This window comes from Myxocyprinus asiaticus, chromosome 37 (assembly GCF_019703515.2).
Source record: "Myxocyprinus asiaticus isolate MX2 ecotype Aquarium Trade chromosome 37, UBuf_Myxa_2, whole genome shotgun sequence".
Classification (NCBI taxonomy): Eukaryota; Metazoa; Chordata; class Actinopteri; order Cypriniformes; family Catostomidae; genus Myxocyprinus; species Myxocyprinus asiaticus.
The window spans coordinates 30,521,846-30,661,413 of record NC_059380.1 but is presented as its reverse complement, the minus strand read 5'-3'; the positions used below and the strand labels follow the sequence as shown (position 1 = coordinate 30,661,413).

Here is a 139,568-nt window from a genome sequence, read left to right as displayed (position 1 = left end):
ATACCAGGGGGAAATGGGGGAGGGGGGCAGCAGCAAACTGGGCTGGTTGTGACGTCATCACAACATTTTGCAATCAATATTGCCAATTTATTAAATAGATTGAATATGCCTAATTTTTACCAGACCAGCTTGCAACATTGTCAATCACAGTGACTGACTAGTTGTTTCTCAACATACACCATTTGAATGCTGATGTAATCTAACTAAAGAGATTAAAATCTGTTTCCGCGCAACCAGCACACTATACACTTGCCATTGCACAGTTCACACATACCTTTGAGGCAGCTTTCTTAAGTTTTGGATGCTTCTGGAACACTGTATTGGTTCAACTGCATGTTCTTGTGTATGGGTGCCTCTTTTTAAATGGCATATTGCATTTGACATTGTGACTTGAAGAGTTAAGGGTTAAAGTTATTTCATCATCCCCAATAGTAGGATACAAAGCAATATTGTTCATTATCCTATTTTGTCTAATTCTGCTGACTTTCAGACTGATCTTCGATATCAATCTTGTCTTACTGTGAATTAAGTAAAATTTCCCTATCAAAAGAATAACACAAAACCCACATACGTTTTAAAACCCGTTATTTTACTTGATAAGTTTGATAAAATTGTGAAAACAGTTTTCTGATTAATTCGATTTTTTATTATTTTTTTCGAGAAATCATTTTGCAAAAAATATTGCAATTGCTATAGTTAGATACGTTGTAAACCCACCAATGGCTGAATAAGGAAGAGAAAAATAATTCATAGCGCTTGTCTTAATGCCGCTCCCGATCTGATCAGCTGCACGTGTGTGGCATGCTCCAAATGAACAGGTTAACAACACGGAGACTGATATAAAAGACTAATATTCCCATTACAATTGTACATAGTGTGATTGTAGCTCAGCTTCGTCCATCATGCAGGTATACACCTGCATGCATAAGAACATAACTGGCCTTGACGTGCGCATGTTGATGAACGGTCTCCTTTTTCTTTTTACCCATATAAAATGTGTCAGTTACGTGACTGTTATTGCGCTTCATTTCAAATCATGGAGAGGCTATATATGGGAGAATCAAACATCCGCCTCTCCTTTTGTCATGATGATTCAGATAGATCACTAATTATTGCTTTGTTCTGTGACATGTTTCAAGTGTACTGCATCTATAGCCATCATTTGGCAAGCAGTCTTTTTTGACAAACTTTGCTAGTTGAATTGTATTGATAAATTATTTAATATTGCTGCGCTGCTCAGCGTGACCTGCTAGAGGGCGTGTCTCTATCTGCAGGGGTTTATGAATAAACACAAATTGTTTGATATACAATGAGTACTTGTAGATAAACTTGATAATTTATAGAAATTGATTTCTAGATAACTTTCTAGATACACTTGGTTTAGATAGAATGAATACCTATACTGGCTAAGAATTTTTTTGCAGTTTTCTTTTTCTGTTATTTCTGAACATCTGGGTTTATTAGATTTTAATTTGTTTTACATTTATACTCTGTTGACAACTTCCCCCTGTGGTGCATTTGTACATTTTTCTTGCACACCTTTGTTTCCTAAAATGAAAAGGACTTTTTCTAACCAGGTTGCCTTGTATTCCAATAAAGAACATACAATTTGAATCATGTTGGAGTTCATTTAAAAGTTGAGAAAATCAAATCATGAATCATCCATAAATTTGATAAAAATAGAGATTATATTTTTTTGCCATATCGCCCAGCCCTGCTACTTACATAGACATCTGGACTTGTGTATACTGGTACATCTCCTTGTGGTTCAACATCCATCTTCAAACAACATAGAATGGCAGTGACAGCTAGCCAACATGCCCATTTTTTTCATCATTCATTCATTCATTTCCTTTTTCTTTTTTCTTTTTTTTTTTTTTTTGTAATTAACAATTTTATTGATTATAATGACAAATCAAATAAACATAACAGGAAACACGGAATCACATTACATAAACCTAAACCCTTCCCTCCGAACTTTCCCACCCAACACAAACACACATCCCAGTGGCCCGACATTAAACCAACAGTGACACGCAAAATAAACAATAAATCAACAGACAGTATTCAGGAAAACAAAACAAAAAAACAATAAGAATGCACACACACATTTAATATTACCGATCTACCTCCACCATCTCCCCCCCGAGAGCCCTCCACAAAATCCAATTTTTTATTAAATAATCCCGTGTTGCCCAGCCTTCTACAAACCATCCCCTCAAAAGCCGCCACCCTGCCCAACTCTGCGCATCACTCCAGAAAGATGACCTGACTTCCAGGTCATGACACCAGCCAACTCTTTATGATCTCATCCCCTACATCAATAACCGTCCCATCGCCTAGAACAAAGAGCCTGGGGCAAAATGAGACCCGAGCACCCAACACATGACAAATAAAATTCTGAACCCTCAACCAAAATACTTTAATCTTTACACACCCCCAAAAAACATGGATTGTGACCCCATCTTCTGATTGGCACCGCCAGCAGGTGGGTGTGTCTTTGAGACCAAGTCTATACAATCTAGAGGGGGTCCAATAGAATCTATGTAAAATCTTAAATTGCATCAGACGGGCCCTTGCATCTCTAGATATAGACTTGATGTTTTTTAGAATCCTAGCCAGCACTCCCTCCTCCACTACCAATCTTTCTCCCATACTCTCTTGAGAGAAGTTAAAGCTCCGTCACCCAGACTCTGAATTAACAGGGAATAATACACTGATGCCTCATGACCAAAAGCAGTAATCACCACTTCCAGAGTATCTGCCGTTTTGGGGGGGGGGGGAGGGGGGGGGGGGGTTGCTACTCCCAACAGTGCAGAGCAGGTGGTGCAGCTGTAAGAATTGAGATCTGGGAATCCAAAAATGTTGAATCAAATTTTCAAAAGATCTCAATACTCCACTCTCATATAGGACACCGAGTGTATTATCCCCACTTACAATCCAGTCTGACCAGCAGAAAGGGGACTTAATACATAGTTTAGGGTTCAGCCATATGCTCGAGGCAACATTTAAATAAATGTCCAAATTAAACACTCTGGACACTTTTGTCCATTCCGAGTGCAAATGCAAGATAACTGGGTGTAACGTAACTTCTCAGATTAGTTTGATAGAAGGGCTTTGCAGTGGCAAAATAGGGGCAAGAAATTCCTGTTCAATACTTAATCAGGGAGGGGCTCTCTCAGGTGGAAGCGACCAGTGAGCCAGATGTCTGAGACGGAACGCATCATAATAAAACAAAATCTTGGGTAGGCCTAGCCCACCTTTGTCAGTCGGCCTACAGTGCATCCGGAAAGTATTCACAGCGCTTCACTTTTTCCACATTTTGTTATGTTACAGCCTTATTCCAAAATGGATTAAATTCATTATTTTCCTCAAAATTCTACAAACAATACCCCATAATGACAACATGAAAGAAGTTTGTTTGAAATCTTTGCAAATTTATTAAAAAGAAAAAAAAATCACATGTACATAATTATTCACAGCCTTTGCTCAATACTTTGTTGAAGCACCTTTGGCACCAATTACATCCTCAAGTCTATTTGAGTTTGATGCTACAAGCTTGGCACACCGATTTTTGGGCAGTTTCTCCCATTCTTCTTTGCAGGACCTCTCAAGCTCCATCAGGTTGGATGGGGAGCGTCGGTGCACAGCCATTTTCAGATCTCTCCAAAGATGTTCAATCGGGTTCAAGTCTGGGCTCTGGCTGGGCCACTCAAGGACATTCACAGAGTTGTCCCGGAGCCACTCCTTTGTTATCTTGGCTGTGTGCTTAGGGTCGTTGTCCTGTTGGAAGATGAACCTTCGCCCCAGTCTGAGGTCCAGAGTGCTCTGGAGCAGGTTTTCATCAAGGATATTTCTGTACATTGCTGCATTCATCTTTCCCTCGATCCTGACTATTTTCCCAGTTCCTGCCACTGTAAAACATCCCCACAGCATGATGCTGCCACCACCATGCTTCACTCTAGGGATGGTATTGGCCAGGTGATGAGCGGTGTCTGGTTTCCTCCAGACATGACGCTTGCCATTCAGGCCAAAGAGTTCAATCTTTGTTTCTCATGGTCTGAGAGTCCTTCAGGTGCCTTTTGGCAAACTCCAGGTGGGCTGTCATGTGCCTTTTACTGAGGAGTGGCTTCCGTCTGGCCACTCTACCATACAGGCCTGATTGGTGGAGTGCTGCAGAGATGGTTGTTCTTCTGGAAGGTTCTCCTCTCTCCACAGAGAAATGCTGGAGCTCTGTCAGAGTGACCATCAGGTTCTTGGTCACCGCCCTTCTCCCCCAGTCGCTCAATTTGGCCAGGCAGCCAGCTCTAGGAAGAGTCCTGGTGGTTCCAAACTTCTTCCATTTACGGATGATGGAGGCTACTGTGCTCATTGAGACCTTCAGTGCTGCAGAAATGTTTCTGTACCCTTCCCCAGATCTGTGCCTCGATACAATCCTGTCTCGGAGGTCTACAGACAATTCCTTGGACTTCATGGCTTGGTTTGTGCTCTGACATGCACTGTTAACTGTGGGACCTTATATAGACAGGTGTGTGCCTTTCCAAATCATGTCCAATCAACTGAATTTACCACAGGTGGGCTCCAATCAAGTTGTAGAAACATCTCAAGGATGATAAGTGGAAACAGGATGCACCTGAGCTCAATTTTGAGTGTCATGGCAAAGGCTGTGAATACTTATGTACATGTGATTTTTTTTTTCATTTTTTATTTTTAATAAATTTGCAAAGACTTCAAACAAACTTCTTTCACGTTGTCTTTATGAGGTATTGTTTGTAGAATTTTGAGGAAAATAATGAATTTAATCCATTTTGAAATAAGGCTGTAACATAAAATGTGGAAAAAGTGAAGCGCTGTGAATACTTTCCAGATGTACTGTATGTAACTTATTGAAATGTAATCTGGGATGCTTACCATTCCAATGAAGGACTTCATTATGCTATCAAATTGCTTGAAATAAGAGAGGGGGACTTCTACAGCGAGAGATTGTAACAGGTAGTTAAATTTTGGAATACAATTCATTTTAATAACATCAACCTTCCCAATAATAGATAAATGTAATGAAGCCCAACTGCCCACATCGCTCAAACCTTTTTATTATGGGATCAAAATTAACTCTTGACTAAATCAGACAAATTTGCTGGGAATAAAATGGCCAAATACTTATTGCCCTGTTTGGGCCACTGGAAGGCGCCCGGATGGAAAGCAGTTACTGGGTAGTACGCCGTCAGAGCCAAAGCTGATTTAGACCAGTTGATTGTGTATCCCGAGAACTTTATAATTAATTAATAATAAAATTAATAAGAATTAATAATTCTGTGGAGGCAAGGCATAGAAAAAAAGGACACTGTATTTTAAACATAATTTTGTAAAAATCCAAATAACTTTACAGATCTTTATTGTAAAGGGTTTAGACAATGTTTTCCATGCTTGTTCAATGAACCATAAACAATTAATGAACATGCACCTGTGGAATGGTTGTTAAGACACTAACAGCTTACAGATGGTAGGCAATTAAGGTCACAGTTATAAAAACTTAGGACACTAAAGCGACCTTTCTACTAGAGGGGGCCTGGGTAGCTCAGTGGTAAAATACGCTGGCTACCACCCCTGGAGTTCGCTAGTTCGAATCCCAGGACGTGCTGAGTGACTCCAGCCAGGTCTCCTAAGCAACCAAATTGGCCCGGTTGCTAGGGAGGGTAGAGTCACATGGGGTAACCTCCTCGTGGTCGCTATAATGTGGTTTGTTCTCGGTGGGGCGCATGGTGAATTGAGCGTGGTTGCCGCGGTGGATGGCGTGAAGCCTCCACACGCGCTACGTCTCCGTGGCAACGCGCTCAACAAGCCACATGATAAGATGCACGGGTTGACTGTCTCAGACACGGAGGCAACTGGGATTCGTCCTCCACCACCCAGACTGAGGCGAATCACTATGTGACCACGAGGACTTAGAGCGCATTGGGAATTGGGCATTCCAAACTGGGAGAAAAAGGGGGAAAAATCCAAAAAAAATTTTTTTTAAAAAGAGACCTTTCTACTGACTCTGAAAAACACCAAAAGAAAGATGCCCAGGGTCCCTGCTCATCTGCAGGAACATGCCTTAGGCATGCTGAATGGAGGCATGAGGACTGCAGATGTGGCCAGGTCAATAAATTGCAATGTCCGTACTGTGAGACGCCTAAGACAGCGTTACAGGGAGACAGGAAGGACAGCAGATTGTCCTCGCAGTGGCAGACCACGTGTAACAACACCTGCACAGGATCGGTACATCCGAATATCAAACCTGCGGGACAGGTACAGGATGGCAACAACAACTGCCCGAGTTACACCAGGAACGCACAATCCCTCCATCAGTGCTCAGACTGTCCGCAATAGGCTGAGAGAGGCTGGGCTGAGGGCTTGTAGGCCTGTTGTAAGGCAGGTCCTTACAACAGACCAGACATCAGACATCACCGGCAACAGTGTCGCCTATGGGCACAAACCCACCTTCGCTGGACCAGACAGGACTGGCAAAAAGTGATATTCACTGACGTCATGGTTTTGTCTCACCAGGGGTGATGGTCGGACTTGAGTTTATCGTCGAAGGAATGAGCGTTACACCGAGGCCTGAACTCTGATTTGGAGGTGCAGGGTCCGTCATGGTCTGGGGCGGTGTGTCACAACATCATCGGACTGAGCTTGTTGTCATTGCAGGCAATCTCAATGCTGTGCGTTACAGGGAAGACATCCTCCTCCGTCATGTGGTACCCTTCCTGCAGGCTCATACTGAAATGAACCTCCATCATGACAATGCCACCAGCCATACTGCTCATTCTGTGCGTGATTTCCTGCAAGACAGGAATGTCAGTGTTCTGCCATGGCCAGTGAAGAGCCCGGATCTCAATCCCTTTGAGCACATCTGGGACCTGTTGGATCAGAGGGTGAGGGCTAGTGCCATTCCCCCCAGAAATGTCCGGGAACTTGTAAGTACCTTGGTGGAAGAGTGGGGTAACATCTCACAGCAAGAACTGGCAAATCTGGTGCAGTCCATGAGGAGATGCACTGCAGTACTTAATGCAGCTGGTGGCCACACCAGATACTTACTGTAACTTTAGATTTTGACACCCCCTTTGTTCAGGGACACATTATTCCATTTCTGTTAGTCACATGTCTGTGAAACTTGTTCAGTTTATGTCTTAGTTGAGTCTTTTTGTTCATACAAATATTTACACATGTTAAGTTTGCTGAAAATAAAAGCAGTTGAAAGTGAGAGGACGTTTCTTATTTGCTGAGTTTAGTTGGGTCGGTGACAAATAATAAAATATCATCTGCGTAAAGTAAAAGCTTATGCGCCATACCTCCCGCCACCACCCCTGGAAATTCATCTTCCTTTCTTATCGCATATGCTAATGATCCCAAGGCAAGACAGAACAATAATGGGGAAAGAGGGCAACCCTGTTGGGTGCCCCTATCCAGATTAAAAGAATCTGAAATTAATCCATTTGTCTGTACCGCCGCTACCAGATGTCTATAAAGTAAATTAATCCATCCAATAAAAGTATTTCCGAACCCATATATTTCCAAAATCTTAAAAAGATAATCCCATTCTACCATATCAAACGCCTTTTTGACATCAAGTGAGATGGCAGCGACTGGAGTCTGATCATTCGCCACTTACCACATGATATTGATGAGACGCCTAATGTTGTCAGAAGAACTGCGGCCCCAAATAAACCCCACCTGATCTGTATGTATATGAGATGTCATAACTTAATCGGTTAGCCAAAATTTTTGACAATATTTTAACATCTAGCTGGATCAGGGAAATTGGACGGTAACTCTTACACTCGCTTTTTTAAGAATCAGACTGATCCGGGCTTGTGTCATGGTTGGCGGAATCTTTCCATTCTTTAATGATGCTGTATAAACTTCTAACAAAAGTGGAGCCAGTTCTGTAGCATAAGATCTAAAATAATTCAGTGGCAAAACCATCTGGCCCGGGAACCTTGCCTGTAGGCAGGGCCTTAATTACCTCGTCAAGTTCCTCCAAGGTTATCTCAGAATCAAGATAATTTTTTTGCTCCATCGTCAGTTTAGGGCGTTCTAATGGTTCCACAAAGTTTTTAATATCTTCATCGGTGGACGAAGATGTGGAACTATAAAGATCAAGATAGAAACCTTTAAAAGCATTATTAATATCAATGGCTGAGGTAAATATTTCACCACCAGCAGATTTCACTGAGGGAATGGTAGAAAAAGATTCTCTCTGCTTTATATCTAGCCAAAAGTTTCCCTGCTTTGTTCCCCGACTGAAAGTATGACTCTCTTGCCCTGAATAGCCAAAACTCCACCCTCCGTGACAAAATAGTATTATATCTGTATTTCAATTGGGTCAATTCTCTGAGGCCATCAGACGACATTCAGCGCTTCTGCTCTGCATCAGCATTTTTAATATTCCCTTCCAACTCCACGAGTTCTCGTGCTTTGGATTTTTTGATGAACGAGGCATACTGTATGATCAAACCCCTAAGAACCGCCTTAAGTGCCTCCCAAGCCACGCCCACAGAGGATACTGAGGACCAGTTGGTCTCCATATAAACACTGATTTCAGCCTTTATCATTTGTTGGAAATCAGGATTTTGCAAAAGGCCACCGCCCCATCCAAAACGAGTCCCTGGTTTGCAGGCCCGTCAGAGGTTTCAGCTTGAGCACGTAAGTGTCTTTTAATATCTCCAGAGCCCGAGGATTTTGACTTCTTTGCCATGTTGACCTCAAAGAACAGATATGTAGCAGGATATGTCGAATCTCACCGGTTTATGACATAAAAAGAATTAAAAACTAGCAAAGTGCACAGAGCTCGCCATTTACACGTCCGCTCCTCGCATGGTGTCGTGACTCTCCACTTTCATTTTATTCAGGTTCCAGGACTTTTTTAGATCAGTGGTTAGATGGATCGATAAGACATCTGCATTTTTTTTTTTTTTTGTTCACTTAGTGCAAAGGGCAAAATGGCACATTTACCTGTTTAAATGAATATCAGATGCTAAAACTACATCGAATTATAGTCCTTACCAGGAAATATACTTTAACGTCTGTTGTCGTTAATGCTTTAGGACTTGCTGTTGGCTGAATTGTTTATTCAGGACATTTATTAACTCCAGAAGAACATGTGCATGCGCTCTGTGGGTAAAAAACAAAACAAGGTTTAGGGAAATATAATCTGCCTGCATAACGTGACGTTTAGTCAAAACAGGTTTATGCTGACAACCCAATCCCCCCCCACACACACACCCAAAGGGGGCAAAAAATGTCGTATTTTCACTTGTTTTGGTGAGGCAAGTCGCTTGTGGGCTTGTTTTTCCAGACCAGGTCGCTTGTTTTTCTTTTAAGATCTGGCAACACTGTCGTAATCTCTTAACTGTCACGCGCCATTCCAATGTGGTCCGGTTAAACCCTTGAGTCTTCATTTGCACAGATCACTGAAGAAAGATTTTTGAGTTTGTTTTGTGAGTTTAAATAGTTTTCATAAAGTCTCTGGTTTTCATCAGCAACTCTGTCATCTCCATAGAAACAGAATACGTGGATCGTCGCGTCTCTTTTTTGCGCATCGTCATTACTGGTGTATGATAGCCTGTGAGAACCAAACATGTTTGGTATTACACAAATGGGAAAATATAGTGAGCCCCGAGCGCTTTGTGTTCACAAAGCACTTTATTAGCGAACCGAACCACAGGCTGCAATCAAACCTTACTCAGACCACCTCCTGAGATGGTCTCGGTTCGCTTTCAAGGGGCCTGAAAGCATTTGGAGTGTTCACATATGGGCCAAAAATACCGTGAACCGTGATCAGACGCCTGAAAGTGTGAAAACACTCTTATATGCCATGACTTACCTCGAGGCCCACTACTCTGACTGGGTGATGGGCTACTAAAGGTAAGATTTTGAAATTTGCCGATCCAATGCCACCGACTTCATGTCGCCTCAGCGTTTGGTGTCAATTTGTCAGTTACTGCTGATTTCGCGATGCAAGACATGCCTTCATGAAATGATTGACAGGTGAAGACGTGAACACGTTATTGTGATTGGCTAAATACATTTTCAAATCCATGTGGGGAGGGCAAGTGGTGATAATGCAATCACCACAGAATGCATTTTCAAAGCCACACTGAGGGTGATGGCATAATGCAATGGTGGCGAAATTCACATTCAAATACACATTAACAGGGTGAGGACATGATGATCATGTTACTACAATCAGCTTGGAATGCATTTTCAAATCCACATTGAATTTTGCTACATTCATCCCAAGGCATTAATGAAAATGTAATTTCAGATTGTCTTGAATGTGTGTGTTAATGGATTTAAGGAAAATTACATTTTAAATTTTCATTTTGCTACAATTTTTGCACAAATATACCAAACAACAATTCAGTTTGGATAATACATTTTAAATTTAATTTTGCAAGTTATAATGCATTAAAGTGTTAAAACTAGGGTAGGAAATGGCAAATGCAAATTTTCATTTTGCACCAAATGTTGCACGTGTTTGGAAAATGTAAATTCAAATGGAGAAATGCATTGCCATTTTGCATATTACATTGCAAATTTTATTACAAAGCCAGCCATAATGCGATTTTATTTAATTTTCTGTAGGAAACACTTAATGCTGCATACATGTGGGTTGTTGAATTAAGCCAGCCACATGCTTCCATAGAAGTACTCTGTCGGAGTTTGATTCGTTTTTGAAAAAACCATGTGGCCTGTGATATCCAAATCTTCATTCAGCTAAAAACCACGTGACTGCTTCTGTATCTGGTTCAAAATAAATCCCAGCACAGGTTTAAAGTCCCCATTTGCTTTAAATCCAGTTCAGTCACATAAGCACACTCCCCTCATTCCCAGTTAAAAACATGTTACTACCCAGCCCACAAGCATATTTTTCACCTACATGTTCACTTATTCATTTTCATTCATATATTAATTATTAATATACTCACATATGTGGATTTGTACTTTTTTACATAACAGTAACTTATTTGTAATTTATAAACAAACCCCTTGCTTGAGCCTTGGATTACAGGGTATGTATAAACACTTGATGGACATACTGTATTGCGTTGATATTACATTTTATTGCTTCAAAACCAAATTACATTGTCAGCCATAGAGGCTTACTAGGTGCACTTCATTTTTTTGACCACCAGATGGCAGTTTATTGAACCGTGTACAGAAGCATCAAGTAATGAACCCAGTTTCACAAATAAATAGAATAAGATCCACAAATATATGTTTGGCATTTCACAAAAAAATTAATTCAAAATTAAATGAAATGAGATTTGCAAATAAAATAAATATTTTCAAATAAAATTAACTCACAAACATAACACTGCCCAGCATTCATTTGTAAATCGTGCACATTTGTCGATTGCTTCCTGTGCATTTGTGGATCGCAGCACACATTTGTGGACTCTGAAACATTTCAAGATGTGAGATGTTCACACAAATCCACAAATAGGTGGGCTTCACCCACTGTCTACTCAAACCAATCAGATAACAGCCATATTACTCTGACCAGTCCTAGCATGTTCTAGCTTCAACCAATCACGTTTTGTTTGATAATCAGGGCGGGATCAATCTCTCATTTCAACTTGGTCTCTTGACAAGTTAAGGAATTGCAATGAAGCAATCAGTGGAATAAATCACACTGCAACTTAAGGTTTGTATAATTTTCTCATGTCTTAACATGAGTGGTGTCACGTTAAATGTTGAAAGTTGCAATTAGCTCATTTTTATTGTTAAAGTTCTGATAATTAGCTTTCTAGCTTGGTGTGTTGTTTGATGTTCCACAGGATGTATTTTAATCTTTACTAAGTTTCTAGACTGAAACTCCTGGCTACATGATGGTAAATATATGTTGGTAATATGTGTCATCAAAACCTTGATTCTTACACATTATGTTAATTAATTTAATAAAGCACATTTTGATCAGTATGGTAATATTTATTTCAAAGGCATTATATTTTATTTTTTTAACACTTATGTGATATGGCAGACCAGTCCAGTGTTACTCACTAGGAATACTTATGTTAACTATGTGAACAATGTGTATTCCACTTATTTATTCAGGAAGTAAATGGGGCTTAAGGTACAAGAGGACCAAAGAGTTAGCCCTGACTAGAGGTATTTGTCCCAGACAAATAAAAAGACACCATGCAGTGGCAAAGAGGAAGTTTATGTACAACAACCTCAAGCAAAATGACAAAATGCTTCAGCTGTTATGTCCAATTCCAGTGTTTGTGTGTGCATATAAAATATACCCAAATTTATTGTCTTTTATTGTAAAATGCAAGGCAATTTATTATCTTTGTAATAAAAATTAAAACCTCTTTAGCCAACAGACTTGCTTTTGTGTAATTTTTTCAAAATAGTAATGCCCTCTAAAAAAAAATATTAACCTAAAATGCCTTGATAAAACTGAATAAAACAATATACTGTATGCCAACTAAATGTCAAATGAACATTTACTCTTCTTCATGTTGTTCCAAACCTGCATGACTTTCTTCCGTGAAACAGAAAAGGTGATGTCAGAAATATTGTTAGGGACTGACCACACTTTCATTTGATGGGGAAAAAGCAGCAGAATCAACATTTCAATATGTCCTCAAATTGAATTATCACTGAATCATGTGGGTTTTGAACAACATAAGGGTGATTAAATTATTATTTTTTTTTTTATTGATGAGTGAGGTAATGTAGCCAAAAGAAGACTGTTATTTTGTTGTTTTTATTGGACTTTTATTTGAAGACATTACAATATTACTAAAAAATTATATCTGACATGACAGAAAATCTCATTTCACATTTTAAAACGTATTTATTGGATCTGGAACACCTGAATTTGTGAGCAAGTGCTCAAAGTTGATGGGCATTACACAGAAGAAACATCTGAAAAATATTGCATCATTGTCTGAACATGACATACTCCATTAAGAGACTATAATGAACTAGTCTCCTAACAACACAAACACAAAAATAAATGCTTTGGATATCAATATTACCATGTTGAACAAAATGTGCTATATAACTACATTAACATGAATAATGTGAAAAATAATTCTTGCAATAGATATTTCACAAACTCTAATATAGGGTATTAATGTATGGTATGTGCTTCTCAGCTCATAATCTGATATGATTCATGTTTTATAAAGGCACTAGCTGTGCTGTAGCTGTTCTTCTGCAGCGTTTGGATCTGACTTAAGTATCAAGGTTTTGATGACACAAACATATGACTATATTTCCCATCATGTAGCCAGAGGCCTGTACCATGAAGGCTGCTCAGACCAATCCAGTCAGGCTTAATTGGTACCATGATGCACCTCATCAACACTCTCTGGCTGTGTCTCGTTTGGAAGGATGCGTCCTCCAGAGGTCGCATTTGTCGGCCACATACGTCATCGTGGCTGTCTCATTTCATAAAAGCGGGTAGGACACTTCGAATACAGCCTTCGAATGCGACCTTCTTTCACGGAAATTCGGAGGATGCATGAGGTGTATCCTTCGTGGGCACTCACAACCCACAATTCTTTGCTTCAACAGAAATGTCTAAAAAAAAAAAAAAAAATGACGCCAATTTGCCCGTAAATATGATGTTCAAACGCAAGGAATGTTAAATCCCAAGTTGAAGTACCTCAGTAGATGGGTGCGGAGTATATGTCTAATTATATTTGTATATTATTAAATAAAGTATTTGACTAAAAGTACAACTGTAAAATCTATTTTCTTTTCTCTTTACATCATTATAACTCTCCTAAAATGTACCTCATACATTCCCTTCCAGAGGGACTTTGTTCCCTTCTCACTCAAAGCGCTTGCGCTTGTTAAAGAGTGGCATGCTTTCATAGCAACCATGTTACGTTCTGTTTCCGTTTGTCCTACGAAGGCCGTGTTGTTTAAATGAGGCTTGTTTAAAGGAGGACGCTCAGTATACTGCAGCCTTCAAAGGACGCGTCCTACCTTGCATGCAGCCTTACAAACCATTTGGAAGGCTGCGTCCTCTGGAGGTCGCATTTGGAAGGCTGCATACGTCATCGAGGCTGTCTCGTTTCATTTTTTTATTATTATTATTTTTTAATTCTTCTTCTTATTATTGGGAATGCAAAAAAGGTTAACATTTGTATAAATATAAGTGCATATACATAAAATACATTGACAATAGATTAAAAAAAAAAGAAGAAAAAAAAAGCTGCGCTCTAGGTAGGACACGTCCTTTGAAGACTGCAGTATACCGCGTGTCCTCCTTTAAACAAATCTCGTTTAAACGAGATGGCCTTCGTAGGACAAACGGAAACGGAACGTAACATGGTTGCCATGACAGCACGCCACTCTTTAACAAGCGGGAGGGCTTTGAGTGAGAAGGGAACAAAGTCGCTTTAGAAGGGAATGTATGAGGTACATTTTAGGAGAGTTATAATGATGTAAAGAGAAAAGAAAATAGATTTTACAGGTGTGCTTTTAGTCTAATACTTTATTTTAATTATATATTAATATAATAATACATATTATATACTCTGCACCCATCTACTGAGATACTTCAACTTGGGAATTAACATTTTTTTTTAGACATTTCCGTTGAAGCAAAGAATTGTGGGTTATGAGTGCCTTAGAAGAATACGCCTCATGCATCCTCCGAATTCCCGTGAAAGAAAGTCGCATTCGAAGTGTCCTACTCGCTTTTCTGAAACGAGACAGCCTCGATGAGGTATGCGGCCGACAAATGCGACCTCCGGAGGACGCAGCCTTCCAAACGAGACACAGCCAGCCTAAGACTTCGATTCTGACTTTTAGATTAGATTATTATTTTTTTTTTTTTTTTAAATGCTTTATTGATTCAATGCCACAAGAACTTTTAGATTAGATTACGCGCTCGTGCACATGAATGAGTGACGTTTGAAGCGCACAACCAATCGTGTGAGAGAACGTGATTCACTTCTCGCGAGAGACTCAGCGGGATTTACCTCTCTGCTGAAAGCTGATTATGAAAATAAGAATTTAAATTCATTTAAACTGTGCAAAAGACATTGTTTTAAATATATATATAAAAAAATTTAAATGCATTTACACTGCTCAAGAGTTCAGCATGAAATTATGAAGATTTAAAACACAATTTACATAAAACAAGGGATAACTGTAAAATTATTAAGCAATTAAAGACAGTTGCACAACAAGAAGAAACAGTGGCTGCTACGAGAGCTCAAGAGGACTGTTGCAAACAAATTTTTAAGGTGATAAAAACAATATAAAACAGCTGGTATATCAATGCGTAAGTGAATTCATATAGGCCCACAACAAGAACACACAGGCTTAAGTTTAAAAGCTTAAATTTATTTAAAATATAAAAGCTTGTATATTTATTTGAATTGATAAATTATAATAGAACTATTATAAATAAATATAGGCAACTATTGATTACAAAACGAATTGAGACTATAAAGATGAATATTCTCCCTAAGATTATTTTCTTTTTCCAAAATCTACCAGTTAGTATATCAAAAAGTGTTTATAGACACTGGAAATTGTCTGAAATTCTTGAGTTGTAAAAAAGGCTTTGAGGAGTAGAATTCCCTAATTTAATAAATTATTATAAAGCAGTCCAAATTCAGCCTATATTGATTTGGATGAATGAAGAATCTAATGGACAGTGAAATGGAGGACGATGGAAATTAATCAAATGTTCCTACCCAAACAAAGCAACAAATTTAAATCAATAGATAATATTTGTATTAATAGTACTTTTAGAATTTGGTTAGAAAAAAAGAAAAATAGTAAAATTAAGAAAGATATAGTTAATTTACAAGAAATTGCTAAAGATCCTGATTTCATGCCAAATAGAGTTTTGGGCAGATAGAGGTCTGAAAAGATATCACCAGCTGTTACTGATAAAGGAATGGATACCTTTTCAAACCTAGTAAAAAGTATGAGCTTCCAAATTTTTTCCAACAATTTTTTAATTATTTACAGGTAAGAAGATATTAATTAATATAAGTTAAATTAAAAGAAATAAAAAAGGAAATGCATCCATTAATACATTATATAATTGATACATACAATACAACTAATCCAATAAAAATATTAGGTGTTTTAAAGAGTGCACTTGAAAGAGATATATACAGGACACTCTGAATAAAATTATATGTAGGTGGAAGGATTAATTAAAAATAAACATTAGTTCAGCAAGACTGGGAAGAAATATATAATACTACTCAATCCAGTGTTTGGAGGGAATATGCTTGGAAGGTACAAATGAGATTTTTTATAACACCTGTTATTCAAAGTAAATACAATAGCATGGTAAAAGGGGATTGTTGGAGAAATTGTGAAGAAATAAAGGCTCATTATAGGCAAATTCGATACGGGTGCTCTAAATTGACAACTTATTGGAATAAAGTGATTAGACAGGTTAATTTAATATTTAACTGCACAATAGAAATACATCCAGAAAAACTTATTTTGGGTAAAATGCCATTGTCCTTAAGAAATAAAACAGAACAAAATATATTTAGGGTAATCAGAATAGCAGCTTTGAAACAGATTACAAAAAATTGGCTTAAAACAGAACCCCCATTGATGGAGAGAAACGATTATGGAAATATATCATATGGAGAAAGTAACATTTAAAATTAATAATAAAAGTCTGGAATGTGAACATAAATTGGATTTGCTTAAAAATATAAATTTATTTAGATAGATTGTTTCCTTCAGATTCTTGATTTTTTATCAAAATTATTTAAAATACGAGGTATGATGTGCTATCTTATTTAATATATATATATTTTTTTAAAAGGAGGTGATGCCTTAACTTTCCACTTTATTTGAAATAAAATATAACATGTAAATGAATGAATTACATGTTATTTATCAAATATGTTGTGAATAGTTATTTGATATGGTTATTCAAAATAACATCGGGTTTTTTTTTTCTTTTTTTCTCTTTCTTGATGTACATTTTCTTTAGTAAAAAAACAAAAAAACAAAAAACAAAAAAAAGCATTAAAAAGCTACAATTGATTCATTAAAAAGTGAGCACTTGGAATACTGTTTGCAAAAAATTGGTATGCAATAATAAGATGTATTTGTTCTTTTTATTAAAGATGTATTTTGTGTACTGATTATATTGCTTATTGCTTATATTTTTATAACTTCAAGTAAAATACTGTATGTTCATCTCGAGTCCATGAAAGAAAGAAGGGGTTTGGGTGGCATTCATCCCTTTCCATACCAATCTTGAGCTTTTAATATTTTAAAAATATATTTTGCAGGTATCATATTAATCCATCTTACTGGCTGTTTTATAGATTGCCTAAAATAGTATGTTTATATTTTCAAAGATATTTTTTGCTATGGCAAAAGAGGGTAAATGAAAAGCAATTACATTTTAAATAAAATACAACACTCTATCTGCTGAAAATCTACATTTAGATTCTCAAACAAAAAATGTATCATGAAGAGTCAATTTTGTGGATTTCTAAGATGTTATTTGTAAAGTGTGCTTTAAGAGACACGGGGGAGTGACTTGATTGCCTTGAGATGAAATTTTACTCACAGCTGATTGGTTCAGCATCTCTTAGCAATCTATAATCCAGAACAAAACCTGCTACGGAGCAGGTTAGCCGTGTAGCGTAAATTACTATGGAGATGAACACCGTTAAAGCCGACCAACTTTCATGGTACCTAAAACCTGGGGTTGAGGCAAACTAATCTAAAACTTACCTGGCTAGCCACCAAAACCGGCTTCATGGTACAGGCCTCAGGAGTTTCAGTCTAGAGACTTGGTTAAGATTAAAATAGCAGACTCTAATAACTGATCCTTTGGAACACCAAACAACACACCAAGCTTGAAAGTGAATTTTCAGGACTTTCACAATAAAAAGAGCTATTTGCAACTTTCAACATTTATCATGACACCACTCATGTTTAGACATGAGAAAAATTATACAAACCTTAAATTGCAGTGTGATTTATTCCATTGCTAGTTTTTTTTTTTTTTTTTTTTTTAAATTAACATTTTTTTATTGACTCAAACATGTAACAAAGAAAAAACACAACATATATACATTGAGTCATCATTTAACCCCCACTATTAGAGTCTATGCAGAGTCTGGGGCAAAACGAAATTCGAGTGCCCAAAACGTCACATATGACACTCTGAACCTTCAACCAAAACTCTTGGATCTTAACACACCCCCCAAAAACATCGGTTGTGTCTCTGTCTTCTGATTGGCATCGCCAGCAGGTGGGTGTGTCTTTAAGACAAGCCTATACAATCTAGAGGGTGTCCAATAGAATTTATGTAAAATCTTGAATTGCATAAGGTGAACCCTTGCATCTCTAGATGCAGACTTGATGTTTTTTAGAATCCTATCCCACTCTCCCTCCTTCAATACCAAGTTGAAATCTTTCTCCCATAATCTCTTGAGAGAAGTTAAAGCTCCGTCCCCCAGACCCTGAATTAGCAGGGAGTAATACACAGATGCCTCATGACCTTTACCAAAAGCAGTAATCACCACTCCCAGAGTATCTGCTGCTTTAGGGGGGGTGTATGCTACTCTCAAATATAGTACAGAGTGGGTGGCACAGTTGTAAATACCTATAAAACTGAGATCTGGGGAAAAGATCTCAACACCCCATTCACATATAGGTCACCGGGTGTATTAACCTCCCTCACAATCCACTCTGACAAGCAGAGAGGGGAGTTATTAATACTTAATTTTGGGTTCTGCCATATGCTCGAGGTAACATTTAAATAAATGTCAGAGTTAAACACTCTGGACACTTTTGCCCATACCAAGTGCAAATGCGAAATAACAGGGTGTAACTTAACTTCTCCGATTAGTTTGATAGAGAGGCTTTGCAATGGTGAAATGGGGCAAGAACTTCCTGTTCAATACCAAACCAGGGAGGGGCTCTCTCGGGTGGAAGTGACCAATATGCCAAATGTCTGAGACTGAATGCATAATAATAAAATAAAATCTTGGGTAGCCATTACTGGGCAGTACACTGTCAGAGCCAAACTTCGGATTTAGACCAATTAACTCTGTATCCTGAGAATTTAGAAAAGGAATTAATAATTCTGTGGAGGCAAGGCATAGATCTAGTGGGGTCAGAGACTAATAGTAAAATATCATCTGCGTAAAGCAAAAGGTTATGCGCCACACCTCCCGCCACCACCACTGGAAAATCATCTTCCCTTCTTATCGTGGCTGCTAATGGTTCCAGAGCAAGACAGAACAGTAATGGGGAAAGATGGCAACCCTGCCAGGTGCCCCTATACAGAGTAAAATAATCTGAAATTAATCCATTTGTTTGTACCGCTGCTACCGGATGTCTATAAAGTAACTTAATCCAGCCAATAAAAGTATTCCCGAATCCGTATATTTCCAAAATCTTAAAAAGATAATCCTACCATATCAAACGCCTTTTCAGCGTCAAGTGAAATGGCAGCGACCGGAGTCTGATCATTCACCACTGACCACATGATATTGATGAAACGCCTAATTTTATCAGAAGAGCTGCGGCCCTGAATGAACCCCACCTGATCTGTATGTATAAGAGATGTCATAACTTAATCTGTTAACCAAATCTTTTGACAAAATGTTAACAACTAGCTGGATCAGGGAAATTGGATGGTAACTCTTACACTCGCTTGAATCTTTGTCCTTTTTAAGAATCAGACTGATCTGGGCTTGTGTCATGGTTGGCGGAAGCTTTCCATTCTTTAGTGATTCTGTATAAACTTCTAATAAAAGTGGAGCCAGTTCTGTAGCATAAGATCTAAAAAATTCAGCGGCAAAGCCATCTGGCCCCAGAGCCTTGCCTGTAGGCAGGGCCTTAATTACCTCATCAAACTCCTCCAAGGTTATTTCAGAATCATTTTTTTGCTCAGTCATCAATTTAGGGAGATCTAATGGTTCAACAAAATTTCTAATATCTTCATCAGTAGACAAAGATATAGAACTGTAGAGATCAAGATAGAATACTTTAAAAGCATTATTAATATCAATGGCCGAGGTAAAAAATTCACCACCAGCAGGGAATGGTAGAAAAAGCTTCCCTGCTTTGTCCCCCGACTCAAAGTATGACTGTCTTCAGTTCTGTCTCGGTACTTTTAATATTCTCTTCCAACTTCACAAGTTCTCGTGCTTTGGATTTTTTGATGATTGAGGTACTGTATGATCCGACCCCTAAGAACCGCCTTAAGTGCCTCCCAAGCCAAGCCCACAGAGGATACTGAGGACCAGTTGGTCTCCATATAAACATTGATTTCAGCCTTTAACATTTGTTGGAAATCAGGATTTTGCAAAAGGGATACATTAACACGCCAACAATATGATTTCTTTTTCTCCATATGTGGCAACACCTCTAAACTCACCAGGGCATGATCTGAAACTAAGATGTTTCCAATTGAGCAATCAACGACAGAAGAAATGAGGGACTTAGATATAAAAAAATAATCAGCAAGATCATTGCTTCACTATGATCAAGGACTGAGTCCATCAAAAGATTAAAGTCTCCACCCAATATTATATAATGAGGGGTGCCAGCGGCTTGCAACATCCCTTCAAGATCTATAAAAAAGCCCTGATCATCAATGTTAGGTGCATAAATATTAGCCAAAATCAACCTTTGCCCCTGAATTTCTGCTAAAACAATAATGACTCTTCCTAATTTATCTTTAATCTGTTTGAGACATTTGAATTGTAGATGCTTATTTATCAGTGTAATGACTCCCCTGCTCTTACTTGAGCCAGCACTAAAGAAAACATGTCCACCCCATATCTTCCCAAATTTTTCAGCTTCCTGCAGGTAGAGATGCGTTTCTTGAAGAAACACTATATCAAATTTATTTAGTTTAAGAAGAGAAATAACCTTCTTTCTTTTAATGGGGTGCCCCAACCCATTCACATTCCACGTGGAGAGAGACAATCCACTCATATTAACATTTGACATTTTGACATATTAGAAAAAATAGATTGTGTGTCAAAAATAAAATTATAAAGATGACATTCCAACAGTCAAACCCCGAACATCCCCCAGAACCAAACAAACAGAAAAAAGAAAACGTACGCATTAACCACGCGCACGACAGTGCTAACCGGCGCCCATCCCTCTAAACACAAAAAGTCCATGTACACCTACGAGTGTCCCCGTGACAAATTTGCTGTCGGATTGCTCAAGTCTGGTGCTTCTGTACAAATTTTGTGAGACAGAATTACATAACAGAAAATATCCTATAAAACAAACTCTAGCCAATAGGCAGAATAAACACGAATACGTGTAGATTCATTCACAAAACTGTCTCGAAAGTGTGTTCCTCCACAAAACAAATTCCAGCCGCTAGCAGGACCAGCACACAAAAATAAAAAAATAAAGCCATTCAGTTTCCTCGGACAGTCAAACGAATGTTCAGTGAGCCGGCTGTTTCATGAGTGCAGGAGATGACCTAATCATTTCAATGTCCTGCAAAAAATACTTCATGAAACAAACTCCATCCAATAGGAGGCGTAAACACAAAGAACGAGCAGATTAATCCACAACTGTCCCGAAGGAGACAGTTCCACAAAACAAACTCCAGCCACTAGGCGGAACCAATACAAAAAGAAACAAAAATGGCACCCAGCTTCCTCAGAGAGCGAGACAGCTCACTTGGGGGAAAATCACCAAATGGTTTACTCACCCCATTGTCTCTATGAAAGACAATGCTTGCTGTGGGCATGTAAATATTTTGCTGCCATCCTTAGTATCTATTCTTAATTTGGCCGGAACCATCAGAGCAAAAGCGATCTTCCGTTGATGTAAGAGTTTCTTGCATTCCTTGAATCGATCACATTTCTCTCTTGTCGAATTTGCAAAATCTGGGAACAAGAAAATGCTGTGATTCTTCCAAGAAAGCTTTCCTTTGCTCCTCGCCTCACGTAACACAAGATCTTTATCAGATGATCTCAGAAATTTGGCCAGAATTGATCAGGGCCTGTCTCCCTCAGCCGATCTCTGAGCCGGGACTCTGTGAGCTCGCTGGATTTCCAGCTTATGGCCTGTTATGTTGAGCAGACTCGGGAAGAGCTCATCTAGGAATTTCACCATATCTCGGCCTTTTTCATGCTCAGGAATTCCAACAATTCGAACGTTGTTTCGCCTATTACAATTCTCCAAATCCTCCAGTTTTTCCCAAATGCGTTCCAAGTCTATCTTGGTCGCTAACGGATTAGCAGCTAATTCCCTCTCCAATGACTCCAGATAATCAATCTATCTCTCGACGTCCCCAATTCTTGTAACCAACTCAGAGAATTTTGTTTCCATCACAGTAATCTATCGACGTATTACAGTAAAATCCTCTAAGTCAGCAACAACTTTCGTCAGCATCACAGACATGCTCGCCAGTTGCTGTTGAATTTCTCCCACCGCACCATCCAAACCAAGTCCCACGTCTACGGGCCCATCCGAGGCACCAGCTTGAGCACGTAAGTGTCTTTTAATATCTCCAGAGCCCGAGGATTTTGAATTCTTTGCCATGTTGACTTCAAAGAACAGATATGTAGCAAGGTATATCGAATCTCACCGGTTTATGACATAAAAATAATGAAAAACTAGCAAAGTGCACAGAGCTCACCATTTATACGTCCGCTCCTCGCATGGTGTCACGTGACTCCTTGTAAAAGCTTAATTCAACATTAATAATAGACCTCACTTGCCTACATTATTGTTTAATAGGTCGACTGTTATGTTATTTGTTTTCACTGAACTTCATAATAGGTATTAGCATTCATATTCTATTAGTATAATAATAAGAATATATTAGGTTTTATAGCTATATAGCTATGTTTATTATATTTTTATTTTCAAGTTAATTTAACTAGTATTTAGCATTTAATGTGCATGCTAATTTTATGTACTTCTTCAATTTTTAATAGCATTGATGTACCATTGTTAATATTGGGGTTACTGAAAACTTCTAATTAGCATCATATAATCTTCCATTTTCCACAGTTGCTAATGGTGTCATTTTATTAATAGACCCTCTGTCGATGGTCACGTGATGCCATGCAAGGAGTGGAAGTGTGAGCGACGAGCTCTGCGCACTTTGCTGAATTTTCGATTATAATCATGTTATAATCTGGTGAAATTTGATACACCCAGTTACACATTTGCCCTTTGTTGCAAAACATGGCAAAGAAGTCAAAATCCCCGGGCTCTGGAGACATTAAAAGACACTTACGTGTTCAGGATGAAAGCCCAGACAGGCCTACAGACCAGGGACTCAATTTGGATGGCGCGGTGGGAGAAGGAATCCAGCGTCAGTTGTCCAACATGTCGGTGATGTTGACAAAGATTCTTGCTGACTTGGAGGATCTCGCTGTAATACGTCGATCGATTACGGCGATGGAAATAAAATTCTCTGAGTTAGCTACAAGAGTGACTGATTTTCGAATTGATTTTCTGGAATCTTCGGAGAGGAAATTAACCGCTAATCCACCCATGACCAAAGTTGATCTGGAACATCTCCTTGACAAGATTGAAGATCTTGAGAATAGAAACCGCAGGAATAACGTTCGAATTGTTGGAATTCCTGTGCATGAAGAGGGCAGATATATGGTGAAATTCCTAGACGAGTTTTTCCCGAGTCTGCTCGACATAACAGGCCACAAGCTGGAAATCAAGCGAGCTCACAGAGTGCCAGCTCGGAGATCTGCTGAGGGAGATAGGCCCCGATCGAATCTGGCCAGATTTCTGAGATCATCCGATAAAGATCTTGTGTTGTGCCAGACGAGGAGCAAAGGGAAGCTTTCTTGGAAGAACCATAATATTTTCTTGTTCCTGGACTTTGCGAGTTCGACAAGAGAGAAATGCGATCGATTCAAGGAATGCAAGAAACTCTTACATCAGAAAAAGATCTCGTTTGCTCTAATGTTTCCTGCCAAACTGAGAATAGAAACGAAGGTCAGTCGCAAAGTATTCACATGTCCAAATCTGGAGTCAATTATTGATTAATAAACATTTACAATTCAAATGTCTCAAACAGATTAAAGATAAATTAGGAAGAGCAATTATTGTTTTAGCTGAAATTCAAGGGCAAAGGTTGATTTTGGCTAATATTTATGCACCTAACGCTGATGATCAGGGCTTTTTTATAGATCTTGAAGGGATGTTGCAAACCGCTGGCACCCCTCATGATATAATATTGGGAGGAGACATCAATCTTTTGATGGATTCAGTCCTTGATCATAGTGAAGCAAAAGTGTGTAAGCCCCCTAGAGCAACACTGACGCTTCACAGGATGTGTAAAAATCTTGGTCTTTCGGATATTTGGAGACTTTTGAACCCATCTGGTAGGGACTATACATTTTTTTCATCAGTCCATAAGATTTATTCTAGAATAGATTTTTTTTTATATCCAAATCCCTAATTTCATTTGTTGTTGATTGCTCAATTGGAAACATTTTAGTCTCAGATCATGCCCTGGTGAGTTTAGAGGTGATGCCACATATAGAGAAAAAGAAATCATATAGATGGCGCCTTAATGTATCCCTTCTGCAAAATCCTGATTTCCAACAAATGTTAAAGACTGAAATCAATGTTTATATGGAGACCAACTGGTCCTCAGTATCCTCTGTGGGCATGGCTTGGGAGGCACTTAAGGCATTTCTTAGGGGTCGGATCATACATCTTGCCTCATTCATCAAAAAATCCAAATCACGAGAACTCGTGGAGTTGGAAGGGAATATTGAAAGTGCCGAGGCAGAGCTGATGCGCCAAATGTCTTCTGATGGCCTCAGAGAATTGACCCGTTTGAAATACAGATATAATACTATTTTGTCGCAGAAGGTGGAGTTTTGGCTATTCAGGGCAAGACATATTTTGAGTCAGGGGACAAAGCAGGGAAGCATTTGGCTAGATATATAAAGCAGAGAGAGTCTTTTTCTACCATTCCCTCAGTGAAATCTGCTGGTGGTGAAATTTTTACCTCAGCCATTGATATTAATAATGCTTTTAAATAATTCTATCTTGATCTTTATAGTTCCACATCTTTGTCTACTCATGAAGATATTAGAAACTTTGTGGAACCATTAGAACTCCCTAAACGGACGACTGAGCAAAAAATTTCTCCTGATTCTGAGATAATCTTGGAGGAGCTTGGCGAGGTAATTATGGGACCAGATGGCTTTGCCGCTGAATTTTTTAGATCTTATCCTACAGAACTGGCTGCACTTTTGCTAGAAGTTTATATGGAATCATTAAAGAATGGAAAGCTTCCACCAACCATGACACAATCCAGGATCAGTCTGATTCTTAAAAATGATTGTAGGAATGTAAGAGTTACCATCCAATTTCTCTGATCCAGCTAGACGTTAAAAAACAGACTCCGGTCGCTGCCATCTCACTTGACGCCAAAAAGGCATTTGATATGGTAGAATGGGATTATCTTTTTAAGATTTTGGAAATATAGGGGTTCAGGAATACTTTTATTGGATGGATTAAGTTACTTTATAGACACCTGATAGCAGTGGTACAAACAAATGTATTAATTTCAGATTATATTAATCTGGATAGCGGCACCCGGCAGAGTTGCCTTCTTTACCCATAATTGTTCAGTCTTGCCCTGGAACCATTAGCAGCCGCGATATGAAGATGATTTTCCGGGGTGGTGGCAAGATGTGTGGCGCATAAGCTTTTGCTTTACGCTGATGATATTTTATTATTCGTCTCCAACCCCTTCTGTGCCTTGCCTTCACAGAATTATTAATACCTTTTCTAAATTCAATAAGAGTCAGTTGGTGTAAATCCAAAGCTTTGGCTCTGACAGCATACTGCCCATAATGGCTTTTCAGTCTTGCACCTTTCAGTGGCTCAAACAGGGCATTAAGTATTTGGGCATATTATTCCCAGCAAATTTGTCTGATGGAGTTAATTTTGACCCCTTAATAAAAAGGTTTTCGAGCGAAGTGGGCAGGTGGGCTTCATTATGTTTATCTATGATTGGGAAGGTTAATGTTATTAAAATGAATTGTATTCCAAAATGTAACTACCTGCTACAATCTCTCCCTGCAGACGTCCCCCTCTCTTATTTCAAACAATTTGATAGCATAGCTTAGTCCTTAATTTGGAATGGTAAGCATCCCAGATTACATTTCAATAAATTACATAGGCCAATTGACAAAGGTGGGCTAGGTCTACCCAAGATTTTATTTTATTATCATGCATTCGGTCTCAGACATTTGGCTCATTGGACTCTTCCACCTGAGAGAGCCCCTCCCTGATTTTGTATTGAACAGGAAGTTCTTGCCCCTATTTTGCCATTGCAAAGCCTTTCTAACAAACTAACCGGAGAAGTTAAGTTGCACTCTGTTGTCTCGCATTTGCACTCGGTGTGGACAAAAGTGTCCAGAGTGTTTAATTCGGACATTTATTTAAATGTTGCCTTGAGCATATGACTGAACCCCAAATTATGTATCAACAAGTCTCCTTTTTGCTTGTCAGAGTGGATTGTGAGTGGGGTTACTACACTCGGTGACCTATATGAGAGTGGAGTGTTGAGATCCTTTCAAAATTTGGTTAAACTTTTTGGGATTCCCAGATCTCAGTTCTATAAGCATTTACAGTATTTATAGTTGAATCAATAAAAAAAAAAAAAAAAAAATTGGTTATATTTACTTATAAAGCAACATTCACAGTCCAGACCAGTGATATTTACACCTACAGAAGTGTGGCTGTGTGTATTATAATGTTTTTTGTGATCTATGGCAGTACGTTCTTTCTATACATTTGACTGTGTTCTATGTGTCTGAATCAAGTTTTTTTGTTCTCTAAATATTTCAAATTGTTTTTTGTTTTGTTTTTTTGCTGCAGTTATTTGTGCCCTTTTTTCAGAGGTTCTTGATTAAATTGTCTAATTCCTTATTATCAGTGTATCGCTTGTAATTCTTTAATAGAAACAAATATTCAAGAGTGAGTTTAAAGTGTGTTCCTTTATCCTTTCTATCAATGCCATGACTTTTTCAAATAATAATTTGCATAAGAAAAACATAATGTAAAAATTGCATTCTCTGATTGAAGTCTTGAAGTCTGTCCCAAATGCACATTTTTATCACTCATGCAACCTCATGGACTTGTTGACTAGCACCCATCGGTGTGCACTCGCTTACGTCACCAAAGTCTGCATTCAGAGGAAGACCACAAGGGCAGAGGGTGCCATTTGGGTCAGGGTCGTACATCGCCTGTACACTCGAAATCAGAGTGCATTGTGGGCAAGAATGAGTGAAGAAATATAGGGAACGAGATGTAGGGAATGAATTCAGACACTACTACAAAATGGCCGATACCCAAAATAGTGCACTAATTAAGTGGATATGGGGGCGATTTCGGAAACAGCTAACTACACTACCCGTGGTCCAGCAGAGAAAGATCCTCCAATCAGAGAACTGTGGCCACAGAGTCCTGACCTCAACCCGATAGAGCACCTTTGGGATGAATTTGAGCGAAGACTGTGAGCCAGGCCTTCTCATCCAACATCAGTGTCTGACATCACAAATGCGCTTCTGGAAGAATGGTCAAAAATTCACATAAACACACTCCTAAACCTTGTGGAAAGCCTTCCCAGAATAGTTGAAGCTGTTATAGCTGCAAAGGGTGGGCCGACGTCATATTAAACCCTATGGATTAAGAATGGGATGTCACTTAAGTTCATATGCGTCTAAAGGCAGGTGAGCGAATACTTTTGGCAATATAGTGAATATTGATAGGGTGACATCACATGAACTAATTTAACCTTTTGCATTCACCTTTTTGTTTTTTCAAAAATCAGATTTCACTTAGAGCACTTAAATGTATTATACATGTTAAGAATTATTTTTTAAAATCTTATGATAGGATTCCCTAGAGTCATAGGAGCAATAGACTGCACACATGTTGCAATCTCCACAGCTCTAGGAGAACATGAGGCAGATTATGTGAATAGAAAGTCCTTTCACAGCCTTAATGTTCAGGTAGGCCTACTATATATGTGAGCTGATTTTTATTTTCAGTGAGATGAATCTTTAAATGAATAGTAATATTAACAGATATGACAATGATCTACTGTACATTTCATCTGCAGATGACTTGTGATCATGAATGTATGATCACAAGCTTGGATGTCAAATGGCCTGGATCAGTACATGACTCACAAATTTTCCATTTGTCTGTGTTGTCAGCGCTTTGAGGAAGGTAAATTAAATTTGGTAGAGTACAAAACAGTTTAAAGTGTTAATTTTAATTGTGACACAGCAAAACTTACACAATTTTCCCTTCTGTTCTATGACAGGGCTTTTTGATGGCCTGTTGTTTGGAGACAGGGGTTATGCATGCCAGAGGTTTTTGCTAACCCCCTATCCTGACCCTCAGACAGGGCCACAAAACTGCTTCAATGTGGCCCTCAGTAAAACCAGGGTCGAGATGACCTTTGGCATCCTAAAGGCACGCTTCAACTGCCTTCGGCGCTTAAGATTGTCACCAGAGCAGGCATCACAGATAGTGGCTGCATTTGCCATTCTGCACAATATAGCCACTATCAGAAAGGAGCGAGTACCACCACAAAACCAGCTTCTCCGCAATGAAATTGACCCCATCACACTTGACCACCCAACTGGCGCAGCTGTCAGAGATGCAATCACCATACAATATTTTACTTAAAAGCACACTGAAACTGCAGATAGGTCTCAAACTGTTTTATTGGTTATGTGGCTAGGGAGGGAGAAAGAGCAAGAGAAAGTTGCATAAATATTCATAGTGTTCATACTAAAGTGTTACTTGGTTAAATAAGTTCACGTACTGAGATCTGTTTTTTCAGCTGTTTGATCTCCAATTACATTTTTTTTTTTTTTATTTAGAACCTCCTCAGCTCACAGTCCAGCTCCTTTAGTGTGCAGTCTAGTTGTAGGCTCCTTTTATAAAGTGCCCTGACTGAGTCTGTTACCATCTGAACAAACAATCATTACAAGTTTTCTGGAGGTTAATCAAATCACAAAAAGTGGCATGACTTTCTACAAACACAGGACAGACTGTCATTTATGTCAAGGGTTTAAAGCATTACCTTGTTCACATTCCTTCTGAAGCCCATTGAGGTAGAGGCCTCAGTTTCTGGGGCAGGTTGTGAAACATCCTACAGTAGAAATAAGTGTAAGGGCCAATTACTTTTTTTTTTTTTTTGCCACACATTCAAATGTGTGCCATAATAAAAAGCACAGTGCATTCACCTCAGCAACTGTCTCAGAACACACAGTGTGTCTTCATTTTATTTATTAAGGTGAAGCAAAGTAGGCCAATGTAAAGCATAACTGTTGTAAAGCAGGTTATGTTCACAGTGTTCTGTCTGCTGCATACTGACCTCTGTATGGGAGACTGTGTGTGTGCAGCTTCAACAGGGACACTGTATTTCCCTCTACTGCAGAACATACAGTCAGCCATATTTAATTTTTTTTTTTTTTTTTTAAAGTAGTAACGAATTGCACACATACCCAGTGTCACTTGCTTAGAGGAGCCAGCACCAGGGTCAGATTGAACAGCACCTGTAATCCCATCCATAATCGGCCACCCCTTATTGCTACTCAGAGCCAACTCCTCTGCCACAGTGTATTCTGGAGGAGGTGGCCCTCCCCAAGTTTTCTGAATTTCACTCTTTTTCTGTTAGCTGCAAACAAGTGTTTGTTATAAAATGTTCACACAAAAATAATAAAAAGGTTGTGGTAAATACTCACTTTGAATTATTTTTTATATTTTGACTTGATCTGCTGCCAAGAACGTTTGGAGTTGAGGTTGCATCTAAAAATCAATGAATATTAATCTTAGGATGTAATAATTTCACATTTTATATATATATATATATATATATATATATATATATATATATATATATATATTTACACACACACACACATTAATCTTCATGTTAATTTCAGCATTTAATAATACATTTAAAATCAAAAGTTGTAACTGTTAACATTAGTTAATGCACAGTGAAGTAACATGAACAATTGTATTGGAATTAACATTAACAAAGATTAATAAATGCTGAAAAACTATATTGTTCATTGATGGTTCATGTTAGCTAATACGTTTACTTAACATATACACGCGCAAACACACGTACATCATACATATACTTCATTTTACATTAATATAGAATGTATTTGTTTAACTTATGCATTAACACATTCAGCAATCTTTCTCCAACAGTCTTTTCTTGCTTTGGCAGCAGAGACAGTATTACTGCATGCTTGTAATACAGTTTTATATTCCTCATATTTCTACATAACTGTTGCTTGATCCTCAGCGGAAAAATATATGGATCTCGCTCTCTCCATGTCGAACGCGATTGGTTTTTCTTCTTCTTGGTTTTTAACGGCGGGAGGCATCCAACGTACGATTGGTTGTTCGGTGCAGACGTCACTCTTTTATGTGCACGCGCGCGTAGAGTAATCATAGCTTAAGGATCAAAGCCTGAGTTGACAGAGAAAGTTGATGAACTGTTATGGTACCAATAAAGCCTGATTGCATTGGTTTGGTTTTGTCAGCTCAAAACTAATCCTGTTACCCTGAGTTTGTTCAGCTACCTTCATGGTACAGGGCTCTGGTTAGTTTGGTTCATGGCTTAGAAATCTTTTATGAAATAATGAATGGGAAAAAATGAAAATGTTGGCCGGCATTTTGCGCTCTATTATGACATTATCAGGTATCCTAAGGCCATTGTGCCATCACTGGCAATTTGATTTTGAATGCTGAACATTCTATCAAAGTATTGGAGATTTCTAAATGTAATGTTACATTTCTTTAAAGTTTAACATTTTATAGAATGCAAAAATATAGCACACCAGAAGACTGAACTGCTTAGAAAATGCACAACAAACTATATAACTGCAGATATAATGGGAGCTGTAATGGGTTGAGTTGCTAGCAGTGTAATATCAAAAGTTTGGTTTCACTTTTCTTCAGCTGATATTTATGTTTGGCTCCAGTAGGGGTCGTATTAATGAACAGACCCCGCCCCCTGCTTCGACGCAATGAGAAGGGGGAAATGTTTCCGTTCCGAGGCGTTTCCGTTACTCAAATAAAACATCTTCTTTAAAACAAACTGACATTATTCATCAGAGTTGATGTATGTGTTTATATGGCGCGAGCGTTTGATCCGCGTTCACGCGCTCAGCCTGAAGATTAGTACCACAACGGTGTGACATAAAGGAAGATCTTAGTTCAATTCAATTCAACTCAAGGACACCAAACCACTGCACATTTATTTAAGTGGTAAGAGCTTGACTGTTATCTGTTTATTCAATTTAATATATTTGTTTTATAATAATTAGGATAGTCTCTCCAGTTATGTAGACAAATACGCATATGTATACAGATGTGCGCAGTGTGTTTGTGTAGATGTGTGTGGGTGTTCAGAGAAAACGACACAAATTACGTAAACAGTGTAACACTCTAACATTTGGTCAAATGCATCAGGAGGAATATTAATAAAGTCTTCATACTGTAAGTTAGTTGACTGCTGCCTCACAACATCAGTTTATTTCCTTGACATTTTTCATATTCTGATAATGTCATAAGGCTGTAGCTAATGGGCTGAAAGTTGGAAATTTAAACTGTATTTTTTAATATGAAAGGGGCCCAGAGCAACATACAGTCAGGGGGCCCTAAATTCCTTGCTACAGCCCTGAATGTCATTATAACGGTCACATCATAATCATCAGTACATTGCTGCGTGCTTAATTCTTTTTAGTTATTTAAAATCAACATCCTGTTATTATAAACTTTGACTATGTAAAAGACAGACAGCCATTGTGTTCATAGATATTTGCATATCTGTTTGCATTGTTTTGCACCTGTCTTGGGATCTGTATGAGCACCAAGTAGAACAACATAACAGAAACACACCTTTTCATTATATTTGATAAAATACACTTATTGTGTTCAAGTGCTTCCATTTTGTTCAACTCTACATTTATGCTACATATTCAGAGTTATGAATGTCTGATCTCTAAGAAACTGTACCACCATGGTGCCACTGGTAACATCATTGCCCTCCAAGACAGTGTGGCATTATTATAATTAGCTTAAATGTAGACCTCATTCAGGCTCATTACGATTTACTTCTTGAACTACAGTAATGAAGACATTGTCTGTTTGATTTCATGTTTCCTTCATTAGAATCCTTTGATCATAACAGGGGTTTTGTCCCATTTAATGAGATATTTTTGGTTGCTAATATTTTTGTAGGTTGACCTGATTTTCACTTGACCTGCTTAATTCCATTTAATTGTGCTGAAATTACCTTCAGCATCAGTTATTTACATTTTACATTGTCATTTAGCAGATGTTTTTATCCAAAGTGACTTACAAATGTGGAACATTACAAATAATTTGTCATAAAAAAGTCAACAATATCTGCAGTATCATGCTGCCAAGTTCTCTGAGTAGCTAGAGTTGTATAAAAGCTAACGCTGAAGAAAGAGACAGACAAAGAAAGGGTTGTTGTTGTTGGATTTTTCTTTTTTCTAAATAATTAAATTAAATAGTAAGTGCCATTAGTGTGGGCTAGTTAAGTGCTCACAGAAGAGATGCATTTTTAGCTGTTTCCTGAATATTGAGATGATTTCAACAGATGGAGGTTGGACGCTCATTCCACCACAGAGGAACAGAGAAAGTAAATGTTCTTGAAATGGACTTTGTGCCTTGTTGCGGTGGGACCACCAGGCACCACTCGTTCATTGACCACAGAGAGTGAGTGGGGACGTATATCCGGAGGAGTGAGTTGAAGTAAGAGGGTGCTTTTCCATTGGCTATCCTGAAGACCAGAGTCAAAGCTTTGAATTTGATGTGGGCAGCTACAGGTAGCCAGTGGAGTGAAATCAAGAGGGGGCTAACGTGAGCCCTCTTTGATTTATTGAAGACCAGATGTGCTGCTGCGTTCTAGACCATCTGCAGCGGCTTAATTGTGCTAGCTGGAAAGGCCGGCCAACATAGCATTACAGTAGTCCAGTGTAGAAATGACTAGAGCTTGGATCAGAAGCTGCACAGCATATTCGGGCAGTGATGGTCTAATTTTCCTAATGTTGAAAAGCGCAAACCTGCAAGACCAGGTGTTTGATGAGATTTGTGAAGTTAAGCTGGTCATTAACCATCATTCCCAGTTGACAGTGAAGTCACGTGAAGATGAGTTATTTATGCAGGCAGTGATGAGCGAGTGAATTGAGTGCAGGTGCGGTGAATTAGAAATCGGGTGTTGAGGAGCGGAGCGCTGAGGGAGGCGCAGAGCCCGAGGGAGGCATGACAATGACAAAGTTTTCATACATACCTGAGTTTGCTGGAAAAACAGCACGGGCACAGATGATGAATTCAGATATCGACCCTTTGTTTCTTTCGATGGTCTGAAATCCTCAGGAGTAAAATGTTCACTGCACACCCTCCAATATTTGAGAGAATGTAGGGGTGTACTGATATCCAAGTTCAGCGCGATAAGCCAGAGCTTCAATCGCTCATGATCATGTATAGGCAATCAATGAAAAGTTAGTATTTTTCCTGGGGTTTCTGAAGGTTGAAGCATCCAGGATACACATGCCAAATGACCATTTTGAACAATACACTTATACAAATCTACAGCATAGACAATTCAACTTTTGTACGGCGCTCCTTCTCTTGTAAACAATGACACGCTTCCTGCCTCCTCCTCCATGCGTGACCTTACCAACGAGCTTACGTCATCCCTCTCATGAGTGTGCATCACAGTGATGTATGGAAGCAAACATTTGTAGTTAAAAAGTATATAAGTATTGTTTTATTTTTAAAAATAATCAATCTTTGGGTTCAGAAGAACTTAATTTGTCAACTGGAGTCGTGTGGATTATTTTGATGCACCCTAAATATGCATTTTGAAGCGTCAAAAAAATATACATTCACTTACATTGTTTAAAAGAGGAGGACTGAAATGAAATCCTAAAAATCTTAAATTCTGTTTTGATGAAGAAAGAAACTCAGATACATCTTGAATGGCCTGAGGGTAAGCAAATTAACAGCAAATTTTCATTTTTGGATGAACTATTCCTTTAACACCCCCCAAAAAACATGGGTTGTGTCCCCATCTTCTGATTGGCATTGCCAGCAGGTGGGTGTGTCTTTGAGACCAAGTCTATACAATCTAGAGGGGGTCCAATAGAATCGATGTAAAATCTTAAATTGCATCAGACGCACCCTTGCATCTCTAGATGTAGACTTGATGTTTTTTAGAATCCTAGCCCACACTCCCTCCTCCAATACCAAGTTTAAACCTTTCTCCCATACTCTCTTGAGAGAAGTTGAAGCTCTGTCCCCCCAGACTCAGGGAACAATACATTGATGCCTCATGACCTTTCTAAAGGCAGTAATTACCACTTCCAGAGTATCTGCCGCTTTAGGGTGGTGCATGCTACTCCTAAAAACAGCACAGAGCAGATGGCACAGCTGTAAATACCTAAAGAACTGAGATCTGGGAATCCTAAAATGTTGAACCAAATTTTCAAAAGATCTCAACACTCCACTCTCATATAGGTCACTGAGCATATTAACCTCCCTCACAATCCACTCTGACCAACAGAAAGGGGACTTATTAATACAAAATTTTGGGTTCCATCCATATGCTTGATGCAATGTTTAAATAAATGTCCGAATTGGGGGGTTTGGGTGACGCCATGCAAGGAGCAGACTTGTGAGCGACGAGCTCTGCGCACTTTGCTGAATTTTTGATTATTCTCATGTTATAATCTGGTGAAATTTGATACACCCAGTTACACATTTGTCCTTTGTTGCAAAACATGGCAAAGAAGTCAAAATCCTCGGGCTCTGGAGATATTAAAAGACACTTACGTGTTCAGGATGAAAGCCCCGACGGGCCTACAGACTGGGGACTCGATTTGGATGGCGCGGCGGGAGAGGAGATCCAGCGTCAGTTGTCCAACATGTCGGTGATGTTGACGAAGATTCTTGCTGACTTGGAGGATCTCGCTGTAATTCGTCGATCGATTACGGCGATGGAAATAAAATTCTCTGAGCATCAGTGTATGGACACTTTTGTCCATACCGAGTGCAAATGCGAGATAACGGGGTGTGACTTAACTACTCTGGTTAGTTTAATAGAAAGGCTTTGCAATAGCAAAATAGGGGCAAGAATTTCCTGTTCAATACAAAACCAGGGAGGGGCTCTCTCAGGTGGAAGTGACTAATGAGCCAAATATCTGAGACTGAACGCATAATAATAAAAAAAAAATCTTGGTTAGGCCTAGCCCACCTCTCTCAGTCGGCCTATATAATTTGTTGAAATGTAATCTGGGACATTTACCATTCCAAATGAAGGACTTCGCTATGCTTTCAGATTGCTTCAAATAAGAGAGGGGGACATCTGCAGGGAGAGACTGTAGCAGGTAGTTGAATTTTGGAGTACAATTCATTTTAATAACATTAACCTTCCCAATCAATGATAAATGTAATGAAGCCCACCTGTCCACATCGCTCGAAAACTGTTTTATTAAGGGGTCAAAATTAACTCTAAAAATCACACAAATTTGCTGAGAATAAAATACCCAAATACTTAATACTCTGTTTGGGCCACTGGAAGGCGCATGGCTGAAAAGCCATTACAGGGCAGTACGCTGTATTCGAGTTCTCGTGCTTTGGGTTGTTTGATGAATGAGGCATACTGTATGATCCGACTCCTAAGAACCGCCTTAAGTGCCTCCCAAGCCACGCCCATAGATTTCAGCCTTTAACATTTGTTGGAAATCAGGATTTTGCAAAAGGGATACATTAAAGCGGCAACTATATGATTTCTTTTTCTCCATATGTGGCAACACCTCTAAACTTACCAGGGTGTGATTTGAGACTAAAAATGTTTCCAATTCAGCAATCGACAACAGATGAAATGAAGGACTTAGACAAAAAAAAAAAAACAAAAAAAAATCTATTCTAGAATAAATCTTATGGACCGATGAAAAAAATTTAAAGTCCATACCAGATGGGTTCAAAAGTCTCCAAATATCTGTAAGACCAAGATTTTTACACATCCTGTGAAGCGTCAGTGTTGCTCTTGGGGGCTTACACACTTTTGCTTCACTATGATCAAGGACAAAGTTCATCAAAAGATTAAAGTCTCCTCCCAATATTATATCATGAGGGGTGCCAGCGGTTTGCAACATCCCTTCAAGATCTTTAAAAAAGCCCTGATCATCAGCATTTGGTGCGTAAATATTAGCCAAAATCAACCTTTGCCCCTTAATTTCCGCTAAAACAGTAATGACTCTTCCTAATTTATCATTAATCTGTTTGAGACATTTGAATTGTAGATGTTTACATATCAGTGTAATGACTCACCTTCTCTTACTTGAGCCAGCACTAAAGAAAGCATGTCCACCCCATATCTTCCCAAATTTTTCAGTTTCCTACGGGGAAAAATGCGTTTCTTGAAGAAACACTGTATAATATTTCTTACGTTTAAGAAAATAAGTAACCTGCCTTCTTTTTATGGGGTGCCCCAACCCATTCACATTCCACGTGGAGAGAGATAATCCACTCATATTAACATTTGACATATTAGAAAAAATAGATTGTGTCAAAAATAAAATTATAAAGACCACATTCCACATTGGTGCAACAATCAACCCCCGAACTTCCCCCCCGAACCAAACAAACAGAAAAAAGAAAAACATACACGTTAACCCTGCGCATGACAGTGTCCATCCCTCTAAACTCAAACAGTCCATGCACGCCTACGAGGGCCCCGCGACAACTTTGCAATCGGATTGCTCATGTCCGGTGCTTCTATACAAATTTTGTGAGACAAAATGACATTACAGAAAATAATCTATAAAACAAACTCTAGCCAATAGGCAGAATAAACACAAAGAACATGTAGATTATTCACAAAACTGTATCGAAGGTGTTTTCCTCCACAAAACAAACTCCAGCTTCTAAAAAACAAAACAAAATCTGTTCAGTTTCCTCGGACAGTCAAACGAATGTTCAGTGAGCCGGCTGTTCATGAGTGAAGCAGATGACCTAATCCTTCCAATGTCCTGCAAAAAATACTCCACAAAACAAACTCCATCCAATAGGAGGCATAAACACAAGGAACGTGTAGATTCATCCATAACTGTCTGGAAGGAGTGTTATTCCACAAAACAAACTCCATCCAATAGGAGGCATAAACACAAGGAACATGTAGATTCATCCATAACTGTCCGGAAGGAGTGTTATTCCACACAACAAGCTCCAGCCACTAGGCAGAACCAGCACAAAAAGAAACAAAACAGGCACCCAGTTTCCTCAGACGGTCAAGTGAACGTTCATTGAGACAAGCTCACTTGGGGAGGCAACGTGAGAAACACACCATGACTTCCTCAGTCCATCGATTTTATGAAAGACATCGCTTGTTGTTGGCATGCAAATATTCCGTGGCCAGCCTTAGTATTCATTCCCAATTTGGCTGGAAAACATCAGTGCAAAAGCGACCCTCCGTCGATGCAAAAGTTTCTTGAAGGTGTATTCCACAAAGCAAACTCCAGCCGCTAGGAGGAACCCACACAAAAAGAAACAAAAAGGCGCCCAGATTCTTCCTACAGTCAAGTGTATGTTCAGCAAGACAAGCTCACTTGGGGGGCACCATGAAAATCACCAGATGGCTTACTCACCCCATTGTTTCTATAAAAGACATCGCTTGCTGTGGGCATGTAAATACTTTGCGGCCATCCTTAGTATCTATTCTCAATTTGGCCGGAAACAGCAGTGCAAAAGTGATCTTCCATTGATGTAAGAGTTTCTTGCATTCCTTGTATTGATCATGTTTCTCTCTTGTCGAATTTGCAAGTTTGGGAACAAGAAAATGCTGTGGTTTATCCAAGAAAGCCTTCCTGTACTCCTTGGCTCGCGTAACACAAGATCTTCATCGGATGATCTCAGAAATTTGGCCAAAATTTATCAGGGCCTGTCTCCCTCAGCGGATCTGCGAGCCGGGACTCTGTGAGCTCGCTTGATTTACAGCTTATGGCCTGTTATTTCGAGCAGACTCAGAAAGAGCTCATCTAGGAATTTCACCATATCTCGGCCTTCCTCATGCTCAGGAATTCCAACAATTCGGACGTTGTTTCGCCGATTGCTATTCTCCAAATCCTCCAGTTTTTCCCAAACGCGTTCAAAGTCTATCTTGGTCACTAGCGGATTAGCAGCTAATTCCCTCTCCGATGACTCCAGATAATCGATCCGTCCCCGATTCTTGTAACCAACGTATTACAGCAAGATCCTCCAGGTCCGCTACAACTTTCGCCAGCATTACAGACATGCTCGCCAGTTGCCGCTGAATTTCTCCCAACGCACCATCCAAATTGAGTCCCTGGTCTGCGGGCCTGTCTGGGGTATCAGCTTGAGCACGTAAGGGTCTTTTAATATCTCCAGAACCCGAGGATTTTGAATTCTTTGACATGTTGTCTTTTTAGAACAGTTATGTAGCAGGGTGTATAGAATCTCACCGGTTTATGACATAAAAAGTATTAAAAACTAGCAAAGTGCGCAGAGCTTGCCGTTCACATGTCCAACCCTCACATGGCGCCACAAGACTCCTTTTTTAAGGTTTTATTAAACCGTTCGACCAAGCCGTCCATTTGTGGATGGTACATGCTTGTCCGAATAGATTTAATACCCAGTAATTCGTACAGCTTGTGTAGTGTACATGACATGAAAGTAGTGCCCTGGTCAGTGAGGATTCTTTCAGAATCCCCACTCGGGAGATTATTCTGAAGAGTGCCTCCGCAACATTACGTACTGAGATGTTGCGAAAAGGCACTGCTTCTGGGAATCGCGTTGGGTAGTCCACCAGAACCAACACAAAGTGATACCCGCGTGATGACCATTCTAATGGCCCGACAAGGTCCATGCCAGCTCTGTCCAAGGGAGCCTCGTTCAACAGAAGAGGGCGCAATGGCGCTTTTAAAGTGGCCTGGCGGATTCAACAGCTGACATTTGCGGCATGTCGCACACCACCGGCTAACATTCCTGTGAATGCCCGGCCAATAGAAACAGGCCATGAGACGGCTTAGTGATTTCCCCTGTCCCAAGTGACCTGCCATCAGACTATAATGAGCTGCCTGGAACAACATTTACCGACGGCTCCTTGGTATTAACAACTGGGTTGTATTTTCTTTTATCTGAGCACCCTGCATCACTCGATACAACCGATCGTTTATAACTGAGAAATATGGATATGTGAGTGCAATGCACAGCTGAAAGCATTGACCATCAATTACTTTCACGTGGTCAAACACATGCCTAAGAGTCTTGTCTCGCATCTGCTCTAGAGGAAAATCCCCAGTGGGAATTCCCCTAAGGGCTGGGGAAGCCGAGGCTTCCCCCTCCCTTACATCATCCTGACGCAGAGCTGACATAGATGGCCCCAGCTTCGCCTCCCCCATCAGCGCATTGCACACCCCAGACCATACCACTGTATTACAGGACCCATCCACACACAACCCCTTTAACAATTTGGGAAAAGCTGGCCAATTAGTACCCAAAATTAGTGGATGGGTGAGGTGGGAATTAACCACAGCCTCAATGTTATGATTTTGACCCCGAAATAGAATAGTGACGATCACTGCAGGATAATTGTAAATATCCCCGTGCACACCTCACCTTCACCCGATTATTTGTATCCAGTGCCCCATTTTGAACCAAGCATTGATGAATGGAGGTTTGGTTACAACCTGGATCCACCAAGGCTTGGTATGTACCCCCCCAATACTCATGGGTATTTGGTACATCCCGGCTCGATCGGGATGTGGAGATGTGGAGTGTCGGGGACCCGGATCAGCGTCCCCCACTCCATCACCGGGCACTGTTCGTGGGCGTGTTCCGGCTCCCCGCATCTCCAACAGACCGGCCCAAACCTCACGCCCACACCAGTGGCGGCAGCTTCCCCCACCTGAGAGGAAAAATTGGTAGAGCCGGGGGAGAGAGAGACAGGAGGGCTAGTACACCCCTGAGACCGGTGGATTGTTCCACCATTTCCAGGGGAACGGGATAGGTAGGAAAGAAGGAGGGGTGGGGGAGGCACTACAGTGAGAGAGCGGGGCTTGCCGGCCCCTGGGTATGCCGCTAAATGGTCCTCCGCCAACTGCACTGCTTCATCCAGCGACGCTGGTCTGTGGCACTGGACCCACTCTGCAGTTCCTTTCGGTAGTTTGGAGATGAATTGTTCCAGTACCATGAGATCGATGACACCCCCGACATCACTGGGCTCCTCGGACAGCACCCACTGCTGGCAGGCATCTCGGAGCTGTTGAACAAAGGCAAACAGACTGCCAACTTTGCTCAGCATCAGGGTTTGGAACCAACAACGATGCTCTTCGGGACTGCGGCTGACCCGCTGCAGGGGTCAGCTCAGGGTACCTCAGGAGGTTGTCAACCGGGAGTTGTTGGGCCACGAGTTGGGCCTCCCCGGTCAGCAGCGATAGGAGGTGGACTGCCCATTGCGCCCGAGCCATTCTAGAACTTGGGCCGTGTGTCCACAAAGGCCTGCGGCACATATTGCGCTCCCATTTTTGGCAGCGTCACATGGGGGTTCGCTGCTGCCGGGGTTGTGGCATGCGCCCCCCCCCCAGGTACCAAGCTCCGCAGCGCCCATCGGTCCTCGTCTTGGCATCAAAGGAGTGCCTCAAAGCACTGATGCTGCTCCGCCCGCAGATCCATGAGGGCCAGGTTTTGAGCCTGGTGGATGCTGGCGAGGGATCTGAACACTTCCTCCAGTGGCGAAGATGACTCCATAGCAGCGTACCTTCCTCCTTAACCCGGGTTTTCGCACCAGTGTTTGGATCAAAAGGAGGAAGCAGGACATGGCAATTCCAACACAGGAATGTCTTTAATTCAACTCAAAAACATGTTCACTTTACAGCGCAACATTACAGCTTCAGATGCACACAAAGTCAAGGTGCTTCAATAAAAGAACAACTGCAGCAGCCAACACACATACAGCTTCTCAGCTGGACTCTCTCTCTGCCTCTTTCAATGGATTGGGCTGTCTTTTATCTCCCCCGACTCTCATTGTGAACATGGAAACGGTAATTAGTCACAATTTATCTCAGGTGGGTGTACTTACCGCTTTCTCCCCAGATGGGCGCTCGACCACGCCCTCACCTATAATAAATAGTCTTAAAATGTACATATAAAACATTATAGTACTGTATGCTTGTTAATAGTGTTAAAAGTTTAAATGTATTCCATATTTCTTCCCAGACAGAAATCTAATATATGGTCATGAACATTTAAAATATAGTTCACATATTTGATCATACATATTCAAATCCCATATTGATTTGGGAAAATCTATGTTACATATTTGAAATCAGCCATTTTTATTTTAGTATTTTGAAATATGTGTTGTTGCATACATGCATTAGTATGTGACTTTTTATATCATATCAGTGAAAATTATTCATGAACATACATATATTGTGATATAAAACTATATTAACTAATGGAATGGAACTGAGATATAAAATTTACACTATGAATTACGAATCCTGAGATGGCACTCTGCCTCTTCACCACATGCCACTGGTTGGCAGTAATTGTTTATTTATTTGTGTTCTAACTATCCTAAAGATTGAGATGATGCAGGCAGTGGTCAGTGAGGTGTGCCTTGCAGTCTGGCTGGTAGTTGGCAGTAGTTCATTGTCTGTGAAGTCCATCCTTAGACTGAGATGCTGGCAGTAGTCAGTGAAGTGTCTCTTGTTGTATGTGCACGTAAGTGGCACTGGTTCAAGTTTAGAGCACTGCTGGGGTATCTGAAAACTTCAGACTGGTCCACTTATGGACCATGGTCTGCTCTGCAAATGCGTTTGAACTTACTGTAAGGTGTTGCACTGAAAATGCTCATATCCTTTCCGTGAGTGTTTTTTAATTCTCTGATCTTTTGCACTGTCACCTATCAGGAAGCACAGGGGTTGGATGGAAATTTCGTGAATAATCTACAGATGTACTCTGAACATATGACGTATATATGGCCTTCCCTGTTCAGACTGCAATTCAGACTAGTCAGTACAGACAGTCTTTTTTTTTTTTTTTTTGTAAGAATTAAATAAAAAAAAATCAAACAATTTACTACTTTCCACTTAATACTCAAATAATGTCTGATATCCTTGTTTTACATAATGTGCAACACATATTTATCTGTAAACATCTCAAAAAGTGTGTTTTAGGGTGTCATGACTCTTTATGGAGACTGCAGGACATCTAGCTGTGCATTACTGTAATCTTGCCTTTAGGTCATGTTTCATAGCTTAGCAATATTTCTAAGGTGGAAGAATGCTGTTTTAGAAACACTGGAAATGTTTTCAAAGGACCAATTGCAGTCACGCATCACATCCAGGTCCTTAACTTTAGAAGATGACATAACAGTATATCCATCAAGACACAGATTATATTCTACCATCTAATGTCTTTTTGCCCACTAATTGATTCCTCTATTTTGTTAGAGTTTAGTGGGAGGGACTTACTTGCCATCCAGTCTTTGAAATAATTAATACACTCTGCTAACTTGGAGAATTTGGAAACTTCATATAGCACATTTATATGTTTATTTATATAGCACATTTCATACACAATGGTAATTCAAAGTGCTTTACATGGAAATGATAAAGAAAAGAGATACTTAAAAGATACATAAAAAAAATATACACCAAAGTCTATTTTAAAATCACTTAAGAACAAGAATAAAAGTTAAGACATACAAATTTAACACATAGTTCAGGTATCATCGTATCAGCAGTGAAACCTAATTCTATGTTTCCTGAACATGTCTTCTAGGAGTAGCATGTACAAAGAGAACTGCAGAGGAGTTCCAGACTTGTGTTACATTTGAATATTCCTCATTTATGCAAACATGATGGTAGCAGTAGCATAAGTAGGATCTAAACCAGGCTAATGCTTGTTCACAAATGCCAAGTGTGGCAGGGAGGAGGGCGGGGCCGGGTCGTGATGCTGCACACCCGGCCTCGCCCTCCTCCCTGCCACACCAACATAGGACTAATTCTCAAGCCTATCAAAGACAATGGCATAATCTATAGTGTCATAGGTAGCAACAAGATTTAATAGCACTAGATATCAGATGCAGCTGTGGTCAGATGATAAAAGTAATTTGTAACTCTGACAAGTGCAGTCTCTATGTCTAAACAATGCTAATATGATAATGTGCTATTGAACACACCAGTTTAATTACTTGTAATAATTTAATAATTATTTTAATAATTATAGTTTAGTAATTATTATTATTATTAATGTTTTAAAACAAAACTTGTCATTACAATTTTTTATTGATTCCATATATATATATATATATATATATATATATATATATATATATATATATATATATATATATATATATAAAAACTGAATTAGGACAAACAGATCATAAATACATGGAATCATTTATATCCCTATTATCCAAATTATCCTATCCAAAAGCCGCAATCACCACGCTAAGGGTGTCCGCCACATCAGGGGGCTTTACAGTACTTCCAAAGACAGTACATAATAAATAGCGAAACTGTAAATATCTGAAGAATTGGGACCTCGGAATCCCAAATTGCTCTATAATATTATCAAAAGATCTCAATACTCCGTTTTTTGTACATGTCTCCAAGCGTAGCAACACCCCTCTCAATCCACTCTGTCCAGCAGAAGGGGGACTTATCAATGTGTAATTTAGGGTTCAACCATATGCTTGAGGCAACATTCAGATAAATATCCGAATTGAACATGCGAGAAACCTTTGACCACACTGATTGCAAGTGCGAAATGACGGGATGAGATTTTACCTTTCTGGGTAATTTGGTAGAAAGACTTTGTTATGGTGAAATGGGGGCAAGGGCCTCTTGTTCAGTGCAGAACCAGGGAGGGGCCCTCTCCAGTGGGAGCGACCAATGTGCCAAAAGCATAATAGTAAAATAAAATCTTGGAGACCTAACCCACCTTTGTCAACTGGCCTGTGTAACTTATTAAAATGCATCTGAGGACATTTACCATTCCAAATAAAGGATTTGGCTATACTATCAAATTGTTTAAAATAAATGAGGGGAACTTCAATGGGGAGAGACTGTAGTAAGTAGTTGATTTTTGAAATACAATTCATTTTTATAACATTAACCTTCGCAATCATAGACAAATGTAAAGAAGCCCACCTGTCCACATCACTCGAAAACCTTTTTATTAAAGGGTCAATATTAACTCTAATTAAATCACTCAAACTTGATGGAAATAAAATTCCCAAATACTTAATGCCCTGCTTGGGCCACTGGAAAGTGCCTGGCTGAAAAGCTGTTACAGGACAATACACTGTCAGAGCCAAAGCTTCGGATTTAGACCAATTGACTCTGTATCCTGAGAACTTAGAAAAGGAAATAATAATTCTGTGGAGGCAAGGCATATATCTGGTAGAGTTGGAGACAAATAATAAAATATCATCTGCGTAAAGCAAAAGCTTATGCGCCACACCTCCCGCCACCACCCCTGGAAAATCATCCTCCTTTCTTAACATCTGCTAATGGTTCCAAGGCAAGAGAGAACAATAATGTGGAAAGAGGGCAACCCTACTGGGTCCCCCTATCCAGAGTAAAATAATCTGAAATTAATCCATTTGTTGTACTGCCGCTACAGGGTGTCTATAAATAACTTCACTCAATCCACCCAATAAAAGTATTCCCGAACCCGTACATTTCCAAAATCTTAAAAAGATAATTCCATTCTACCATATCAAATGCTTTTTTGGCATCAAGTGAGATGGCAGCAACCGGAGTCTGATCATTCGCCACTGACCACATAATATTAATGAGACGCCTAATGTTATCAGATGAGCTGTGGCCCTGAATAAACCCCACCTGGTCTATATGTATAAGAGGTGTACTTAATCGGCTAAAAATTTCAGCAGCAAAGCCGTCTGGCCCTGGAACCTTGCCTGTAGGCAAGGCCTTAATTACCTTGTCAAACTCCTCCAAGGTTATCTCAGAATCAAGAGAAGTTTTTTGCTCAGTCATCAATTTAGGGAGTTATAATGGTTCCATAAAGTTTCTAATGCCTACATCAGTAGACGAAAACGTGGAACTATAGAGATCAAGATGGAATTACTTAAAAGCATTATTAATATCAATGGCTGAGGTAAATATTTCACCACCATTTAAATGAGGGAATGGTAGATAAAGACTCTCTCTGCTTTATATATCTAGCCAAAAGCTTCCCTGCTTTGTCCCCTGACTCAAAGTATGACTGTCTTGCCCTGAATAGCCAAAACTCCACCTTCTGCGACAAAATAGTATTATATCTGTATTTCAATCGGGTCAATTCTCTGAGGCCATCAGGCGACATTCAGTACTTCCAGTGGCACTTCTAGCTTGTATGGCGCCCTGTGCAAAACCCGCTTCAACATGCTCTGTGTGGGTGCCTCGTGCCGCCGCCCTCCCGCAAGATGCCGCCCTGGGTAACTGCACATCGCCCATGCCTAAATCTGCTACTGGGCGCTTCAGCTCTGCCTCGGCACTTTTAGTATTCCCTTCCAACTCCACGAGTTCTCGTGCTTTGGATTTTTTTGATGAATGAGGCATACTGTATGATCCGGCCCCAAAGAACCGCCTTAAGTGCCTCCCAAGCCACGCCCACAGAGTATACTGAGGACCATTTGGTCTCCATATAAACACTGATTTCAGCCTTTAACATTTGTTGGAAGTCAGGATTTTGCAAAAGGGATACATTAAAGTGGCAACTATATGATTTTATTTTTTTCTGTATGTGGCAACACCTCTAAACTCATCAGGGTGTGATCTGAGACTAAAATGTTTCCAATTGAGCAATCAACAACAGATGAAATGAAGGACTTAGACATAAAAAAAAAAAAATGTATTCTAGAATAAATCTTATGGACTGATGGAAAAAAATGTATAGTCCCTACCAGATGGGTTCAAAAGTCTCCAATATCTGCAAGACCAAGATTTTTACACATCCTGAGAAGCATCAGTGTTGCTCTAGGGGGCTTACTCACTTTTGCTTCACTATGATCAAGAACTGAATCCATCAATAGATTAAAGTCTCCTCCCAATATTATATCATGAGGGGTGCCAGCAGTTTGCAACATCCCATCAAGATCTATAAAAAAGCCCTGATCATCAGCATTAGGTGTGTAAATATTAGCCAAAATCAAACTTTGCCCCTGAATTTCTGCTAAAACAATAATGACTCTTCCTAATTTATCTTTCCTCTGTTTGAGACATTTGAATTGTAGATGTTTACTTATCAATGTAATGACTCCCCTGCTCTTACTTGAGCCAGCACTAAAGAAAACATGTCCACCCCATATCTTCCCAAATTTTTCGCTTCCTGTGGGGAAAAATGCGTTTCTTGAAGAAACAGTATATCATATTTCTTACGTTTAAGAAAAGAAATAACTTTCCTTCTTTTTATGGGGTGCCCCAACCCATTCAAATTCCACGTGGAGAGAGATAATCCACTCATATTAACATTTTACATTTTTACATGTTAGAAAAAAATAGATTGTGTGTCAAAAATAAAATTATAAACACCACATTCCCCATTAGTGCAACAATCAAACCCCGAACTTCCCCCCGAACCAAACAAACAGAAAAAAGAAAAACGTGCGCATTAACCCAACGCATGACAGCGCCAACTGGCGTCCATCCCTCTAAACTCAAACAGTCCATGTACGCCTACGAAAGTCCCCGCGACAACTTTGCCGTCGGACTGCTCAAGTCCGGTGTTTCTATTAAAATTTTGTGAGACAGAATTACATAACAGAGGAAAATCTATAAAACAAACTTCCTGATGCTCAGGAATTCCAACAATTCGGACATTGTTTCACCGATTATGATTCTTAAGGTCTTCCAGCTTTTCCCAAATGCACTGCAAATCTGCTTTGGTCACTAGCGGATTAGCAGCTAATTCCCTCTCCAATGACTCCAGATTAGTGCCCGACAGTTATATCAGTCGGCCGATATAATGCAGAAAACAATACTTTAGAATTGGTGTCATAGCGTAGATTGTCCAGCAGAGCGCACTCCGACTCCATTGTTTACAGAGCTGACTCTAAGCTGACGGTGGTTCTGCAGACAGGGCGGAGTTAAACGGTGCGGATTTGAGCGGTCTTTTCTCGTTAAATTGCTAACTAGTTTGTGAAATACATACTGGAAAGTTAAAAAATTACCCCATCATTTTATATAACTAATATAACGTTAACCCTGTCCCTGACAACCATGTCACTCATATTTATCACATCTGTTTGGTGTTAGCCAGCTATAGTTTATCAGTACAGTAAGTAATGTAGCAGATTGAAAGGTAAACATCAGAGCATCTTTTTGCAGCTCAGCAGACAACGGTGCGGTGGTGGATTGTGTGTGGTGAGTGTTGATTTCACACTTCGCTGTTACCTAATTGGTGAGACGCAATGCTGGAAAGTAAATAAAGTCCATCTTTTACTCTCCGTGGCAATGAGCTTACAGCTAATTAGCTAACCACGTAGCTACTTTCATACCTTGTCAGCGTGTAAACATGTATTCACCAAACTGTTTTGTTCAGGATTCACAGTTTGGTACCCCTTCAACCGAACAATTCCTGTCGTTGCATTTATAAAATGTAATATTTAAAAGTCTGGTTTTCCAGACATTAAAATAGGATACGTAATAATAGTAGATTTAATAAATAGTATATTCGCCCTGTGTAAATAATAATATATAGGAACTGTATCTAAAATAAATGAAGGGTGATAAATACTAATACAACAGGCAGGAAAAATAGACATTTATTCATTTTAATATACTATATATATATATATATATATATTTTGAATGTGTTGAAACTTGACACCGGGCGACGCACCCTAAAAACGGCACCGTTAGATCGGTTTCATGCTGAAGAGCCACTTAAAAGTATCTTTTTCTTTTCTCTCTCGTAAATGTAAATGAATGTAAATGCCAACACCATCATATATGTCGAAAGGACTGATGCCTGTCAACCAAAACGTGAGCTCATTGATGTCATTAAACGAGTCTGCTTCTTTTATTCCATCAGTTACTCCTGGTCGGAGGCTGCCGTATATATTTAGTTTATACGTAGGGTTACATCCTACATAAATGTAATAGTGCAATGCTCAAATATTTAGTAGAGCGTAAATTGTGATTTAGTGCCCATTTACGCCACAACTAGGCTAAGTTGTAACGTATGTATAGCTGGTGCAACCGGCCCCTGATGTTTATTTAGCTATTTATTTTATTTTAATTTATTCTTTATTTAAATGGTCAGCAGCTGACTGATACTAAACAGTAATACTGATGTTTATTTAGCTATTTATTTTATTTTTTATTTTTTATTTATTTAAATGGTCAACCATTGACTGATAATAAACAAACAGTACTGATGTTTATTTAGCTATTTATTTTATTTGAATTTATTATTTATTTTAATGGTCAGCATTTGACTGATACTAAACATACAGTGCTGATGTTTATTTAGCTATTTATTGATTTGTATTCTTTATTTAAATGGTCAGCAATTGACATAAGCTATTTATTTTATTTATTCTTTATTTTAATGGTGGGCAGTTGACTTATACTAAACATACAGTACTGATTTTTATTTAGCTATTTATTGTATTTTTATTTATTCTTTATTTAAATGGTCAGCAATTGACTGATACTAAACATACAGTACTGATTTTTATTTAGCTATTTATTGTATTTTTATTTATTCTTTATTTAAATGGTCAGTAATTGACTTACACTAACAGTACTGATGTTTATTAAGCTATTTATTGTATTTTTGTTTATTTTTTATTTTCTCAGTGTTCATTTCTAGAATTTGTTGACAATGTATAATAATAATGTCAAATGTTCTTTGATAAAAATATTTAAGAAAGCAGTCTTCTGAGTACCTTTGCATAGTCATATCGGTGCACAATCCACATAGAAAAGTTCTGTTTTCATTCCAGCTCAAAAATTAGCTATATCGGTCTCCATATCGGTAATCGGTGAATTTTCCCTCTCTATAATCTGTATCGGTCTCAAATCCCATATCGGTTGGACTCTACTCCAGATAATCAATCCGTTTCTCGATGTCCCCGATTCTTGTTACCAACTCGGAGAATTTAATCTCCATCACTGTAATCCATCGACGCATTACAGCCAGATCTTCCAGGTCCGCTATGACTTTCGCCAGCATTACAGACATGTTGGACAGTTGGCGTTGAATTTCTCCCACCGCACCGTCCAAACCGAGTCCCTGGTCTGCGGCCCTGTCTGAGGTATCAGCTTGAGCCCGTAAGTGTCTTTTAATATCTCCAGAGCCTGAGGATTTTGAATTCTTTGACATGTTGACTTCTTAGAACAGTTATGTAGCAGGGTGTATCGAATCTCACCGGTTTATGACATAAAAAGAATTAAAAACTAGCAAAGTGTGCAGAGCTTGCCGTTCACACGTCCGAACCAGTTCATCCACATTAATATTGCAGCCTTTAGCAGTTTAATAAATCACACAAGGACATGTCATGATTTTAATTTGATTAATTGTCCATTTCAGTGTAAAAGGAGTAACAGCTAACTCCACTAAATTACACTATACTATACTATACTATACTATACTCTACTATACTATACTATACTATATTATACTATGATTTATGTCTGTGCATATACTATAAAGCCATCCCCATCTCTTATGTGTGATTGACAGGTGACAGGTATGGCAGAGTTGCTGCAGTTGCTCCTTAGTGTATCAGAAAAGGCCGCTGATGTGGCTCGAGTTTGTCGTCAGGAGGCGCCGCTGTTTGAATTGCTGGTACAGGAAAAGACTGGAGCTGATAAAAACAAGAAATTTGTCCAGGACTTTAAGACGCTTGCTGATGTGCTGATACAGGAAATGATTCGCCATGATGTTTGTGCTCAGGTTCTTTGAAATATATATATTTTTTTAAATCAGATGTAATTTTCAACATATTTATAAGTTAAATCATCTTGATGACTACTGTTCTTCATTCTTGTTTATAGTTTCCAGAGTTGACTGGCTTTATTCATGGAGAGGAATCTAACAAATTTGAAAATGGACATGGTAAGTTAATCTGATAAATCAGTATTAAAATTGATTGAAATAAACTACCTACTACTCATACTTCATTTGAAAGGAGTTAAGTGTGCAGTATCCATACTATGCATTGTATGCAAATTTGCAGTTGTATAATACGTAGATCATGTGACAACATAAATGCATACGTATTCACTTGCCAGATGTTGCTAATAAAGTGACTATACTTGGAAAAGTAGAATGAGGATAAAAGTTAATTAAACTAAGCCCAGAGGAGCCAACAAGAATTCAAACAATATGACCCAACACTTTTGTGGGTATGCAGGGCTGCAGACTCCAACTTTTCCCATCGGTGTGACACAGTTTTGTTAAATGCACACTGGTGCGACTACAGAGTTGGCCAACTCTCTCTCTCCACGATTATGCACTGCCGTTTTCTGTTAAGCAACATCAAACGACAAACGCATCAACAGTGGAACAAAACAGCGTTTTCCGCTACCCGGACCAATTATCATCATGGTATATTGGACAGAGCAGCGCAAGCACAGAGCTGGTGCATTTCTCACAGACCAGTCTCGAGCTCTCAACCGCAGTGCAGATCATTACAGTGCTGCGAGAACCAGTGAGAAGTACGGCACGAGTCACGGAACCCATTTGAATTCTGCATAAATTTCTGTGGTAAAAACCCACGGAGAGCAACTAGTTTAAAAACATATTAAACCGCCTGCCATTCTAAACAGCTTTAACATGAACAAGAGAAAACACTGTGACATGTACATACATAAATTAAAAACAATTTGCAATTCACCCTTGAATTTACTATAGTAAAACTAACTCCATTCACTATAGTAGTTTAGGCAGAAGAATATTCATAATAAATATTGTCATATTACTACTATAGTTCTGTTACTTTTAAAATAGGCTACATTAGGGGAGTGAGGGAATATCATTCATTTTTTGTTACAACTATGGCAGATTCTAAATGTTTATATTTTGTATTTATAGTTTTCAAATATGTTACAAAAATGCTATAGTTTGTTTTATAGACTATGGTCTTGTTACAAATACAACTGTTAAAACTAGTTAAAAAACTATGGGAAAATTTCATTAGGGCAAATTAGATATTTATGAATAGTTTTCCTTCTGTGTAAAATTTGTTCTCTGCTAATACTCTCTGATTGTAGGAAAATATAACTAGTTTTGTTGCCTTCCAAGAGATGACTTAACTTTAATCAACAAGAGCCATATGAAAATAAACTGTTAAAGAGTGCCAACTTAATCGCACTTTCAGAATAATTTAGACCTATATAAATTAGGTGTTTTTTTAATTTATTTTTTATTATTTTTCCCCTTTTTCACCCAGTTTGGAATGCGCAATTCCCAGTGCACTTTTAAGTCCTCGTGGTCGCGTAGTGATTCGCCTCAATCCGGGTGGCGGAGGATGAATCGCAGTTGCCTCCGCGTCTGAGACCATCAACCCGCGCATCTTATCACGTGGCTTGTTGAGCACGTTGCCACGGAGACATAGCGCATGTGGAGACTTCATGCCATCCACCTCAGCATCCGCGCTCAACTCACCACGTGCCCCACCGAGAACGAACCACATTATAGTGACCACGAGGAGGTTACCCCATGTGAATCTACCCTCCCTAGCAACCGGGCCAATTTGGTTGCTTAAGGAGACCTGGCTGGAGTCACTCATCACGCCCTGGGATTCTAACTAGCAAACTCCAGGGGTGGTAGCCAGTGTCTTTTACCACTGAGCTACCCAGGCCCCTATAAATTAGGTGTTAACTCTTTTGCCTTTTGTAGATGTTATAGTTAATCTTACTGTTGTTAATACCAGTAAATTTTCATCTGCATCCCAACTCAAAGGCAATGCCTTACTGCTGAGTTAGCATTTCAGTGGGTCAAAATAACAATATTACTGGTAATTAGGGCCTGAGCACCGATGGTGTGAGGACCCTATTGTATCTGCTCCGTTTATTATTATTATTAGGGCCTGAGCACCGAGGTGCAAGAACCCTAATGTATCTGCTCCGTTTATTATTATTATTATTATTATTATTATTATTATTATTATTATTATTATTATTAGGGCCCGATGGTGTGAGGACCCTATTGTTCTTCTAGGCGTTTTTTTTTTTTTTATATATGAATCGCATTTTTGAGGGCCTAAACATACTCAAACACATGAAACGTTGCACACGCATCAGAAGTGGCGAAAATTTACATCTGATATGGGTTTCAGGATTAGGTGTGGCAAAATGGCTCGATAGCACCACCTACAAACTTTCAACGATGTGCGCGTTATGCTACATTTCACCTGCACGTACGAAAATCAGTACACTTGTGTAACATGCCAATACCTACAAAAAATGCCCTAAACTCAACAGGAAGTCAGCCATTTTGATTTTTCTCTTCAATTTTTGCGCAGTTTTTGCCATTTCCAGGCCTCGTACTTTAACGAACTCCTCCTAGAGATTTCATCAGATCTACTTCATATTTGGTTATTCTAATTTAAAGGCCTTGGCGATGCAAAATTGCGAAGCTTTTGAGTTTTCACTGCACGGCGTGGCCGTGACGGTCTGACAAAATTCGATGTTTCGCCATGAAAAAGGAAGTTGTTATAAATTATACATACAATGTACAATCTGCCCCAGACTTCACATTTTGATAATAGTCCTGAATACATCTACGTGCCAATATTCAGTTATAATCATAGCGCCACCTACTGGCAACAGCCAATTCCAGGTCTTGTATTTTAACAAACTCCTCCCAGAGATTTAATCAGATCAAAATTATATTTAGTCAGTCTTAATATAAAGGCCTTGGTGATGTTAAATTGCAAAGCTTTTGAGTCCGTGGTGGCCTGACAAAATTCGAAATGAAACGAGTCACATTTTTGAGGCCTAAACATGCTTGAAAACTCATGAAACTTTGCACACATCTCAAAAAGTGGGGAAAATTTACATCTGATACTGGTTTTAGAATTAATTGTGGCAAAATGGCTCGATAGCGCCACCTACAAAATTTCAACGAAGCAGCCCTCATGCCACGTTTCACCTACACATAATATGTAACATGTCAACATGTACAAAAAAGTCTCTTAGAACCATATCCTAAACCCAACAGGAAGTCAGCCATTTTTATTTTTCTCTTCAATTTTTGCTCAGTTTTTGCCATTTCCAGGCCTCGTACTTTAACGAACTCCTCCTAGAGATTAAATCAGATCAACATCATATTCGGTCAGTCTAATCTAAAGGCCTTTGCGATGCTAAATTGCGAAGCTTTTGAGTTTTCTTTGAACATAGTGTCCATGGTGGCCTGGTATAGTTCGATGTTTCTCCATGAAAGAGTAAGTTGTTGTAACTCAAACATACAATGTCCAATCTGCCCCAAACTTCACATGTTTGATAATAGTCCCGGCCTGAATACACCTACATGCCAATATTAAGTTATAGTCATAGCGCCACCTACTGGCAACAGGAAGTGACATGTTTTGATGTATAGTTATAAAAGTCGTATTTGTTGTGAAGTAATAAGTGTCTTACCTCAGGAAAAATGAACTTTCCAGTCAGACACAGCTGAAGTAGGCCTACTAAACTGCCTGAGAAAAACGCATTGTCTTGTTTAAATATCTGTTGTGATATAAGATTCTGTCAGGCTATATGTCAGTATCATTATTCTGATGTTATTTCCGTATCTTTGATCAAATTTGTTGTGAAATAAAAAGCCTTCACCTCCTTAACTCTCCTGTCCTCTCAAAATTACATACAAATACATGACCTGAAGAATGAAATACATTATAACATAAAAAGTGCAAAAAAGTGCTACAAAAATTGAATGCCATTCCCCTGGCACAGCAGCCCCAATGTGCACCAGGGTGTGAGGGCCCGTTCATCGCTGCTTGCAGCTTTAATTATTATTATTAGGGCCCGAGCACCGAGGTGCGAGGACCCTAGTGTATCTGCTCCGTTTATTATTATTATTATTTTGGCCCGAGCACCGATAGTGCGAGGACCCTATTGTTCTTCTAGGCATTTATAAGATTCTGTCAGGCTATATGTCAGTATCATTAATATCATAAATAAAAAGCCTTTACCTCCTTAACTCTCCTTTCCTCTCAAAATTACATACAAATACATGACCTGAAGAATGAAATATAACATAAAAAGTGCTACAAAAATTGAATGCCGTTCCCCTGGCACAGCAGCCCCAACGTGCACCAGGGTGCGAGGGCCCGTTCATCGCTGCTTGCAGCTTTAATTGCAATTATTTTTATAATATAATAATTATAATAGCACTTTTATTATTAGTTTCTGTCTTAAAAATTTTAATTTTATAGGCCCCAGACCCCCACCCCTCACCAGTGCTACCAAATGAGGAGCTGGTGCCACCAACTGTAGAACTTGGTGACACCGGTGCCACCACTCTCAAATGTTAGTCTGGAGCCCTGTGTATGTAAGAACATTATTTTTTTGTTAATATGGTCAGTATGTTTGGCTGTGTCATCATTTAGCAGTGGTATAAGAAACCGTATTATTTGATAAAGGAGCCGCTACTCTATTGTATATAGAAAGCAGGAGGGTCAAGTACAGAGCCCTGGGGGACACCCTGTTTCTATTGAGTGAATCTCTTGAAACAATTTTCAAGATTTAGGGGTGAAATATTTACTGGAATTATGTTAACAGTTTGTTTTCAGAGATTCACTCAATTCCCAAGTGTTTCACTCAATTTCACTGTCTGAAAGCACAGATTAGAGATGCACTTCTGTTCTTAAGTTAAAATCAAAGGCTGCTGAACGTGTTAGATTCAGGCTTAGCCAAAGTCTGTGTGAGGGGGCGTATTTTAGGGTTTGGGATTTGGGGTTATGCAAAGTATTTTCAAATCAGATGTGGAAGAGCTGGTGGTCAGTATGTGGCTACAGCACATGACAGGCAGGTGGTTGCATGATGGATAATCAAAGGCTAAACAATATCATCAGGGAGTGTCAGGATTAAATTTGACTGAACTACTGGTTTTGGTCACTTATAGGTTAAAGATGCTCATCTCGATCTCGTCTCGATGGAATATTTAGTGAGAGTACCTGATAGGGCTGGGCATATGTAAGAGATATTTTCTCGAAATGTTTATTAAAAAAATATTGCAATATCCAATTACATTGTCATCCCCCACTGCCAAGTCCATTATGTAAACGTATTACCTACCTAACAAAAGTAATAAGTAATACAAATAAAAAGGATTTAAAAAGATGACAAAAAAACCCCCCAAAAAAACAGAACAAATATAACCTTCACCAAGCAGAACTGGCTTCAAGTTCTTCGCTTTTCTCGATTTTTTTTATGTCTGTATTTCCGTAATGATGAAATTTCTAATATATGTGCTGTTTTATCTAGTTGCTAAGCTGTAGCACATTTATTACAGTTAATGTCTGAGTCGAAGTCTTTCTAGCAAGTCAGTCCACTGTCAGCCATCTTTGGAACACTCTCAGGAGGCTATTTCCAGTCAAGCCAGTGCAGCTCCTATCTAATTGAATGGAGAAAGAAAATGGTTGGTTAAGATTACGATCAAAGAACACATTTCAAATCATCAATAAAATCTGACAATACTGTAATCATAAATTGTGATTCATTACCTCATATTATGCAAAAAATGCAATTTTCCTGGCTTGTATAGCTAATGTGCAAACATGCAATGGAAAATGTTTCATGCTGCTCAGTAATAATAGACACATAACTGGCCTCTTTAACCTTTAAATTATTTAAGGGTTTAATAATTTGATTGGTATCTAAAAACATTAGTGCATGATGACTACATGACTATATATTTTGCAACTTCCCAGCTCCATGGTTTGTCATTTCCCGATATTGTTTATCTGTCGATGACTGTTGCAGTAGTCACTGAGGTATTTGTAAGATATCGTTCTAATCTGATTACATCATCCATCGCCCAGCTCTAGTACCTGTGGGTTTGAGGAATGATTAATACGAACGTGGCATGTGTTCATGTTGGAGCGAATGTTCAGGAGACTGGTAGGTAGTTATGTGTGTAAAATGTGCTGGGGCTATCTGCCACTGTCTCTTGCTTCACAATCTTGATTGTTATTCTCATTACAAACATAACACAAATTGACTCTGCTTTAAATGTGATCATGTTATATTTAGGAGAGAGTGTCACAGTGACAGTATGTGCTCAGGAAGATGACACTACAACACTGTTGGCTAAAGTTCTGGATGGTGATCAGACCGCTGCATCTCTCCTGTCGAAAGCAATCCACCAGAACCTGCAGCTGAGAGACGAGTTAGCAGAATCTCTGCAGCTGTCACTTTGCCCCGCAGACCTGGCCATCTGGATCGACCCCATTGGTTATAAAGTCATTTATTATTTTCTCTTCATCACTGCAATTACATTTTGGGTTGAACTATGGTATAATTCTATCTCCATTTATTCATCCTTGTCATTCCAAACCTGTATGACTTTCTTTTGTGGAACACAAATGAAATACCTTTTTATCATGTCCAAGCTGCTTTGTCCCTGGTCACCATTCACTTTCATTAAATGGAAAAGAATGACAATGATAGTGGAAATAAAGGATAGTTTTTTTCAAAATGAAAAAGAATCAAAGTGATCATTTGGGTGAACTATTCCTTTCTATAAAATTAAAATAGTATAGCTCACAAAACCAAAAGAAGTAGGCACACATTCCAACTTGACATAAAGCTGTTTAAAATAAAAACGTTTTAAAGGTATTTGCATACATAATGAGCAGGCCAGTTGGAATCTGAAGACTTTGTCACATTTTCTGCGCTGATTTTTGTGGGAAATATGGAATGGATTTCAATTTGGTAAAATGTGTTAAATAGAGCTGAGAGTAGTACACTCTTGTTCATGGCTAAAAGCACGATCAAATTATACTAAATAAAGAAGAACACAAGTGTCAGGGAATGTGTAGGACTTCATGAATGATGGGTGTTCCAATTCTGTGGAAATCTGCAGAACTTTTGGTGGAGTCCTGCACACAGATTTCATGCGGGTCTGATAATGAGACAAAAGAAGTGTGCAATGACTGGTACTGCTGCATTTTTTAGCGCATATTTTGTCTTGTCTACATTCACCACTGATCAAACCAAAAGTGAATTTTCAATGGACAGAAAAGGCAAATGTTACTGTGGGCTTGCTATTTCATGACTAGAACTGCACAGAATCCACACCCAACAATTCCACAGGGAGCATAGCAGATTTCCACAGAATTCAAATGCAAATTGTTTGAATTCTAAGAAGTTCTACACCTGCATCTTGCTTGTTTGTATATTATATATTTTGGCTTATCTGTTAAGACTTTCAATCACCAATAAGAGTGAAGTACTCTGTTTAATACATTTTACCATTTTTAAATCCAGAATTTTGCCACAGTCTGCATAGAAAATGCTAAGAAAATGTACAGATTCCAAGTGGTCCTAGACATGAAACTAAAAAACATATTAGCATTAACATAAGATTGTGGTTGAATCCAAATTTGCCATTTATAGACATTTAACAAATACTAGGGTTTTGAAACAAGGCACATCAGAAACAGCTCATGTAGAATGAAACCACACATCCAAACAGGGTTATGAGCCTTATAAATAGTTGGTGTGTGAATTGCTCATATATTAGGTTATTTTCTTGTCAGATGGTACGAGTCAGTACATCGAGGGGAAGGAGGCAGAGGAGCAGGATGAAGGTTTTTGTCCATCTGGATTGCCATGTGCTCTGGTTTTGATCGGGGTTTACTTACGAGCCACTGGTCAACCCGTGATGGGTGTCATAAACCAGCCATTCAACCACAAAGACTCCAAGGGTAAAGGGTAAGAGTGCAAGTGTGCGAATCTTGATTAAAATTTTGTGGCTTGTGCAAAAGCTCTGTGTCACTATACAGACCCTCAACATTGTTTACAGATGCCATCAGTAAGCTGTGGCAAATCTCATATGGGAGGTGTCTTTGTCAATCTCTCTCTGTCTCTTTCTCTCTGTGTGTGTGTTTTTCTTAAACAATTTAAAAAAACTTTTTTTATTTGGTTTGTTTTCAAAATGCCCTTTTGTACCAGTACCAAAAACTATGCAGTCAAAAATGACCATAAGAGCAGGAATAAGAGATACAAAAATATTATATTTTTGGTTATTTAGTACTTCCCTTCAGAAACTAAATAACAGATATTTACACATATCCCACAAGCCAAAATAATAAAAATTTACACAAAGCATCCTGTTCAAAAGTTTACTTCCCCTTTGTTCTTAACATAGTGTGTTGCCTTCTTGAATACTTGGTCCTTAATAGTTGTGTTTGAGTCTATTTATTGTCCCAAGTGTCAAAAGCTGGTTGACATAATAGTCAACTGTTTGGAAGAACTCAGTTGTGCAGAAGATGCTGGGAAACCAAAAAACGTGCAGTACATGGATTATTTTTCTTTAGAACAGTGGTCAGATTCACTGACAAAGCAGGTACTCATTCACAAAACAGTCATTATTCATTGAGAAAGCAACACACTGCTTTAAGAACCAAGGGGATGTAAGCTTTTGAACAGGATCATTCTTATTTACTTGTGGAATATACAGTGGTGTGAAAAAGTGTTTGCCCCCTTCCTGATTTATTATTTTTTTGCATGTTTGTCACACTTAAACGTTTCAGATCATCAAACAAGTTTAAATATTAGTCAAAGATAACACAAGTAAACACAAAATGCAGTTTTTAAATGAAGGTTGTTATTATTAAGGGAAAACAAAACCCAAACCTACATGGCCCTGTGTGAAAAAGTGTTTGCCCCACCTGCTAAAACATAACTTAACTGTGGTTTATCACACCTGAGTTCAATTTCTCTAGCCACACCCAGGTCTGATTACTGCCACACCTGTTCCAAAGAAATTCAGGAACAAATGAGAAAGAAAGTAATTGAGATCTATCTGTCTGGAAAAGGTTATAAAGCCATTTTTGCCAGAAAACATCCTGATGATCCCCAAGACTTTTGGGAAAATACTCTGTGGACTGACGAGACAAAAGTTGAACTTTTTGGAAGGTGTGTGTCCCATTACATCTGGTGTAAAAGTAACACCGCATTTCAGAAAAAGAACATCATACCAACAGTAAAATATGGTGGTGGTAGTGTGATGGTCTGGGGCTGTTTTGCTGCTTCAGGACCTGGAAGACTTGCTGTGATAAATGGAACCATGAATTCTGCTGTCTACCAAAAAATCCTGAAGGAGAATGTCTGGCCATCTGTTCGTGACCTCAAGCTGAAGCGAACTTGGGTTCTGCAGCAGGACAATGATCCAAAACACACCAGCAAGTCCACCTCTGAATGGCTGAAGAAAAACAAAATGAAGACTTTGGAGTGGCCTAGTCAAAGTCCTGACCTGAATCCTATTGAGATGCTGTGGCATGACCTTAAAAAGGCAGTTCATGCTCGAAAACCCTCCAATGTGGCTGAATTACAACAATTCTGCAAAGATGAGTGGGCCAAAATTCCTCCACAGCGCTGTAAAAGACTCATTGCAAGTTATCGCAAACGCTTGATTGCAGTTGTTGCTGCTAAGGGTGGCCCAACCAGTTATTAGGTTTAGGGGGCAAACGCTTTTTCACACAGGGCCATGTAGGTTTGGATTTTGTTTTCCCTTAATAATAACAACCTTCATTGAAAAACTGCATTTTGTGTTTACTTGTGTTATCTTTGACTAATATTTAAACTTGTTTGATGATCTGAAACATTTAAGTGTGACAAACATGCAAAAAAATAAGAAATCAGGAAGGGGGCAAACACTTTTTCACACCACTGTATGTAAATATCGGTTATGTCAAATAGCTTCATGATGCAATTCAAATGCAATTCTTATGCTCCCTCTTTTTAAATTTTTGCAAGGATTCTGCGATGCACTTATGCACCTAAAAATGAAAATTCTCATCATTATCCTCAGGCCATCGAAAATGTGTTTGACTTTCTTCTGCTGAACACAAACAAAAATTTTATTTACACAAAGAAGAAAATTAAGCTCTGTAGGTCCTCACTCTGCAAGTGACTGTGAAATTTTTAAGTTCCAAAAGCACATAAAGGCAGCATACAAGTAATCCATATAAGTCCAGTGGTTAAATACATATCTTCAGAAGCGATATAAGTGTGGGTGAGAAACCCACATATATTGAGAAATCAATATTTTAAGTCCTTTTTACTTTAAATATCCACTTTCACATTCGTCATCTTCTGTTTTTGGCGATTCGCATTCTTTGCATATCGCCAACTTCTGGCAGGGAGAAGAATTAATAGTAAAAAAGGACCTTTTTTTCACCCACACGTATCATATCAATTCTGAAGACAGATTTAACCACTGGAGTCTTATGAATTATTTTTATGCTGTCTTTATATAGTTTTTGGAGCTTCAGAATTTTATTACCTCTTCACTTGCATTGACCTACAGAGCTGAAATATTCTTCTAAAAATCATTGTTTGTGTTCAGCAGAAGAAAAAAGTCTGGGATGAGTGTGAGTAAATGATGAGAAAATGTTAACTTTTGAGTGAACTGTTCCTTTAACTGCACACACAGACAGAGGTTTGTTTCACTATATAAGAAGATCTCATAGACTTCCATTGATTTCATAGCAGGCTAATGCTATTTTCTATTTTCTATTCCCTACCCCTGAGCCTAACCCTCACAGAAACCTGTGCACATCAGTAGATTTAAAGCTAAACATAATTTAGCCGATTTATGAACTAGTGAGGGCCACATAAAATATCCTCACTAGTGGGTTTTCAACAAGTTTCACTATATTAGTGAGGACATTTAAAAAAATGTGGCACTCACAAATATAGTGAAACCTGTACACACACAGACACATGCGTGTTTAACTCATAATAATTATAAAAATGAAGAATGTGGCCCTCGAGGCTATAGATTCTGCTTTACAGCCCCTAAGCTTTCCGTAGTTGAGTAGCCCTGTTTGACGACTAAAAAAATGTCCTCATGTTCTGATGATTGTAGATGGAAGGGCCAGCATGTCTGGGGTGTGTCGTATGAAGATGTGAACGTTTGCTCATTGACGGAGCGGAGATTGCCATGTCAACAGAAGAGCGGTCATGTGTCAGTACTGCTCAGCTCAAGCGAGAGACCGGCAGTGAAGGATGCGCTAGAACCACTTTCCAATGGCGCGCTGATGTATGCATCCGGCGCGGGCTACAAGATCTTGTGTGTGATCCAGGGCCTGGTGGATGTGTATGTACTGTCAGAAGGTAGCACATTTAAATGGGACTCCTGCGCTCCTCATGCGGTGCTGCGGGCGCTGGGCGGTGGCGTGTTGGACCTCAGCGAGTGTCTACGTGCTCACACTAACGGAAGCGTGACACGTGGAGCTGAACTGACCTACCACAAGCCCCATAACGGAGGTCAAGGTGTAGAGAAATGGGCAAACCAGGGGGGAATAATCGCATATTTGGACTCCAGAGTGATTGATAAAGTCGTAGCGGCACTTGCTGGAAAGATATAACAAAATATCATGATATAATCGCTTAGGATGTGCATGCAGGTTTATGTATGTTTCTATTTTTTATGCATAATCTTTTGTCCTATATGACGTAATGTAATTATTATGATAAAATATTTAGTGGCATATTTAAACATTTAAAGCTGTAACTCTTAATGAAAAAAAGAGTAATAAATATACAGTGACTCAATATGCAAAGTCTCAAATAAATATACAGTAGGGCTTAAAAGTCCGCACTGAAAATCTGTTATTCAAAAAGTTAGGTTTTTGGTTTTTTTAAACCAAGCTTTTTAATGAGTAAGAAAAATGTAAGATTCTGCAATTTCTAGGTCAATAATCAAATGTAAGCAAATTTATGACATGTACATTTTGTACTGTACAAAGGGTCAGATTTACTTGTTTACAATGAAGCATCCAAGATGCCTTTTGGAACATTATCAAATAATGCAGGGAGAACATGGATCATCAGGTTTGTTCATGTCATCTTGCTGTCATTAAAGTAAAAGGGGAGCATACCAAACATTATGAATACTATTAAATTCAAGTAAATATTTACTGTAAATATCTCAATTCAGCTTTTCAATTTTGCATGCTGATTATATAATTTGTAATGAATATGATATTTTTTTGCTCTTTTTTTTTATTTCATTTTTTTAATTGCTGCAAAAATTAGAAAATTGCAAAATAGACGCATTTTTGCAAATGGAAAGTGTCATGATATTGTTGTAGTTTATGACATTTAATTCTGTGCTGCACTAAAACATAAAACACAAATGTCACAGATGATGTTACATTAATAACAGTTTAATAGTTATTAACAGTTACACGAGATAAAAGGAAAGCCAGAAACTGACAGGTGTCTATCACATTTATTGCAGGCTGCATATTACCTGGACTATCATGCGAAACGTGATTATTTTGACTTGTGTTATTGTTTGTTAAAAATAAACAAATAAATAAATAGAAATATTTCCATTAAAAAAAAAATGTTTGATTTTGTGAATGGCAGAGACATGAGAAAATATTGTGTCAGTGATGGTCACTTTTGAATATTTTAGACTTCTGCTTCTCTACATGATAAATGAGAATATACTGAAATGATATTGCAAGTACATAACTTTGCAATTCATTCATTTTGATGTTAGGTACTGAGCATATTTAAAGTTGAAAATTTTAAACTGTTACAGAATGTTTAGATTCTTAAATGCTGTGCCCATTTTGATTGTAAACACAGTTGGGTTTGAAGAAGAGAAAAAAAAAAGCAAAACAAAAAACAAGATCTGCAGCTTTGATGTCTGGACATATAATAACCATCATTCATGATTTATTGGAAATTTTATGATTGTTGCTATAGTTATATATTTAGAATTATAAATTATATATATAAAAAATAAGTAGAATATTGCATTACACAGAATCATTTATGGAAATAACCAAACGAATAACAACTAAAACATAAAACAATGAACCGAGGTGGTGGGAGGCAATGCAGTAATACTACTGTAAATTGAATGAATGAATTGTTTTACATCTGGTATACCACTTCAGTTATCAGTTGTGAAAAGAAATTATACAGAATTTGGCATTATCAGAAGAATGTTTCTGTAAAACATGAAGAATAGAATGAAGTCTGACCTAACAACTTAAACGATTTACAAAATTGATGATTCAGATAAAATGTAATAATCAACGCAATCATGTATTATTGATTTAGTTTGGGTCATTACTATAGCGTGACAGTGTGGTCAATCATAAATTGTGGTCAAGATGTAAAAGTCCAGCTATTTTAAAATAACTTTTTAGTTGAGTTGTACTGTAACCACATTAAATCAGTTGATGGTAACTCAGTCTAACAGACCTCTCATCTCTTCCGTTTCCTTCTTAAATCAGTCACAGGCTGTAAGATCACTGAAGAATTATATATATGTTTGGGAGTTTGGGATATATATATATATATATATATATATATATATATATATATACACACACACACACACACACTACCGTTCAAAAGTTTAGGGTCACTTACTCATTCTTTATTTATTATCATTATTTTTATTTTTTTTCACATTTTAGAATAATAGTAAAGTCATCACAACTATGGAATAATAGAAACAGAAATATGGGAATTATGTTGTGACTAAAAAAATCCAAAATAAATCAAAACTATGTTATATTTTAGCATCTTCAAAGTGGCCACAATTTGCCTAGATTTTGCAGAAATGTACTCTTGGCATTTGTTCAACCAACTTCTTGAGGTATCACCCTGGGATGCTTTTTAAACAGTATTGGAGTTCCCATCTATATGCTGGGCACTTAGTGGCTGCTTTTCTTAATTATTAAGAGAATAATAGTAGTACACTCTTGTTCATGGCTAAAAGCACGATCAAATTATACTAAATAAAGAAGAACACAAGTGTCAGGGAATGTGTAGGACTTCATGAATGATGGGTGTTCCAATTCTGTGGAAATCTGCAGAACATTTGGTGGAGTCCTGCACACAGATTTCATGCAGGTCTGATAATGAGACAAAAGAAGTGTGCAATGACTGGTACTGCTGCATTTTTTAGCGCATATTTTGTCTTGTCTACATTCACCACTGATCAAACCAAAAGTGAATTTTCAATGGACAGAAAAGGCAAATGTTACTGTGGGCTTGCTATTTCATGACTAGAACTGCACAGAATCCACACCCAACAATTCCACAGGGAGCATAGCAGATTTCCACAGAATTCAAATGCAAATTGTTTGAATTCTAAGAAGTTCTACACCTGCATCTTGCTTGTTTGTATATTATATATTTTGGCTTATCTGTTAAGACTTTCAATCACCATTAAGAGTGAAGTACTCTGTTTAATACATTTTACCATTTTTAAATCCAGAATTTTGCCACAGTCTGCATAGAAAATGCTAAGAAAATGTACAGATTCCAAGTGGTCCTAGACATGAAACTAAAAAACATATTAGCATTAACATAAGATTGTGGTTGAATCCAAATTTGCCATTTATAGACATTTAACAAATACTAGGGTTTTGAAACAAGGCACATCAGAAACAGCTCATGTAGAATGAAACCACACATCCAAACAGGGTTATGAGCCTTATAAATAGTTGGTGTGTGAATTGCTCATATATTAGGTTATTTTCTTGTCAGATGGTACGAGTCAGTACATCGAGGGGAAGGAGGCAGAGGAGCAGGATGAAGGTTTTTGTCCATCTGGATTGCCATGTGCTCTGGTTTTGATCGGGGTTTACTTACGAGCCACTGGTCAACCCGTGATGGGTGTCATAAACCAGCCATTCAACCACAAAGACTCCAAGGGTAAAGGGTAAGAGTGCAAGTGTGCGAATCTTGATTAAAATTTTGTGGCTTGTGCAAAAGCTCTGTGTCACTATACAGACCCTCAACATTGTTTACAGATGCCATCAGTAAGCTGTGGCAAATCTCATATGGGAGGTGTCTTTGTCAATCTCTCTCTGTCTCTTTCTCTCTGTGTGTGTGTTTTTCTTAAACAATTTAAAAAAACTTTTTTATTTGGTTTGTTTTCAAAATGCCCTTTTGTACCAGTACCAAAAACTATGCAGTCAAAAATGACCATAAGAGCAGGAATAAGAGATACAAAAATATTATATTTTTGGTTATTTAGTACTTCCCTTCAGAAACTAAATAACAGATATTTACACATATCCCACAAGCCAAAATAATAAAAATTTACACAAAGCATCCTGTTCAAAAGTTTACTTCCCCTTTGTTCTTAACATAGTGTGTTGCCTTCTTGAATACTTGGTCCTTAATAGTTGTGTTTGAGTCTATTTATTGTCCCAAGTGTCAAAAGCTGGTTGACATAATAGTCAACTGTTTGGAAGAACTCAGTTGTGCAGAAGATGCTGGGAAACCAAAAAACGTGCAGTACATGGATTATTTTTCTTTAGAACAGTGGTCAGATTCACTGACAAAGCAGGTACTCATTCACAAAACAGTCATTATTCATTGAGAAAGCAACACACTGCTTTAAGAACCAAGGGGATGTAAGCTTTTGAACAGGATCATTCTTATTTACTTGTGGAATATACAGTGGTGTGAAAAAGTGTTTGCCCCCTTCCTGATTTATTATTTTTTTGCATGTTTGTCACACTTAAACGTTTCAGATCATCAAACAAGTTTAAATATTAGTCAAAGATAACACAAGTAAACACAAAATGCAGTTTTTAAATGAAGGTTGTTATTATTAAGGGAAAACAAAACCCAAACCTACATGGCCCTGTGTGAAAAAGTGTTTGCCCCACCTGCTAAAACATAACTTAACTGTGGTTTATCACACCTGAGTTCAATTTCTCTAGCCACACCCAGGTCTGATTACTGCCACACCTGTTCCAAAGAAATTCAGGAACAAATGAGAAAGAAAGTAATTGAGATCTATCAGTCTGGAAAAGGTTATAAAGCCATTTTTGCCAGAAAACATCTTGATGATCCCCAAGACTTTTGGGAAAATACTCTGTGGACTGACGAGACAAAAGTTGAACTTTTTGGAAGGTGTGTGTCCCATTACATCTGGTGTAAAAGTAACACCGCATTTCAGAAAAAGAACATCATACCAACAGTAAAATATGGTGGTGGTAGTGTGATGGTCTGGGGCTGTTTTGCTGCTTCAGGACCTGGAAGACTTGCTGTGATAAATGGAACCATGAATTCTGCTGTCTACCAAAAAATCCTGAAGGAGAATGTCTGGCCATCTGTTCGTGACCTCAAGCTGAAGCGAACTTGGGTTCTGCAGCAGGACAATGATCCAAAACACACCAGCAAGTCCACCTCTGAATGGCTGAAGAAAAACAAAATGAAGACTTTGGAGTGGCCTAGTCAAAGTCCTGACCTGAATCCTATTGAGATGCTGTGGCATGACCTTAAAAAGGCAGTTCATGCTCGAAAACCCTCCAATGTGGCTGAATTACAACAATTCTGCAAAGATGAGTGGGCCAAAATTCCTCCACAGCGCTGTAAAAGACTCATTGCAAGTTATCGCAAACGCTTGATTGCAGTTGTTGCTGCTAAGGGTGGCCCAACCAGTTATTAGGTTTAGGGGGCAAACGCTTTTTCACACAGGGCCATGTAGGTTTGGATTTTGTTTTCCCTTAATAATAACAACCTTCATTGAAAAACTGCATTTTGTGTTTACTTGTGTTATCTTTGACTAATATTTAAACTTGTTTGATGATCTGAAACATTTAAGTGTGACAAACATGCAAAAAAATAAGAAATCAGGAAGGGGGCAAACACTTTTTCACACCACTGTATGTAAATATCGGTTATGTCAAATAGCTTCATGATGCAATTCAAATGCAATTCTTATGCTCCCTCTTTTTAAATTTTTGCAAGGATTCTGCGATGCACTTATGCACCTAAAAATGAAAATTCTCATCATTATCCTCAGGCCATCGAAAATGTGTTTGACTTTCTTCTGCTGAACACAAACAAAAATTTTATTTACACAAAGAAGAAAATTAAGCTCTGTAGGTCCTCACTCTGCAAGTGACTGTGAAATTTTTAAGTTCCAAAAGCACATAAAGGCAGCATACAAGTAATCCATATAAGTCCAGTGGTTAAATACATATCTTCAGAAGCGATATAAGTGTGGGTGAGAAACCCACATATATTGAGAAATCAATATTTTAAGTCCTTTTTACTTTAAATATCCACTTTCACATTCGTCATCTTCTGTTTTTGGCGATTCGCATTCTTTGCATATCGCCAACTTCTGGCAGGGAGAAGAATTAATAGTAAAAAAGGACCTTTTTTTTCACCCACACGTATCATATCAATTCTGAAGACAGATTTAACCACTGGAGTCTTATGAATTATTTTTATGCTGTCTTTATATAGTTTTTGGAGCTTCAGAATTTTATTACCTCTTCACTTGCATTGACCTACAGAGCTGAAATATTCTTCTAAAAATCATTGTTTGTGTTCAGCAGAAGGAAAAAGTCTGGGATGAGTGTGAGTAAATGATGAGAAAATGTTAACTTTTGAGTGAACTGTTCCTTTAACTGCACACACAGACAGAGGTTTGTTTCACTATATAAGAAGATCTCATAGACTTCCATTGATTTCATAGCAGGCTAATGCTATTTTCTATTTTCTATTCCCTACCCCTAAGCCTAACCCTCACAGAAACCTGTGCACATCAGTAGATTTAAAGCTAAACATAATTTAGCCGATTTATGAACTAGTGAGGGCCACATAAAATATCCTCACTAGTGGGTTTTCAACAAGTTTCACTATATTAGTGAGGACATTTAAAAAAATGTGGCACTCACAAATATAGTGAAACCTGTACACACACAGACACATGCGTGTTTAACTCATAATAATTATAAAAATGAAGAATGTGGCCCTCGAGGCTATAGATTCTGCTTTACAGCCCCTAAGCTTTCCGTAGTTGAGTAGCCCTGTTTGACGACTAAAAAAATGTCCTCATGTTCTGATGATTGTAGATGGAAGGGCCAGCATGTCTGGGGTGTGTCGTATGAAGATGTGAACGTTTGCTCATTGACGGAGCGGAGATTGCCATGTCAACAGAAGAGCGGTCATGTGTCAGTACTGCTCAGCTCAAGCGAGAGACCGGCAGTGAAGGATGCGCTAGAACCACTTTCCAATGGCGCGCTGATGTATGCATCCGGCGCGGGCTACAAGATCTTGTGTGTGATCCAGGGCCTGGTGGATGTGTATGTACTGTCAGAAGGTAGCACATTTAAATGGGACTCCTGCGCTCCTCATGCGGTGCTGCGGGCGCTGGGCGGTGGCGTGTTGGACCTCAGCGAGTGTCTACGTGCTCACACTAACGGAAGCATGACACGTGGAGCTGAACTGACCTACCACAAGCCCCATAACGGAGGTCAAGGTGTAGAGAAATGGGCAAACCAGGGGGGAATAATCGCATATTTGGACTCCAGAGTGATTGATAAAGTCGTAGCGGCACTTGCTGGAAAGATATAACAAAATATCATGATATAATCGCTTAGGATGTGCATGCAGGTTTATGTATGTTTCTATTTTTTATGCATAATCTTTTGTCCTATATGACGTAATGTAATTATTATGATAAAATATTTAGTGGCATATTTAAACATTTAAAGCTGTAACTCTTAATGAAAAAAAGAGTAATAAATATACAGTGACTCAATATGCAAAATCTCAAATAAATATACAGTAGGGCTTAAAAGTCCGCACTGAAAATCTGTTATTCAAAAAGTTAGGTTTTTGGTTTTTTTAAACCAAGCTTTTTAATGAGTAAGAAAAATGTAAGATTCTGCAATTTCTAGGTCAATAATCAAATGTAAGCAAATTTATGACATGTACATTTTGTACTGTACAAAGGGTCAGATTTACTTGTTTACAATGAAGCATCCAAGATGCCTTTTGGAACATTATCAAATAATGCAGGGAGAACATGGATCATCAGGTTTGTTCATGTCATCTTGCTGTCATTAAAGTAAAAGGGGAGCATACCAAACATTATGAATACTATTAAATTCAAGTAAATATTTACTGTAAATATCTCAATTCAGCTTTTCAATTTTGCATGCTGATTATATAATTTGTAATGAATATGATATTTTTTTGCTCTTTTTTTTATTTCATTTTTTTAATTGCTGCAAAAATTAGAAAATTGCAAAATAGACGCATTTTTGCAAATGGAAAGTGTCATGATATTGTTGTAGTTTATGACATTTAATTCTGTGCTGCACTAAAACATAAAACACAAATGTCACAGATGATGTTACATTAATAACAGTTTAATAGTTATTAACAGTTACACGAGATAAAAGGAAAGCCAGAAACTGACAGGTGTCTATCACATTTATTGCAGGCTGCATATTACCTGGACTATCATGCGAAACGTGATTATTTTGACTTGTGTTATTGTTTGTTAAAAATAAACAAATAAATAAAAGAAATATTTCCATTAAAAAAAATGTTTGATTTTGTGAATGGCAGAGACATGAGAAAATATTGTGTCAGTGATGGTCACTTTTGAATATTTTAGACTTCTGCTTCTCTACATGATAAATGAGAATATACTGAAATGATATTGCAAGTACATAACTTTGCAATTCATTCATTTTGATGTTAGGTACTGAGCATATTTAAAGTTGAAAATTTTAAACTGTTACAGAATGTTTAGATTCTTAAATGCTGTGCCCATTTTGATTGTAAACACAGTTGGGTTTGAAGAAGAGAAAAAAAAAAAGCAAAACAAAAAACAAGATCTGCAGCTTTGATGTCTGGACATATAATAACCATCATTCATGATTTATTGGAAATTTTATGATTGTTGCTATAGTTATATATTTAGAATTATAAATTATATATATAAAAAATAAGTAGAATATTGCATTACACAGAATCATTTATGGAAATAACCAAACGAATAACAACTAAAACATAAAACAATGAACCGAGGTGGTGGGAGGCAATGCAGTAATACTACTGTAAATTGAATGAATGAATTGTTTTACATCTGGTATACCACTTCAGTTATCAGTTGTGAAAAGAAATTATACAGAATTTGGCATTATCAGAAGAATGTTTCTGTAAAACATGAAGAATAGAATGAAGTCTGACCTAACAACTTAAACGATTTACAAAATTGATGATTCAGATAAAATGTAATAATCAACGCAATCATGTATTATTGATTTAGTTTGGGTCATTACTATAGCGTGACAGTGTGGTCAATCATAAATTGTGGTCAAGATGTAAAAGTCCAGCTATTTTAAAATAACTTTTTAGTTGAGTTGTACTGTAACCACATTAAATCAGTTGATGGTAACTCAGTCTAACAGACCTCTCATCTCTTCCGTTTCCTTCTTAAATCAGTCACAGGCTGTAAGATCACTGAAGAATTATATATATGTTTGGGAGTTTGGGATATATATATATATATATATATATATATATATATATATACACACACACACACACACACTACCGTTCAAAAGTTTAGGGTCACTTACTCATTCTTTATTTATTATCATTATTTTTATTTTTTTTCACATTTTAGAATAATAGTAAAGTCATCACAACTATGGAATAATAGAAACAGAAATATGGGAATTATGTTGTGACTAAAAAAATCCAAAATAAATCAAAACTATGTTATATTTTAGCATCTTCAAAGTGGCCACAATTTGCCTAGATTTTGCAGAAATGTACTCTTGGCATTTGTTCAACCAACTTCTTGAGGTATCACCCTGGGATGCTTTTTAAACAGTATTGGAGTTCCCATCTATATGCTGGGCACTTAGTGGCTGCATTTCTTAATTATTCGGTCCAAGTCATCCATTTCAAAAACTTTTTTTTTTTTTTATAAAATTTTAGTTTTGTGATTAAATAAATTCATATGATGGCACAATTATATTTTTGTCTACAAAACTAATTTCAAACATTTAAGCATACGCCTTCAGACCAAAAGGTTTTTAAGATCATGAGAAACATTTCAGGCAAGTGACCCCAAACTTTTGAACGGTAGTGTGTGTGTGTGTGTATATATATATATATATATATATATATATATATATATATATATATATATATATATATATATATATTCACACACACACACACACAGTACTGTGCAAAAGTCTTAGGCACATAAGATGTTTAACAAAAACATTTGTCTTATGATGGTTTATATCTTAAGCTGTAGTGTGTCAATAGGTAATATACATTTTAGACTCCCAAACATTCCTTTTGCAAATAGAATAGAATAGAAGAACATGTAGCCCTGCAACAGATGGCATGGCCCCACAGAGACCCCCACTGAGCATCGTGTCAGTCTGGGATTACATGAAGAGACAGAAGCAGTTGAGACAGCCTAAATATATAGAAGAACTGTGGCGAATTCTCCAAGAAGCATCCTATCTGCCAACAACCAAGACAAACTGTGTCCAGGTGTCCCTAGTAGAATTGGTGCTGTTTTGAAGGCAAAGTTAGTCACACCAAATATTGATTTAGATTTTGTTTTGTTTTGTTTTGTTTAATAGACTCTGGATGATGTTAATTGAAAAATGAAAACTAATTATGGCACTATTTTTGAAGAAATCCTCACTATGCAACATTTTTCACAAGTGCCTAATACCTTTGCACAGAACTGTATATATATATATATATATATATATATATATATATATATATATATATATATATATATATATACATATACACACACACACACACACACACACACATGTATATAATAGATATCTATAGTTATTAATTATTTATTACTGTATTCTATAAGAAAACAAAAGCGCATTTTGATCCTCAAATCTTTGTTACATTTATTTGTTTCCATCATGGAAAACTGAGAGCTGATGGGTTTTTTAACCACTGAAGTTAATGGGGAATGTGTGTTAACAGTACAGGTATTGCAGAGAGAATCATTGAAACTGTAAGCAAAATAACATGGAATAAAATTACCAAAGAGGCCATCACCGATCCTGCACCAAATTTCACAGTGGGTGCGAGACACTGTGGCTTGAAGGCCTCTCCAGGTCTCCATCTAACCATTTGACATCCTGTCTGGTCTGTAGTGCCACCTAGAAGATGGGCATGTTCGGGGGGCTCTGTAGCACATCCCTTTTGCACTACCATCACCAAACTTTGTACAAATATAGATCTCATCAAGCCGGACAACCTTTGCGCTGACAGTCATAAGCTCTGCCCAACAGGAAGTTGGCCATTTTGGATTGTTCAAATTAGGGTGACATCATGCCAAGACATTGACGTTGCTAAATTGCAAATGGATTTTTGATATATCAAACAATGTTGCCATGGCAACGTGATAAATTAACATCAAAAAATGGGAAAAAGGAAGTATCTTCTGCGTGCATGGTGTGATTTACATCAAAAATGAGCCAAATGTTTGTCCGTGCGGGCTGATCACATTGATTGACTATTGTGGGTCACGGTTGTCACCAACTGGCGGAAGGAAGTGTGGCACTTTTAACAGACTTTGAAATATCCCTCTTATGTTTACCTGAATTGCTTCAAACATTTTTAGAATAATGTCAATACAGTGCAGATTTAACATTCAGAATGGATTCTTGATATCTTAAATACTGTTGCCATGGCAATGCATTAAATGTCATCATTCCTTTTTATGTATATTCACATGTTTTTGAGGTACTTGGCATGCTTGAATTTTCATAATATTTTGCACAAAGTTGTTGGCCATTAACACATGGGCGTGGCTGGGGAGCTCTGTAGTGCCACCTTTTGACAAAAGTGGTGGGGTTAGTGTCTTCTACGGTAACCAAACTTGCTACAAATATTGTTCTCATCAAGCTGGACAACTTTCAAAATTACAGTCTCAACCCAACAGGAAGTCGGCTATTTTGGATTTAATGTGTATTTTTGGAAAATTGCAGGCTGTGAACTTTTGAATACTTCTCCTAGGGGATTCATGTGACAGACATCAAACTTAGACAATATTAATAAAAATATGGATTTTTGATATTTTGAATGGTGTTGCCATGGCGAGGCAATAAATTAAGGGCAAAAATGTGAAACAGGAAGTTCCTTATAACTTCAGTGTGCATAGTATGATTTTGATGAAAATTCAGGTGTATGTTTTGTAATGGGGCTGATCACATGTATATGGCTATTATGGGTCACGGGCATAGCACCACCAACTGGCAGCAGGAAGTAAGGCAATTTTAACAGACTTTGAAATAGCCCTCTTGTTTACATGAATTGCTTCAAAATTATTTAGAATAATGTCAAGACACTGCTGATGCAAAATTGTAAAGTGATGTCTGATATCTTAAATAGTTTTGGCATGGCAACACATTAATTGTCATTATTCCTTTCTTCCTATATTTGGGTGTAAACTTAAATGGTTGTAACTCAAATGCTAGGGAGTACACATCTAAGCCTGGTAAAGAAGACAATTGGCAGATCATTGTGCAACTGAAAACAGTTTAAAAATATAAACTGAAATGTAAAAATATTTTAATCTAATCCAGTTCTGTTCTAAATTTGAGGTCTATATATAAAAATGAATTACCACAACATTTTTGCTATAATTTAATTATTTATTGAAAAAAATATGTAGATCTAAAGATTATATTGTAATGAAGTGATTTATTTATTTATTTTTATACCGGCTTTAAATTAAATTAACAAATAAATTCATGGCATTAGGTGTTAAGATAGTCTAAGTAGATTTTAATATGAGCACAGAAGTCATTTAGGCTTGTAATTTTGTTGCAATTCTGTTGTTGCATTTTTTTCTCTGTGCACTGTCAAAATAAATGTAGTACATTAACTTTGAGTCTGCATTTGTTATTCATACACACAACTGTTTAAATAACCTCTAAATTAATGTTGTGTAAATGTGAGGACATAAATTAGGTTAGAATACTGCATGCTCGCCCATAGAATAATTATTCAAAGCATAAATACCAACTGCTTACCAACAAACAACTATTTGTCATGGTTCTGGCATTTGTGCCGGCTCATACTGTTGTTTGTTTTTCTCTCTCCCTCGTGTCTCACAGGTGGAGCCGGCACACAATCAGCATTTCCATGGGAACAGTGATTGATCTCGAGGAGATGCTGATCACAGCAATGATTTACTCGCCCGTTACCATCTGTTTCACTTTGATTGCACTCCCTACTTATTCCTTGTGTGTCACCTCGTTATTTGCCTGTTTATTGTTCTCTGTCATGTTAAATGTGCTCTCTTGTGTAGTTGGAGCATGCTCATGTGTCTGTTGGATGCCCCTCTGTTGAGGTGCAGTTACTTTCCTGTTTTCCGTCACCCTCATCAGTTCTGTGCCCAGTTCATGTGGAGGAGGATTCCTCAGTCTCTGCCCGCGTCTCGGGGACTATATCATCTGGGCTTTGCTTCGCAACACACCAGCTTCAACGGATTCTCTTCGAATTGTTCCTGACTTCCACAAAGCTCACACTTATCATACGAACACACCCTTCACTAGCCCATTGTGGCTTGCTGGATTTCAGCCTTCTGCAGCTGTGCCTTATCTTGACACTGAGAACTTAGTTAATAAAACCATTGAACGTCATCTCTGCTTTTAGGTCCTTTGTCCGCCCTGTGACACTAATGAACCACGACCTTGCCACAGAGTCATCATGACGGACTGGCACCGCTCCAAAGTTACGCTGTGGCAACGAATACAGAAATTTCACTTTTCCGGTTGTCACAACATAATCAGTTACATTACCACAACTAAAGTTTGGTCATCAAAATACGGTGTAGTTCGGAATGGCCACATAATTTGGCTAGCTGGAATTACAAAATGGCTGAATTTGCTGCTGTTTTCTCAAATTTTGCAATGCAATTTGCTGCATTTTTTGGGGTTGTTTTGCAGTGAAAACTCACAAATCATCATAATATACCTCTGTAATTGTGTTAATTACATTTTAAATGCAATTACATGTAAATATTTTAGTGCATAATAACTGAATATGCAGTTAGCAACCAAAAAAAAAAAAAAAAAGAAATGCACACAAAAATAGCATACATTTAGGTGAAAGCTGTGGGTATTGAAAGACCCTTAATTATTTTTGTATTATAATTTTCTGCCTCAGAGAATGCAATAAAACTTATCTAAGTTTAAAATAGACGTACAATAAATCTGTAAGCTAAAAACACAAATGAGGATTCAATAATTAGGCCTGTTGCCATTATTACATTGTCTGATATTTATATCTGGTATATGGCCGCGGCCTGTGCATTTTAAGTCTAGGCCTTCAGTGCAATTCATGCCATTAAGAAAACAGTTTCACAATGAATAAGACACCGTATGCCTATCATACATTACGTGGCAGTCAACTAATAATACCAATTGACATTTTAAAAACACGTCCATACACGAAAGCCAGAACAAAGGAGGTCTAATACCAAGAAAAAGCTCTCTAATAATATTTGCGATTTAAATTTTGCTTGCAATACATTTTGTTTCGTCAGGGTACACGGTTACTTTTCAAAACTTGATCCGACACTGAATGCTCAAGCAGCCTAATTTACACTTAGAAAACTCCTGATGTTGCTATAACAATGCAAAAAGCACTTACCAATTTGTTTGAAGTGAAAATCAGCCCTCTTTTCCTGTTTAATTAATCAATCGCATGATCATGCAGAACATCTCAGGTTTTTAAATCCATAAGGATCTTTTTCTCGACGGCAATACCAGCAGTGATGACAGTCGACTTGTTAGAATGATCTGTGCCCTTCGCTTTCAAATTACATCACTTAAAGCATGATTGCGTCACTCAGCGCCAGCTAGTAGGCCTGGACTGGGACATATCCTAAAGACCACACCCACAAGAACAAATAAATCAATCTGATTGGCTGATGAATCTGACAATCTGACTTTAGATGCCAGTTCGCTTGCACTGTTGAGGGATTCTGTGGAAATTCTGAAGGCTTGACGGGGTGGAGCTCAAACTCACGCGCTGCTTTTGCCATTTTCAGATTCGTAGCCTAGGGGAGCATGGGGCACAAGCTAATGCGGGGTTAGTTGTCACACACGTGGTTTAAAGTTTCCACATATGCTGGTTAGACGAAAGTTTATTTGTTTAATTGTTGCCATATCAACACTGTGTAGATAAAAAATTGCGGCAAAATTAAAAAAACTTTGGAAGATATTGCCAAAAGTTCATTTTGAAGTAGCAAAAGTAAAAATTTATATGAAAGTACATTTTCATCTCTGTTTATTTAAAAAACTATTGGCAATTCCAGTCAGATATGTTATTTACATAATTCCCCTTAATGCGTGTGTGTGTTTTGTCATCAATCCATGCATTATTTTGGTCAGCGCTGTGGCTTTGTTGTGTATTATTGTTGTGTCAAAATTATTGCTATATTATATATGACAAAGTTAATAAATGGCTTTTATTGACATGAAAATTTAGTTTATCTTCTAGGCTTTTTAATTAGATCAGATACAGTTGTTAGAGGGGGGTTTTAAGCTGTTATATGGTCTTGTTACAATGTGTCCCTACCTATGGGGCACGTTGTAACATTTCACTTTCTTTTTTCGAGGTAGATTGTGAAAAAAGCACACACTGTTTTCATGAAACAAGACCACATATGTGTAATAGACAGGTGTGAAATTAATGTGAAAAAAAGAAAAATACATTGAACCCCAAGTACATTTACACAAACTTTAATGAAACCAAAAAGTGTTAGTTCACTGACACATGACGATAAACAAAAAACATAAAACAAGTGGGCTATGCAATGACTTAAAGAATTTCAGTAAATCTAAATAAACACAATTCAAAATGCATTTTAACAGACTGCACACTGCAGAAGTATATGCAGGTAGGAGAAAACTCTCTGAACTAATACTGTAACAAAAACACCAGAAACAGTTTGTATTTATAAATGAAACTATTCATTCAAAAGATCTTTTCAACTTGGCGAGACCTTGCCATCATCAAGATGCAACACCATTTACTGTATGACCTTAAAAAAAGAAAGAAAAAGCTTGTTTGGGTAGCTAATGTGAAGGGCATAAAGTAGCTCAAAAATCAGTGCACTGACCCAAATTTTGACAAATGTCCCCAACTAATTTTCAAGGACTATCAATACATCCAGTGGGTTGAAAGGCAACTTTCGCTCTTCCTGCTCCAAAGCATTGATGGCATCTGCTCCTTTCTGTGCTTGGCCAAGCTCCTCTTCCTAAATGCATAGAAATAATCTTTGTCAAAATGTATATTAACAGTTTCCATTGTATTTATTTGCACAATTAAATATACTCAAAATCAATAATTACAGAGTAAAAAGAAAAGTGATGCTTAAAGGGCTAGTTCACCCAAAAATAAAAATGATCTAATTTACTCACCAGCATGCCATCCCAGATGTGTAGTACTTTCTTCTGTTTGAACACAAAGATTTTTAGAAGAATATCTCAGCTCTGTTGGTACATTCATTGCAAGTGAATGGTGGTCAAAAAGCACATTAAGGTGGCATAAAGTAATCCATATGACTCCAGTGGTTGAATCCATGTCTTCAGAAGTGATATGATAAATGTGGTTGAGAAACAGATCAATATTTAAGTACTTTTTTTTACTATCAATCTCCACTTTCTCTATCATATTTGTCTTCTCTTGTTTTTGGGAATTCACATTCTTTGTGCATTTCACCACCTACTGGGCAGGGAGGAAAATTTATATTAAAAATGACTTAAATATTGATCTGTTTCTCACCCACACCTATAATTTAGCTTCTGAAGACATGGATTAAAACACTGGAGTCGTATTCATATCTTTAATGATACCTTTATGTGATTTTTGGAGATACAAAGGTCTGATCATCATTCACTTGAATTGTTAGGACCTACAGAGCTGAAATATTCTTCTAAAAATCGTAGTTTGTGTTCTGCAGAAGAAAGAAAGTCATACATATCTGGGATGGCATTAGGGTGAGTAAACGATGATAGAATTTTCATTTGAAGCACACAGCTATTCAACCACTGTACCAAATGCATACATTTATATGAATGTCAGCGGATATGTTAAAATGGTTCTATATAAATATGAATAGTGTCATCCAAATGTGTTTCCTACCTTTTTTTTTCAGTTATAACTCCTTTCAGTTATAGCTGTAGACCTGCCAGGACTATAATTTAAATGACCTTATCATATTGAGCAAATTAAATCTATGGTAAACTTGTCAATGATTCTTTCTTGAAAACTAAATTCTGTTACTATTTTAGCTCAACTTTTAATTGATTTTTTCTGACTAATTTGATATTCCATTCTATGTTATAAAAAATGTTCAAAGTACTGACATCACTGCTAAGCACACAGCAGTTCTCTGTGGCCTTCCTCTCATTCTTGGAGAAGAAATTCCAGACTTTTTTCAAACACGATGGCAAGTATCATTCCCTGTATATTTCATTCCAAACTATAATGCCCACACACATATAATCACATATAGGCATGCCTCATTCAACTATGTACACTTAAGTCTCTTAGCATGGACCAGATGCACAAACTCTGCTTTTGGTAAGTTTTCTTTTCCATTTCTTTTTAACTCAGGCCCTTCTACATTTTGTTGTATGCAAGTTCTACCTTCATTGTACAGTTCACTGTTTTGAATATAAATTGCACACAATATTTTGATTCACAACCTTTATCTCTGTTAGTTGTACATAAAGAAGGTGATGGTCCTGGATCTTTAAATGACACATACATTTGTGAGGTTTGGATTTTTTATGTAAGTAGGATTGTAATATTTATGCCCCAGATTTCCATCAGGATTCTTACCGTGATACCTGAAGACAGCCAGGCTTCTCTACAAGCACTGCATTTGGAGGCTTCACACACAGCAATTTTGTCTAGAAGGAGCCTTAGCGATGGATGATCTCGAAAACCTTCCACATACATGTGCCTACATTTTGGGCTGATATATGCACTAAATTTGGAGTACCCTCCGCAGCTAAAGAACACCTTTGATTTTATTCAAAGAGAGTTTCTTACTCTTGGACACAAATCCCTGAAAGCAAAACTACAGTCACTTAAAAACCTTCTGCTGATGTAAGTCTATGCTGTGAGAGATTGTGTTAAATTTGTGGTTGCACAAAAAGTCAAGATTCTTGGGTGCTACGTTTTAATTGGTCACCTGTCAACCTTTGTTGAAAATGTTTTTGTAGCTTTAGAACACTGTTATATTGTAAGAATCATGTTAAAAGTTTATAAAAATGGTTAAGTGTTACATTAAGGTAATGTTGATATTTTACAAGGGCAACTATTCACTTAGTTTCAGGTCAAAGATTGTGGTCGAACAAAAGTCAGGATTCTTGGGTGTTATATTTGAAACAGTCAGTCGTAATTAGTCGCAATTCACTATTATACTGTAAAACAAAGATTGTTTTTATTTGCACTGCACAGAATAACAATGTACTTTTTTATGCTTCAAAAATTGTTAATGTTACATTGAAGAACAATGTTTGGCATTTAGGAATGCCTGAATGGCATTGTTTAGTACATTGTAGTGCCTAAAGACAACTGAAGAGAAATAAATAATGTTTTGTCTGAGGTCAGTTGTTGCTTTTTGTCTTAATTTTTTTAGTTCAGCTTACTTGAAAATTTTAAAGCAATCGGTTGCCTAATGTTTTCCTAGTAATGTGAACACTAATAAGTTAACCTAAGTAATGATTTTGAGTCATCAGTACGTAATTATACTCGATTAACAAGTTTTCTATACAAATTGAATTAAGCTTTGCCAACTAAAAATTATTACACTACTTAGAAAAATTGAGGTAACCGATTGCCTTAAAATTTCCAAGACAACTTATTACATTTTACAGTGTGGAGGGAATCATGAATACCTCCAAGTACCAGTCAATTTTGGCACAGAACTTTCTGGCGTCTGCTAGAAAGCAGAAAATGAAGAGATCTTTCACCTTTCAGCATGACAATGATCCAAAGCACACATCCAAATCAACAAAAGAATGGCTTCAGCAAAAAAAGATTAATGTTTTGGAATGGCCCAGCCAGAGCCCAGACCTGAATCCTATAAAAAATCTGTTGGGGGACATGAAGAGGTCCAATTTGCGGTCGCAATTTGACCGATCTGGAACGTTTTTGCAAAGAAGAGTGGGAAACTATTCCCAAGTCAAGATGTGCCAAGCAAATATACTCTTATCCAAACAGATTGAGTGCTGTAATAAAATCAAAGGGTGCTTCAACTAAGTATTAGGTCAGGGATGTGCACACTTAGGTTATTCTAATTGTTTTTTTTTGTTTGTTTTTTTCTGAAATGTGTCACTTTGGTTTTCAGTGGCATTGCATAGGTTGTAATGTTTACATTAAAGGTGCAAAAATTCTGATATGATTTATATTTGTTTAATTTTTAACATCACAAAACTTCACACTTGCCAACTAAAAATGTTTTGTTGGCAAGTGTAGACATTTTATATCAACTGTACACACACACACACACACACACAGTATACATATTAATTTTTTTTATTTTATCGCTAACTGATTTTACATTTTAGTTATAATTTAATATAATTATTTATTGAAAAAATATGTATATCTGAATATTGTAATGAAGACATTTACCATTTTTTTATATCCCTAAAATTGCTTTAAACTAAATTAACAAATATAATTCAATGCATTAGGTGTTAAGTGTCACGAACACGGGTGAATATTCCTCAATCGACCACCGGAGGTCTCACTCACCTGCATATTAACATTGAACTACACTTCCCAAGTGCCCACCTGCCTCATTTCACTCAGACTATTTAAGCACGATGTGTGTTCATTCATTGCGAAGTCTTGTTTGCCCCGGCTACATTTCTGAGCGTTATTACTTACTCTGTTGATCTATCTGTGTTTGACTCTGTTTTGGATTTACCTTGTGCGATTCTCTGCTGCCTGCCTATTACTGTGTTTGCCTGGACTATCTCTATTGCTGTTTTGCTTCCTGCCCCTTTGCCTGTTTGACTACGTTACTGCCCTGTCTCTGATATTGTTGGTTGCCCTGGTTATTTTACCCACGACTGTTTGTACTCTGAACTTGTTGTGTTAATAAACCGCACATGGAGTCAGTGTTACATTAAGTTGGTCTAGGTAGAGTTTAATATGAGCAGAAGTCATTTAGCCTTGTAATTTTGTTGCAATTATGTGGCAATAGGTCTGTTTCTTTTATTGTTGCATTTTTTTTCTCTGTTCTCTTTCAAAATAAATTAAGTACATTAACTTTTAGTCTGCATTCGTTATTCATATGCAACTGTTTAAATAGACTTGTGTGGTGAGCAGGGCGGAGCTGAGCGGCGTCTGGGCAGAGCGAGGCCAGGAAGATAAATGGCGAATAACTTCCACTTGAGCGCCACACCGGCCTCGTGTTCCAGGGAGGGGAGGTGGTAGTATTTAAGAAGAAAAGACAGCGGCAGACGGGAGAGAGATGTACGAAGCTTGTCCACGTGTCTTAAGGTTTTATTGATTTGACACAGCTGGCTGAAAAGCGTGTTTTTGTTTCTTTGGACGCTGAAAAGTGTTATTAAATGTCTATGTGTTTGTCAAGCCGGTCCCAGCTTCCTCCTTTCCTATCTTTAAATGTCACACCTTTAAATTATGTTGGGGAAAATAAGGACATAAATTATGTTAGATTACTGCATGTCCGAACATAGAATAATCATTAAAAGTACAAATTACCAACTGGTAACCAACTAATTTTTGTTCCTTGATGTTGCCACAACGTCGTAATGACAGACTGGCACCGTTCCAAATTTGTGGCCAAGAATATAGGAATTCCACTTTTCCGGTTGTCACAACTTAATCAGTTACGTTGCCACAACAAATGTTTGGTCATCAAATTACGGTGCAGTTAGGTAATGCAAGAAAACTTATCTAAGGTTAAAATAGATGCACAATAAATCTGTAAACTAAAAACACAAACGAGGATTAAATAATTAAGACTGTTGCAATATTTACATCTGGTATATGGCCATATACGAACAAATACAATTAGAGTTCGTATATTTGTACTATGTACTTTATACTATGAGGGGTGGCAACACCAAAGCAAGCGCCCATGCATTGTTCTTATGGATTAAGGTACCAAGCTTCATTGCAACAAGTACTAGTTCATTAATTGGAGTCACAATCAGATTATAAATATCCATGAATTTACAATACAACTGCATTTCCACAGGAACCACATAATAACAACGTTGCAACCGATTTGCCAACATAATTTTTTTTTTATGTTGTTTTTTTTAAATCTACCAATACATTGTCTTTTAAACACATCAACAAATTGTAAATGTTCCATAGCTTGACATAAAACTGGCAATCTGGAATAAACCACATTCTGCAGGACAATTTTTTTTAAGTGTACCCATGGATGGAGAGTGCATGCATATCCAAGGGAACATTAACACAAAATTAATTATAAATAAAAATCAACTCTAGGAAAACAGTATTTTGGCAGTGCTACGAAACTCATGAATATTAATTATTTTATGCACAATAACAGATTATTTTAAATCACCTATTTTGATAAACAGTCATTCTTAATGACCTATTCTATCACTCAAATAGATATTTCACATTATATGGTAATTTAATCTCTACGTCTGCCACTATCAGTCTTGGGATTTTGTTAGTCAGTAGATGAACACAGATCTAATCAAGAACATGACTGATTGGTCTAGTGGTTATTTTTTGCGTCTAGTTTTTAGATGGTCTGGTTTCTAATTCACCCAAATATAATGTTTTATTGTAATAAACCAAGATTGCATCTGTATATCAGTGGGTGGGTGTTACACTTTAAAAAAGAAAATGCTATAAAAGATGCGGGGAGACGAGAGTAGAGGAAACGCAGATACATTTATTGAAGAAACAGCGAACTCCGACGTTCAGACATCAACAACCACAAACTCTCCGTTCCAGCAGCGGGAATGTGCGTGAGAGCATCGGTGACCAAGATGACACCTCACGAACATCCGTCTCCCATAGCACAACCCATAGATGGAACACTCGGTTTATATAATAAGTAAACAATGTGCAGTTGAGAGCCACCTGAGAGCGATTAAGGGGGCTTTCACACTGGGCAGGTTTGCTGCTGTCCGATTCCGAGTGCGAGTGTTCCCGTTGCCCCCCGCAGCTTTGGTCTGGTTTCACACTCACTTGATTCTATCGAACCCCGGTCCATCTGCGATTATCTTACGTCATCACAAACACTCATGGAGAACACAACTCGACTCATCATCCTTTTTGTTTTTTAGTTATTTTGGTGCCATTATGCACAGCAGAGTGAACGACAACTGCGTATATGTGCGCTTCATGGTGTAACTCAGATGTCCAGGGGAAGGCGGCTTGCTGCTGCTCGCAAATGGCGTTTTTTGAGGAGACAGCTGATTGCAAGTAATTCATTTGCATCTTTGTTTACACTGCACACTTACTCACGCTCGTGTCCATGGTGAGGTTATCGCCACTGTCATATCCTATTATACCCTATATTTATAACCTATAATAGTATTTATATATAGTATTTATAAGGTGTATAGACAGACAGATAGATAGATAGATAGATAGATAGATGTCGTCATCGGCTAAAACACATGCGCAGGTTACTTTACTTCCTGAACGAGTGCGCACCCAAGTCCGAGTCGTTTTCACATTCATGCAAATCGCGCTACAGTTCCACTGCAACCGAACCCAGACCACCTCCTACAGATAGTCTCGGGTTCGGTACCGCGGTGTGCTCCCCGGTCCGCATGACAGCTTTCACATTATCAATTTGAGAGAGAGAGAGATAAAGGCAAAACACAACACTCTACATATACACACAAACAATACGGCCGAGAAGGCAATCACAATGGGAAACATACTTCCCTTTTATATTTCCTGGAAAAGTGCGTGAGCTGCAGAAAAAAACTGCTGACACTAAACAACACTGATAACTGCCACAACTAACATTTATCTTAAAATTCAAAATAACACATTCCAGTGCCGGATCGGCAATCAAAACATACACAGATCAGATGAAATAGAAACTGCAACTCAAGAACTGTTCAGATGTTTAACACATGAAATAAAAATATAGTTAACTGAAGAATGTAGTTACACATACTTCATATACATAAGGTACGAAAGAGGGATCCCATCTAGACACCACACCCAAAATCCTGGAATCCAAAATCCTTCTCAAAGTGGCATTTTGGGAATCATTCAACAATGGAGCTTGGCTTCCCTCTAGTGGATATTTATGGTACTGCGTTTGAATAAAGTTAATTGCCACTCATAACTGGGATGGACCTATTGCTTTGAATTTCAATACAAAGTTTGTGCAGTACATTTTCATTACAATAAATTTAGACTTCTATAGCTTTTTATTTCACTTTAAAACTTGCAATAAATTGCAATAGAAACAGTATTTAAGATATCAAAATATCCCTTTACAATTTTGCATCAGTAGTGTCTTGACATTATTCTAAAGAATTTTGAAACAATTCACGTAAACACAAGAGGGCTATTTCAAAGTCTGTTAAATTGCCTTACTTCCTGCTGTCAGTTGGTGGCGCTATGCCCGTGACCCATAATAGCTGTATAAATATGATCAGCCCCCATTAAAAAAACATACAGCTGAATTTTCATCAAAATCATACAATGCACACAGAAGTTATAAGGAACTTTCTGTTTCACATTTCTGCCCTTAATTTATTGCCTCGCCATGGCAACACCGTTCAAAATATCAAAAATCTTTGCACAAATCAGCATCTTCAATGTCTTGGCATAATATTGCCTAAGATTGGTGCCAGTCACGTGAATCTCCTAGGAGTATACAAAATTCTGGGACTGAGATTTTCAAAATATGCACATTCAATCCATTAGTAATAATAATCCTTAGAAGAACAATAGTTATTTTGTTCTCTAACCTAACCCTATTTTTCTTCTAATAATTTATTATTATTAGGTCCCGAGCACCGGAGATGCTAAAGTTCTATTGTTTTTGTAATGTTTTTTCACAGTTAATATTATTTTTAGGGCCCGAGCAACGGAGGTGCTAAAGCCCTGTTGCTTTTGGAATGTTTTATCACAATTATTATTATTGCTATTTTTATTTTTAACGCATTCACCCATTCATCATGCTTGAAAATTCAAGAAACTTGGCATACACATCAGACCTGCATAAAATCAAAAAGTTATTTAGTGTTTAGGCTTGGGTGTGGTCGAGGAGCTCTACAGCACCTCCAAACGAAGGCAATGGTTGGGATGAAGTTGCTCATATGTGCACAAGATTTGGTATGGTTACTGCTCTCATCATGTTAGACAAATTTCACTTGGTTGTATTTGACTCTGCCCAACAGGAAGTCGGCCATGTTGGATGGAATGTGGGATTTTCACATTTTCCCGCGGTGTATTGAGGGGCGTACGATGCCTGAAAACTTATGAAAATTTACACATACATTTGTCTTAGGACATCTTTTGATTTGATATTGCAATTCAGCATAGACATGCCTCATCGGTTCCACAGCGCCCCCTAGTTCGTAAATGCATATTTCATGTTTCAAAACTCTTGAAACTTGGCACACCCGTCAAAGTTTGGCAAGATTTTAGAATTCTTTTGTCATTTGTCTTGGGTGTGGCCAGTGGACTCCATAGCACCCCCTGACATTTCAAATGAGTTTATCACTGTGGTTGCCACAGAGTTTGTCTGATATTCACAAGTTTTGGTGAGGACATTGTTCTCACCATGACAGACATACACTATATTGCCAAAAGTATTCGCTCACCCATCCAAATAATTGAATTCAGGTGTTCCAATCACTTCCATGGCCACAGGTGTATAAAATGAAGCACCTAGGCATGCAGACTGCTTCTACAAACATTTGTGAAAGAATGGGCCGCTCTCAGGAGCTCAGTGAATTCCAGCATGGTACTGTGATAGGATGCCACCTGTGCAACAAGTCCAGTCGTGAAATTTCCTCGCTACTAAATATTCCACAGTCAACTGTCAGTGGTATTATAACAAAGTGGAAGCGATTGGGAATGACAGCAACTCAGTCACGAAGTGGTAGGCCACGTAAAATGACAGAGCGGGGTCAGCGGATGCTGGGGCGCATAGTGCGCAGAGGTCGCCAACTTTCTGCAGAGTCAATCGCTACAGACCTCCAAAGTTCATGTGGCCTTCAGATTAGCTCAAGAACAGTGCGTAGAGAGCTTCATGGAATGGGTTTCCATGGCCGAGCAGCTGCATCCAAGCCATACATCACCAAGTGCAATGCAAAGCGTCGGATGCAGTGGTGTAAAGCACGCCGCCACTGGACTCTAGAGCAGTAGAGACGCGTTCTCTGGAGTGACGAATCACGCTTCTCCATCTGGCAATCTGATGGACGAGTCTGGGTTTGGCGGTTGCCAGGAGAACGGTACTTGTCTGACTGCATTGTGCCAACTGTGAAGTTTGGTGGAGGGGGATTATGGTGTGGGGTTGTTTTTCAGGAGCTGGGCTTGGCCCCTTAGTTCCAGTGAAAGGAACTCTGAATGCTTCAGCATACCAAGAGATTTTGGACAATTCCATGCTCCCAACTATGTGGGGACAGTTTGGGGACGGCCCCTTCCTGCTCCAACATGACTGCGCACCAGTGCACAAAGCAAGGTCCATAAAGACATGGATGAGTGAGTTTGGTGTGGAAGAACTTGACTGGCCTGCACAGAGTCCTGACCTCAACCCGAAGGAGCACCTTTGGGATGAATTAGAGCGAAGACTGCGAGCCAGGCCTTCTCGTCCAAAATCAGTGTCTGACCTCACAAATGCGCTTCTGGAAGAATGGTCAAAAATTCCCATAAACACACTCCTAAACTTTGTGGAAAGCCTTCCCAGAAGAGTTGAAGCTGTTATAGCTGCAGAGGGTGGGCCGACGTCATATTAAACCCTATGGATTAAGAATGGGAAGTCACTTAAGTTCATATGCGTCTAAAGGCAGATGAGCGAATACTTTTGGCAATATAGTGTATTTCCTATTGGCTTGTATTAGCTCCACTCAACTGGAAGTTGGCCATTTTGGTTTGTTTGAAAAAATGCTTGCTCTGGAATTTGAAATACTCCTCCTAGGGGATTTATGTGACAGGCACCAAACATGGCCAACATCATGCCAAGACACTGAAGATGCTAAATTGCAAACAGATTTTTCATATATCAAACGGTTTTGCCATGGCGAGGCGATACATTTATGGTGAAATATGAGAAAAAGGAAGTGCTCATATCTTCGGCGTGCACTGTGTGATTTAGATCAAAATTGAGATTTATATTTGGTATTGGGGGCTGATCACATGGATGTGACTGTTGTGGGTCACTGTCATAGTGCCACCAACTGGCAGCAAGAAGTGTGGAACTTTTTACGGACTTTGGAATAGCACTCTCATTTTTACCTGAATTGCTTCAAGCTTGTTTAAAATAATGTCAGGACAATGCTGATGTGAAATTGTTAAGGATTTATTGATATCTTTTATAATGTTGCCATGGCAACACATTGAATGTTATTATTCCTTTCTTTATATATTAGGTGTGTTTTGAGGCACTTGGAATGCTTAAATTTACATGACATTTGGCACACACATCAGAGTTGTTAACCATTAGGGCTGGGCAAATGTTCACATGGGGGAGTCGTGGGGGGGGGGCTCTGTTTTGCCCCCTTTAAAATATGCATTTTTGGGAGGCTCTGTAGCACACTTGGTACACATATAGATCTCATCAAGCCGGACAACTTATCGCTGACAGTCTTAAGCTCTGCCCAACAGGAAGTCGGCCAGGAAGTGGGTATAATTTGTCATGCTTGGTCTGATCAGCTTCAAATTGTGCATGGGCCATTCCTGATTACACCAACATTGCAATTATGAGGCAGACGCTGTATTCAGTTACACAATTTTATGTTATAGAAACACAGTTATGTTTGTGAAAATGTACCATGAATTGCTTCATGTGTACTGAAATATACTGGCATAACTTGTGCAATGGTAGTATATTTAGATGTCATTTTCTTGTACACATGATCAGTCAATGTTCCATTTTCAGTGGGTTCTTTGACACACTGAACATAGCCTAGGTCATTCATAAGGAAAATTGAAAAAGATTTGTTGGAGTTATGTGGTGAAATATTATAAAGTTCAAACTGTAGCATTGTGTTGATTCATTCTTGGTTGTTGTTTTTGCAATATATTGCTTTATCAGCAAAATCTTGAATGATCAACCCACTTAAAGACTTGACTCGACTTAAAGCAATATATGTCCAGCTGCAAAAATCTTTATTAGTGATATGACTGCTTCATTGACAGTTAATCCTTGCACTTTGTGTACAGTGCAAGCACATGCCAACTTTAATGGGAACTGCTTACACAACCCACCCTTGCTGTTAACTCACTCTTCCTCTAAAGTAATTGGTGTGGAATTCATGATGATTCTAGGTGGTGGTGTACGCTTTCAAGTGGTATTCCCAACTTTAACATAACCAAACTGAACAAATACTACATTCACAATTGTGTTGTTTGTATTAAGGGCCATGTCTGTTACAGTACCACAGACACCATTTACAAGCCCATCAGTGATGTCAGTATTCTTAATTAACATGACTTGTGCACCTTTACCTAATAGAAAATTTTTTCCGGTAAACAGGAATTAAATACTTTGGAAATGTGTCCCTTTTAAGTTGCATTTGTCCAGTTTGTTGAATTTTCTCAAAATCCTGAGCCTCAACACAAATTTGGTCTGGGCAATATGCAATTATCTGTTTGATGTTATGCTCTTCCACTTGCGTATTTGTTGGGAAAATGTGTAAAGCGGAAGAGGTTTGCCCAGTTTCCCTACTTTTGTGCATATTTAAGTCATTATGTGATAATGGGGAACTCTTGCTACATGTACGCAATCTATTCAATATTTCCGCAAAAGCTGAGTCTTTTTGTCTAACAATGATTTTTAATTCTGACAGAGCAAATGTGCTGTTCCACAAATCCAATGGAGCATTTTGCATATACAATGGGTTTCCTCTCAGGTGGCAATTGGAAATAAATCTCCCACAGCAATTATACTAACTTTACCAAATGGAGAGTAGTCACCTGTCTGCTTTATTTGTCTAAGCCTACCATGGACATAGGCTAGTAGGCTGTGGTTTACCATAGAAACTTCATCTATAATCAGTATATGCAAGTCACTAAACACCACACGCATTGTATTTACTTTTTATTCTCCTAAAGGTGTCTAAGTTAATTTTACATCTGTCCGGGTTGAAATGTACTATGGATGGTCTTGGTACCCAAGTTGAAAGCAGCAATTCCAGTAGGTGCTGTCAATAGGACAGAAATTTTGTCTGATGCAGTTCCAATTTGGGATAATAATATGGCCACTAGAACATGGGCATATTCGGGGGGCTCTGTAGCACATCCCTTTTGAGCTACAGTCACCAATCTTTGTACACATATAGATCTCATCAAGCCGGACAATTTCATGCTGACAGTCATAAGTTCTGCCCAACAGGAAATTGGCTATTTTGGATTGTTTGAAAAATGCATGCTCTGGAATTTAAAATACTCCTCCCAGGGATTTCATGTTACAGGTACCAAATGCGGGCGACATCATGCACATTGACGATGCTAAATTGCGAAAGTATTTTTGATATATCAAACGGTGTTGCCATGGCGACGTGATAAAATAACGTAAAAAAATTGGAATAAGGAAATGTCTTATATCTTCTGCTTGCATGGTGTGATTTACATCAAAATTGAGCCAAATGTTTGTCCTTGCAGGCTGATCACATTGATGTGGCTATTGTGGGTCACGGTCGTAGCGCCACCAACTGGCGGAAGGAAGTGTGTCACTTTTAACAGACTTTGAAATATCCATCTTATTTTTACCTGAATTGCTTCCAAAATTTTTAGAATAATGTCAAGACAGTGCAGATTTAAAATTCTGAAGGGATTCTTAATATCTTAAATACTGTTGCCATGGCAACACATTAAATGTCATCATTCCTTTTTGTGTATATTCACATGTTTTGAGGTATTTGGCATGCTTGAATTTTGAACATATTTCTTATTTTGTATATAAATAAAATATAATAAAAATTTCAACTGAAATGTAAAAATACTAGAAATTCAAAGCCATATGTCTAACCCAGTTCTGAGTGGCAATTACAAGAAATGTCTAATAGAGTTCAGCCAAGCTCCATTGTTGAATGATTCCCAAAATAACACTAAGATTTTTCGTGTGGTGTCTAGAAGGGATCCCTCTTTCATATGTTATGTATATACTTCATATGTGTAACTATATTCTTCAGTTAACTATATTTCTCATTTCATGTGTTAAACATCTCTAGTTCTTGAGTTGGAGTTTCTGTTTCATCTGTTCTGTGTATGTTTTGATTGCCGATCCGGCACTGGAATGTGTAATTTTGAATTTATGATAAATGTATGTTGTGGCTGTTATCAGTGTTGTTTAGTGTCAGCAGTTTTTGCTGCAGCTCACACTCTTTTCCAGGAAACAGAAAAGCGAAATATGTCCCCCATTGTGATTGCCTTCTCGGCCATATGGTTTGTGTGTATGTAGAGTGTGTGTTTTGTCTTTATCTCTCTCTCTGTCTCTCGTATTCACTCTCAGGTGTGGGGTAACCAGGTGAGCTGATTGTTAACGTGGAGCACCGTTTCCTTCCTATATAAACCGAGTGTTTCATGGCTGGGTTGCCATGCTGTGCCATCTTGGTCACCAATGCTCTCGCGCAAATTCCCGCTGCCGGAGTGGAGAGTTTGTGTTCATCGCTGTCTGAACTTTGGAGTTCGCTGTTTTTTTTTTTTTTTTATTGTTGTTGTTTTTTTTTTCAAATATAGAACGGTCAATAAATGTGTCTGTGTTTCCACTACTCTCGTCTCCCCACATCTTTTATTGCATTTTATTTTTAAAGTGTAATACCCATCCATTGACATACAGATGCAATCTTGGTTTATTACAATAACACTTTATATTTGGGTGAATTAGAAACTAGAACCTCTAAAAACTAGACGCAAAAATTAACCAATAGACCAATCAGTCATGTTCTTGATTAAATTGCTGATCTATGTGTTCATCTACTGACTAACAAAATCCCAAGACTGATAGTGGCAGACGTAGAGATTAAATTACCATATAATGTGAAATATCTATTTGAGTGATAGAATAGGTCATTAAGAATGACTGTTTATCAAAATAGGTGATTTAAAATAATCTGTTATTGTGCATAAAATAATTAATATTCATGAGTTTCGCAGCACTGCCACCCAGAGTACTGTTTTCCTAGAGTTTAATTTATTTAGAACTAACTTTGTGTTAATGTTCCCTTTCAAATAGCTTATTCCATCTGTTACAAAGCCGATAGGCCTACAGGATTCTATTAGCAGAATAACACTGGATACGCATGTACTCTCCATCCATGCCTACACAAAATTGTTACTGTGGATCCTGTGGAAATGCAGTTGCATCGCAAATTCATGGATATTTATAATCTGATTGTGACTCCAGTTAATGAACTAGTACTTGTTGCAATGAAGCTTGGTACCTTAATCCATAAGAACAATGCATGGGCGCTTGTTTTGGTGTTGCCACCCCTCATAGTATAAAGTACATAGTACAAATATATGAACTCTAATTGTATTTGTTCGTATATGGCCATATACCAGATTTAAATATCAGAAAATGTAAATATTGCAGCAGTCTTAATTATTGAATCCTCATTTGTCTTTTTAGTTTACAGATTTATTGTACATCTATTTTAACCTTAGATACGTTTTCTTGAATTACCTAACTGCACCGTAATTTGATGACCAAACTTCCGTTGTGGCAATGTATTTGATTACGTTGTGACAACCTTAAAAGTGAATTTCCTATATTCGGAGACACAACGTAAAAACAGCTTGTATTCGGGAGCAATGACTTCACTCTCCATCCCATGTTGTCCAAATCGCTCCGAACCGATGTCGTGCGTTTGTGCTGATTTGTGCCATTAAATGAAAAACTAACTATTTATCTTCCTTAGAAATAGCATCAAACTTTTTGGGAGTGGTGACGTCACTACAAATCGCTCCAAACCGGTGTCGTTTGTTTGTGCTGATTTGTGCTGTTAAAAGAAACATAAAATATTCCTTTCTTTGTATTTAACAAGATAGCTTTTGGGGGCCATGAAATTATTCCAAGTTTTTTCGCAAGTAAACAGCCACAGTATTCAGCTCTGAATATGTTTATTAGTTTGAATTCTGCTAGAAGCTGGCGCAACTTGTGTTGACGGTGTTTGTGTAATTGCTATATTTTAGCTAATATTCAAAATATTTCGTTGAAATTTCAGCGCAGTGTTTGAAATCATGTTACGTGCCGTTCACATGCTTGAATGCGTTTGTTTTTGCGCTAAAATGATATGCAATGCCACAAAAGAGCAAAATGTATGTGTCTCAATTCGAGTTTAAGTTAAGTTATTTTTACCTTGACATGGCATCTAAAAACACAAACAAACCATCAAAGACGTCTATCTAGCACACGTTTACATTTAAATCATTTATAAAACAGGGCAGATGGACACAAAAATGAGCTCAGTGTTAACGGCCCCTCAGTGTAAGACTAGAACTCTGTAGAAACGTTTGATCACACTTGCCTATTCTTTATTATTTGTTACTGCACATTTTAGATTTTAGAATATAACATCATCAAAACTAAGACGTAACACAAAAGTATGGAAATTATGCAGTGCCCAAAACAAATTAAATCAACAATTCTCCTTGAAACAACCAGAGGTTACCTGTGGGTTTTTCTTTGTATCCCGAACAATTCTTCTGGCAGTTGTGGCTGAAATCTTTCTTGGTCTACCTGAACTTGGCTTTTGATCAAGAGATCCCCGCATTTTCCACTTCTTAATAAGTGATTGAACAGTACTGACTGGCATTTTCAAGGCTTTAGATATCTTTTTATATCTTTTTCCATCTTTATAAAGTTCCATTACCTTGTTACACAGGACTTTTGACAGTTCTTTTCTGTTCCCCATGGCTCAGTATCTAGCCTGCTCAGTGCATCCACATGAGAGCTAACAAACTCATTGACTATTTATACACAGACACTAATTGCAATTTAAAAAGCCACCGGTGTGGGAAATTAACCTTTAATTGCCATTTAAACCTGTGTGTGTCACCTTGTGTGTCTGTAACAAGGCCAAACATTCAAGGATATGTAAACTTTTGATCAGGGCCATTTGGGTGATTTCTGTTAACATTATGATTTAAAAAGGAGCCAAACAACTATGTGATAATAAATGGCTTCATATGATCACTATCCTTAAATAATTGCATGATCAGTCATATTTTCAAAATCAATGCCAAATTTTCACAATTTCTGCCAGGGTATGCAAACTTTTGAGCACAACTGTAGATAGATAGATAGATAGATAGATAGATAGATAGATAGATTCTCTGAATTCTCTGAACTTTTAAATACTCCTCCTAGGTGATTCATGAGACTGTCACCACATTTAGACAACATTATGCCAAGACATCGAAGATCTTAAATTGTGAACAGACTTTTAAATGTTGAATGGTGTTGCCGTGGCGAGGCAATAAATTAAGGGCAAAAATGTGAAACAGGAAATTCCTTATAACTTCTGAGTGCATTGTATGATTTTGATGAAAATTCAGCTGTATGTTTTGTAATTGGGGCTGATCACATTTATGTGGCTATTATGGGTCATGGTCATAGTGCCACCAACTGGCACTAGGAAGTAAGGCAATTTTATCAGGCTTTGAAATATCCCTGTTGTGTTTACATGCATTGCTTCAAAATTCTTTAGAATAATGTCGAGACACTGCTGGTGTAAAATTGTAAAGGGATATTTGATATCTTAAATAGTGTTGCAATGGCAACACATTAATTGTTATTATTCTTTTCTTCCTATATTTGGGTGTAAACTTAAATGGTTGTAACTCATAAATGCTAGGGAGTACAGACCTAAGCCTGGTTTCTGTTTAAAGAAGACACTTGGCAGTTTATTGTGTAAGTGAAATCAGTTTTTAAAGTGAAATAAAAAAGTTATAGAAATTTAAGTTTATTGTAATGAAAATGTACTGCACAAACTTTTTATTTTATATAAATAAAATATACAAAAAATAATCATCTGAAATGTAAAAATATTAGAAAATCAAAGACACATGTCTAATCCAGTTCTGTTCTAAATTGTAGGTCGATATATAAAAATGACCTTTTGGTGACAAATTTCTGATGCAGTACCAGAAATGTCCAATAGAGGATAACCAAAGTCCATTGGTGAATGATTCCCAAAATACCACATCTGCACAAGATTTTTTTTCACAGACTGTGATGACACATTTCTGCCTTATTTATCAGCGTAAATCTCGCAATTTTTTTATATCATATTTTTTTTTAATTTTTTATATTGAGTGTAAATTTATAACATTATGCTTATTGTTATATTACCCTGGAATTATTTTTAAAAAACTAATTACGACAGTGCTTTCACTCTGGAAGCGTTTCTATAGCTTCTATAGCAGCGGCTCTATACAGAAAAATACTGAGATTTCTGTTACTAAGGTGAGTGTTTATTTTAATAAAGACCGTAACTTATAAAATGGTTATCAGGAGTGGGTCATTGATAAGTATTACAAACCTGATAGTCGTGAAATCTTATTTACATGAGGAGGAGGACAACATTTGCATCTAAAAGGTAAATAATAGAGCACTTTGTTCTACTCCACCTCCAAAATCAGTCTGGTATCATCCATTGTTGAACACGAATGAGATAATTTCTGAATTTACTGACGTCACAGTCTGTCACGTGCACGTGTTTACAAGTGAAAGCAAACTTGGCTGTGATTGGGTATTGCTGAAGCCTATAGGAGAAGTTACTGTTTACAAACAAACGCTCCTCCCCGCCTCCTCTGGGTTCTTTTGGTAGCCCAGAAAAGAACTGCTGTCTATGGGCGCTCTGCTCAAATTGCGCTGAAACTGCCCAAAAAGTGCTGCTTGTGGGGTTGGAACACCCCATTTCCCACAGATTATTGCAGAGTGGGGCTTATTTAAATTTCCACCAGATCTTTGCATCAGGAAAAACGCAAGATTTTACATAAATGATTATAATTCACGGGTCACCGCCAGTGTAATCACGTCTGCTGTTAGACACAATTGATCCGCAGCAACTGTTGGTTGTATTAACTTTTTTAACGAAGAAATTACGTAAACTTTGATTGCAAACTACTGTTTTTATCTTACTAAGTGTTGTCACTGTGACAGATATGAGGTCAAATATGATCTAACAATGATCATATCTGATCAAGATCCTCATATACGATTTAAGGGAGGAACGGATCCCGTCTCCACCACCACAGCGCATGAACTACTGTTTGTGAAAGGATAAGTGAATAAAATAATGTCATACAATTTTGAATACAGTAAATAATATTGTTCAATCAAAAACAGTTGTTATTAAGTTTTGATATGGAATATGATCATACTGAAGTAAGAATATTATTATTTGTTGTATCAGGATTAATAATTGAAGCAGTAAAGACACGTTGCATTTCTAGTGGTAGTTTTTACTTTCATATATAACATTTCTTAGCCTTTAGAAGCGTGTTAAACATGTGAGGATGTGTATTCATCAACTTGTTACATGTCTGACATGATCATATAGACTCATTGAACCAAATTTAAAGTTGTTTTGCTGAAATTTCAGAAAATAACCCACATAATTTCTTCTCTGTAAACCATAGACAAACCATTTATAATAACTTTTATTAACATTAAAAGACATTATTACATTCTATAAAGCTTAAAAGATTATTAAAACTGCAGCGCTGCCTATTTCCACCATTTAAATCTGCTGCTCAAAAGAACCCGGAAGCGCGGTTTCCTGCAATGTGACGTCTGAGTAATTTCATCTATAGACCTGTTTAATAGTACATGTCTCATATTTTCAGGTTCATAAGTTGTAGTTTACTGTAGTTTTAAATGATAAACCGTACTTCTGATTAAGATCTATAATATTTTAAATTGGTTTAAATTGTTAAATCTCCTGGAATTTATTTTTCAACTTTTTCAGATGTGCTCTAATTCATACAGTATAAAGACACACTAGACTATTAATATATACTTATTCTGTGCATTGTGTACTTTTTGTGTCAAATCACATTCATTTTATCCATCAACAGTGCATGGTCACTTTAATTGAGCGCCAGCGGCGCAGCAAAAACAGACTCAGAGCCGAAACCCCACGCTACGCTCTGACACACGGCTGACACTTCCAATGTGTATGCTCTAATCTGTTATTATGGATGACGAAAAAAATACGCTCTGCTCACTGCTTGTGATGAGAAACAGGCGTTACACCATAGCACACAATCTGATAATTATGCTGGTAGCACATCCTGATAGGTATTATCTGGCTGACAAGATGTGCTACCTAGGTTTTTAACATCTTTAATGCTGTTGTAGTATATAAGGACAGGTTCTCCCATGCCTCCACATGTGCTACCCAAGTTTAGACTTTACACATCACCCTTTTCACTGCTGGTAGTTCATCCTGAGCAGGAAGCACAGATTGTTAGAACACCGGCAGTTTTTCTTGCGTACCACCACTTCTCAGAGTCTCCCAGTACAATGTAATGTCTTTATTTATTGTAAGTGATTCGATGAGGCAAGCCAATCACTTTTATCTGACCTTCCAAATGATTTGGATAAAATCGTTGTGGTAAACATCCGAGCCCAAACTAAGTGGTGAATTTAACAACACTCAACACGTGCAACGGCAGCATCGATGGTCGGAAAGCTATCCATGGTCCAGTTCTGGCCTGGAACGCACGTCTAAGCTTGTCTGGACATAGTTCAGTTACACTCTTTTCCAAAATATGAACCAGTGAAAAAGTAACTTTTAGGTGAGCGCATTTTATCGCGTCTTATTCAATCAAATGTATTTATGCAAATTGTTTATCCGCTGGGTGCAGTCAAAACTACAGACTTAAAAAATGTCAAAGCTGTTACAGGAGTGATGTCAGCTCATATGCCCAATCTTTTTTCACAGAAGATAAATCGATGATGAAAACCGAAGCTTCAAAGAAAATACACAAGAAAATGTGCATTTTATTCTCAATTCTTTTCTGTAGTGCTCGTAAATAGATTATGTGAAGTGTCACTGAACTTGCCTATGTATAAATCCTGAGTGTTAGTTGTATACAGGTCAGCGTTCACAATCCTGAACATCATCAAATCAGTTTGTTCATCCTTTCTTATGATTATTTATAATCTGCACAAGTATATGGCTCTTGTGTGTAAATCATGTGTGCAGGACAAGAAAAGGCTAATTGTCCCCTCATTGAATGGGAGGATTATAATAATAAAAAAGGAGAAACAGACATTATGCTCTTTTTTCAGTTTTAGGCTACATTATTTTTGATGTGGTCAAAGATAGACTTAAGCAGGTCTAAATATTCTTCCTCAGATTTCATAAACAATAACTCTACATGGTATGTTTTTATTTTCAAAGTTAATAAAAACCTATTTGTTAGTTGAGAGTATACTCAATCCAGCCCAGCTGGCACCAACAATCATGCCACTCTCCAAATCATAGAAATCACATTTTTCCTCATTCTGATGGTTGATGTGAACATTAACTGAAGCTGTCCCGTATCTGCATGATTTTATGCACTGCTGCCACACAATTGGCTGATTAGATAATCGCATGGATGATTGTTGGTGCCAGATGGGCTGGTTTGAGTATTTCTGTAACTGCTGATCTCCTGGGATTTTCATGCACAAGAGTCTCTAGAATTTACTCCGAATGGAGCCAAAAACAAAAAACATACAGTGTGGGGCAGTTCTGCATATGGAAATGCCTTGTTGATGAGAGAGGTCAACAGAGAATGGACACACTGGTTTGAACTGACAAAGTCTACAGTAACTCATATCCCTGTACAACTGTGTTGAGAAGAAAATCATCTCAGAATGCTATTCTGAGATGCGGGTTGGCGCTGTTTTGGTGGCACAAGGGGAACCTTCACAATATTAGGCAGGTGGTTTTAATGCTGTGGCTGATTGGTGTATAAATACAGTATATATGTGAGAACCAACTACGTAATGTGTAACTGAAATTACTTAGGGTGTTTTCATACCTAGTTCGTTTGAGCACTCGGTCTCAGACCGATATTACTTGTAAATGTTTACATCCCACATGATCTCAGACCCCCCTCAAAGGACCCACAAACCAACCATACTCAGATCACCTGAATTGGGTTTGGTTCATTTAAAACATACTACATGTGAAACCACCCTTAGTCTCTTTTGCTGGCAGCATTTGAAATCTCAGCAGCATATTGTGGTGCTGGTAGACATCCACTTTATACCATATATAAATAAAAAGCACAAACATCATAGACTCACACTTGTAAATGCTCAGGAAATTTTAAATTAGTCTCATCGCAATTGAGCAAATCAGCTTTAATACAGGAAGATTGGGGTGATGGCAAAAAGTGTCCTGCACATTAGAACCATTATGATTGTCTGAATTCAGAGTGATCTAGACTATTGTATTCTCTTGTATAAAGATAAGATCACTCTAACACCAATTATCCAAAAAAAAAAAAAAAAAAAAAAAAAAAAAACCTACAAATGCAGCACTAAATACATTACTGCATCAACTTCAGAACCTCAACTGGACTGAATACAGTAAAATGAATCATATGTTTTTAAAATGTTAAGTGGAATATTGCATTGCACACAATCAGTTACAGAAATAACAAAACGAATAACAACTAAAACATAAAACAAAGAACCGGGGAGGTAGTGCATTAATAATACTGTAAACTAAATGAATGGATTGTTTATTTCTGGTATACCTCTTCAATTATCAGTCATGAAAAGAAATTATACAGAATTTGGCATTATCAGAATAATGTTTCTGTAAAACATGAAGAACAGAATAGAGTCTGACCTAACAAAGCAAATGATTTACAAAATTGATGATTCAGGTAAAATGTAATAATCAACACAATCATGTATTATTGGTTTAGTTTGGGTCATTACTATAGCGTGACAGTGTGGTCAATCATAAATTGTGGTCAAGATGTAAAAGTCCAGCTATTTTAAAATATTTTTTTTTAGTTGCACTGTAACCACATTAAACCAGTTGATGGTAACTCAATCTAACAGACCTAACACTCATCTCTTCCATTTCTTTCTTAAATCACAGTCACAGGCTGCAAGATCACTGAAGAAAATTGTGTGAAGGAAAGAAAATCTAATTTTAATTCTGGAGTGTAGAGCCTCTTCAAATTTAGTGATTTTTTTTGGGTTTTCTGTTTCCTATAAAGACTTAAATAAGCACTTTTACAAAGAGATAAAACTGTTAAGGGAGTTTCTGAATTTGCTTTTTGGGTGAACTTTCCATGTCATGTAATACTTATTATATATTACAATATAATAATATTTCAAATAATAAGTAAATTATTATTTGAAATATTTGCCTCCTAAACATGTGATCTATTAAATGAAATATATATATATATATTCCTCTATATCAAATGCCCAGAAACATTTGAAAATCACTTATTTTTTTCCTGTCAAATAGCAGATGAAGAGAGAGTCATCCCTGAGGTCTGTGTCATTTATACTAATGTATCCTAATGTGACAGTACAAACAATAACAAAACACACAGCAACATCCTGAACATCTGATTCAAATAATCAAGCCTGAAGCAGAAACGTGTAAATGCAACTGGGAAAAAGTACTTTTGTGTTTCTGGAATGAATGTGATTTTATTCTTGGTAAATTGGTGATTAAAAAAAAAAAAAAAAAAAGGACTTCAAACTCCAAACAGCAAGTTATTTTTCCTTCTTGCGTCTCTCTTCGCTTGCTCCTCTGAGAGTAAAAATTTGGGTAAACTATCAATACAGTGAGTATCACTACGCTTCATAAATCCAACAATGAAATGTTCCTCTGAGGCCGAATGATTCTGTCTTCATCTTGCACTGGTTGGCCAACATCAAACCATGGGAACAGGCAGTACTCCATCTCAACAGCCATGACCATATGATATTGCACTGCTCAGCGCTGGAATGGCTTGCGAACTTTCTTGCGCCGGCGCGGGGGCTTTCCTTCTTCAGTCCAGTGTTCGCTGGGGTCACCCCGTTGCCCTCCTGGGCTAAAGAACCCCATTTGTGGAGGAGATCCTGAAAACATTCCTGTAGTCCCTGCAGGGGCTCCTGAGCCGTGATGTGGTGGCGGTGGTGTTCCAGCCGGGAAGAAGCCTCCGTTAGCAGGCGCATCACTGGGAGCTCCACCCTGGAAGAAGCGGCTGAAGATGTCCTGCAGGTCTGCAGGTGGACCTCCAGCAGCTGCATGATCTGAAGCAGATCTACAGCACGCACACAATTCAAGAGTTAAATTAAAGACCGCAACTACAATAACATACTGACGGCTTAGAATTGTGTGTAAGGCAGAGCTGTATTGAAATCCCTCATCCTACCATCTATAACTATTTAATAATGTTTTATTCATACAGCACCTTTCTCAGACATAAGGTTGCTTATATAGCTTTTATAGACTACATGGAGTATTTGCACTTACAATATCATTTGAACACCACAGGAATATTTAAAATTAACTAATAAGGGCAAACAGGTAAATACGGTGAAAAAAGAAATGGTGACCAATTTAAGGACCTTAAATATACAATTTCATGTACATTTAACTGAAAATCTTGATTTGCTAATTTTTTGTGTCAAATACCACTGTGCCAAGTTCCTAGAAATCTGTATTCTTGTTGGCTTCTTTAAATTTTGAAAAAGTTGTATTTCTAGGTTATTTCATAAAACTTTTGCCTTAGAACTTTTGGACAATGCAAACCTAGCAGGAGATTGTTCAAGGAAAAAGTACTTATAGAGTGTAATAATTCTATAAATATCTTTGAAAGACATTAAAGGGAGTTCACCCAAAAATGAAAATTCTCTCAACATTTATTCACCCTCATGCCATCCAAGATGTGTATGACTTACTTTCTTCAGCAGAACAAAAACAAAGATTTTTAGAAGAATATCTCAGCTCTGTAAGTCCATAGAATGTAAATAAATGGTCATCAGACTCCACAAATCACATAAAGGAAACATAGAAGTAATTCATAAGACTCCAGTGGTTAAAGGGTTAGTTCACCCAAAAATGTATGTTTTTAAATGTTTTTAACTTTAAATCGTTGCTTCCGCCCAGCGCTGTATTGCTGTTTGAAATGAACCAACTTTTGCGTGATGTTCGTTCCTCTGTTGTACACAAAGCGTGTGCTTCTGTCTTCTCGTGTGAACACGCCATTGCACTTACGTCACTGATGCGTTGAAGTGATTTTTTAAGGTTAATGCATTTTTAATTATCTATTTATTTTTTACACATATTTATTTACTTATATTTTTATATAAGGTGGAGTAGGTCAGGCTGGAGGTTTCCCCGACCTGAATCGGACGGTGGGGGTATGTGACGTGGTAGAGGGCATATCCGGGCCGTGAGGATGCACACCCGGCGCTGAGTTGCCTAATCAGCGGGAGAGGGATAAAGGAGGAGCCGGGGATGCCAGAGAGAGAGAGAGAGAGACACACACAAGGAGCTCTGTGTGTGTGTGTGTGTGTGTGTGTGTGTGTGTGTGTGTGTCGACGTGTGTTATGTTTCAGTTCAGCGTTTTATGTTGGAATTAAAGTCTTGTTAATTGTTAATCCGGTTTCCACTTCCTCATTTCCCAATGAACGAGAGGCTTAATATAATGAATTAAATATAATACAAAAATAAAAAATTAATAAAATAAGGAATAATAATAATTAGATGAAATAATAATTTGGCTCTTGCATCCTGTTCCGGTTGCTGCCGGCACTCTGCACGAGTCTGTGTTTGTTTGTAGCTTGCTAGCTTGCTTAGCATTGCTTTTTCCTCTACGTTCATCGTTTTATTCTTTTCCATTGCATGCTTTTTTCTTTTTTATCTTTCCACTTTTCTACTGTTTCAACTGAGTGTATACACAGATCAGCCACAACATTAAAATCACCTGCCTAATATTGTGTAGGTCCCCATCACGCTATATTCCATCACGTTCATTACGATCGCAAAATTCAGGCCTGTTAATAGTTCCTAATATCAAAATCCACAAAAGGAGGTAGAGCCTTTTCCTATTTGGCTCCTAAACTATGGAATAGTCTCTCTAACACTGTTCTGGATGCAGACACACTCACTCAGTTTAAGTCTAGACTAAAGACTCATCTATACCTAATTTATCCACCAACTCACAATTAGGCTGCTTTAGTTAGGAATGCCGGAACCAGAAACACTTATCATGATCTATAACTCTTCAAAAAATGTTATGGCATCTACGCTAATATTATTCTATTTGTTTCCCTGTCTCAACATCGGGATTCACATGAACTGCGATGCACCTCACTGATCTCTACCTGCATCACCTTGGTCTAATGATGGACTACGCTCTTAAAATGGAATACATAAACTATCAATTAATTGGATTCCAGGATGAACTTCAAAGACATTAGTCATTAATCTTACAGTTAAATGCAGCCAGTGCCAGCCAGACATCACTTCAGTCTATTACTGATGCCAACTCCAACCATAAAACATGGGTACTTCATATGCCACTGCCTGAATCTTGGACTTAGGATAGACCTCACCGAAATGACCTGCCGGTTGAACTGCGATGCACCTCACTGATCTCTGCCTGCATCACCTTGGTCTAATGATGGACTACACTCATAAAATGGAACACATAGACTCTAAATGAATTGCCAACAAAAGCCTTCATCAGCCAACTAACAAAGGACAATGCATCAATGTGAACTTCTGCAGTTAATCCAGGAGGAACTTCAAAGACATTAGTCATTAATCTTACAGTTCATACAAAATCTTTGTTTAAACACTGGCCCTTAACACTTACTTACTTTACTAATTTTAAACCATGACTTGCACGGCACACAAATAACTAATATTTGCATTATATTCATGCCGTTTAGCCAGAAGGGAACTGGCCCCCACAGTGAACCTGGTTTCTCTCAATGTTATTTTTCTCCATTAACCAGCATCTTATGGAGTTTTGTGTTCCTTGCCACAGTTGCCTTCGGCTTGCTCACTGGGGTTCTAAATATAATTATTATTTAATTATATCTTTTTATACACAATTTACAATCATATTTAATCAAACTACACAATGCTGACTCCAAGACTTTATAGATATTACAGTTTAATTTCCTGTTAACGCATGATTTTCTGTAAAGCTGCTTTGAAACGATGTGTGTTGTGAAAAGTGCTATGCAAATAAAAATGACTTGACAATGAATTAATAATCATAAATGTCAAATTAAGTTTAAACTGCACCTATGGGTTATCAGTTTGTCTTTAGTTTGACACTAAGCTTCATTTTTTATAGGGCTATCTATCTTAATATGATCGGTTTATACGGCTATCTATCTTAATATGATTGGTATCGGGATCGGTATTGGCCGATCAGGTGACAAAAAGATTGGTGATCGTATCGGCTGTAAAAATCCAGATCGCAGCATCCCTACTACTAACAAGCTTCTCCTTGAACTAGACCAAATCAAATTATCTATGCCACATGAAACCTTTTGCTAGTTATTTTTTTGCTATATTAGGGAAAATTTAAGCAGAGCTCTGCTGAAAAGCCCTTTTTATTTATTTGCACCAATACAGTAATATGGCTGGCCCAATAAAAAGCAGTTTTTACTAACATATATATTTTACTAAAACATTTTTTAAGAATTAACAGTACAACTTCACTTTCACTTTTTCTGGAACACATTTGAATATTATTTTATTATATTATTAATAATATTATCATCGTGGGTCCCTGTCAAGTTTATTATTGTAATATAAAATTGAATTATTATAATTTTGAGGATTAGATTTGTTTTCTATAATAGTAATATATTTCTGTAGTATTTACTTCATCTTGACTTGGAGCTTTTATTTTGACAGACCCGGAGCCTTTATTTTGGCAGTGTTTATTTAACGGTTTACACTGTTCCTCATTTCAAATCTAGTTAAACACTATCATCTCCTCCTTTTCTTTGATACTGTGTTGTGTTTTTGAGATTTGTATATAAACTTGGCTTTGACTTTGGCTTCAGGACAGCCAATGAAAAAGCACCCTCTTACTTTAATTCACTCCTCAGGGTCTATGTCCCCTCTCGCTCCCTGCGATCTAAGAATGACCGACACCTCCATTGCGACAAGACACAAAATCACTCTACATGTCATTCACATTCTCTGGTAGTGGAAAGCGCTTCCAACAGATATCAGACATACAGTATATTCTCGAGATATCACAAACATAGCTGTCTTTTGTTCCAAAATGCGATATAGCAGATATTAAAATTCATCTTCAATTTATTTTATTTTTTTAAAGCATATGTATATAAAAGTTAATGTCACCATATTGTAATATATCCTCAAATAAGCTGTTTATTGTAATCTGTGTTTAATTTAATTTTAATCTTTTACACTAATTCAGTTCGTATTAATTTCAAAATTAGTTAATTCAATGTGGGACTTTTATTTTGAAACATTACCTGTCTAGCATCTTGTCTCATTATCTACACACACCAACGCAGAGTGAAAGCACAGGACTCGCAGCGCCTGTTACAGCTACATTTGCACAAATTGTGAAACGCTCCATCATTTGAGTCTGATTAAATTTTTGGGAGAAACATGATTTTAGTTTAAGCTTTCAAATGATCACTTTTTTCTTGAAATTCAAACAATAAATATTGTTTTGATGCTCTTTAATAGTGCGTGTGACATTGCGGTAGCTGGCCATCTCAAGCTTACTAAGCGGGCACAGCGCTCTCACTCTCCAACTTATAGCATGAAAAACATGAATGAACGTCTGAGGGTATGCTGAAAGATACAGTACAACTTACTGAAAAGTATCTTCTCTCATCATGTAACCGCACAGTCTGTTAATGTTGAAATGAGAATGGAGAAATGAATGCGGAAAATTTCAAGCCCCGGAGCAGCACTCACGGGATCAGTGCATGTGTACACTGAACGTGCACACACCAAGTGACAAGCGTGCAACCACTCTATTTGCAAGGCGTGGAAGGTTTTCATTCAACCTTATGACCCAAGGTGGGAAAAGTTCAAACAAAGAAATGTAATACCTCGGGAAATGTAATTTAAGACTTTAATACTTTATAATGGCCTTAATTTTCATCAAACTGATTTTATACATTTTAATGACCCGCAGATACTCTGCTTGCACTGTATGAACCTACAAAGCTATGACATTTTTCAAAAAATCTTTGTTTGTGTTCTTTTGAAGAAAGTCATACACATCTGGGATGGCATGAGGGTGAGTAAATGATGGGAAATGTTTCATTTTTGGGGTAACTATCCCTTTAAATGAAGGCTAATTTGTAAAACAATTTTAAGATTTTAATAAAAATAAAAAATAAAAGCTTTTTAATACAGTGTTTTCCTTTTGTATGCTGACATTTTTCATACAGTTGTGCTCAAAAGTTTGCATACCCTGGCAGAAATTGTGAAATTTTGGTCTTTTATTTAAGGATAAAAATCATATGAAGCCATTTATCATCACATAGTTGTTTGGCTTCTTTTTAAATCATAATGATAACAGAAATCACCCAAATGGCCCTGATCGGCAATTTAATTGCCTGAATGGCAATTAAAGGTTAATTTCCCACACCTGTGGCTTTTTAAATTGCAATTAGTGCCTGTGTATAAATAGTCAATGAGTTTGTTAGCTCTCACGTGGATGCACTGAGCAGGCTAGATACTGAGCCATGGGGAGCAGAAAAGAACTGTCAAAAGACCTGCGTAACAAGGTAATGGAACTTTATAAAGATGGAAAAGGATATAAAAAGACATCCAAAGCCTTGAAAATGCCAGTCAGTCCTGTTCAATCACTTGCGGGGATCTCTTGATCAAAAGCCAAGGTCAGGTAGACCAAGAAAGATTTCAGCCACAACTTCCAGAAGAATTGTTCGGGATACAAAGAAAAACCCACAGGTAACCTCAGGAGAAATACAGGCTGCTCTGGAAAAAGACAGTGTGGTTGTTTCAAGGAGCACAATACGCCGATACTTGAACAAAAATGAGCTGCATGGTCGAGTTGCCAGAAAGAAGCCTTTACTGCGCCAATGCCACAAAAAAGACCGGTTATAATATGCCCGACAACACCTTGACACGCCTCATAGCTTCTGGCACACTGTAATTTGCAGTGACAAGACCAAAATAGAGCTTTATGGTCACAACCATAAGTGCTATGTTTGGAGAGGGGTCAACAAGGCCTACAGTGAAAAGAATACCATCCCCACTGTGAAGCATGGTGGTGGCTCACTGATAATTTGGGGGGGGTGTGAGCTCTAAAGGCACGGGGAATCTTGTGAAAATTGATGGCAAGATGAATGCAGCATGTTATCAGAAAATACTGGCAGACAATTTGCATTCTTCTGCACGAAAGCTGCACATGGGATGCTCTTTGACTTTCCAGCACGACAGTGAACCTAAGCACAAGGCCAAGTGGTTACAGCAGAAAAAGGTGAAGGTTCTGGAGTGGCCATCACAGTCTCCTGACCTTAATATCATCGAGCCACTCTGGGGAGATCTCAAACGTGCGGTTCATGCAAGACGACCAAAGACTTTGCATGACCTGGAGGCATTTTTCCAAGACGAATGGGCAGCTATACCACCTGCAAGAATTTGGGGCCTCATAGACAACTATTACAAAAGACTGCACGCTGTCATTGATGCTAATGGGGGCAATACACAGTATTAAGCACTAAGGGTATGCAGACTTTTGAACAGGGGTCATTTCATTTTTTTCATTGTTGCCATGTTTTGTTTTATGATTGTGCCAATCTGTTATAACCTACAGTTGAACATGAATCCCATAAGAAATAAAATAAATGTGTTTTGCCTGCTCACTCATGTTTTCTTTAAAAATGGTACATATATTACCAATTCTCGAAGGGTATGCAAACTTTTGAGCACAACTGTATGCCCGTGCTAACAGCACAAAGCAGTGTGCTTGTCTGTTGGAAACAGTGAGCTTTTCACTGTTCCCCTCTATAAACTGTCTCAAATTAATATGACTGATGTCACTGAAGAGAGAATAAACTTTGAGTGGGTTACCTGTGGTGGCTGGGGCCACTGCTCCCTTTAGAGCCAAAAGAGATATGATAGGGCACACGATGAGTGTCTGGAGAGATGCCTATCCGTTGACAGCCTGCCCACTCTGTGTAGACACAGACAAATGGACTTCAGTATGCATAACATATGTGACCTGCTCCATAATTTCGAGTCGCAATGACCCTGAATCCCATTTAGGCCGAGATATAATCATTTAAATGATGGCTGTCATTAAACCTTGTTTTTTGAGAAATCGGCCTCTAAAGATTCCCAACAATTCCAGACATTATTTGACAGAATTGACTAATTTCCAATTAACAATTTTTTATTGATTCACATATTGAACACATATACAGTACTGTGCAAATGTTTTAGGCACTTAAGATGTTTAAAAAAAAAACCTTTGTCTTAAGATGGTTATTTATATCTTCAGCTTTAGTGTGTCAATAGGAAAAATACATTTTAGACTCCCAAACACTACTTTTGCAAATAGAAATGATTAGAATAGAAGAACAGGGCGCTCTGCAAGAGATGGCATTGCCTCCACAAAGTTCTCCACTGAACATCGAGTCAGTCTGGGATTACATGAAGAGACAGAAGCAATTGAGACAGCCTAAATAGATAGAAGAACTGTGGTAAATTCTCCAAGAAGCTTTGAACATCCTATCTGCCAACAACCAAGAAACACTGTGTCCAGGTGTACCTAGGAGAATTGGGGTTGTTTTAAAGGCAAAGATGGCTACACCAAATATTGATTTAGCTTTTTTATGTTTACTGGACTTTGTATGATGTTAATTGATAAATGAAAACTATTTATGAAGACATCCTCACTATGCAGCATTTTTTTACTAGTGCCTAAAACGTTTCCACAGTACTATATACACAGAATCACCAATTAACCCCCAATATCAACCCTCCCCACCTCCAATCCCCAACCCCACCCTGGCCCCCTACAACATCCCAGTAGTCGTACATGATTATAGACACAGACAAAAAAATTAAAAATTAAAAAAATTACATTAAAAATAATAATAATCACACATCCAGCAACATCAGATATCTGCCCCATTTCTCCACAAACAAGTTCAATTTCCCCAGTCTTCTAAATGACCCTTCTTCAAAGGCCGCCACCCTCCCCATCTCCGAGCACCACTCCTGAAATGAGGGTGCTCCAGCTGACCTCCATCCCCTTAAAAGTATCTGTCTGGCGATCATGACACTGGTTTAGGACCCAACTCTTTATGTGTCTATTCTCAACATTGATGACCACCCCATTGCCCAAAATACAGAGTCTGGGGCAAAATGAAACCCAAGTGCCCAATACATCACACACAAAACTCTGAACCTTCAACCAAAACTCCTAGATCTTAACACACCCCCAAAAGACATGGGTTATGTCTCCATCCTCTAACTGGCATCGCCACCAGGTGGGTGTGTCTTTAAGACCAAGCATATACAATCTAGAGGGGGTCCAATAGAATCGATGTAAAATCTTGAATTGCATAAGGCGCACCCTTGTGTCTCTAGATGCAAACTTGACATTTTTTAGAATCCTAGCCCACTCTCCCTCCTCCAATACCAAGTTTAAATCTTTCTTCCATAATCTCTTGAGAGAAGTTGAAGCTCCATCCCCCAGACTCTGAATTAGCAGGGAGTAATACACTGATGCCTCATGACCTTTTCCAAAAGCAGTAATCACCACTCCCAGAGTATATGCCGCTTTAGGGGATGTATGCTACTCCCAAAAATAGTACAGAGCAGGTGGTGCAGCAGTAAATATCTAAAGAACTGAGATCTTGGAATCCCAAAATGCTGAACCAAATTTTCAAAGAATCTCAACACACTGCTCTCATATAGGTCACAGAGTGTAGTAACCCCCCTAACAATCCACTCTGACCAGCAGAAAGGGGACTTATTAATACATAATTTAACTTCTCCGGTTAGTTTGATAAAAAGGCTTTGCAATGGCGAAATAGGTAGAAATACAAAACTAGGGAGGGGCTCTCTCAGGTGAAAGCAACCAATGAGCCAAATGTCTGAGACTGAATGCATAATAATAAAACAAAATCTTGGATAGGCCTAGCCCACCTTTGTCAATCAGCCTATGCAGCTTACTGAAATGTAATCTGGGACGTTTCCCATTCCAAATGAAGGACTTCGCTATGCTATCAAATTGCTGGAAATAAGAGAGGGGGACATCTATAGGGAGAGACTGTAGCAGGTAGTTGAATTTTGGAATACAATTCATATTACTAACATTAACCTTCCCAATCATCGATAAATATAATGAAGCCCACCTGCACACATCGCTCGAAAACCTTTCTATTAAAGGGTCAAAATTAACTAACTAAATCATACAAATTTGCTGCGAATAAAATACCCAAATATTTAATGCCCTGTTTGGGCCACTGAAAGGCACCTGGCTAAAAGACGTTATCGGGCAGTACGCTGTCAGAGCCAAAGCTTTGGATTTAGACCAATTAACTCTGTACTTAGAACTTAGAAAAGGAATTAATAATTCTGTGGAGGCAAGGCATAGATCTAGAAGGGTCAGAGACGAATAATAAAATATCATCTGTGTAAAGCAGAAGCTTATGCACCACACCTCCCACCATCACCCCTGGAAAATCATCCTCCTTTCTTATCGCGGCTGCTAATGCTTCCAGGGCAAGACAGAACAATAATGGGGAAAGAGGGCAACCCTGCCGGGTGCCCCAATCCAGAGTAAAATAATCTGCAATTAATCCATTTGTTTGTACTGCTGCTACGGGGTGTCTATAAAGTAACTTAATCCATCCAATAAACATACTCCCAAACCCATACATTTCCAAAATCTTAAAAAGATAATCCCATTCTACCATATCAAACGCCTTTTCGGCATCAAGTGAGATGGCAGCGACGGAGTCTGATCATTCGCCACTGACCACATGATATTGATGAAACACCTAATGTTATCAGAAGAGCTGCGGCCCCGAATAAACCCCACCTGATATATTTGTATAAGAGATGTCATAACTTAATCGATTAGCCAAAATTTTTGATACAATTTTAAAGTCTAGCTGGATCAGAAATTGGATGGTAACTCTTACACTCGCTTGGATCTTTGTCCTTTTTAAGATTCAGACTGATCCGGGCTTGCATCATGGTTGGCGGAAGCTTTCCATTCTTTAATGATTCCGTATAAACTTCTAGTAAAAGTGTATCCAATTCTGTAGCATAAGACCTAAAAACTCGCAAAGCCATCTGGCCCCAGAGCCTTGCCTGTAGGCCTTGATTACCTCGCCAAGCTCCTCCAAGGTTATCTCAGAATCGAGAGATTTTTTTTGCTCAGTCGTCAGTTTAAGGAATTCTAATGGTTCCACAAATTTTCTAATATCTTTATCCGTAGATGAAGACGTGGAACTATAGAGATTAAGATAGAATTCTTTAAAAGCATTATTAATATCAATGGCCGTGGTAAACATTTCACCACCGGCAGATTTCACTGGGGGAATGGTAGAAAAAGACTCTCTCTGCTTTACAGATCTAGCCAAAAGCTTCCCTGCTTTGTCCCCCAAATCAAAATATGACTGTCTTGCCCTGAATAGTCAAAACTCCACCTTTTGTGAGAACATAGTATTATATCTGCATTTCAATCGAGTCAATTCTCTGAGGCCATCAGACAACATTCGGCGCTTCAGCTCTGCCTCGGCACTTTTAATATTCCCTTCCAACTCCACGAGTTCTCGTGCTTTGGATTTTTTGATGAATGAGGCATACTGTATGATCCGACCCCTAAGAACCACCTTAAGTGCCTCCCAAGCCAAGCCCACAGAGGATACTGAGGACCAGTTGGTCTCCATATAAACAATGATTTCAGCCTTTAATATTTGTTGGAAATCAGGATTTTGCAAAAGGGATAAATTAAAGTGCCAACTATATGATTTCTTTTTCCTCCATATGTGGCAACACCTCTAAACTCACCAGGGCATGATCTGAGACTAAGATGTTTCCAACTGAGCAGTCAACAACAGATTAAATGACGGACTTTGAGGGAAAAAAATCTATTCTAGAATAAATCTTATGGACTGATGAAAAGAATGTATAGTCCCTACCAGATAGGTTCAAAAGTCTCCAAATATCTGTAAGACCAAGATTTTTACACATCCTGTGAAGCGTCAATGTTGCTCTAGGGGGCTTACACACTTTTACTTCACTATGATCAAGGACTGAGTCCATCAATAGATTAAAGTCTCCTCCCAATATTATATTGAGGGGTGCCAGTGGCTTGCAACATCCCTTCAGGACCTATAAAAAAAAAAGCCCTGATCATCAGCGTTAGGTGCGTAAATATTAGCCAAAATCAACCTTTGCCCCTGAATTTCTGCTAAAACAATAAAGACTCTTCCTAATTTATCTTAACTCTGTTTTAGACATTTGAATTGTAGATGTTTACTTATCAGTGTAATGACTCCCCTGATCTTACTTGAGCCAGCACTAAAGAAAACATGCCCACTCCATATCTTCCCAAATTTTTGAGCTTCCTGCAGGGAAAGATGCATTTCTTGAAGAAACACAATATCATATTTATTTTGTTTAAGAAAAGAGATAACCTTCCTTCTTTTTATGGGGTGCCCCATCCCATTCACATTCCACGTGGAGAGAGACAATCCACTTATATTAACATTTGACATTTTAGAAAAAAACAGACTGTGTGTCAAAAACAAAATTATAAAGACCACATTCCAACATTAGTGCAACAATCAAACCCCGATCTTCCCCCAGAACCAAACAAACAGAAAAAAGAAAAACATGCACATTAATCCCCCACACAACAGCACCAACTGGCATCCATCCCTCTAAACTCAAACAGTCCATATACGCCTATGAGAGCCCCCACAACAACTTTGCCGTCGGATTGCTCAAGTCCGGTGTTTCTATAAAAATTTTGAGAGACAGAATTACATAACAGAAGAAAATCTATAAAACAAACTCCAGCCAATAGGTAGAATAAACACAAAGAACGTGTAGATTCATCCACATAACTGTCCCGAAGGTGTGTTCCTCCACAAAACAAGCTTCAGCTGCTAGCGGAACCAGCACACACACACACAAAAAAAAGCAATTCAGTTTCCTCAGGCAGTCAAATGAATGTTCAGTGAGCCGGCTGTTACATGAGTGCAGCAGATGACCTAATCACTCCAGTGTCCTGCAAAAAATACTCCACAAAACAAACTCCAGCCAATAGGAGGCATAAGCATAAAGAACGTGCAGATTCATCCACAACACTGTCCCGAAGGAGTGTTACTACACAAAACAAATTCCAGCCGCTAGGCGGAACCAGCACAAAAAGAAACAAAAAAGGTGCCCAGTTTCCTTGGACGGTCAAGTGAATGTTCAGTGAGTTAGGCCCACTCGGCTGCAACGCGAACACCACACAATGACTTACTCATTCCATGGACTTTATGAAGGACAATGCTTGTTAGGGACATGTAAATACTTTGCGGCCATCCTTAGCATCTATTCTCAACCTGGCCGGGAACATCAGTGCAAAAGCGACCCTCCATCGATGTAAGAGTTTCTTGAAGGAGAGTTACTACATAAAACAAACTCCAGCCACTAGGTGGAACCAGCACAAAAAGAAACAAAAAAGGCGCCCAGTAAATACTTTGCAGCCATTCTTAGCATCTTTTCTCAATTTGGCCGGGAACATCAGTGCAAAAGCGACCTTCCGTTGATGTAAGAGTTTCTTGCATTCCTTGAGTAGATCATGTTTCTCTCTTGTCGAATTTGCAAAGTCTGGGAACAAGGAAATGTTGTGGTTCTTCCAAGAAAGCCTTCCTTTACTCTTCGCCTCACGTAACACAAGATCTTTATCGGATGATCTCAGAAATTTGGCCAGAATTGATCAGGGCCTGTCTCCCTCAGTGGATCGCTGAGCCGGAACCCTGTGAGCTTGCTCGATTTCCAGCTTATGGCCTCTTATGTTGAGCAGACTCGGAAAGAGCCCATCCAGAAATTCCACCATATTCTGACCCTCTGCTTGCTCAGGAATTCCAACAATTCAGACGTTGTTTCACCAGTTACGATTCTCAAGGCCTTCCAACTTTTCCCAAACGTGTTCCAAGTCCGCCTTGGTCGTTAGCAGATTAGCAGCTAATTCCTTCTCTGATGACTCCAGATAATCGATCCGTTTCTCAACATCTGCCACTCTTGTAACCAACTCAGTGAATTTAGTCTCCATGGCAGTGACTGATCAATGTATTACAGCAAGATCCTCCAAGTCAGCAACGACGCATCCGAATCACGTCCAAACCTTGCATGGCGCCAGGCAACTCTCCTTGACAGAATTGAATAATTAAGACATCCACTCAGTGAGCACTTTTTTAGGAACACCTGTACACCTACTTATTCATGTGATTCTCTAATCAGCCAATAATGTGGCAGCAGTGCAATGTATAAAATCACACAGATACGGGTCAGGAGCTTCAATTCATGTTCACATCAACCACCAGAATGGGGAAAAAAGTGATTTGAGGCATGATTATTGGTGCCAGACGGGCTGGTTTGACTATTTCTGTAACTTCTGATCTCCTGGGATTTTCACGCATAACAGTCTCTAGAGTTTACTCTGAATAGTACCCGTTCTGCGGACGGAAAAGCCTTTTTGATGAGAGAGGTCAACAAAGAATGACCAGACTGGTTCGAGCTGACAGAAAGGCTACGGTAATTCAGATAACCACTCTGTACAATTGTAGCAAGCAGAATAGCATCTCAGAACGCAACACGTCGAACCTTGAGGCGGATGGGCTACAAAAGCAGAAGATCATGTTGGGATACACTTCTGTCAGCCAAGAACAGAAAGCTGATGCTGCAGTGGGCACAGGCTCACCAAAACTGGACAGTTAAAGACTGGAAAAATGTAGCCTGAGCTGATGAATCTTGATTTCTGCTGAGGCACACAGATGGTAGGGTCAGAATTTGGCACCAACAGCATAAATCCATGGACCCAACCTGCCTTGTGTCAACAGTCCAGGCTGGTGACGTTGATATAATGGTCTGGGGAATGTTTTCTTGGCACACTTTGGGCCCGTAATTGCCAATCAATCATTACTTGAATGCCACAGCCTATTTGAGTATGGAGCCACAATATACCAATCTTCTAATGGCTACTTCCAGCATGATAATGCACCATGTCACAAAGCAAAAGTAGTCTCAAACTGGTTTCATGAACATGACAATGAGTTCACTGTTCTTCAGTGGCCTTTCCAGTCACCAGATCTTAATCCAATAGAACACATTTGGGATGTGGTAGAACGGGAGATTCGCAGCATGAATTTGCAGCTGACAAATCTGAAGAAATTGCGGGATGCAATCATGTCAACATGGACCAGAAACTTTAAAGAATGTTTCCAACTTGTGGAATTCATGCCACAAAGAATTGCGGCTGTTCTGAGAGCAAAGGGAGGCCCTACCCAGTATAGGTATAGTGTTCCTAATAAAGTGCTCAGTGAGTGTAAATAACAGTTTAACCGCGTCCTGCTGGATTTTTTCCTCATAAAAGTGGAAACAACTTAAAATACACCGTAATTGTTAGGCATACAGATAAGTCTAAGACATCATTAGAGACTATAAAGGGTCTACTTTTATTTGTACACACTTACAAAAACAACAAAACCTTGTGCTTTTGTAAAATAAAGAAAATAAACAGGGTGCGCTTTCAGCCGTCTCTGTCTCCGCGAGCATCTTTCTGAAACACGTCACAAAAATGAACTGAAACTCTGTGAATACAGACAAACATGAAACATATGTCTAAAGAATGCTTAAAATGTCTACTTTTCAATAAAACAATTCAAATTAAAACAAATGTTCTCCTGCAGTGTAATCTGTATGAAACAAAGCGATGTACAGTTACTCCTGGCTCAGCTAATTATCGCTAATGTGATCCCACCCACCAGCAGAGTGCGCTATTCATACGGTAATGTGCTGAGGCGATCAATGCAAATGGTAAATCTCATCATCAGATTCATTCACTTTCCTGTGCGTTTGGAAGATGGCACGCTACACAGGTGAGGAAGCCCTTCAGATAGTCCTGGATAGTGACGAAGAGTTCACATTTTCCTCAGAAGAAGAGCGGGACTCCGGCGTTGAACATTTGAAGAGCGATTTGATCCAGCCGAGGATACAATTTCGGATGATTAAGTCTTTACTTACATTAGTTGACATGCTATGTTATATAAACGTACATATTTTACTAGTTGGACTATTTCCAGACTTGCCAGCCAGTATTCAAAATATTGAAATTTGAAATATGTCCTAATAGGCAAGATTTAGTTACATTTAAATGTTATTTCCGCTAAAGCAGGTATTTAAATTGTATGCTGTATGATATAAATATGATATGTAATATGATATAAAAATAATATGAATGTTTAGATTATATTTTAGCTAGTGTTTATGCTGCCTCATTATCATCAATGAAGCGTGTAAAATGTCCTGTAAATCTGCCCATATTAGAAAATCAGCATATTAGAATGATTTCTGAAGGATCATGTGACACTGAAGACTGCAGTAATGATGCTGAAAATTCAGCTTTGATCACAGGAATAAATCGTATTTTACAATATATTTAAATAGAAAAGTTATTTTAAATTGTAAAAATATTTCACAATATCACTGTTTTTGCTGTATTTTGGATCAAATAAATGCAGCCTTGGTGAGCAGAATAGACTTCTTTTAAAAACATTTAAAAATCTTACCGATCTAAAACTTTTAAATGGTAGTGTACGTCTAAAGGTTTTAAGTCATTATGTAAAGAAAATGTATAGTCAGATTACTTCTTTTAACTTAAACTTGATTTTGTGAATAAGCTACAAACAATACATTCAATCATTAAGTCTCCTCACATTCATTCTCTCTCAAGGGAGGGGTCTTTGTCTCCTCGCATATTACCTAACACTAAAGGTGTCTTACAAAAGTTAAATGACTATATTTTTTGTATGAATGAGTGATCAGGATGGTTTTCACATCATTTTGTAGCAAAAACTCTAGGCTACAAGATCCAGTCCTCAAAAGTCTTGTGAACAAATGTTTAGTATGTGTTATATGGCCTTATTTCAGTGACTTACAATTTTTGTTTTTTCAAAAACCATGCATAAACCTTATTTTCTCAAAAATACAAACGTCTACATAAATGTTGCTCACATGTTATTGTAGCCCAGTTTGTGCTGAATACAGTGTTATCAGACTTTAGCCATTAATATGTTTTTAAGCAACTGAAAAAAAGCACAAATGTCAAGGCATGTCAAAACTTCTCCAGGGCCCAAAACACCCTCAGACCCCAGAGGGTTAACAAAAACAATATAATGTAGTGACATTGCTCTTGCATATTCTGAGAGCACATGTGCATAATAATTCATTAAATGTCTAATTAACATCAATGTCGACTCACAAAGCATACTTAAAACATATCCATGTATTTATACTCCCAGTAGGCATAATCCTGCACACACATAGCACAAACATACCTCGGAGCCACTGATGGAGTTTGCACATTCACTGGCACTGGAGCACTAAAATACTCAGATACAAGTTGTATCCACTTTCTGTTGCTGCATCTCTGACAGTGATGATTTTGTATCCATCCACCCATCCATCTTCGACTGCTTAGTTGGGACCGGGTCATGGTGGCAGCAGACTAAGCATAGTAGCCCATACGTCTTTTTCCCCGGCCACATCCTCCAGCTCATCCTAGGGGATCCCAAGGCATTCCCAGGCCAGCCAAGAGATATAATCCCTCCAGCGTGTTCTGGGTCTTCCCCTGGGCCTCAGACTTGGAGATGCTGACCCTCATCCCAACCGCTTCACACTTGGCCACAAACATCCCAAGTGCGCTCTGGAGGTCACAGCATGATGATGCCAACAGGACCACATCATCTACAAATAGCAGGGATGCAATCCTGAGACCCCCAAACAGGACACACACCTCGGCTTTACCTTGAGATCCTACCATGAATATCACAAACAGGATCGCTGACAAGGGACAGCCCTGTCGGAGTCCAACTCCCACTGTGAACAAGACTGACTAATGCCGAGGATGAGGACACAGCTCTCGCAACAGTTATACAGGGACCAAATGGCACACACTAGCAGCCCCGGTACCCTATACTTCCGCAGTGTCCCCCATAGGACATCCCGGGGGTGACAGTCGTATGCCTTCTCCAAGTCCACAAATCACATGTAAACTGGATGAGCAGACTCCCACGCACCCTCTAGGACCCATGCTAAGGTAAAGAGCTGATCCACTGTTACACATCTGGGACGGAACCCGCTTGATTTTTACAAAATATTTTTGGTGGGAAATTTCCAGATGATGTAATTCGTCTTCGCGTGTTTGCATCATGTCCATAAGTGGAGAAAAAAAGTACTGCCAAGGGACTATTGCTATGGCCAGGACCCCTCTACCAAGGTGAAGCTTTCAAGGTTAGCAAAACATAACATAACGTGGCAGTGTACTGGTGAGGCCACCAGAGGCCCACGGAGATGCTTCAGTGTTTCGAATTAACTGCTTTTTGTGAGGAGACAGCTCATTATCACTTAAAAAACTGACAGCCTGTGCACTGATCTTCAACATGCTTAACACTAAACAATCTTTTTTGAGTGAACTATGTATGGAGATTTCTACGATAAAATTGCAGTTTTATAAGAGAAGTCATGGACAATTTTGCGACAGGTAGGTATCAGTCTATGGCTCTCCCCATTAATTTGTATAGTTTCCGCAAACGGTAATTTACTGTCCTAACACACAAGTACGCTCTTCCCTATGGTAGAGCCACGAAGTTTGGTATCTAGTATAAAAGAATCTCTGCTATGGCACATGTGTAGAGGCTGGGGTAGCTGCGGCAGTTTCAGGACAGTTGCGCTTACGCACGGCCAGCAGTCTCTGGATGGATGTTTAACTGTTAGGCATTTTTTTTTCACTTGCTATAATGCTTAGATATGTTTGTAGGGTTGTTGAATTTTATATCGATTGTCATGCTTTAATGAATCATAGAATACTGAGGAGTATTGTGTTTACCGTTTGAAAGCGTTTACAGGTTTTCCAGTCATATTTACCAATATTCATGAATTCTATAGTTTCGAAGTTCCCAAAGTGTGTGTGTGTGTATTTATTTATCAATATGTACTGATTTGGATTCGTACACAGTTTTTTAAACAAATATATATATTACTTTGTTTAGCCTGTTACTGCTCAATTTTAACTTTACTGCCAAAGAAATGAAAGAGGAAACAGTTTATTATTGTAGTTGTTTTACTGCACATTATTTTCATTTTTAATAAAGTATATTTCATCCCCATCATTACTGAATCCCTTTGTGTTTTTAGTTATTGTGTGCATACTATATTATGTTTTAGTTGCATTTTCCACTGAGGATATAATTTGTAATATAAGAACAATTAATGGTCTTCCATTTGGTTTCACCTCTTAACTATGGGATATTTTGTGTGTAGTACAACACAAACATTTAATGTTTGGTTGATAAAACACCTATATTAAAACACGAATAACCACATTAATATCTGTAAATAAGGCGTTGTTTTAAGTAATCTATCTTTCAAAAAATATTAAATAGAATAACAAAAGACCAACGTGAAAATAGCACACCATGACTCCGGATCTGCAGTTGAATACAGCACCAAGATGATGTGGTGAACACAGGTAACCTCAAACCATAAGATTCATCTACCCAGAAGATTGGTGCCAAAGCACATCTGACATTAGAAGAAAAAACAAAAAAACGGTGTTCCTCAGCAAGTTATTTGCAATTTCAGGTTTCAACCACAGATGGTGATAGAGAGCCCAAACTTTCTGTAGCGCACCATACATTTTTTTTTTTTAAGTACAACTTCCACAGTTGTAATGAAAAATGTGTTGTAAATGACTGTGATAACAAAATGTTAGTAAGGGTGACATTTAGTTTAAGTAGTCTTGCAACTGAAGCTGGTGCAGGGCACAGTGTTTTCTCTTTACTTTGTCAGTGCTGTTCAGAATGTCAGGCAGGCATTTGAAATGGTTTAACTGCACCACAGTGTTTTGAAATGAAAAAGTCTCAGTAGCATTCAAATGGTCGAATTCTCGCATATTGCTCGCATATTGAGAGAAGACTTGCACAGTTGCACACACACCCACCTACATGCTCCAGAGATACAGAAGTAGAGTGCAAACCGGATCATTAGCGCAAGTGATTCTGCAGTGAATTGTGAAAAATAAACGCAAAACCAGGCTTCAATCGCCCCATGCACATCCACGTTTGCTATTTAGAGCTTATGAAGCACTGAAAGTGACACGAATACAATCAAATTTGCTTTGGCGGCCCAAAATTTCACTTTGGCGGCCACCAAAAAATGTGCAGTGAAGGAAAAATCCTGTATTATTGATTGACATAATTTAAAAACTGAAACTATGTTTTATCAAAACCCCCCAAAAAGTCAGGTTTTTTACCAAATTTCATGTTGTCCCAAAAAAACGGCACATTGCGACTTCCGATTCATTTAGATGGAGCAAGCCACATATTCATAAACACAGCAGAGAAAAAAATGCAGATACAACAGCAGTATCAATATAAGTGGATGTGAATAAACTACCAGTGATGTCATAGACTTTGCTGTCCATGAAGGCGAAGTATGTGATGCGCAGTCCCAGCATACTAGATTCAGCCCACAGGTCTCCCTCCTCAGCACTGTGCCATTTATTACATTCAGCACAGAATCGGGCCTCAGCAGGCTCACGGTCCATCTCGAAGCGCCTGCAGAGGAGACCAGCACTCAGTAGAAACATAAAAACATTGCAGAAGCTTCACAATAAAGCACAGGACTAAAGTGAGGATGTTCGTAATACGTACTTGTGCTTGCCCTCACATTTAGTGCACATCATAGTATTCATGGCTTCTTTCAGATCATCCTGCAGTTTAGTCAGGAACTCATTCATGGATTTAGAAAGTTCTGTCGCTGCCACCCGCTTCCTGCAAACACAGAAATCCAAAACACTCGAGATGATCTTGGGTGAATATCACAAAAACATCCCCAGGGACATGATTTATAAACACTGCCAATTCACCAATTCTGCCAAGTTTATTTTTTATAAATACTGATGTGTGCTTGGGAAATTCTGTACAAACATTTCAATGCCCATTTTGTGTACGGAATTTCCCAAGCACACATCAGTATTTATAAAAAAATAAACTTGCCGTAAATATGTGCGCACCGTCCACACACTCTTGAATGTGCGTATGCACTCTTTTACTGGTGTGTGTGAATTGGTGACTCAAACTGGACAAGCAATGAACTTAACAGACTAATTCTAAATTCTGCTTCTCATTAAATACAAAACATTTAGAATAAAAAAAGTATGGAGTTAAGCACTTTAATAATAAGTAATTGTTTTCCAACCAATATTAGGCTATATTCGTTTTGCATAACGAATTAAAAAGACATTAAAATGTAAACTGTAATTGTAAACTGTTAAAAGGAAATATTGGTGGTGTGCTGCTTTTGGAAGACTTTCCCGTGGCATTATAGTGAGGGAACGTACTTTTAATGACAGCAAGGATTTCATGGCTTGTGATATTTTCAGTTCCCAAAAGCTGTGTGCTTCAAATTGTGTTGTACAATACAGAAATCACATTCTGAGGACAGCATTTGAATAAAGATAAATCCGTGATGTGCACTTGACTCTGACTGATGTTGAATGACCTGGTAAAACAGACAGTATAATGCAGGACACTGCCGGACACAACCAGAACTTCAGAGGACCATTGGAGAGACTGATAGTCGGGTGTTTGGATTTGTCTGGATAGGTCAGAAACATGGTACAGCTGCACACAGCTGCATAATAAGTGCATGAAATGCATTGCCTGTCACACTTCTTCCTGACTCGAATCACTTGAATAACAGTTTAAAAATACCATAGTCATCCAGCAGTGTTTTTGGTTCAAGTCGAATATAGAACAAAAAGAAAGCTTGCATGTTTTATTTTTAAAAGCTCTTGAGTGATATGATTTCAGACAATAGTGCTTTTACTGCAGATATATTTTTTTGTGTCAAGTAAAAAGTATCTTACTTATAGGGATCTATAAAACTTGCATGATTTTAAAAATGACCTGAGAATCAAAATTGCTTAAGGTTAGATTTAAATTAGGTAAGATATGCTTATGAAAATCAAAAATAATTTGCTAATGGGGGGTGAGAATAATACACTTCGCCTATAGCCTATTCAAGATGTATTCTCTGAAAACAGGTCTTAATATCTTATATAATAATCTTTCTTGGGTAAATTGATCTTGTTTAAAAGATGTTTAGATATTTTTTCTCTAAAAAATGTTTAGCAGCAGTATCCATCTTCACGTGACACAGCCTGTATTATCATTTATTCTCCTAGTTTTTCTGTATCGTTAAACACGGTAGTATCACGTGTCTGGATGGCAACATGCATATGTAAAATACATGCAGGTTAGGTTATGCACACTAAAAACAGGCACTGTATGCTGCATATATGGTTATTTTGGGAGGAGACGGGGTGGGAAATAAATTACATGCATGTACGCACAATCTTCCACTAACTGGGAAGTGAACTTGGAGCTGGTTCTGGCATACGTACGGTTTAATAAATCTGAAAACTTTTGTACGTACGCACACTTTTAGGATGAAACCTGCAACAAGTTTTATACATGAGGCCCTTTATCATATTTAATGTAAAATTTAAAGAAAAAAAATATATATAAATATTTTAATAACATTTTGCATTGAGACAATTTTCACATTGAGTTCGCATTACATTATTGAGAATTTGGGATAATTGTGCTAAATTCTCATGAAAATAAAGTCAAATAATGCAGAAAATCTTCCTAAAATAAAATAAAGTAAAATAATCTAAAATATCTTCCTTAAAGGGATAGTTCACCCAAAAATTCAAATTCTCTCATCATTTACCTGCTCTCATGCCATCCCAGAAGCGAATGGCTTTCTTTCTTCTGCAGAACACAAATTATGATTTTTAGAAGAATAATACAATGCAAGTGAATGGGTGCCAACATTCTGACGTTTCAAAAAGCACATAAAGGCATCATAAAAGTAATCCATACGACTCCAATCGTTAAATCAATGTCTTCAGAAGTGATGATATGTGTGGGTGAGAAACAGATCAATATTTAAGTCCTTTTTTTGCTAGGAATTCTTTGCCGTGCCGTGTAGGGCACGACGAATGTGAATCACCAAAAACATAAGATGAAGAATGTGAAAGTGAAAGTTAAAGTGCAGGATTGACTGAGCAGGGAGTTGAATTTATAGTAAAAAAAAAAGACTTAAATATTGATCTGTTTCTCACTTACACCTATCATATTGCTTCTAAAGACATTGATTTAACCACTGGAGACTTATGGATTACTTTAATGCTGATTTATGTGATTTTTGGAGCTTCAACGTTTTGGCACACATTCACTTGCATTTTATGGACCAAAAGAGCTGAGAAATTCTTCGAAAAATCTGAGTTAAGAAGATGAAAGAAAGTCCTACACATATGGGATGGCATAAGGGTGAGTAAATGATGAGAGAAATTTCCTTTTTGGTAAACTATTCCTTTAAGCAACATTTAACTTCTTATTTTTTCATTTTTTATTTTGAGTGAGACAGCACCTAGACAGGCTTTGTGAGATTCTAGTGGGTTTTTTTTTTGTTTTTTTTTTTTGGTGAAGGCACTCACAGTTCATACTCTCGCCGTGTCTCTGGGTTACTGACAATGTCCCATGCTGCCCTTAAAACCTTGAAGGCCTCGCCAGCACCCGGGTGCTTGTTTTTGTCTGGATGAATCTGCAAGGAAAGGATACATCAAACATGATATATAATTCCATAACCATCCATATCATCAGGGCACTGATTTTATGTCTTGTCACCTGTACAGCCAGTTGTCTGTACGCTCTCTTGAGTTCTGATTCAGTAGCATTAATATCCACTCCCAGAACATTAAACGGGTCCAACTCCTCTTCAGGGACCTGCACCACAGCAGTAGTAGTTAATATGGTTAAACCACATTTAAATTTCAAAGCTTCAATAACTATCCTATACAAAACTACAGAATCAAATCACAAAGCAACACATCTTTATTCAAATGCCCATCATTTCTAAAGTTCTACTCATCCTCTGTCCCTTGTATCTTCTTTTATGTAACATTTTGGCTTACGATCCATTCACAAAGTGTCATAATGCAGTGACAGCACCTGGCAGTTATGTAATTCTTGCCATATATTTATTTTTGATATGCCATTTTATTATAGCCAATATGTGCTTGCTTTGTCTTGTCCATAAGAGGATACGTTTTCATAGAGATCCATTTGTTTAGGGGCACTGCCAGAGAAGTGAATAATTTGAGTATTATATACATATATTATAAGACCATTTCAACATGTGAACGTAGCATTATTTCACTGCATTTAGGAATACCGGATTGAAATTGGTCAATCGCAGCATTCATATACGTTTGCATAATGAGCTTAAGTGTTTATTTGACCGTTATCCCAGGTAAGTGATTTTCTACAAGCTAGGCTGCTTTCATGTCTCTTGTATGACTCCATTCTCTCTTTCTTTGTACATTATAAAATAATTTAAACTCAAACAAATATATCAGCAGCAAACTGTCCATTACCAATGTCTTACCAATTTGATCATGATTTCAGCTACCAATAGGAGTGTGGTACTTTAAGTAGGCTTGACACGGTATATGGTGTTACCGGTTATACTCGGTATACGACACAGGTGTTAAATTTTATATCGGTAAAAGGAGGAAACATTATGACAGACACTTAGCCTACTCGATGACAACAGTTCCTATATCAATAGCCTAATCAATAGAAATGCCTTAAATAAAGTCGCCTAATGAAGAGTTTGTAACTCATAAATTAACCTATATATGAACGTATTAAACGCCAGATGTTCTTTACCGATCAATCAAAATTACACAGGTAGCATAGCACACGCACTGACAGAGACGTTATGTTTAATTGTCTGCAAAAACTGTCCGAGGTCAGAGTACAGGACGCGGTTTGTCCCATATTTTAGCAACTCGCACCCAAACTGCACCAGAACGTTTCACAAATCGAGAAAATGGACATGAATAACAGACCTTCGGCGTGAGTTGCAGATGTATCCAGCTGCAGGCACGCTTCAGTTTTTAACTATTGGTGTGTTGTGTGAGATATCGACTGTTGCGTATCACGGCCGCTACTTGACCAAAGCGGCTGGGGGAAATAATCAAGTAAGATCAATGCCAAACTGCGCACGTCTCCTGTCATGTTTCCAATAAAAGCAGGAGAATTATAGAATATTTAGTCAAAAATATAGCATTCGAGTTCGTGATAATTGTTTCCCACCACTGTCATTCTAAATCACCCGTAAACATACTGTATATTCATGACGGGAGAGAGAGATTCAAATGACTGAGGAAAAACTGCAACACTTTGAAACAAAAGTATAAGTTTAGCTAAACGCTTAACAAGATTTGCATTTTCTTACATGCTTAATTAAGGAGAAGAAAACACTTTAAATACTGTCTCTATTTATTCGTTCTTTTGGGAAAATGTAATGTTTATTAGAAGGGAATGTGGATAGAATTTTTTCCCTCCCTGGTGGTCGCATTTGAGGCCGTTCGCAACGAACGCGTCTTTGCGTCCGTCAGTGCTTTCAATTTAAATTCTCTAGTAGGACCTCTTTGACTGCTGACAGCTTGCCAGTTAAAAAGAACTTAAAGTGTTAAAACGCATCTCGAGACACCTGCAATCTGCTTGAGCTGTGTCTCGCTTTGTTTTAGCACAAGGGCGCGTTCGGCACAAAGACCATTATCGGAATGACAAAGCGCTTGATTCCCCAAAAAAAGTGTGACCCCGTTGAAAGCTAACGAGCCGCGTTACCTGCTGCTGGCAAACGTGGCAATAATAAATAAATAATGATTATATAAAAATAAAAAAAAAGCGTATGAAAGAGTGTTCAGTATGGCGGGGAAAATTTGTACGGGACTACCTTACATATATTTGTTGTTTTGCATATTTGTTTTGTACGCAGCAGCGCAGCCTGTTTGCTGTTTGGTGTGTTGGTTGAGGTTTGTTGAACAACAAACAATTTAATCTGATTCTTTATTTTTTTTTTACAGTTTCATTTTTATTTTAAGTTAAAATAAATAAAAACAAAAATTCAAAGTTTGAATTCAAGCTGCCTTGCTGTTGTGTGTTGGCTTTTAGCAACGAAAATTACCACATAGCACCACCAAGCGTCCAACCAATGGTATTACCGGTAACGCCCAGTTTTGAACACGGATACCGCACCGGTATCAAAATTACATCCTGGCATATCTAACTTTCAGCTCTATTTATGGCTCATTTTACTATATTTAAGTCCCTTCCTCAGAATTCCACAGATTTTCCTCTGCAATCTGAGCAGAAAATGTGAATAACTGTGCAGTTTTCATGCAGCCCTAAATATCACATAGAAAGCTATGAGTTTTGCTCAGTTAATAAAGATTGTGAAAAATTACAACTGTAAATTGCAATTTACTATAAATAGCGAAATTGTTAAAATTCATGTTATAGATTTCTTAATACTTTCATTGTCAATTACATCAAAATAATAGTTTTGATTAGTGGTTGATAGCTGATATAATGCAAATATATATACAGTGGGGGAAATAAGTATTGAACGTGTCAACATTTTTTTCAGTAAATATATTTTTAATGAGGCTATTCACATTAAATTTTCACCAGACATCAGTATTAACTCAAGAAATCCGCAAATGTAAAGAATTCACAACATTAAAGTCCATAAATAAAGTTATGTGTAATAAAGTGGAATGACACAGGAAAAAAAGTATTGAACACACCAACTGAAATTTATTTAATACTTAGTGGAGAAGCCCTTGTTTGTAATGACAGCTTCAAGACGCTTCCTGTTTGAAGAAATTAATCGGCCACAGTATTCAGGTGTGATTTTCCCATTCTTCTAAACATATTTGTCTTTAAATCTTGAAGATTCTGGGGGGCCCTCATGAACCTTGAGCTTTAAGCTCTTTCCACAAATGTTCAATTGGATTCAAATCAGGTGATTGACTGGGCCATTCTAACACCTTGATTTTTTTTCTCTGAAACCAATTGAGAGTTTCCTTTGCTGTATGCTTTGGATCGTTGTCCTGCTGGAAGGTCCACCCACATCTCATCTTCATCATCCTGGTGGATGGCAGCAGATTCTTCTCAAGAATCTCCCGGTAAAGGGCTCCATTGTTCCTTCAATTATATGAAGTCTGCCAGTACCATGCGATGAAAAACAGCCCCACACCATGATGCTTCCACCTCCAAACTTCACTGTTGGTATAGTGTTTTTAGGGTGATGTGCAGTGCCATTTCTTCTCCAAACATGGTGTGTAGTACCACAGCCAAAAAGTTCAATTTTGCTCTCGTCTAACCAGACTACACAAGCTTCGACATGCCTTTTCTTTAGTAATGGAGTCTTGCGGGGTGAGCATGCATAGAGGCCATGGCAGTGGAGTGCATTGCCTATTATTTTCTCTGTGACGATGGTACATGCTGCCTCCAAGTGTTTCTGGAGCTCTTTCCGAGTGGTCCTTGGCTCTTGGGCTACTCTTCTGACTATTCTTCTGACTCCCTGGTCAGAAATCTTACGAGGAGCTCCTGTGCATGGCCAGTTGATGACCGAGTAATGTTGCTTCCACTTGCGAATAATGGCCTCAATGGTGCTTACTGGAAGATTCAGAAGTTTTGAAATACATCTGCATCCGATTCCATCAATATGTTTCGCAACAATAAGGTTGCGAAAGTCTTGGGAGAGCTCTTTGCTTTTACCCATCATGAGATGTTTCTTGTGACACCTTGGTAACGAAAAGCCTTTTTATAGACCATCAATTTACTAACCCAGCTGATATTAATTTGCACAGATAGGAGGTATAATTACTTTCTAACTACTTACGGATTTCAGCTGGTTCCTTGCCTTGGAGAACTGCTTTTTCTTAGCGTCTTCAATACTTTTATATACACAATACTTCATTTCATTCCACTTTATTAAACATAACTTTATTTATAGACTTTAATGTTGTAAAGAATTCACATTTGCGGATTTCTTGAGTTAATACTGATGTCTGGTGAAAATTTCATGTGAATAGCCTCATTAAAAATATATTTACTGAAAAAAATGTTGACACATTCAATACTTATTTCCCCCACTGTATATAATAAAATACAACTAATTGATAGCAGATAAGATGAATTACACAAAATAATTTTTAATTTAAAGGAATGAACTCAAAGGAGATAATGTGCACTATTTTATGGCAAGGCTTTTGGTAGATTTTGGAACTGATGCTAGGCAGAATGACCACTTCTGTTTATCGGTCAATCAGGCACAGTTATCATTCGATGCTGTGTATCGACAGGCTAATTAACTGGCCCGGCTGGTATATATGTTCATCACTAGTTTTGGTCTAAAATCTAGTGTTCAAGTCATTTTTATGACATGTTATGAGTTATCAATGCTTAAGAGACATAAGCAGCACACAGATCAGTACCTTAGCCAGTGCCAGCAGTCTCTGCAGCTCTTCGCCAGGCTGCCATTTCTCCTGCCCCCTGTTGGGTGACTCTGGATTTGAACTGAAATTCATGATGCCTCGTTTAAACAAACGGCTGTGAATTTTCACCGTCAGATCAGACACTTTCCTCCAGACCCTGCTGCTCTGGAGAGCAATCCACCACTTCCTGCCTCTCTCTCCTGTCAGACGCACCAAAACACTCCTGATCATCTGAGAGCCGACACACAGTGCAACACAGAGAATCCTTAGACCGGACAGAAAGTCGCGTCTAGCCCAAAGTGTAGTCCTGCCAATGCCCTCTACTAAAGCCACAGCTGAGCACCAGCTCCAGTTCTGGATTTGCTGCAAATCTTGCATCATGCCTGGAATATCAGTGACCTTGCACAGCATACATGTTCCAAAGTCATACAGCGCAATTCCTGATGATTCCACAGCAATCCCGCAGCGGTGCGCCAGAGAAATTATGAGGTCTACCACCATATGGATGCAGGAAATGCACCATTGACAAACGGATTCCGCCAGGAAATCTCGACATGACACGACCAGCTGCATTCCATTCTTCCGACGTACACGGCCATGATTGTGTAGATGGTGGTTCCGTCGCCTCACCTGCTTGTGCCTACTGGGTCCAGAAGATGAAAAGGATTTTTGAGGAATGGATGTTGGAGACATCCAGAAAGGTGTATGATCACATGACCCTTGCCCCAATCCACTTTTCTTGGACTTTCCTTTCCTCCCGGTTCCAGCAATCCGGGATCTGGACTCTCCATTGATCTGTAACTCCTTCTCTAATTCATTTATCTCACGTCTTTCACTTGTCTCTGTACTTTCTTTTTCAAAATTTTCATCTTCCTCCTGATCATCATTCAGATCTTCAATTTTGGAATAGTTTTCTTCATTTAGCACATCTTCTGCATCCATATCTCCATATTCTTCATTATGGAATTCACAGTTAAAACCTGCCTCATGTTCACCATCAGGCTCTTGAGTCACAGTCACGTGACCATCATCATCGTCAAATGGAATGAGCAAAGAAACAGTGGGCTGCCCACAGCCCGGGCTTTCCTCCACTGTATCCCAATGTACAGCCACATCATCTTCCATCTTGCTGAAATACCCAAATGTTCACTGTCTCACACTTAAGATTGACATGAAGACTTCCATCATGAGCTTCAGGGTGGCAGCAGATGTGTCTGAATCACATTTAACACAGACAACTGTCTCTTATTTACAAATGAAAAACAAATGCTATATCGGGTCTTCAGCCCGTCCTGCATTGCAGACAATCACAGACAGACATTCCTGAAACTGAGAGGAAAACAGTCTTTCAGTTAAAATACTCAGAAAAATAGTACTACTTCTGAACATTGCCATCACAGACAACACTGTGTTCTAGTATAGACTAACAAACTATTTACACTAAAAGCCTAATAAACTCAAATAATAATAATAATAAAAAATAATTTAAAATAGAAACTTCATAACATATAGTGGGGTCCACAAGTGAAAATCTAGAACTTAAAATTGAATTTAAACCTAGAATTAAACTTTTAGCATTTCGAACAAATTACAGCAAAGAACTGTTAGGATGACTAGGAATAAATAAGTGAATAAGAAATATTTAATATTCTGCACAATTTCTAGGCAATTTTGTGAAATTAAGACATGAGAAGTCCTTTGTACAGACAATACGATTTCCTTGCTTACAATGAAATACACAATGTTCTTTGGAACATTCTCAAATCATGCTGGGATAACATGATCATCAGGTTTATGTTCATGCCAGCTTGAGTGCATGCTGTCATTAAAGCAGAAGGGCGACAACATATACAAAGAAAATTTTCAAATTCATGTTAATATTTCAATTAAATTTCCATTCAATTGTTACTCAGAAAAAAAGCCAATACTTTGTAATTAAATGCATTACATTAGAAAAGTGTAATAATAATAATACTGTATTTATTTTATTATGTAAAAACATTGACTATTTATTTTTTTCTGTTAATGTTTATGATTTGTAACCAACAGGAATATGTTAAAACCATACGTTAGAATATGAAGTCCAAAACACATGAAACCCACTGCTTGGAAGTTTTTAAAAAATGTTAACAATGTCATATATTCGTCCCAAATTAATCTGTTGTTGCATTCATAATAATACTATTTAGGGTGTTGATTTTGCAATTTGTCAATAAAAACGTTCATAAAAACACCTATCACGGCATCAGCAAATTAACCAACTTAAATATGAAGTTGCAGTCAGCACCATATACCTATAACTTCTATCATTTCAATGCAACCTTAACCAAACTCTATTAGCGAAAAAACATTTACGAACATTTCAGCGAAGCAAACAAATTCATGGAATGCGTATCAAAACAGAAAATGAAGATAAATATGTAAACAATATATAACAGTAGCTTACAGTACACGCTTTCCTAATAAAGTGCATGAATCATCAAGTCATCAGCTGCTGTAGGTGTACACACACCGCTGTACACAAATTGTGACTGGGTTTATGTTAAAGGTTTTGTTTAATAATCGTTTTGTTTGTTAAGCGTCTTCTTTCACGCTGATGTTTTTAGCAGGCGAGCTAACTGAAGCGCCTCTACACATGCTGAAGCGAGCTTTACAGCGGTACTGCATTAAACCAACACTGTACATACAATTGAGTTTATATCTTAGTGTGTATAACGACTTCAATTCAGTTTCCTCTCATCCGTCTTCAACTGCTTCACTGTCCTTCTTTCCACTACGGTTCATTTCCGAGTACAACGACAGCGCTGTGACGTCACTTCCGCACAAGAAACTGTTTCTCCGTTGTACAAAGGTGTCTCAGTTTGTTCCTGGGAGGCGGCAGATGTCCTAACCCCACCCCGTCCTAACCCCAATCATATGGATCTTGTGAGGCTGAGTAGCCTGCCAGGAACAATGCGTGGCACCTTCAACCATTTCCTTTTACATGTTAAAGGTCCTTTGAAGGCACATTCAGCCAATATAATTTTTTTTTATATTTACCAATTTAATCCCACCGGTTACATTTGCGGTCGAAATTTAGTTTAGAATTTATAGGTTCTAAAAAAGTTGTTGTTGATGTTGATTACACAGAGTTGTTAATCATTAATGAAAGTGCAAACTGCCTCGATTTCATGTGAACATTTAAACATGGGTCTAGCAAACAGTCACATGAACAGAGCCATGTAATTCCACTGTGCCCCTTTGAAAGATGTTTTTGTCAAATCTCCATAAAAGGAGGCAAGTTAAACCTGCCATAATTAAACTACGATATTTTGCACATATAACATTTAAAGGGTCTATTACTTATTTATTATTAAGATTGTTCTGGCTCATGTAAATTATACTTACAGGACATTGTCTTTCAGATGAGATGTTAAACCGAGGTCCTGACACTCTGTGGTCATTAAAAATCCCAAGGCACTTCTCAGTAGGGGTGTACCCCGGTGTCCTGGCCAAATTCCCCCCATTGGCCCTTATATATCATGACCTCCTAATAATCCCCATCCCTGAATTGGCTACATCACTCTACTCTCCTCTCCACCAATAGATAGTGCGTGGTGGGCGTTCTGGTGCACTATGGCTGCTGTCGCATCATCCAGTTGGATGCTGCACACTGGTGGTGGTTGAGGAGAGTCCCCCTATACTATGTAAAGCGCTTTGAGTGCCTAGAAAACGCTATATAAATGTAAGGATTATTGGGACATGTAAACCTGTAAGCGATTTGAATTGTGACTGTTGGGAAAACAAAGTGCCTAATTTCTGAATGGGCAACTCAGATTATAAAATTGTCTAACTCCCATTATAAAATTGATTTCATAATATATCACATCCTCCTTCTTAATACATATATTTATATATACCGTAGCTCTGCAAAAAATTAAGAGACCACTGCAAAATTATCAGTTTCTCTGGATTTACTATTTATAGGTGTGTTTGAGTAAAATTAAAATTTTTGTTTTATTCTATTTATTTAACTACTGACAACTAATTCCAAGTACAAATATTGTCATTTAGAGCATTTATTTGCAGAAAATGACAACTGGTCAAAATAACAAAAAAGATGCAGTGTTTTAAGACCTCGAATAATGCAAAGAAAACAAGTTCATATTAATTTTTAAAAACACAATACTAATGTTTTAACTTAAGAAAAGTTCAGAAATCAATATTTGATGGAATACCCCTGATTTCCAATCACAGCTTTCATGTGTCTTGGCATGCTTGGCAATCCAGTCTTTCACATTGTTGTTGGGTGACTATATGCCACTACTGGTGCAAAAAATTCAAGGCTGTTTTCTGGCTTGTGACCATCCATCTTTTCAATTGGGTTCAGGTCTGGAGATCGGGCTGGCCATGACAGGGTCTTGATCTGGTGCTCCTCCATCCACACCTTGATTCACCTGGCTGTGTGAAATGGAGCACTGTCCTGCTGGAAAAAACAATTCTCAGAGTTGGGGAACATTGTCAGAGCAGAAAGAAGCAAGTTTTCTTCCAGGATAACCTTGAGCGTGGCTTGATTCATGCGTCCTTCACAAAGACTGCCCGATTCCAGCCTTGCTGAAGCACCCCCTGATCATCACGATCCTCCACCAAATTTCACAGTGGGTGCGAGACACTGCGGCTTGTAGGCCTCTCCAGGTCTCCGTCTAACCATTAGACAACCAGATGTTGAGCAAAGCTGAAAATTGGACTTATCAGAGATGATAATGGTGCAATCCTTATGGTCTTTTGCAAACCTCAGCCTGGCTCTTCTTTGCTTCTCATTGATGAAGGGCTTTTTTCTAGCTTTGCACAACTTCAGCCCTGCCCCTAGGAGCCTGTTTCGAACCTTCCTCGCCGTGCACTTCACCCCAGCTGCCGTTTTTCATTCTTTTTGAAGGTCACTTGATGTCATCTTACAGTTGTTGAGTGACATTCGAATGAGTTGGTGGTCATCCCAGTCAGTGGAGAGTAATTTTCACCCTCTGCCAGTCTGTAGCTTTGTTGTCCCCAATTGTCTGCTGCTTGACCTTGTTCTTATGAACTGCATCTTTGAAATTTTAAAGATGGAAACAAACTGACACTCACTGTAATGCTCTGCCAGTGAAGTCAGAACTGAACACTTCTTTTCCTCACTGAAGACTTTTCTTTTCTCCCCTTTTGGCATGGATTTGGCATGATGGAAATTATTGAGGTACTACTAGCACTGTTTTTGCCATCCAGCTGGTCCTATTGCAAGAGGATAGTGATGACAACAGCAGTGGTTTTGATACTTTTCCTCATTAAATAAGATTTGGTTCAGGTGATCATTAAGTAGAATGAGGTGTGCTTGTGCTGGAGTTCAACAGACACTGGAATGGAATGGCTGCCATACATGTAGAGATGCTGAGTTAAGAAAAATCTGGAGTGAATTTTTTCCAAAGCTGTATATATACTGTATATTGGAAAAGCCCCTTTTCCGGTGGTCCCGGAGATCTCCATGAAAGAGGCCCCTCTGTTCCTTTTTCCGGTGGTCCCTGAGATCTCGATGTCTGAGGCCCCTCTGTTCCCTTCTCCGGTGGTCCTAGAGATCAACACGGCGAAAGCTGCTCTGTTCTCTTCTTCAGTCAACACTGAGTCCCCAGCAGCCCTGACCACTGAGTCTCCAGCTGCCCTGACCACTGAGTCCCCAACTGAGGGTCCGAGACTCCAACATTATATATAGTATATGCTACTGTATATACAAGTCATTTATATTTGTATAGCGCTTTTCACAACACACATCGTATCAAAGCAACTTTACAGAAAATCATGCATTAACAGAAAATGAAAACTGTAATATCTATAAAGTCTTAGAATCATCATTGTGTAGTTTGATTAAATATAATTTTAAATTGTGTATAAAAATAAATCATTCAATCATTCAATCATAACTGTATTTAGAACCCCAGTGAGCAAGCTGAAGGTGACTGTGGCAAGGATCACAAAACTCCATAAGAATGGAGAAGTTAATGGAGAAAAATAACTTTGGGAGAAACCAGGCTCACTGTGGGGGCCAGTTCCCTTCTGGCTAACCAGCATGAATTTAATGCCAATATTAGTTATATATGTGAAGTGCAGGTCATGGTTTAAAATTAGTAAACTAAGTAAGTTTTAAGCGCCAGTGTATATACAAAGATTTTGTATGAGCTGTAAGATTAATGACTAATGTCTTTGAAGTCCACCCTGGATTAACTGCAGAAGTTCACATAGATGAACTGTCCTTTGTTAGTTGGCTGATGAAGGCTTTTGTTGGCAAGTAATTGAACATCTATGTATTCCAATTTAAGAGTGTAGTCCATCATTAGACCAAGGTGATGCATGCAGAGATCAGTGAGGTGCATCGCAGTTCAAACAGCAGGTCATTTTGGTCTATCCTAAGTTCTAGGTTCAGGCAGTGACATATGAAGTATCCCATGTCTTATGGTTGGAGTTGGCATCAGTTCATACCATGAAGTCCATTGTAATAGACTGAAGGGATGTCTGGCTGGCACCAGCTGCGTTTAGTTGTCATCACTCAGAGACACATAGCAGTGGAGTCCGACACCAAGCAGGAATGGAGGTGGATCTGGCCGGCTCTGGTAACCTCGGTATGTGAATATTATTATTATAATATTATAGAATAATGTTAGCGTAGATGCCATTACATTTTTTGCAGAGTTATAGAGCATGATAAGTGTTTCTGGTTCCGGCAGACCTAACTGAAGCAGCCTAATTGTGAGTTGATGGATAAATTATGTGTATGCCTGGCTAAATAGATACGTCTTTAGTCTAGACTTAAACTGAGTGAGTGTGTCTGCGTGCCGAACAGTGTTAGAGAGACTATTCCATAGATTAGGAGCCAAATAGGAAAATGATCTACCTCCTTTTGTGGATTTAGATATTCTAGGAACTATTAACAGGCCAGAATGCTGCGATAGTAATGAACGTGATGGAATATATCATGGTAGAAGGTTACTTAAGTACTGTGGAGCTAGGCCACTCAAAGCTTTTTATGTAGTTAACAAAATGTTAAAATTAATACGAAATTTAACTGGTAGCCAATGTAACGATGATAAAATGGGGCTAATATGATCATATTTCTTGGTTCTAGTCAGCACTCTGGCTGCTGCATTTTGAACCAATTGAAGTTTATTTAACTTGCAGGACATCCTCCCAGTAATGCATTACAATATTCTAGTCTTGAGGTCATGAACGCATGAATGAGTTTTTCAGCATCAGCAACATGTGTCGTACTTAGCATGTGTCGTAACTTAGCAATATTTCTACGATTTCTGATCATATCTCCCAGGGGAAGCATATATAAGGAGAAAAGCAGAGGCCCTAAAACTGATCCCTGTGGCACTCCATAGTTAACTTTTGTTTGATTTGACAATTCCTCATTTACACAAACAATGGGTCTGCTAAATAGGACCTAAACCATGCTAATGCAAGTCCACAAATGCCAACATAATTCTCAAGCCTATTCAAGAGAATGTCATGATCTATGGTGTTGAAGGCAGCACTAAGATCTAAAAGCACTAGAATAGAACTGCAGCTGCGAACAGATGATAAGAGCAAGTCATCTGTAACTCTGATAATGCAATCTCTGTACTGTGATGGGGCCTAAATCCTGACAAATTATTCATATGTACTATTTCTCTGTAGAAATGAACATAGTTGGGAGGACGCTACCTTTTCTAATATTTTCAACATAAACGGGCAATTTGAAATCAGTCTATTTTTAGCAAATTTTCCAGGTTCAAGCTGTGGCTTCTTAATAAGTGATTTGATAACTGCCATTTTAAAGTTACTTGGGGCATGTCCTAAGGATAGCGAGGAGTGAATAATATTAAGAATAGGTTCTGTGATTACAGGGAATATCTCTTTTAGGAGCTTAGTTGGTATTGGATCTAAAATACATGTTGTGGGTTTTGATGTTTCAATAAGTTTTGTTAGCTCTTCATGACCTATGACAGTGAAGGATTGAAGTTGCTTGTGAGGAAAATAATGAGATACTGTTTTCTGTGATAGACGATTGCATAATTTCAAATTTATTTCTGATTATTTCAATTTTACCAGTAAAGAAATTCATGAAGTCATTACTGTTGTGCTGCAACGGAATATCTGTTTCAGTCGAGGCTTTATTCCTAACCAATTTAGCCACAATACTGAATAAACACCTAGGATGTGGTATTTTATGAGTTTGCTAAAATATACTGACCTGGCAGCTTTTAGTGCCTGTCTGTAGCTACAGACACTATCCTTAGATGCACCGCGAAATACCTCTAATTTTGTATTCTTCCACTTGCGCTCAATTTTCCGAGCTGCATGAGTGTGATCATTGTACCATGGTGCGGGGCTTTTTTCTTTCATTTTCTTTAATCGAAGTGTGTGTGTGTGTGTGTGTGTGTGTGTGTGTGGGGGGGGGGGGGGGGGGGGGGCACACTATCAAGAGTGTTAGAGAAGAATGTATTTATATTTTCTGTTGTTGGGCCTCATGTGCTCATATAGGAGACAAAGGCCAGCCTACACACAGTCATAAAGCCTGACTGAGGCCTGTAGGAACACTCAAAGCCAAACAGCGCCAAAATCAAACAAAGGGAGTCCAAACAGACTACAGATCCCATCAAGCCTTGCTCACTTTACAACTAGGTGTGAAATTCTGAAGGATTGAACTCTCAACTCCTATTGGATGAAACGCATAACAGAACGCGTCCCTCAATCATGATGTCATATGATGTCATTGAGCGTATAAAACCCCGGAGATTCCTCCTAAGCCTTGCTTCAAGCAACAGTATTCGCCACGTCTAGTTGCAGCCCTGCTGCTCCCAGGTGTAGCCGCACTGCCCAAGGAAGTAACGTACATACCTGAACATTGGCCATACAATCTCCATCTCGCTGGGTGAGCCGAGATTCTCAGTGTTCCACCGAACATGCTAATGGATCTGAAGAAGACTGCCGAGCAATCCATGTCTCACCCTTTGCCTGCAGAAGTTAAGAAATGAGATTTCTCAGAGTCACGTGATGCCATGCGAGGAGTGGACGTGTAAATGGTGAGCTCTGCGCAATTTGCTAGTTTTAATTTATTTTTATGTCATAAACCAGTAAGATTCGACACATCCTGCTACATATCTACTCTTTGAAGTCAACATGGGAAATAAGTCAAAATCCTCAGACTCTGGAGATATTAAAAGGCACTTACATGCTAAAGCTGAAACCTCTGACAGGCCTGCAGACCAGGGACTCAGTTTGGACGGTGCAGCAGGAGAAATTCAGCGGCAACTGTCCAACATGTCTGTAATGCTGACGAAAGTTGTTGCCGACTTAGAGAATCTTGCTGTAATACGTCAGTCGCTTACTGCAATAGAAACTAAATTCTCTGAGTTGGGAGGCGGATCGATTATCTGGAGTCATCGGAGAGGGAATTAGCTGCTAATCTGCTAGCGACCAAGATAGATTTGGAATGAGTTTTTGAAAAACTGGAGGATTTGGAGAACCGTAGTTGGTGAAATAATTTCTGAATTGTTGGAATTCCTGAGCATGAGGAAGGCAGAGATATGGTCAAATTCCTAGATGAGCTCTTCCCGAGTCTGCTCGACATAACAGGCCACAAGCTGGAAATCGAGCGAGCTCAAAGAGTCCTGGCTCGCAGATACGCTGAGGGAGACAGGCCCTGATCAATTCTGGCCAAATTTCTGAGATCATCCGATAAAGATCTTGTGTTACACGGGGCAAGGAGCAAAGGAAAACTTTCTTGGAAGAATCACAACATTTTCTTGTTCCCAGACTTTGCAACTTTGAAAGAAACTTGATCGATTCAAGGAATGCAAGAATCTCTTACATCAATGGAAGATTGCTTTTGCTCTGATGTTCCCGGCCAAGTTGAGAATAGATACTAAGGATGGCTGCAAAGTATTTACATGCCCACAACAAGCAATGTCCTTCATACAGGCAATGTGGTGAGTAAGCCATTTGATGTTTCTCATGTGGCCCCTGAGTGAGCTCGTCTTGCCATACATACACTTGGTTGTCCGAGGATGCTAGGTGCCTTCTTTGTTTCTTTTAGTGTTGGTTCCGCCTAGCGGCTGGAGTTTGTTTTGTGGAGTATTTTTTATAGGACATTGGAAGGATTACGTCATCTGCTGCACTTATGAAACAGCCGGCTCACTGAGCATTCGTTTGACTGTCCAAGGAAACTGAATGGCTTTTATTTTTTTGTGTTGGTTCCACTAGAGGCTGGAGCTTATTTTGTGGAGGAACACACCATCAAGACAGTTCTGTGAATGAAACTACACGTTCTTTGTGTTTATTCTGCATATTGGCTGGAGTTTGTTTTATAGATTATTTTCTGTTATGTAATTTTGTCTCACAAAATTTGTATAGAAGCACCGGACATGAGCAATCCAATGGCAAAGTTGTCGTGGGGACTCTCTTAGGCGTACATTAACTTTTTGAGTTTAGAGGGATGGACGCCGGTTGGCGCTGTCGTGCACAGTGTTAATGTGCACGTTTTTCTTTTTTCTGTTTGTTTGGTTGTGGGGGAAGTTCGAGGTTTGATTGTTGCACTAATGAGGAATGTGGTCTTTATAATCTTGTTTTTGACACACAATCTATGTTTTCTAATATGTCAAATTGTTAAATGTTAATATGAGTGGATTATCTCTCTCCACATGGAATGTGAATGGGTTGGGGCACCCCATAAAAAGAAGGAAGGTTATTTATTTTCTTAAGCATAAGAAATATTATATAATGTTTCTTCAAGAAACAGATCTTTCCCCACAGGAAGCTGAAACATTTGGGAAGATATGAGGTGGACATGTTTTCTTTAGTGCTGGGTCAAGTAAGAGCAGGGGAGTCATTACATTGATAAGTAAACATCTACAATTCAAATGTCTCAACAGAGTAAAGATAAATTAGGAAGAGTCATTATTGTTTTAGCAGGAATTCAGGGACAAAGGTTGATTTTGGCTAATATTTATGCACCTAACGCTGATGATCTGGGCTTTTTTTATAAATCTTGAAGGGATGTTGCAATCCACTGGCACCCCTCACGATATAATATTGGGAGGAGACTTTAATCTGTTGATGTACTCAGTCCTTGATCATAGTGAAGCAAAAGTGTGTAGGCCCATAGAGCAACACTGACACTTCACAGGATGTGTAAAAATCTTGGTCTTACAGATATTTGGAGACTTTGGAACCCATCTGGTAGGGACTATACTTTTTTTCATCAGTCCATAAGATTTATTCTAGAATAGATTTTTTTATATATCTAAGTCCCTCATTTCATCTGTCATTGATTGCTCAATTGGAAACATCTTAGTCTCAGATCACACCCTGGTGAGTTTAGAGGTATTGCCACATACAGAGAAAAACAAAATCATATAGTTGGCGCTTTAATGTATCCCTTTTGCAAAATCCTGAATTCCAACAAATGATAAAGGCTGAAATCAATGTTTATATGGAGATCAACTGGTCCTCAGTATCCTCTGTGGGCGTGGCTTGGGAGGCACTTAAGGTGGTTCTTAGGGGCCGAATCATACAGTATGCCTCAAAGCACAAAAACTCATGGTGTTGGAAGGGAATATTAAAAGTGCAGAG

At 38.2% G+C, this 139,568-nt stretch overlaps 2 protein-coding genes across 7 annotated transcripts; one reads left to right on the top strand and one right to left on the bottom strand.

Moving 5' to 3' along the window:
* Positions 1 to 31,053: 31,053 nt before the first annotated feature.
* inpp1 (inositol polyphosphate-1-phosphatase) lies at positions 31,054 to 69,617 on the top strand. Of its 3 annotated transcripts, none has more exons than XM_051676654.1 (6): positions 31,054 to 31,305; positions 49,801 to 50,013; positions 50,115 to 50,175; positions 56,316 to 56,516; positions 64,812 to 64,986; positions 68,147 to 69,617. In XM_051676654.1, the coding sequence occupies exons 2-6, from the start codon at positions 49,810 to 49,812 to the stop codon at positions 68,646 to 68,648; spliced, it is 1,143 nt and encodes a 380-aa protein (XP_051532614.1). In that variant the 5' UTR covers positions 31,054 to 31,305; positions 49,801 to 49,809; the 3' UTR covers positions 68,649 to 69,617. The 3 variants fall into 3 exon arrangements, with proteins under 3 accessions (XP_051532614.1, XP_051532613.1, XP_051532611.1); XM_051676653.1 differs by lacking the exon at positions 64,812 to 64,986 and adding an exon at positions 57,824 to 57,998; XM_051676651.1 differs by lacking the exons at positions 64,812 to 64,986; positions 68,147 to 69,617 and adding exons at positions 57,824 to 57,998; positions 61,159 to 62,631.
* Positions 69,618 to 76,867: 7,250 nt separating this feature from the next.
* On the bottom strand, positions 76,868 to 130,763 carry dnajc14 (DnaJ (Hsp40) homolog, subfamily C, member 14). 4 transcript variants are annotated; one of them, XM_051676619.1, is made up of 8 exons: positions 130,399 to 130,736; positions 127,953 to 129,281; positions 123,286 to 123,384; positions 123,096 to 123,202; positions 120,241 to 120,360; positions 119,984 to 120,144; positions 107,363 to 107,465; positions 100,108 to 100,565 (listed from the first exon to the last, which is right to left on the bottom strand). In XM_051676619.1, the coding sequence occupies exons 2-8, from the start codon at positions 129,075 to 129,077 to the stop codon at positions 100,256 to 100,258; spliced, it is 2,025 nt and encodes a 674-aa protein (XP_051532579.1). In that variant the 5' UTR covers positions 129,078 to 129,281; positions 130,399 to 130,736; the 3' UTR covers positions 100,108 to 100,255. The 4 variants fall into 4 exon arrangements, with proteins under 4 accessions (XP_051532580.1, XP_051532578.1, XP_051532577.1 ...); XM_051676620.1 differs by lacking the exons at positions 100,108 to 100,565; positions 107,363 to 107,465 and adding an exon at positions 76,868 to 77,367; XM_051676618.1 differs by lacking the exon at positions 107,363 to 107,465 and having other exon boundaries at positions 99,017 to 100,565; positions 130,640 to 130,763.
* Positions 130,764 to 139,568: the final 8,805 nt, after the last annotated feature.

Coding starts and splice junctions, on each gene's coding strand:
- dnajc14 (XM_051676618.1), bottom strand. CDS start 129,077: ATGGAAGATGATGTGGCTGTACATTGGGATACAGTGGAGGAAAGCCCG. Junction 123,203..123,285: donor ACAGACAACTGGCTGTACAG/GTGACAAGACAT, acceptor CTTTCCTTGCAG/ATTCATCCAGACAAAAACAA. Junction 120,145..120,240: donor AAATGTGAGGGCAAGCACAA/GTACGTATTACG, acceptor TCTCCTCTGCAG/GCGCTTCGAGATGGACCGTG.
- inpp1 (XM_051676654.1), top strand. CDS start 49,810: ATGGCAGAGTTGCTGCAGTTGCTCCTTAGTGTATCAGAAAAGGCCGCT. Junction 50,014..50,114: donor GCCATGATGTTTGTGCTCAG/GTTCTTTGAAAT, acceptor TCTTGTTTATAG/TTTCCAGAGTTGACTGGCTT. Junction 56,517..64,811: donor CATCTGGATCGACCCCATTG/GTTATAAAGTCA, acceptor TTTTCTTGTCAG/ATGGTACGAGTCAGTACATC.